At 43.4% G+C, this 135,750-nt stretch overlaps 3 protein-coding genes across 5 annotated transcripts; 2 read left to right on the forward strand and 1 right to left on the reverse strand.

Moving 5' to 3' along the window:
• Positions 1-6,499: 6,499 nt before the first annotated feature.
• Positions 6,500-19,150, forward strand: LOC110505601 (proline-rich membrane anchor 1). Its single transcript, XM_021584922.3, has 4 exons — positions 6,500-7,291; positions 8,321-8,462; positions 12,173-12,299; positions 17,072-19,150. Exons 1-4 carry the CDS (start codon positions 7,109-7,111, stop codon positions 17,169-17,171), a joined length of 552 nt encoding a protein of 183 aa, XP_021440597.3. The 5' UTR covers positions 6,500-7,108; the 3' UTR covers positions 17,172-19,150.
• Positions 19,151-22,013: 2,863 nt separating this feature from the next.
• On the reverse strand, positions 22,014-74,159 carry LOC110505600 (protein unc-79 homolog). Its single transcript, XM_090219270.1, has 51 exons — positions 74,045-74,159; positions 72,357-72,477; positions 67,695-67,849; positions 61,620-61,790; positions 61,298-61,393; positions 61,116-61,171; positions 60,678-60,807; positions 60,190-60,254; positions 59,236-59,324; positions 58,998-59,038; positions 58,760-58,788; positions 56,265-56,494; positions 55,692-55,863; positions 55,262-55,492; positions 54,840-55,030; positions 54,442-54,565; positions 52,153-52,296; positions 50,030-50,245; positions 49,493-49,720; positions 49,219-49,369; positions 48,833-48,912; positions 48,526-48,674; positions 48,134-48,291; positions 44,852-45,033; positions 44,270-44,471; positions 43,868-44,047; positions 43,307-43,375; positions 42,482-42,771; positions 42,031-42,213; positions 41,661-41,823; positions 36,643-36,792; positions 35,000-36,496; positions 34,155-34,256; positions 31,318-31,434; positions 31,106-31,208; positions 30,848-30,988; positions 30,679-30,717; positions 30,388-30,500; positions 30,205-30,290; positions 29,272-29,445; positions 29,098-29,166; positions 27,861-27,971; positions 25,001-25,105; positions 24,814-24,891; positions 24,609-24,698; positions 24,195-24,370; positions 23,774-23,957; positions 23,413-23,616; positions 22,936-23,013; positions 22,783-22,824; positions 22,014-22,676 (listed from the first exon to the last, which is right to left on the reverse strand). The coding sequence occupies exons 1-51, from the start codon at positions 74,064-74,066 to the stop codon at positions 22,488-22,490; spliced, it is 8,166 nt and encodes a 2,721-aa protein (XP_090075396.1). The 5' UTR covers positions 74,067-74,159; the 3' UTR covers positions 22,014-22,487.
• An 11,621-nt stretch (positions 74,160-85,780) lies between these two features.
• On the forward strand, positions 85,781-134,312 carry LOC110505603 (BTB/POZ domain-containing protein 7). 3 transcript variants are annotated; one of them, XM_021584925.3, is made up of 12 exons: positions 85,823-86,185; positions 96,331-96,450; positions 113,105-113,328; positions 115,106-116,242; positions 128,085-128,293; positions 128,848-128,923; positions 129,205-129,365; positions 129,528-129,671; positions 129,801-129,990; positions 130,072-130,250; positions 130,397-130,792; positions 130,921-134,312. In XM_021584925.3, exons 3-12 carry the CDS (start codon positions 113,247-113,249, stop codon positions 131,674-131,676), a joined length of 3,330 nt encoding a protein of 1,109 aa, XP_021440600.3. In that variant the 5' UTR covers positions 85,823-86,185; positions 96,331-96,450; positions 113,105-113,246; the 3' UTR covers positions 131,677-134,312. The 3 variants fall into 3 exon arrangements, with proteins under 3 accessions (XP_021440599.3, XP_021440600.3, XP_090076943.1); XM_090220817.1 differs by lacking the exon at positions 85,823-86,185 and adding an exon at positions 93,551-93,757; XM_021584924.3 differs by lacking the exon at positions 96,331-96,450 and having other exon boundaries at positions 85,781-86,185.
• Positions 134,313-135,750: the final 1,438 nt, after the last annotated feature.

Raw genomic sequence — 135,750 nt, forward strand, 5'->3', positions numbered from 1 at the left:
TACCAATGTAATAGCAGTCGTACAATATGATAGGAATTGTAGGACGTATGGTATGTTACGAATTACAATTTGTATGATATGTTGTCTTAATGACTCGCCCTGTAGCATTCGCATCTGTAGCCATGAAATGCTTTGAAAGGTTGGTCATGGCTCACATCAACTATAAAAATAGTCACATACTATATATAAACTCCCAGTAATTTATTGGATAAATCACCAAAGTTTCGGCATCGCTGTGCTTTCTTCAGGCTCACATCAAACCCATCATCCCAGACACCCTTTACCCACTCCAATTTGCATATTGCCCCAACAGATCCACAGATGATGCAATCTCTTTTGTAATCCACACTGTCCTCTCCCACCTGGACAAGACGAATACCTATGTGAGAATGCTGTTCATTGACTATATATAGCTCAGCGTTCAACACCATAGTGCCCTCCAACCTCATCACTAAACTCAGGACCCTGGGACTGAACACCTCCCTCTGCAACTGGAGTTACTTTGTAAATGTTATAATTACTTAAGAGCAAACCCAGAAACTCCTGAAACCGTTTGTCTTTTTAGTTTATGTTTCCTTTATATCATGTACAGGTTACCCCAGGTGGTGAGGGCAGGCCCCTCAGGGATGCATGCTTAGTCCCCTCCTGTACTCCCTGTTCAACCACAACTGCATTGCCGCAAGCAGCAATGGTGAGGGGACTAAGCATGACAACATGACGGTGGTTGGCCTGATCATCGACGACGATGAGACAACTTATAAGGGAGGAGGTCAGTGAAAACAACCTATCCCTCAACATCAGCAAGACAAAGGAGCTGATCGTGGACTACAGGAGACGGAGGGCCGAGCACACCCATATCCACATTTTATTGGTGCTGTAGTGGAGTGGGTTGAGAGCTTCGAGTTCCTTGGTGTCCACATCACTAAGGAATTATCATGGTCCACACACACCAACACAGTCACGAAGAAGGCATGACAACACCTCTTCCCCCTCAGGAAGCTGAAAAGTTATAGACTGTTCTCTCTGTTACTGCACAGCAAAACCTGATACTTTTACTCTCTGTTCCGAACGTACTAGACGACCAGTTCTTATAGCCTTTAGCCGTACCCTTATCCTACTCCTCCTCTGTTTCTCTGGTGATGTAGAGGTTCATCCAGGCACCCTGCCCAGCTCCACTCCCATTCCCCAGGCGCTCTCATTTGTTGACTTCTGTAACTGTAAAAGCCTTGGTTTCATGCATGTTAAGCTGGTGGTAGTATTGAGTAGTTTGGATGAATAAGGTCCCCAGAGTGCACTGCCTGCTATTCAGGCACAGTTGCAAATATATGCATATTATTAGTAGATTTGGATAGAAAACACTCTGAACTTTCTAAAACTGTTTGAATGATGTCTGCGAGTATAACATAACTCATGGCAGGCAAAAACCAGAGAAAAAATCCAACCAGGAAGTGGGAAATCTGAGGTTTGTAGTTTTTCAACTCTTTGCCTATCGAATATACAGTGTCTATGGGGTCAAATTGCACTCCCTAAGGCTTCCACTAGATGTCAACAGTCTTTAGAACCTTGTTTGATGCTTCTACTGTGAAGGAGGGGGGAATGGCAGCTGAATGAGTCAGTGGTCTGTCAGAGTGGCATGAGCTGGTCACGCGTGTTGACGTGAGAGTTAGCTTGCGTTCCATTGCACTTCTGAAGACAAAGGAATTCTCCGGTTGGAAAATTATTGAAGATTTATGTTAAAAACATCCTAAAGATTGATTCTATACTTCGTTTGACATGTTTCTACAAACTGTAACGGAACTTTTTGACTTTTTGTCTGGCCTGCGCGTCATAAATGTGGATTACTGGGCTAAACGCGCGAACATAAATTAGGTATTTGGACATAAATGATGGACTTTATCGAACAAATCAAACATTTATTGTGGAACTGGGATTCCTGAGAGTGCATTCTGATGAAGATCATGAAAGGTAAGTGAATATTTATAATGTTTTTTCTGACTTCTGTTGACTCCACAACATGACGGATATCTGTATGGCTTGATTTGTTGTCTGAGCGCTGTACTCAGATTATTGCATGGTGTGCTTTTTCGGTAAAGCTTTTTTGAAATCTGACACAGCGGTTGCATTAAGGAGAAGTGTATAATCTATAATTCCATGCATAATAGTTATATATTTTATCAATGTTTATTATGAGTATTTCTGTAAATTGATGTGGCTCTCTGCAAAATCACCGGATGTTTTGTAAATACTCAACGCGCCAATGTAAACAGAGATTTTTGTATATGAACTTTATCGAACAAAACATACATGTATTGTGTAACATGAAGTCCTATGAGTGTCATCTGATGAAGATCATCAAAGGTTAGTGATTAATTTTATCTCTATTTATGCTTTTTGTGACTCCTCTCTTTTTGCTGGAAAATAGTTGTGTTTTTCTGTGACTAGGTGCAGACCTAACATAATCGTTTGGTGTGCTTTCATCGTAAAGCCTTTTTGATGTCAGACACTGTGGTGGGATTAACAACCAGTTTATCTTTAAAATGGTGTAAAATACTTGTATCTTTGAGGAATATTAATTATGAGATTTCTGTTGTTTTGAATTAACATTAGAAGCCTCATCCCTAAGTTTGTTTTATTCACTGCTTTGGCGCACTCTGCCAACCCAGATGTCCTAGCCATGTCTGAATCCTGGTTTAGGAAGACCACCAAAAACCCTGACCACCAATAACATTTTCCTACAAGATAGAACTGCCAAAGGGGGCGGAGTTGCAATCTACTGCAGAGATAGACTGCAGAGTTGTGTCTTACTATCCAGGTCTATGCCCAAACAATTTGAGCTTCTAGTTTTAAAAATCCACCTTTCCAGAAACAAGTCTCTCACCGTTGCTGCTTGCTATAGACCACCTTCTGCCCCCAGCTGTGTCCTGGACACCATATATGAATTGATTGCCCCCCATCTATCTTCTGAGCTTGTGCTGATAGGTGACCTAAACTGGGACATGCTTAACACCCCGGCCATCCTACAATCTAAGCTTGATGCCCTCAATCTCACACAAATTATCAATGAATTTACCAGGTACAACCCCAAATCCGTAAACATGGCCACCTTCATAGATATAATCCTAACCAATATGCCCTCCAAATGTACCTCTGCTGTCTTCAACCGGGATCTCAGCGATCACTGCCTCATTTTCTTCGTTCGTAATGGGTCTGCGGTAAAACAACCACCCCTCATCACTGTCAAACGCTCCCTAAAACACTTCAGCGAGCAGGCCTTTCTAATCGACCTGGCCCGGGTATCCTGGAAGGATATTGACCTCATTCCGTCAGTAGAGGGTGCCTGGTTATTCTTTAAATGTGCTTTCCTCACCATTTTAAATAAGCATGCCCCATTCAATACATGTAGAACCAGTAATGAATATAGCCCTTGGTTCACTCCAGACCTGACTGCCCTTGACCAGCACAACAACATCTTGTGGCATTAGCATTAGCATCAAATAGCCCCCGCGATATGCAACTTTTCAGGGAAGTTAGGAACCAATATACACAGGCAGTTAGGAAAGCAAAGGTTATTCAAACAGAAATTTACATCCTGTAACACAAACTACAAAAGGTTCTGGGACACTGTAAAGTCCATGGAGAATAAGAGCACCTCCTCCCAGCTGCCCACTGCATTGAGGCTAGGAAACACTGTCACCACGATAAATCCATGATAATTGAGATTTCAATAAGCATTTTTCTACGGCTGGCCATGCTTTCCACCTTGCTACCCCTACCCCGATCAACAGCACTCCACTCCCCACAGCAACTTGCCCAAGCCTCCCCATTTCTCCTTCACCCAAATCCAGATAGTTGATGTTCTGAAAGAACTGCAAAATCTGGACCCTACAAATCAGCCGGGCTAGACAATCTGGACCCTTTCTTTCTAAAATTATCCGCCGATATTGTTGCAACCCCTATTACTAGCCTTTTCAACCTCTCTTTCGTATCATCTGAGATCCCCAAAGATTGGAAAGCCGCTGCGGTCATCCCCCTCTTCAAAGGGGAAGACACTCTAGACTAAAACTGCTACAGACCTATATCTATCCTACCCTGCATTTCTAAGGTCTCCGAAAGCCAAGTTAACAAACAGATCACTGACCATTTCGAATCCCACCGACCTTCTCCGCTTCGCAAACCTGATTTCCGAACTGGTCATGGGTGCACCTCAGCCACGCTCAAGGTCATAAACAATATCATAACCACCATCAATAAGAGACGATACTGTGCAGCTGTATTCATCGACCTGGTCAAGGCTTTTGACTCTGTCAAACACCACATTCTTATCGGCAGACTCAACAGCCATGGTTTCTCAAATGACTGCCTCGCCTGGTTCACCAACTACTTCCCAGATAGAGTTCAGTGTGTCAAATAGGAGGGCCTGTTGTCTGGACCTCTGGCAGTGTCTATGGGGGTGCCACAGGGTTCAATTCTCGGGCTGACTCTTTTCTCTGTATATATCAATGATGTCTCTCTTGCTGCTGGTGATTCTCTGATCCACCTCTACGCAGACAACACCATTCTGTATACTTCTGGTCCTTCTTTGGACACTGTGTTAACTAACCTCCAGATGAGCTTCAATGCCATACAACTATCCTTCCGTGGCCTCCAACTGCTCTTAAATGCAAGTAAAACTAAATGCATGTTCTTCAACCGATCGCTGCCCACACCTGCCCGCCCGTCCAGCATCACTACTCTGGACGGTTCTGACTCAAAATATGTGGACAACTACAAATACCTAGGTGTCTGGTTAGACTGTAAACTCTCCTTCCAAACTCACATTAAGCATATCCAATCCAAAATTAAATCTAGAATTGGCTTCCTATTTCGCAACAAAGCACCCTTCACTCATGCTGCCAAACATACCCTCGTAAAACTGACTATCCTTCCGATCTTTGACTTCGGCGATGTCATTTACAAAATAGCCTCCAACACTCTACTCAGCAAATTGGATGCAGTCTATCACAGTGCCATCCGTTTTGTCACCAAAGCCCCATATACTACCCACCACTGTGACCTGTATGCTCTCGTTGGCTGGCCCTCGCTTCATATTCGTCGCCAAACCCACTGGCTCCATGTCATCTATAAGTCTTTGCTAGGTAAAGCCCCGCCTAATCTCAGCTCACTGGTCACCATAGCAGCACCCACCCATAGCACGCGCTCCAGCAGGTATATTTCCCCCAAAGCCAATTCCTCCTTTGGCCACCTTTCCTTCCAGTTCTCTGCTGCCAATGACTGGAACAAACTGCAAAAATCACTGAAGCTGGAGACTCATGTCTCCCTCACTAACTTTAAGCACCAGCTGTCAGAGCAGCTCACAGCTCACAGATCACTGCACCTGTACATAGCCCATTTGTAAATAGCCCATCCAACTACCTCATCCCCATACTGTTATTTTCCTCCTTTGCACCCCAGTATCTCTACTTCCACACTCATTTTCTGCACATGTATCACTCCAGTGTTTAATTGCTATATTGTAATTATTTCACCACTATGGCCTATTTATTGCCTTACCTCTCTTATCCTACCTAATTTGCACACACTGTATATAGACTTATTCTATTGTATCATTGACTGTATGTTTGTTTATTCCACGTGTAAGTCTGTGTTATTGTTTGTGTTGCACTGCTTTGCTTTATCTTGGCCAGGTCGCAGTTGTAAATGAGAACTTGTTCTCAACTAGCCTACCTGGTTAAATAAAGGTGAAAAAAAGTGATACCGGTGACAGCTTCTACCCCCATGCCATAAGACTGCTAAATAGTCACCCAAATAGCTGCCCAGACATTGACCCTTTTGCACTAACTCTTTTGACTCATCACATATGCTGCTGCTACTGGTTATTACATTATCTGTCCTGTTGCCTCATCACGTTATCCCTACCATATGTACATATCTACCTCAATTACCTCGTATCCCTATAAATCGACTTGGTACTGGTACCCTGCGTATATAGCCTAGTTATCATTACTCCATGTGTATTTATTCCTCCTGTTATTACTTATCTATTATTTCTCTTTTTTCTCTCTGCATTATTAGGAATGACCGTAAGCATTTCACTGTTAGTCTACACCTGTTCTTTACAAAGCATATTACCAATACAATTTGATTTTGATTGAATCCGTACAATATGTTACGAATTTGCAATACATATGATGTGTTATGAATTCAATTTTTTTGTGGCTAACACTAGGTGGCTAGGTTGCTAATGCTAACATTAGTTAGGTCGCTAACACTAGCTGGGTTAGGGTTTAAAGTTCGGCTAAAGATTAGTTTAAATAACCTACTGTTTTATCGAACGTGACTAAACGGGTCAAATAATGTAACCTAACATAATGTCACATACTAAATGGAGTGTCACGGATTTTAGTAACATATAATTCGTCTTGCATACTGGACATTTCGACCTACATGTCTCGGTAAACGTCTCTTGTCTGTTTAACTTTTCCTACCGTTCGTGCGATTCGAGAGCAGCCTACTTGCAGTCAAATATGACTGCGCTGGAAGGAAGGGCACTCCACTGGATGCGCGATGGTACGGTGAGGCTCCCCGCCTAATCTATAGTCTTTAGGCAGAGGGATGCATCGTTTTAACCCTTTGCTCTGCTCTCCAGAGTTGCACATATTTGTAAATAGCCTTTAAGTAATATTTAGTAAATAAGTTGAGGAAATGTGTAAAGGTGCTGCAGCTATTTTGGGGAATTGTATTGGACAATAAGTGTAAGGATATTTCTTCATCGTTGGCTTCAACTTCGGATGGCTTGAGTATTTGCACACATGCATGTTGACAAGCAAGAATGTAAGGTAGCCTATGGCCGGTCTACCGTTCTCACATCACACGGAGTAAGGGAGCATCGGTTGGATTCGCAGCGCTGGACATCGAACTATAGCGCCGTGATTCGGAGTACGTTTGAGTGCCCAGAGAAATAACTTTATATATTAGGATTGCTTGGTCACCTGCGTTCCCTGTCAGTCATATGCCACCGACAACGTAAATTCAACAGCAAAATGAATATGGCATAAACTAATTCTGGAGACGCCAGTCACAGATATCGCCGCCGACTTGGATAGGGTGAATGATAATTTCCCAAACGGTCATATCCTATGCATACCGTGCTTGTTTACTCGCTACACTATCTAGTGTCTTCGAGAAGAGCGCAGGAGGAATGCTGGTCCAAGATCTAATACCATTTACTTTAAGTTTTTGGCCTCTTCTCTTCGGTCATTGCATTCTCTCGTTGGTTTTACTCTCATGCCAGGTAGGTATGGTGTTCGTGCGCGCCGACACGCTCTTGTAATTTTACACATGGCGAGTTATTACACTAAGTGGAGCTGTACTGTGTTTTTGATGATACTGGCTATTGATCCTGGTTGAGTGAACTGCTTGTCACCTTTAAACAAATATTATTTTAACGTAATATCAAATATATACATTTTTAAACACACAATGCCATGTTTATTGAGGTGCCTGGTTCATTTCTGCACCCTCACACTATTGCATCAACTATGATACGTTTTTAGTGGTAAACAGCTGTAATCCCCAGTCAATTGTTACAATGTTTTCATGTGAAGTAGGCTATTGGTGATTGGAACGCACACACACACAGACAGAACACGACAGACTCCTGGAAAGTAGCACAGAGTGAGCTATAGATTCCCATCTGGAATATTATGTTGAGGATGAGTATTCTAACCCCTGGCCCGTGATACTGCCTACAGAGAGCAGTGAGCCTCTATGCAGGCGCGGGATGTTGCCAGGGTTCATGTGTAATATGATTTGCTCGAGTTTCCAAGTCCACCCACACACACTCCTCAGGGGCAGCCTGCTGCCCACTCTGTTGGTGGGTGGTTTCTCTGAGGGAGAGGGTTGCAGCCGTGACATGATACCATCCTTTATGTCTATGTATGCAGCTTCTGGGGAAGCAATATAGTAGAGGGATAGGATCTTGGGCACTATTGTTTCCAAACCACAAACCATGATGATCTAGTTTGCTGATGCCCAAGCACTAATGGTACTCGGGGAATATTGCAGCAGGTAGGCTATGCTACAGTATATTAACATTCTAAGCTCTCATCTTGCCCTCCTATTTTACTGATAAAAAAGCTGATTTATTCTGAAATATGCCTTTTGGGGGTGGATAATGAAAGTTAATTTTGAATGCATAATGAATAGTCAAACTATTTCTCTCTTTTCTGTCTCGCTCTCTCTCTCTCTCTATCTCTCTGTCTCTCTCTCGCTCTCTCTGTCTGTCTCTCTCTGTCTGTCTCTCTCTGTCTCTGTCCACAAGGGTGAACTCCAGAGGTCATGCTCGCAGACTGTAACTGAGAAAGTGAGCGAACACTGCCAGCTGGCATGTCAGTGTAGAAGCTACCCTCCCCTTCCTCCCCCGCCTCCTCCCCCACCTCCCCCACGGCTACTGTTGGCCACAGGTAAGGCTCAACACTCCTGCTCACACCACATCAACCAGCCTCTGCTGTCTCACTCTCCTGTCTCACTGTCACCTGTTTCACTCACAACTGTCTCATTGCCAGTGCCTGTATCTACCTAAACTAAATTTCTTGCTAGCACTTTGCAGTACAGTGGCCTTATACCAGAGCATCTATAGTGGAATAAAGTATATCTCCTCTCAGAAAAGAGCCAGGGGCTTAGGGGGAGAAGAATTTAAAACCAGGTAGTGGAAGAGTGTGTTGTGTGTTGATGTAGAAAGGCTTTTATGAGAAGACTACGAGTGCGTGATAGAGCCGGCAGAATGTTGACAGCTGAACAAAGGGCTAATTTATGCTTAGCTTGACCTTGGGGAGTTCCTAGTTTCATGTGAAATCTCTGCCTGCTGGGCTGCAAGGCTCAGTGGTTGGTTTTCCCCTGGAGGGGACCCCCTGATTTAAAAAGCAGATGAGTAAATTCAATTAGGGGTTTGATACAGAGAAGGGGACTAATGAACTATCATGGCAGTCCCGTCGAGCCGGGGGCACTGGGTGTGCTTGCATGCGTGTGTGTGTGTCTGTTGTCACGCAGTTTTCTTTCCTTACTAGTCTCCATGTCTCCTTCAACATACTTCAGTGCTTAATTAATGATGAGATATGTATCCAATCTGAAACTGTGACATTCCTGTCATTGACAAAGTAGTTGTATTAACTATATGAATCAGTGTATGACATTGCGATGGTGGAAAGGAGCATAGTTTGTTAATATGACAGTTGATATGATTTGTATGTTGTCATGAATACTGTAATGAGAAGCTATGAAATATGGGACAGGCATTGCTGGTGCAGTCATCCCAGGTCAAAACTGAGACTGTTAAAAATCAGTCAGCCAGAAGACTTCATGCTGAGAGTAAGGAGGAGCACTCTTTCAACAAATGCTCGACAGACAGCAGTGGAAAGGGTTCAATCAGCTTAAATTATTTCCTCTGTTTGGTCAACTCAGATTTGGTCAACTCAACTCAGCCTCTTTTCATCCTGCATCACCACATGAGGCATCTATGAACATATACATAGGGCTTTCATTGACCACTGTGTCTCTAACTTACCTGACCTATCTGCCACCTGTTGATTTATGAGTCCACAATGTCCACCATGAATGCAGGACTCTTCCACTGGGTGTTTTCTGCAAACTTGGTCTACTTTCTAGTTTTGGTTGTGTATCTTCTCACCATATTGTAATTCCCTTTTTCTGAATCTAGAGAGTTATCTACGGTTTGTATGTATGTTGTTCTATTTCTTTGGTTATAGACCTCTGTGTGTGACTGCTGTCAAGGCCTCTGCATGGGAAGATTCTCAGAATCATTTTATGAGATTCTCTGACTGTACATTGCAGCATGTCGTTCTGTGTTTGTTATGCAGTTTGACAAGAAGAGAACCATTACAACTGCGAAGAAAAACCTCTTGGCCCCAGCAAAAGAAGTACTCATTTTTTGAGTACATTTTGAAAATATCAGCTTTTTATAATAGCCTATGGTGGTTAGGAAGGAGGCACTTATTTATGTTGTTTATGTATTGGGAGGGAGGCACTTATTTATATTGTTTATGTATTGGGAGGGAGGCACTTATTTATGTTGTTTATGTATTGGGAGGGAGGCACTTATTTATATTGTTTATATATTGGGAGGGAGGCAAAACATGTATCATCTGGCCTTAGTGAGAGTTTTCTGAATAAATGAGAGGCGTAAATGATTTAACTGTCATCATTGCTGCTATAAAATCTGTTTGTTTTGGTATGTGCCAGATGCATAAGGGAGCTGATTGGAGTTTTCAGAGGTTCCAAAATAATACATGAATATGCATGAAGTATGCATGAAAGTGGGACAATGAGAGAGACTGTATCTACAAAAAGTTTCAAATAAGGGAAATTGGCAGTGTTGAGTAAGAGTCTGTGCTCTAAAAATGGATCAGAAGACCTTTCAAAGGAGAGAGGTTTATCACAAGGAAGTAGATCCTTACCCTTGACTGAATTAAATCTTACAGCCGTTGACAAAATGTAGGATTAAAACCGAAGTTGGGCTCAGAGGAGATTTTACATTCATAGTGACTCATGACGTGGTGTACTGGGGAGAAACGTGCCTTGTCATTTGCTCTGGATAAATATGCAGTGTTGGAATATTCCACAGCATTACTAAGGGTTGTGTGTTACCATGGAGTCAATTCCTCCCTCTCGTTCACAACATAACTATACTCCAAATACCTGGGTATGTGATTATTGCATTTCTCTCTGTTACTGGATGGTAAACATAGATCAGGGATGGGCAACTATGATGGAGGTGGGGGACACAAAAAATCTGAACTCATCATGAGCGGCCACAGTGTCTTGCGGGTCTGTGTACCCACATCCATACCCACACATGCAGTCAAAGCCAGCCCTGACCTTTTGGGGGCCCTAAGTGAAATTGTGTGAACAAAACATTTTAGTAGCCGCCCTCTTGACAGCAGAGAGAGAAAATATATGTTTTAGAGTTAATTTCCTGCAATCCTAAACATTTTGCCATAAAGTGGGGAGAAATGTTTGCAGTTCTTAATATGATATCTGAGTGAGAGTGACTAAGAAAATCAATGGGGGCCCCCCGGTCAGTAATTTGACTATGATTACTACAATTTTAGATAGCTGGCTAAACTAACTTACCAATATAAGAAATGTTAGCTGACATGGGTTAATTGAGTGACTGTCGGTGACTGACATAACAAGAGAGAAACTGCTGATGCACAACCAAATATCACAATTCCACCTTTTGTATTCTAACTCTCAACAGTAAGTTGAGACTGACTGAGTTCCTACAAATGTAAATCAAGTTGCCAATCCCTGATCTAGATTATTATATCCAGAATACAGCCACATTCATACTTAGATATAATAAAATATATCCCCTCTCTGACAGAATGAGACATGCGTATTGCTGGAAACCTCCCTCCTGTCAAAATGAGCAGTATTGTCAGTGCCACATAGTTCAAATCGGTCTCCATGGAGAGAGAGAGAGAACACTCTTGATACTGTAAGTTGCTAAGCTGCACTGAGTGTAATACAATGTCCCTGGCATGTCTTCTTGTACATGGTTCTACCCTCAGTCAGACATAATGTGACCAGAACATGGTGCTCCTGCAGGTGAAATCCATTTGGACACGGAGTGCTTTTGTAATAAAGACTGACTGCATTTTAAATGATTAATGGAGCAGGGTTAGATATCTCTGAGCATTGAACCTTAGAACAGGTGAGCACCACCCTGCTACCCAGATTTAGTAAGCAAATCAGATCCAGAGCTTTATGGTGTAATGGTGTGGTGTAATAATGGTGTAATAACTGAATGCATTCAACTGAAATGTGTCTTCCACACGTAATGGTATAGTAATGAAAGGTTTCTGAGAATCAATACATTTTTATTCAGCAAGTTGATTTACAACATGGACAGTGGTTGGGCTGCATTAATGATGAGCTTTCATCATGCTATCTTCAGCTATAATGGCAGTCTATGAAGCAGTTATGATGTAATACATAGAACAAACACAGTATCTAGGCTAAAGCAGTTTGCATGATAACCTAATCTCGATAAGCGGCCAAGTGCTGATGCTGTTAGAATGCTAATGATGTTTGAAAAATGAAACTACTGTGTCTTTTTCTCCCTTTGTCCATCCCCACTTCTCTTCCCTCCCAGTGGTTGAGTCCCCTCTGCCCCTGTTGAGACCGTGGTGGATGGAGATCTTAGTGCTTGGGACAGGGGGCTGTGCCTCAGCTGTTTTCCTCCTTTCAGCCATGATCATCTGCTACAAGGCCATAAAGAGGTATGTTGGTTAGCTGGCAATGCGATTAGCATGGAAGAGACTGTGGTGACATTCTTATAGCCTACATCCATTCAGAATACGCAAAAAAGTATTGGCCAAGGAATTGGCTTTGGGGGTGACCAGTGAAATATACCTTCTGGAGCGCGTGCTACAGGTGGGTAATGCTATGGTGACCAGTGAGCTGAGATAAGGTGGGGCTTTACCTAGCAAAGACTTATCGATGACCTGGAGCCAGTGGGTTTGGCAACGAATATGAAGCGAGGGCCAGCCAAGGAGAGCATACAGGTCAAAGTGGTGGGTAGTATATGGGGCTTTGGTGACAAAACGGATGGCACTGTGATAGACTGTATCCAATTTGCTGCGTAGAGTGTTGGAGGCTATTTTGTAAATGACATCGCCGAAGTCAAGGATCGGTAGGATAGTCAGTTTTACGAGGGTATGTTTGGCAGCATGAATGAAGGATGCTTTGATGCGAAATAGGAAGCCGATTGTAGATTTAATTTTGGATTGGAGATGCTTAATGTGAGTTTGGAAGGAGAGTTTACAATCTAACCAGACAACTAGGTATTTGTAGTTGTCCACATATTTTGAGTCAGAACCGTCCAGAGTAGTGATGCTGGACGGGCAGGCAGGTGTGGGCAGTGATCGGTTGAAGAGCATGCATTTAGTTTTACTTGCATTTAAGAGCAGTTGGAGGACACAGAAGGAGAGTTGTATGGCATTGAAGCTCTTCTGGAGGTTAGTTACCACAGTGTCCAAAGAAGAGCCAGAAGTATACAGAATGGTGTCGTCTGTGTAGAGGTGGATCAGAGAATCCCCGATTTGACACACTGAACTCTGACTGAGAAGTAGTTGGTGAACCAGGCGAGGCAGTCATTTGAGAAACCAAGGCTGTCGAGTCTGCCGATAAGAATGTGGTGATTGACAGACTCGAAAGCCTTGACCAGGTCGATGAATACAGCTGCACAGTATTGTCTCTTATCGATGACGGTTATGATATCATTTAGGACCTTGATTGTGGCTGAGGTGCACCCTTGACCAGCTCGGAAACCAGATTGCATAGCGGAGAAGGTCGGTGGGATTCAAAATGGTCAGTGATCTGTTTGTTAACTTGACGTTAAGCATTAAGGAGATAGATTGGGGGTAAGGCCCTGTGATAGACTAGCGTCCTGTCTAGGGGATGTACTTGTACATCAAGTTGCCTCACGCTAGAGAAACATGAGATAGGAGCAGGAGCCTATGAGCCGTTCCGGCGGGTTCTATTTCTCGGAGTGGGCTGATTTCTCAATTGTGTAATTGTACAGAGCTTTTTAGACTACCAGCTGAATGTTTGCGAAAGTAAAGGCAAGATGGCTTACCGGAGAAAGCCCATGACCCCTGTCCCTCTCGCCGTAGAGAAGATATGTACTGTTTCGATTAGTTAATCAAAGGAAAGGCCATGTGGGGTTTTAGCCTGCAGCACAACCAAGACCCAATTCCCTGTCTGATATTCAGGCAGCACAGTGTGTCACACAGGCACCCAGAAACACTCGTTCAGACACATAAACACACACATATACTGTGCAAGGTGCTGGACACAGTCACACATGATAAACACACATAAACACATGCTAACAGACACAGTGTTACTAAAGAATATGAATGTGCGAGAAGAAATGCATACAGACACAGCTGTAGATACGTTTCTGCACATTATTTGAAAACATCAAATTGTTAATCATAAAGCTGTAAAGAATGGATGCTACATATGTCTTTCCTCAGGATTATATTTCTACTTTTCTCAAACGACAAACAGGCAAGGTCAGGCAGTGGAACTAATAGGCGGTTGGCTCAGGAATTCATTATGGCAATTTTCCAGCCCCCTCTGTCGCCAAGGGGCACCTTTTTTAATGCAGCGTTGGCAGGAAAGTGTTGTTGCAATATGGGCCGCTGTAGCCTCAAACCCAAGTCATTATTTATGAATTAATTTGCGCAGTCATTCAGTCGCAGGCCACATCTTTTATACATGCAAGCAGGTCGTGTCCTGAAGCTCTGATGGAAGTGGGCTCTGTGACTGCAGAATCTGTGAAACACCAAGCCTCCATCCTCTCTGACTGAGTGAGGAGGGAGAAACACTCTAAGGTCCAGTCTGATTGCCCACATTGAACACTCATTAGTCCTGAGCCAATGAAAAATCAGTCTGAGGAAACTGAGGAAATTAGAAATAGAAAATATTGATTTGAAAATTGTCATTGGCGCTATAATCATGCATCCTCTCTGACTGAGTGTGAGAGAGAAACAGCCAGAGAGATGAAAGATACAGGAACAGATACGGATGTTGTCTACCAAAGCTGGGAAACCGCAGTAATTGGATGTCTTTGTCAATAACAATGTGATAGTGGGTTTGTCAGTGAGAAAAGCAGAGCCTGTTATATATAGCCCTTCCGGGCCCCTCAGTGGTCAGGGCTTTCCCAATGAAAATCAGCTGGAGATTGGCCAAGGCCCCAGCAGCACAGACACTAGAGGAGCGATCTCTGTAAGCCCCGGCCGTCCCTTAGCTCGGGCTGCACACATTTGGCCTTTTTTTGTTTGTTGTTGTCTCATAATCTTATTCCGCCAGTCATCTGCCAGAGCGAATGAGGTTGGACGAAACCCATTCCATTCAATTCAATTAGGTTTGTAGCGTCAGGGGAGCTGCTGTTAGATTCAGCCATGCTGTGTGACAGTGCTGTGCTATCCAAACCGCAGACATGATGCTGCAGTCCATGCTGGCAGCAATGCAGGGAGTCTAAACACCACAACAAAACAAGATCACATACTAATGAATCTGTTCCGGTTTTTTTCAACTACTTGCTCCTCAGGGATTTCTGTCCAACAAGGAGGACAAATTAGGACAGTTTGTGTTTCAGGGTAAATCCACCATAACCATTCAGTTATGGAAAGATTTAATGAGGAAGCTAAATATACTGTATCGGTAATACATATATTACATAGTAGGTTATCTATTATGGTGTTTTGATATTTAATTACCACAACAACTTTCAAAACAGTGAAAGTGAAAACCACTATGTGAGGTGTCTATGAACAGTAGCATGTTCCTCTAATATCCTGATGGGATGAGAATAACTGTAAACAGCTCAACACATGTCCCAACCTCAACATTATCCCTTCCCCAAACTTCAAACGGGTGTGTGCTGCGATTGCACAGCTTTGATATGAAATATGAATCTGACCTGTGAAGTGTTGTGTAGCCACCTGCCACGTGTCAACAGCATGACATCTATTATTGAAGGCCTGGGGAGAGGTCGCTGTGAGGTCCAAACACCCTGCCCTCTATGCTGGCCTTCCTAGAAAAACATTGATCATTGACTAGAGACTAGGTCAGTCAGTGCCTTTTGAGAATGTTAAAACACCTCTTTAGTGGTCTGTGGAGGCTGCAGTGGAGAAGTCTGGTGTATCCCATCTCCCCTAGCTACCTCCAATCACGAACACATGCACGCGCACACATACACCCCAGCAGTAGCACATCATGTCCCAGCAGGATGCACTTGGACCCAGGAGTTTCCTCTCCCAGGCAGGTTGTCCCAGAGGGAGAACACAGCATCTGTTTATCAGCAGGGCTGGCGTCTGTCTAGCCATCACCATCACCGTCCGGCACTACAGGACACATTTACAGAAAGCACAGGAAGTGCACTGAGTCACTATCATTGTCTCGTGTGATGGGTAACCTTGCCTGAGATTTAGGAAGCCAACGGTCACCCCCAGACAGGAAGCTAGTAAGGAAGCTACTGAGTACTCGTTAGTGACTATTCAGTTATACTAATGAGTGACTCCAAGTTAAGTGTTTCTAAGTTAAGACTGGAAAGAGGGAATGGGTTCAGAGACATTAACACAGGACATTAACCATGGAGATTAAACATGCTCTTTTTACAAGAAGACAGAGCATTTGTGGTTGATGATTTGTTTAGTTTATTTGCACCAACGGAAATAAGTGATAAACAACAATACATATTTAAAAAATATATATATTTAATACTGTGTGCAGGTGCGGTTGGAAGCCCAAGGGCTGAAATATAAAAACCATACCACAAAAAAACAACATACAATACATAAATGCAAAAATAAAATACACATTTTGTGGACATAACATTTGTGGATTCAACTGAGAATGACTGTCAGTCAGGTAAGACTAGCCAGCTGTGGCTTTAAGAAGAGAGGGATGGAGACACTGACCTGAGATGTAGCTTAAGGGTCCCCTGTGCCACTGAAGGCTATGTACAGTATTGAGTGGGATACTGACTGTATTCAGATCTGTCTCTGGGTTACATAAGCCTGGACAGAGGAGAGCAGCTGAAGGGGTCGGCACAAAAGACACAGTACACTGGACAAATATAATAATAACCACAAAAGCACTGAGGGATGCATGAGAAGGTCTTGCATTGAAGGATACTGCTTTTCACAGAGCAATTACAGTGGAGGATCATGTGCTTCGGCTTGTTTTTATCCCGAATGTGGCTCGCCACCATCAATGGAGAGTGTGTCTAAATGCCACATCCAACTCTTCTGTTTGATTTGTATCTTGTCTTTCCTTTCATGGCTCTGAGAGTAATGTGACCTTTTAATGTTCAGCTTATTAGAGAAGATGGCTGACCAGTGCATCCAAACACACTAGCTTATGGAATCCAATCTCTCCGTAGGTGAACAGACACAGGCTTTAGTAGAATGATTGATGTTTTTCCTGAAATTGACTAAAGCCCCTTTACTGTCCTGACATAAATTGTGTCTGTTTGCAGGAAACCACTACGGAAAGAGGAGAACGGGACAAGTCGTGGGGAGTATGCCATGAGTGTACGCAAAAAGAAGGCCATGGGCCCCAACAACACTGTGGTGTAGACTGTCCACTGACAGAAAGAGGAAGTCACATCACCATCATCCCCACTACCCACCCTATCCTACCCAAAACTCCTATTACGCAACAGGGGGTTGACCTGTTAAAAATGCATAAACGCCTTTCCTTCTCTCCTAGCATGTTGCCTGGATGAATGACAACGTCCAGATAAAGGAGAGTTGCGAGAACCAGAGAGAGAGAAAAACTAAACATGGAAGTGGATTCAGAGAATGAGTAAAAAAGTGAATTGAGAAGTTCTACACCAAATTGTCGACAAGAAGTGTCATTGACAGGGGAATGGTTGACTGCTAATCTGTCAACCTACACAGCTCCACACTTCTCACAGACAACTTCGATGTAGGAACAGACACTGAAGCACTGCGATGGGATAGGAGGTTGCGGAGGACCAGATCAAGAACAAAATGTGCACGCAGCAACATTCTTTTCTACGGTCGGGCTGTCTCATCTATTCTCATCTGACCGTTTTTCTTTTTCATTTATTAAAGCAGAATTTGTATTATACTGGCACAGTTGCAGGTTCTTGCTGTGGTTTGAGATGTATAGTGCTCATCTGACTATGCAATTAAAACATACATTTACAGGTCATACCAAGTGGGAAGTAAAACAACAAGATCAAGTCAGTTCCTATGTTCCATACCAACAACACAACTGAGAACAGCCTGAGGACAAACTTTATCTACTTATCTAATTTGTTCATTTATTTATTTACTGTATTTATTCATTAATTTGTCTGCTTATGTATGTTATTGTTTAATTCAGTCAGTTTAATGATTTGAAATGTTTTATTTTTATATGAATTATTTAGTAATCATATCATTCATTTTAATGGTCTGACGCTTCAAGCCCACTTTTAATTTGCTACAGACGCTGATGCAGAAAACACATCTGCAAAGAGTTTTGGCGCTCAATTGTTCATCTCTTGCTGTTTGATATGCCTTTCTGTGTTCCCCTGCGACTTCAGCGAATATGATGGGGATTTCTGTGATGCGAGTTTGTGAATGTGTGTTTTCTGACCGTGCTTTTAGCAGCTTATTCTACCCCTCAATTCTTTATCACAAGACTAACATGGTATTACATTTTGTGCTGTCACATCTCACTGGTTAGACAGTCAGGGGGAGGTAGTGGGGGACAAAGGGAAGCCCTTTGCCGTGTTCTGATGTGATTTTTACAGTCTTAATTGTTCCACCTCCCAGCAAGGAGAGAACCCATCACTATAGAAACAGTGCACATGATCCCAGGACTGACATGCTGATTGGTGGAGGACGGGATTCCAAACAGAGGCTGATCTGGATATCAAGTTGCAGAGAGGATGGCCTCAAAAAGGGACATGTGACTCAGTGCACTCACACTCGCAGGCATCCCCAACATCCTTCTGCAATGAACAGTCCACAGTTGATTTAAAGCATCACTCAATTATTACGCTGCGTGTTGGCATAGGTGCAGTTCATTTGTATAGTAGTGCGTGTTGTGTGCGTGAGAGAGAGCACAATACATGTATGGCTGGCAGTATCTGAAAATGTTCCATTACTGTTGAATTTTGTAAACACAGACCTTGCATTGTGAAATGCATAGGAATTAGCATATCTTACCAGTAATGTACCCAGAAACTGAAGATACGTCACTAATACTGTACATAGAGGGAAATAACCTTGGATGCATGAATGTAAATATTGATATTTAAAAATATCTGCCTTCTGGACTGTTAATAACATGTACAGTGTAACAGAAAATATGTTTATACATAGTAGAAATGAAACAATGTGCTACCAATTAGAATTAAATCAATGTTATCATGTTTATGGAGCAAGCCATTCATGTATATTTGGCAATGAAAGTTATTTTTACAATTGATGCATTATATACCAAAAGGATACATAGAGTCCTATGTATACATCGATAATGTGCATTCAGTTGATTTAATTGCTGACTTTTTCAGTTGTAAATAAAGGTGAACAGAACGACAGGCCTATAGTCTTATCACATAAGCATCAAAAGGAGAGACACAATTAGAACATGGTTTAATTGAATGGCGTACAGTACAACATTGATGAAGCCAGTGTATGTTAACGTTTTTTTTTTAGCCTGTACCCATGGTGCCTCTCCTCTCCATGTCTCAAGAGAGCTCTGTGCTGGTCCTCTTCTGGGCTCCCCCTGGGCGCAGGACGTGTTCTCAGTCTGTCTCACACCGTTCATTTTTAATGAACAGCTATCAAACACGGCCATCTCCCTGGGGCTCGGTCATGCAAACAGGATAACTTGTGGGCCACTGGGGTTCTTTTGATGTCAGGGTCTTGGCACGGCCCAATCCCTGTACACAAACCACATTATGTACATAGGACTGGTCAGCCACTTCTGCTCTGCTACCACTCTGGCCATTGTGACACATGGGTGAATACAGCAACTGACCAACCCAAATCATACAATCTGGGAATATGTACTCTCCTCATGAATGTTGTCAATAGATAATAGAATTGGGAAAAGCTATGGGCTCTGGTAGGTCATCAAGGAATCAATAAGTCCATATTCTTGAGAATGTTCCTCTTTTAAAAGGGGAGACCATTAGAAACACAGCCACTTCAGAGGGGGAGAAATCCAGCAGGGTCCAAGCTGAGCCATGTAGAGAGGGAGAGAGGAATGGGAATGAGAGACCACACACTAGTCTGCCTTCTCCTGCTTTAGATGTGCCACTTGATGATAATGCCATGGGACACTCTGGGCAATTTAAACATTCATGCATTGTCCAGCCAGGGCACTCTGAGTTGCTCTGTAATAAAAAGGATCTGACAGGCCTGAAGAGGAAGGCCAGGGATCCTCTCTATCTCAACAAGCTCTGTGTGGCTTTCCAAGATAAAAGACAATGTATTCCAACAGGGTAAATGGGAAAATAATCACCTTGTTATTTGTTTAGCAGCAAATTCAATCCATTCTTGACAGTAATATAGCGATTGTGGTCTTAGATCGTTTCTATCATTACAAGAGTTAGGCTTCTTATGTGCTATTGACTGATTATGACCAATCAGAGGACACTTGCACTATTGGTTATATATGAGTATATACTTAAGCAATAAGGCACGAGGGGGTGTGGTATATGGCCAATATACCAAGGCTAAGGGATGTTCTTATGTACGACGAAACACAGAGTACCTGGATACAGCCCTTAGCTGTGGTTTATTGTCCATATACCACAAACCCCCAAGGTGCCTTATTGCTATTATAAACTGGTTACCAACGTAATTAGAGCAGTAAAAATAAATGTTTTGTCATACCAGTGGTATACAGTCTGATATGACTGTTAGCCAATCAGCATTCAGGACTCAAACCACCCAATTTTTAATTGTTATTAGACATCCAATGAGTGTTTCTGTGTGTCTCTTATTTGTGGCTGTTAGCTCAAGGCTTAACTGCTGTTGAGCAGTACAGGCTACCCTTTATATCAGAGAAAATCCATGCATGTCCATGCTGCTGTGTGTGTCTCAAAGCTGACCTTCGCAATCTAGGGCTGCTTGCTCTGGGGATACTCTCTGCCTGAGAGCCCTTGGTCAGCATTAATTACCCACTAGATCTCCAACTGCCTGCTCATCAGGTCAGTGCTCCCATATGGTCCTCCAGGAGGAGGGAGGCCAGCAGGCAGGCCGGGGCAGGGAGAGTGCTGGGTACCTTTGGGACATTGATTAGATAAGCAGCTGCTAATAAGAGATTCTTTAAAAAAGAGCTGCAAGTTCAAACGATCATGACAGTGGCAACGGCTGGCAGATGCAGCCCCGGTGCAAGGGGATTTCACTTGATTAAACACACACACACACACACACACACATAGGAACACTGTTGCCGAGAGGCTATTTGATGAGCCAAGCACAGAGATTGATGGAGTCACCTGTGTGTGTGTGTGTGTGTGTGTGTGTGTGTGTGTGTGTGTGTGTGTGTGTGTGTGTGTGTGTGTGTGTGTGTGTGTGTGTGTGTGTGTGTGTGTGTGTGTGTGTGTGTGTGTGTGATATCATCAGACAGCACTCAAAGCTGGTGACTCATTTGACACACGCCTCTCATAGAGGATCCCTTTACGAAGTGCAGGCGTAGAGAAGTTATGAAATATGATACATTCTACAGGACTCATCTAATTCTGCCCTGCTTGTTTTTATTTTGTGTCCGACAACCATGGCATTAAATAGCTTTTTAATTCAACTTGAAAATAAAGGGGAAACAATGTAGAGAAAAAAAGTGAGTGAGATCAAGCTTTAATTTAAACATACGGTATAGCCCAGCTCTCAGGTGGCATGGCATTCCCTGACAAGTGCCCTTTCCATAATGTCATTAGATTCCACAACAATGCTTTATCATGACAAATCACATTAGACCAGAGGTAACTGTATTTGGTCCATGTCAGTGGAAAATGATGGCTAGGTTCTACAGGGGGCGGTCAACATGGACTAGCCTGTCTTGTTTACCTCCCCTGTTTGGTTTCATCCTGATCGAGTTACAACGCTGCTGCTTCTGTTGCTACTGCAACCCACATTGTGTCTGATCGATCTGGGCTCTGATGGCGAGAGGCAACCTGTTGGAACTGAGCAGAGGAAGAGGTGAGACAGGAGCCCTAAAGTCTAATTGGATTTACTGATAAGATATATAGTATGATTGCTAATGGTTTCTTCTGAGCTAGGATATGGGTGGTTCCTATACAGTCTTTGGGTTTAACAGATCCTCTTGCAGTCATTTAGTTTTCCCATAAACCTTAGGGAAGATATACTGTAGTAGTTACTGTGCAGATGTGCAATCATATCACACTTTGTGCACTTTAACTGTCCTCTGTAGAAATGACAGTGACAACAGTATTTAGAAAATGTGTCTTGATTTTATTATTTTTATCAGGCTTGCAACCAAGCAACTGAACATATCGATATAGACCATGAGCATCACCAAGTGAACAAGTCTGAGCTTCAGCATTCTTCATCCAGACTATCATCTGCTGCTATATATTCTCTCTGTCTGTTCTGACCTCTGATGCAGCACACGGCATGTTGGACATCTAACCTCCTATCTACAGAACTGTGATCCCCCTACATCTGCACACCTGCCCAACCTGTACTCACCTATCCTTTCATTGCACCAAAGAATAGTATAGATATACAAAGTTTAGAAGGTGCTGAAGATGATTACATCAGAAGCAGTGTCTTAAGACGGCGAGAGTCAGTTTATGCAGGAGTCGACTTCCTGATATTTATGGTCAGGCAGGCAGCAGACAGATGCATGCTGGTCCTGAGGAGGACTGGGTCTTGGAGGATCTCCCATAGTGAGAGGTGGGCAGGTCACATGGGGTAGAACTGTGAGGCAGCCTCGGATGACTGGATTTCCACCTGAGCCATCTTGAACTGTGTGCACTGCAGCCACTTGCGCAGGGCGAAGGGCAGGGCCCCGGCCGCCTGGCCCTGCACACACTGGTGGTTCACTCTGTTCTGGATGGCCTGCAGCCGCAGCTGTAGACCTGCAGACAGGTGCTGCATGGGACAGGGTGAGAGTTTTTTGTTCTGAAGAAAATGTGAGCATCTATATCCATATATAAACATAATACAAATCCTATTTGAATTGCAATTTAACTCTTACCTTTAGGTTAGATTGAATCATGGGCAACCACATAGGTATTAACTGATGGAGAGAAGAGGGGAATTTTGAGTTGAAATAGAAAGCAACATGAAGAGGCAAAATAAAGTGTCAAATCAAATGTTAGGGGAAATTGTGGGTAAATGCCCCTCTTACCTTCACAAAGATAGTTGAGTTGCATTCTTGTAGAGCCTCCATCAGGCTAATGACATGTAGACACACCATCTCCACCATCTTGGAAAGTTAGAAATGACACATTTGTTTTACTGCAAGGGATCAGAACATGATTTATGATCACCCCGCTTCCAAATATGAATCAAAATATATCATGGCAAAGCAGATTCTTAGGCCGCGATTCAATCTGACTGTGTATTTGGACAAAGCTTTAAAGGTTTTTTCTGATTGGGCTTACATAACAGCAATGTCCTGTCAGACACAACAAGGATCTGCTTGTGCTTTAGCCAACTCCTCTGCCACATTGACAACTACCAAAATCTGGGTAGTAGTTTGCCGAGGTGACAATAGCCTGGCTTTACATTTCATATTCAACTGCACATATCTCCATGCACATCCTATTTCCAGCCCACCCCCTCTTGCAGCTGACAGAGAGATAAGCGTGTGGATCTTCCTCACCACTTTGTTGTGGGCCATGAGCTGCAAGATGCTGGGTGTGACGCGGCTCCAGAACTCCAGGCCGGTCAGAATGGCGTTGGAGGAGAACTCTGTCTGATTCTGGTTCTGCAGGGCCGGAGTGGCCGCCGACTGCTCACAGTAAATGGTCCACAGCTGGGCAAACATGAAGGCATGGAACAGGGAGCACATGTGCAGCACTGACGTCTGCAGACAGAGGATAGAAAGAAGAGAGAGGTCAGTGACACTTTGGTCTTTATCTCATCCTAGACTTCAGTTGAGGGAGGACAAATAAAAATCTTCATACGTTTACGTAGCATTTACTTCAACATTTATGCATAGAACATTTAGACATTGTCCAGACCTTGGATTGTTCAGGGAAGCCGATGAGGATGACGATGAGGTGGTCAGCGATGTGTGACCCGGCATCCAGGGGGATGGGCATACAGGAGGTGGAGCCCTGGTGCAGGGCATAGTGGGTCAGGGAGCCCAGGAGCAGCCAGGACAGCTGGCGGATGTGGGACACACACTCAATGAACTCCTTAGGTCTAGGGAGAGGACAGAGGTTAAACACTTTTTGAGCATACATTACAGTCTTATTAGTCTCCCAATGTATTGTAATGACGTATAGAAGCACTTCTACTGACAGCATTCCACTAAAAACTACAGAAATCTAACTGGTCAAGTCTGCTATACCATTTGTGACATATAGTTCTATCTTCATGGTTATTAATAGTGAGATCACTGAAAGTGACATCTGTGCTGTGACTGTCTGTGCCTCTCACCCCTGCTGCATGGCGGACGGGGGATGGTAGAGCCAGGGCAGATAACGGATCACTGCCTTGTTGTCACGGTGATTGCCTTTGCTGATCTCCATGGCAGCTACCTGTGCCAGGCCCACTTTCAGGTTCCCTCCGAACGTGTCCTCGTGCAGTGGCTGACAACACGCCTTCATATGGCTCTGGAGAGTGTCACATGATCACAGGATAGGTCACATGACTAGGGCCTGGCAGTGACACCACTCTCAAGGTGTGGTGTCTCAGGGAGAGTTGGGATACGCAAACATTTTTCCAATTCACACCTGCGTATTATACACACTTGTACATGTATGAAATAGGACAAATATAAGCACCCACCCACATGACGAGATGACTAGAGGTGAGACTTATGTAAGACAGGTGAATGAGGAGGAAACTCACTTTTAGTTTGGTCAGCGTGTGCATATCCGCTATGAAGTCTAGAAGTTCACTGATGTATTGCCTCATGCATTCCATTGCTGCTGTTGTGCACTGAAAAATACAGAGAGAATAGCGCAACAATCAAAAGGACCATATCTGTATCTCATTTGGTTTCATTAGGTCATCATAAAGGGACCCATAGAACCAATGTAATGTACTGTCTTACCCCTGGAAGAGATGAGATCATGTGCTTTGAGAGAACAGTAGACTCTGCTAGCCTCGTACCAATATCTGAACAAACAAACTGACAACATACACGGATGCAGTTAACATAAATAAATATGCAAAGTCATCTTAGGTACTTTGGAGTTAAAGTCTTTTCCACAAGTAGTTCTGATTGTACAACTGTTTACCTGGACCAGCAGTAGCAGGTTAGTATCGGGTAGAGGAGACTTGAACTTCAGAGCCTGTAGAAGCTCCATCACCACAATACGGGACATAAAGAACTTATCTCTCTCCTGGGCAAACAAAACACACCAACTAGCTCAGGATAGAGGAAATAAGGATAGTGGAGAGAGAATATAGAAAACCACTGTGTACAAATGTTGTAATTAATTTTAGGGGAACCATGTGAGATAAACTCTTAGGCATACTGGGGGAAGAAGGTTTGCCGAGTGGTTGTCTTATTTAATATTACAGGGTTGTGCACCATATCTCTCTGCCTCTCCAGTGCTCATACAGTGTTGCCTGTGTGTACTGGAGTATAAAGGCTGTATGTGTTCTGGATAAAGACAGAGAGACAGAGGAGCTGATTAGCACGGCACCCAGTCTAGATCTCCTCTCTCCCAGAGATCCAGTTCAGATGAGCCTGTCAGCCTGATAAGCCACTGCTCTCTGTTAAATCATCCACTCAATACAAAGCTCTTCCTGCTGCCAACTAGACTGTCATCCTCTCTCTCTCTCTCTAGTATACTTATGGCATAGCAAACAATAATTACCTTATTATCACCTTATTATACACGTTGGTAGTGGTACATATTGGTTCATACACTACACTACAAAAGTATGTGGACAAATGCTTGTTGAACATCTCACTCCAAAATCATGGGCATTCTGGGAAGGCATTCCACTAGATGTTGGAACATTGCTGCAGGGACTTGCTTCCATTCAGCCACAAGAGCATTAGGGAAGTCAGGCACGGCAGGTAACCTAGTGGTTAGAGCAATGGACTAGTAACCGGAAGGTTGCAAGATCGAATCCGTGAGCTGACAAGGTAAAAATCTGTTGTTCTGCCCCTGAACAAGGCAGTAAACCCACTGTTCCTAGACCATCATTGAAAATAAGAAGTTGTTCTTAATGACTTGCCTAGTTAAATAAAGGTAAAAAAAAAAAACTGTTGGGCAATTAGATCTGGCTTGCAGTTGGCTTTCCAATTAATCCCAAAGGTGTTAGATGGGGTTAAGGTCAGGGCTCTGTACAGGCCAGTAAAGTTATTCTACACTGATCTAGACAAACCATTTCTGTATGGACCTTGCTTTGTGCACATTGTCTTGCTGAAACAAGAAACCCATTTCATGAAGCTCCCGATGAACAGTTGTTGTGTTGATGTTGCTTCCAGAGACAGTTTGGAACTCGGTAGTGAGTGTTGCAACCTAGGACAGAAGATCTTTACACGGTATACGCATCAGCACTCGGCGGTCCCGTTCTGAGAGCTTGAGCTTGCACCTAGACGTTTCCACTTCACAATAACAGCACTGATGAACTGACTTGCTGGAAAGGTGGCATCCTGTGATGGTGCCATGTTGAAAGTCACTGAGCTCTTCAGTAAGGCCATTCTACTGCCATTGTTTGTCTATGGAGATTGCATGGGGTGTCCACATACTTTTGTATATTACAAAATAAATGTTTCCCTTCTCATTAGCATGAAACCCCAATACATACAGTACAGTTGATTTGGGGTCACATTTGTTAAAATGTTCAATGTATAGTGCATTAGTGATAAACATAACTTCCCAAACATCCATACGTCTACAATAACCCAATGAAAAATCCTCCTTAAACTTGTATTTGAGAAAGCTCACCTCATAAGACTAACTGCACAGGAAACAGTTAAATAGACATTATCAGTCATGTTGACTTGCATATTGAGAAACGGATGTTATATAGCAGGGATTTAAAAGGCTAGAGGAAATCAATAGAGCTGGAGACATAAAGCATGGCGCTGTGACAGCAGTAGTAGGGGGAGGATCCATCATTCCTGCAGCAGGAGACAGCCAATGCCCCAGCTCTAACAGAGGGAGGCTTGCCCTCAGATACATACCATACATCCTCAGCCCAGAGCCCAAATTAATCATGTAAATCAATACTGGCTGATTGCCTACTTAATCATCTGTGACACACAGCCACCTTGCTGTCTAGCGGGAGAGGCTGGGGATAAGTATTACAACCAAAAACTACTGTATACAAAGGTCTGCAGACATGGTTTTATATTTAACAATGTGGGAAAGTTATATTTCTGTATCGCTTTTCTAATTGGGCCTTTCACGTGAGATGAATGCATTGCTACAGATGAAGGATCTTAATTTAAGCCAGTTTGCTACAGCAGGAAAATAATCCTGCAGCAACAGGAAATGTGAATTATTATGTGGATTATAATGTACATTTTTTGTAGGGATTTATACATTTTTCATTAAGGAAAATCGCTGCGACAAATAATTGTACCGTTTTTCTGGATTGCTAAGACACTTTTAATGAAACTGGGGTCCACTTGCTTTCCATCATAACCTAATGAGCACAACAGTTGTATTTTTTGCAAAACAGTCATTTCTCATTGCTTTCAAACACAATGCAAATGCTAAGCACATTTTTACAAAACAGTAAACACAACTTTCTACAAAATGCGCAAGTTAGTTGAGTAAATCATGTCAGACAAAATTTGAACATTTGGTCAGAGCTGATACAAATTACTCCCATGAATGTGAACCTCTTCTGCACGTGTCCAAAAAATCTTTGCACAATTGTTCAATCAGCAATCAGTCCTTATTCATGCATAAAAGAGGTCACTTCTGAGTTGCTTATTGTAAAAATAGACCAAGTAAGAGAGCAAGGACAAAGGAGAGGTCGAGGGGCCCATAGAGGAAGATAGTGCAGCTCTCAGTTAAAATGGAAAAAGGTAAAATAAAGCAACAAATGTGATCAAATTGAGATCCTACATTTGTACATAATAAACAAATATACTAATATCAAATGTAAGCCAACATGTAAATTTCTTACCTTATTGAAGGCTTTGTAGCAGAGGCCACACAGCTCCACCAGGTAAGAGAGGCTGAACACTCCATACTGGATGACAAAGCTCAGCAGTTTGGAGAAGGGCTCCAGTAAGCTCTGAGGAAGAAGAGGAAGAGAGGGAGTTAAGGGTCAATGCCTGGTGGGTGGGTGAGGGGATCTTACCACACCAGTGGTTTTGTTATTTTTTCTGCTTATTCTAAATGAGTAAGACTTCTGGGTTCAGTCATGCAAAGGACAGTCAATGTGAGTGAGCTGTTCACTGACCACTGAACAAGACCTCAAATCAAATCAAAAGGTCATTTGTTGTAGACTTAACCATGTGATTGTTGCTGACGAGCCCTTCCCAATGATGCAGAGTTAAAAAATGATCATACTAAAAAGAAAAATAGTAACACGAATAATAAAATGCTCAATGGAGCTACAGTATATACAGGCAGTACCAATACCAGATCAATGTGGAAGGATATGAGGTAGATACTATGTGTACATGAATGGAGCTACAGTGTATACAGGATCAATGTGGAAGGATATGAGGTAGATACTATGTGTACATGAATGCAGGGTAAAGTGACTAGGCATCAGGATAGATCATAATAATAATAGTAAAATAAAGAACAGAGGTGTGTGTGTTGTGTCGGTATCCGCATGTGTGTTTGTGTTATGTGTGTGTGTGTGTGTGTGTGTGTGTGTGTGTGTGTGTGTGTGTGTGTGTGTGTGTGTGTGTGTGTGTGTGTGTGCGTGTGCGTGTGCATGTGCGTGTGTGCGTAATGTTGTGAATGTGTGTGGGTTTAGTGTGTCAGTCTAGTGTGTGTGTATGGTGTGTATATATAGTCTTGTGAGTGTTCATTGAGTCAGTTCAAGATAGTCTGGGTAGCCATTAGTTAACTATTTCGCACTCTTATGGTTTGGTGGTAGAAGGTGTTTCGGAGCCTGTTGGTCCGAGAGCCAATGCTCAGGTAACGTTTGCCAGACGGTAGCAGAGTGAACAGTCAGTCTATGGCTTGGGCACCTGGAGTCTTTTGGCAATTTTCTGGGCCTTCCTCTGATCTGACATAACTGAATGTTATCAGGTCTAAGTCATTATATTTAAAGAGTCAGAATGTAACCAATCATAACCTGCTCAGGGCCTGGGATAGGGTTACTTATGACACTCAAATGAAGACTGACCTCACCATTTGGTTAGTAGTCCTAATGTATATCAAGCAAACACAGACAGACTCACCCGGGTTGCACTTGTGGTGGGGATCTTCAACAGGCAAATGATGATCCTCAAACTGGAGTCCAGGGGACACTGAGAGAGACGTCATCACATTCTTCATAAGGCTATAGCTCTATATTGATCACAGTTAAAAAAAAAACAATCAATGCAGCCTATATGCAGAGCGAGGTCCAGTACCTTCAGAGGCAGCACAGAGGGTAGTTTAGTGAGGAAGGTCTGGAACTGATTGCAGATGGTGGTCCACAAATTGCTGGGGGAGTCCATGGGCAGGGACTCCATGAAGGTGGCGATGTTCTCCAGGCAGTGCAGCATGGTGCCCCCTGCTGGTAGACTCTTCTTGTTGTTCAGACCCTGAGGACAGTGGCATAAATGATAACAGGGTTACAATTTATTGCCATAGAGCCCTTACCAGCTGTAACAATTTGGTTTAAAAATATATTCTAAACGTGGTTTGGACTATTGATTGTTATGAGCCAAAGGAGTGAACTGAGATAGACTATCATAAGTGCTATTGCTTTAACATTTTAACAGTGTAAGATTGCTAAATAAAACAAACCAAGTTAATAGTGCAGAGTGAATATTGGGAATAACCATGCAGAGGCATGCTCTTCAGCAGTACTCATTATCTGCTTTAGTATCACGCTATCCAAACAGCAGTGTTAGTCTTGTCAATTTATACAAGAGCTCCTCCTGCTGGATACATGATGAAAGTGAAGATTTTTCTTGAGACTCAAGACAGAGAGAATTTGCGCGATTGAAATTTAAAGGTAATTTCCGAAAGAGAAGACATATGCAGCATTTACTATGAATGCGAAAAAAAATGCTTTTAATGTCAATCGCGTTGTAACGCTGATCTTCTGTGTTAGCGATTGAATCAAATCAAATTTGATTTGTCACATTTGCCGAAAACAACAGGTGTACACCTTGAAATGCTTACTTACAAGTCCGTATCCAACAATGCAGTTTTAATTAAGAAAATAGAGGAAAGAAAATATTGACTAAATAAAATAAAAGTAAAAAATAAAAAGCCCATACACAAACACACACCGCATAGAACCTTCAGCCAAGTGCTGAGCTTTAAGCATTACACTAAGCAGGAAAACGTCCCACCTCCAGTAGCTGGTTCAGTGCAGCCACAGAACTCAGTTCATTAAAATCAATCAGGGAAAAGGCCAATGTTCTCAGAAAACCTCCATCTGAAAATGCACAGAAAAGAATGATGGTAAGGTTCCAACCATATCCCTCAGAGAGCTGCTCCTAACAGCAGACATGTTGTGGTGTGTATGAGTAGACCTTTAATGTTGCTCTGGAAGAGCTGGGGCAGGATGCCATTGGGGGCCAGCTGATGGAACACACAGCGGAGGAACTGCTTAGCCACACCTGCTGCATTGCCAGGGATCAGCATGCTACACCAACAGAGACATCAACACACATAGAACGTCTGCACCTCATGTTGGCATATATTCTCATTTGTGTACAAGAATACAGCCAGCGTCAACAAATCATCAGCATCCACATTACACCTGAGTTTAGCACACACAATATAATAATATACTAGGTATGTCTGGTTGTGATGTGTCATACCTCTCAGCTTGCCCAGAGAAATTAGCACTAGACGCCAGCCTGAAAGACACAAATCTGAATTTAACATCGGAGACATGATAGAGAGTGTGCAAAAATGTTACTGAACAATCAGGTTTGTGTATGTCGAAGTATAATAGGGTTGGTACAGGAGCTGCTGTAGTTGCCAGACCTGCCCACAGACTGCATGATGTCCAGCAGCAGTGGAGCGGCCTGGTCAGGGCTGAGGTGGATGAACATGGAGAGCACCACCACTGCCAGGCCCAGGGTCTCCTCATCATACTCCTCTAGCACCGCACCACAGTCACGACACCTGAGTGACCACACAGTATTATCATTAATAACACTGAATAACCATTCATGTACACAGTGTCTGCGATCCTGAATGACACACCAGTCAGTGTTGGTGGTTGGCGGTAGGTTCTCTCACCTGTCAGTCATGGTGGTGGGCTGGTCATCAATGAACTCCTCAGGGGCAGGCACAAACATGCTGACTGTACTGGGGGCAGATAGGAGGCTGGTCTTGGTGGGGCCTGTAGAGAGAAACACTAAAATCAGCACAGTCAAACCCAATCATTAAAAATCGGTTTAGATGTTTTTCCCTCTGGAGAGGTGGACCAGAGATAGTTAGCAGTGACTAACCTGTCTCCCAGGTGCTGATGTTGTGAGGGGCACTGGACTGGTGCTCCAGCTGTCTCTTCATCAGCTGGCTCATGGTTAGAGCTCCCAACGACCCTCGCTTTGCCTGACGGTACTGAGCTGGGGGTGCGACAAACACACACCCAAAGGACTGAGCTGCCTGGTACTTTCCCTCTATCGCCACTATTTTAATTTCAATGTCTGGTTTACTTAAAGGGCAACTCCATCACTTTTCAACCTCATTTTCATTATCTCCAGCACAATGCCAGTGCCAACATATGTGACAACGATGCATTTCTACCTTGTGCTAGAAACTCATTGCAGGTTTTGAAAGTCCCTGTTTTTTACTTTTAATTCTACCCTGTGATGTCACAGAGAATCATTTTTTTAGGATCTTTCTTCTTATATGTTTAACCACTGATCATAGAAATATGCTGTTTCACATGTGACTCTTTTCAGGAAACTAGGCGTGTGTCGCATGTTACTACATCACTGGAGCACCATTTGAACATAAACGTTTTTGGGACAGAAATACCTTCTGGAACATGTGACCTGTCATATGCCTTAATAACAAACGTGTATGCCATCTGTAAATACAAATACAATTGTTAAATTAGTTGGTTTAGCCATGGAAAAAGTCAGCAGCCTCCCGAGTGGCACAGTGGTCTAAGGCATTGCATCGCAGTGCAAGCTGTGCCACTAGAGATTCTGGGTTCGAGTCCAGGCTCTGTCGCAGCCGGCCGCGACCGGGAGTCCCATGGGGCGGCACACAATTGGTTAGGGGAGGGTTTGGCCGACAGGGATATCCTTGTCTCATCGCACACTAGTGACTCGCGGGCCGGGCGCAGTGCGCGCTCACACGGTCACCAGGTGCACGGTGTTTCCTCCGACACATTGGTGCGGCTGGCTTCTGGGTTGGATGGGCAGAGTGGCTTGGTTGACTTGTGTTACGGAGGATGCATGGCTCTCGACCTTGGCCTCTCCTGAGTCCGTACGGGAGTTGCAGTGATGAGACAAGACTGTAACTACTACCAATTGGGGTGAAAAAATGTAAATAAAACATGTCAGCAACTTTGTAGCTCAACACTGATTGGCTGAGATAATGAAGGGCTGGACATGCTGAGAGATGAGTTTGGATTGGTCTGCATGTAGCACACTACATGTCTATAATATGAGCTGGTCAGTATGTGTAGGTAATCCTTTCTAACGCAGCTTTTTTTTAAAGATATCACGTAGTAGAAGTGCTCTCCAATTTCTGGAGGACCGAGTTTTGAAATCAGTGGAATTAGAGCGTTTGATTGTAAATATGCAGAAGGAGTCGAAAAAAGAACACACAGAAGGCTGTTGTGTAAAACACCTGTCTCTGGATTACATCTTCAAACTAAGGGCAACCATGGCATCCATGACAGAGAGGGAGAAGCTTCCATCCATATATACGGGTAAGAGAGTCCAGCTAGCTACAGTTTCAGATATTACATGTTTCTAATTTTGTCAGAAAGTCATTTTCATTTCAAGTTAAAGTGTACTGTAGGGTAGTAACGTTATGAGTTGGGATTATGGTTCATTGTTTAGTTAGCTAGCTACATGTCTAAACAAAAGACTCCACTATGCAAATACTTATTTCAATAAAATGTTTATGATGTCACTGCGACATCTGTCGCTGGCAGCTGATAAATTCGCTCTGGCAACCTATTCCAATTTCAGAGTACTTTCGTCTGAGTGTGCCAAAGCACAGAATAACTGACACATTTATGAACGCTCAACATCCGTTGAATATGGCCGGTGTGAGTAAACGTTGGCAAAAAAATGTAATTAAATTGTAGCCAGCAGCACAGTTGCAGTCACCAACGCTCTGGATAACATAAAAACAGCCTAACTAGCTCTGCAAGGGCGAGTAAAATGGTCAGAGTGAGCTGTTCTCTCATTGGTGTCTGGAAGTAGCTAGTCAAAGTCAGCCAGTTAGCTTTGGTGCTTGACTGCTGTTGTTAGGTCAGAACGCTTGGATCAACCCTACTTTTTGTCCAGAGTGTCCTGTCTGCAATCTGAATGCTCCGAGAGCGGAACACTCTGAATTTACGGACTGCCAATTTTTAACACACCCGTAGTATAAACTAGCCTTTAGTCTTGAAATCTTTGGTTGTTTAACACATAGCCTCACATGTGAATCATTAAAGAGATGGGTGGGGCTAAAGCTGTGAACGATGCTGAATGGGTGTAGACAAAGAAGGTACCAAAACATTCAAGGAACATTTTCTCAAAAGTGGGGTAACAAGTTTATCAACTTTCAGAGCAGAATTACTTTCCCATTGTTCCTCAACTGCAGTGTATGGTATACCATTTTCTAGCTCTGAGTCTTTACTTTTATCTAATGTAAAAAAAAAAACACAATTTCAAATTTTGCAACATAAGACCAAATCGAACCGGTCGGTCACATAATGTAGACTCTGGTTTGGTGCAGGAGATGATGAATATGCGGTTGAAAAGTGGTGGAATTGCCCTTTAAAGCAACTGTCAGGAAAATGGGGGGTAGAAGACACTCACAGAGGTAAATATAAAAATGAAATGATTTAATGGCTTAGTTGCGTATATTCATTCATTTATATATAGTCAGATTGGTAGAATCCTGATCTATTGATCAGAAAAAGAAAATAACCATGAAAAAACTGCACTGGTGTCTTAATAAACAAAAGGCAGAGAAAAACACTACTAAAAAAAAGTATTTTACACCTTTAAAAGTCAAGGCCAAATGTCTGAACAGTGTAAAGTTCCTGGTGTAATGACCACACCTGTTTTTTGGGGTGATTTAAACACATGACAATGTGGAAGTATTTGGATCCTACTTGATACTGAAGAGCGGTTGCTTGTTTCTGGGATAGCAGCTTCAAGGGTGGGGGCTGAGGCGGATTCCCGTGGCTTTTCCAGGGTAGACAGAACTTTGTGATCTGCAAGGCAATGTGGGTGAGTGATGGTGCGGAATAGTGGCTGCTTCAGCATCTCAGCCTCCTCCTTACCTCACATGTAGACAACTGGTTAGCGCATGGGATGCTGCAGACACCCAACGCCAATACAAATGTAGTGTTGAGCTACAAGTAATTAACTGCAAGTATACATTGAGTCCTAGTGAAAGAGAGCAATCGGAAATTAAGATGTGGTTTATTGATGTACTATTTAGTAAAAAAATAATTTCTCATTTATGCTATTACTAGTTCTTATATGGACAGCTATTTATGGAAAGTGTGTTGCAGTAATTTGAAGGCGCTGTACTGATATTTACTCGGTTTCTCAGACTTTCTTTTACAGTAGGCTTTTCAGAAGTTTACCATGGGTTGGAATGGGAAAAGGGAGAGACAAAGCCACAGGACAGGAAACAGCAATGGTGACCAGTTGACTAAAGATTTGAGGTAGCATGGATATGCAACTAGACAATTTATATTTTGTTCATGTGGTTCTGCAATTCTAAGCAGACACTTTAGTAGAAAACGTATTTTATCATATCTCATAATCCCCCTCAAACCTTAGAGATGTCATCACTGAAACACACATACATCCAAAGGCACATTGTGCATGAAGTCAGCATACTTATCTCAGGGGCACAGAAAAAGGATACAGCAGCTGTAAGTCCATGCAGAGGGACCCCTCTCTCTGGACTTAGGCTCCTGTCTCCCCGGACCCTGGTCTCTCTTACCTGTGTCAGTGGGCTGCTCACCCAGCTTGTCCAGGGTGTTGAAGGAGATGTCTAGGTACTCTCTCTGGATGGCGCTCACAGCTATCTTCCTCTGCTTGCGTTGCCGGGGAACTATCTGGATCTTAAACTCTGCCTCGCCGTTCTCATCATCATCATCGGGTTTAAAGTCACTGTCATCAAGGTCCTCATCATCTTCTTCATAATATTCCTCTTCGTCATTGTTGTTCCCCTCCAGAGAGGTGAGGGGTTCAACTGTGTCCTCAGGGATGTCCAGGAAGATCATCCTGCCAGAGGGACTGGTCCCCAGACCCACCCCTGCCTTCAAGTCCTCAGGATGCACAAAGTCATCCAGGGAGGTGTCAGGGACAGCAGGGGTCTTCCTCAGCAGGTCCCTCTTCTGTTGTAAGCTGAGAGTCATGGGGCTCTCCAGGCCAGGGTGCTCTGACCGGTCAGGCAGCTCCAGGGAGGTGGTGGGGGTTGCATAGCGTGGCCTCTGTAGAGGCTGTTGGGGGCTTTCTTTTGATGGGGAGTCTGTGGTCCTCTTCTCCTTAGAACAGTCCTCCACGCTCACCTGCACAATGGGGGACAGGCACACGGTGCTTCTGCTGGCAGGGGAGGCAACGGGCTTGGCAGGGGGGGCAGCAGACCTGGCCGGGGAGGCAGGGGGCCTGGCAGGGGAGGCAACGGGCTTGGCAGGGGGGGCAGCAGAACTGGCCGGGGAGGCAGGGGGCCTGGCAGGGGAGGCAACGGGCTTGGTGGGGGGGGCAGCAGACCTGGCAGGGGAGGCAGGGGGCCTGGCAGGGGAGGCAGGGGGCCTGGCAGGGGAGGCAGGGGGCCTGGCAGGGGAAGCAGGGGGCCTGGCACTCCCATTCAGCCTGGGGCCCATCACCATGTTCAGGTCAAACTCCTCGTCACTCTCCACGATCCTCAGTGGTGGTAGGGGCTCAAACACCAGGGAGTCGCTGTCGGACATGGAGAGGATGGAGTGCTTCTCTGGGATTGAAGTGCAGTCGGAGGAGAGGTCAATGAGGTCCTGGTCCTCCTTCTCTGCAGAAGAGCCGCCTGTAAGAGGGGAGTCCAAGTCGGCCTTGTCCTCAAACGTCTCCATGCAGCTGAGGCGCACCTCTGGGATGACAGGCCTGGAGCAGTCTGAGTGCCCCCCCCGGGTTCCTGAACGGTCCTGGTGGTCACTGCCCTCTGCTCGGCCTGAGGAGCCGTCTGACGAGCCCTTCCCATGGCCCCCTGCCCGCCTGGGGTGGGAGGTGGTGGAGGAGGGGGGCCCGGGGAGACCATGCTGCAGGTCACAGCGGTCTATGCAGGACTTGCGTCGATGCTCGTCCAGGTTGTAGAGGATGGAGTCAGTGTTGGAAATGTCCAGGGACTTCTGCTTGTGCATGGCCTGCAGACGCTTCTTCCTGGTGCTCTCCTCCCTCACACAGTGCAAGATGTTGTCCTGCACTGCACTGGCCTCGCGGTACTCAGACAGCTCAATTTCACCTGACGCAGACAAAGAGAGGATCAAAAGATAGATCATATCTGATTGGGAAAATCTGTGAATGCTCAATTCATGTCAGCGAAGCATTTAAGTTCAATGAATGTAATTGCTGGATAAAATAGGTCATCCTTTGAGACGATTTTCATACTTTTCTGTGCATTCAGCTCTACCGGCTGGTACTTGACAGACTTGCTGCCACCGATTCTTTTCAGACGGGCAAAGAAGGTCTGAGACTCCTTGTTGCCTGCTCCAGTTGGTGTGTCATGAACGTCAGACTCATCAAACACACTGTCCTCCTCTGAAAAAAACATCATACACATTACAGATGTAGGATCTTAATTTCATCAGTCTTTTGTTGCTAACTATTTTCTTGCACTGCAGGAAATGCGGATGAGCTTTGTGATTTACATAAATTCACTGAAAACCCACATTAACACACTAGTTATATTAACAGTATTGCCTTTTCATGCAGACTATTTTTTGGCCAGCTAATAACCTAACCACCGATCAAGCAACATTATGGACTACATTTTCAAATCCTGTTGCTGAAGGATTATTTTGCTGCAACAATATAAGTCAAATTAAGATCCCTGTATTTTTGGGCTTTGACGGAGACCTGGATCACCCAAGAGTACACTGCTACTCCAGCTGCTCTCTCTTAATTTCTCTCATAGTCCAAGAGCATCTGGTCATCGTGGTAGAAATCTCCTATGTGGAGATTAGATTTTTTCTCCCTCCCTCACCTGTCCATCTCCTCATTTGAAGTCCACTCAAGCTTAACATTGTTGTCATCTACCGCCTACCAGGTGTCCTTAGAGAGTTCCTCAATGAGCTTGAAACCTTGATAAGCTCATTTCCTGATGATGGCTCACTGCTCTTCGTACTTGACGACTTCAACCTCCTGACATCTGCCTTCAATTCATTTCTTTCCAACTCTCTCTTTCCCCTCCTTGCCTCAGTGCCCTCCCACTCACAAGGCAAACAATATGCTTGACCTCATCTTTCCCAGTCCCCTCCCACTCACAAGGCAGACAATATGCTTGACCTCATCTTTCCCAGTGCCCTCCCACTCACAAGACAGACAATATGCTTGACCTCATCTTTCCCAGTGCCCTCCCACTCACAAGGCAGACAATATGCTTGACCTCATCTTTCCCAGTGCCCTCCCACTCACAAAGCAGACAATATGCTTGACCTCATCTTTCCCAGTCCCCTCCCACTCACAAGACAGGCAATATGCTTGACCTCATCTTTCCCAGTGCCCTCCCACTCACAAGGCAGACAGTATGCTTGACCTCATCTTTACTAGAGGCTGTTCGGCATACTAATCTCACTGCAACCCTCCTCCAGGTCTCTGATCACTACTTTGTTTTCTTTTCTGTCTCCCTTTCCTCCAACCCTAGTCACTTAGCCCCTACCCAGATGGTCATGAGCTGTCGCAATCTTCGCTCTCTCTCTCCCACTACTTTCTCCTCTTCTATTCTATCATATCTCCCTTCTGCTAAATCCTTCTCATTCCTGTCTCCTGATTCTGCCTCTTGGACCCTACTCTGCGTGCAGCTGAGCGAAAATTTCAGAAAACTAAACTTCCGGAGGATCTATCATCCTTTCACTCCCTCCTCTCTACCTTCACTTCCTCTGTATCCGCTGCTAAAGCCACTTTCTATCACTCTACATTTTGAGCTTCTGCCTCTAACCTTGGAAACCCTTTTCCACCTTCTCCTCCCTCCCTAATCCTCCACCGCCTCCTCCTCCCTCTCTGCAGACAACTTTGTCAACCACTTTGTCAACCACTCCTCATACACTCAGCCTATTGAGTCCTCTGGTCCCACTCGCACAGAAGTACCCTACGCCTTAATCTCTTTCTCCCATCTCTCTCCAGATGAAATCCTGCAACTAATGAAGTCCGGCCGCCCGACAACCTGCTCGCTCGACTCCATCCCCTCCTCCCTTCTCCCTTCTCCAGACCATCTCTGGAGACCTTTTTCCATTCCTCACTTCCCTCAACTCATCCCTGACCACTGGCTGAATCCCCTCTGACTTCAAAACATCCCGACTCGACTTCTCTGACGTCAAAAACTACAGACCGGTATCCCTTCTTTCTTTTCTTTCCAAAACACTTGAGCGTTCCGTCTCTGACCATCTCTCTCGCTATCTCTCCCAGAGCGATCTTCTTGATCCTAACTAGTCAGGTTTCAAGACGGGTCCCTCAACCGAAACTGCTTTTCTCTGTGTCACGGAGGCTCTCCACACTGCCAAATCTGACTCTCTCTCCTCTGTTCTCATCCTTCTAGATCTATCTGCTGTCTTCGACACTGAACCATTAGATCCTCCTCTCCACCCTCTCAGGGCTGGGCGTCTCAGGCGCTGCACACTCTTGGATTGCATCCTACCTGGCAGGCCGCTCCTACCAGGTGACGTAGAGAGGATCTGTGTCTGCACCATGTACTCTCACTACTGATGCACCACATACAGTGCCTTGCGAAAGTATTCGGCCCCCTTGAACTTTGCAACCTTTTGCCACATTTCATGCTTCAAACATAAAGATATAAAACTGTATTTTTTTGTGAAGAATCAACAACAAGTGGGACACAATCATGAAGTGGAACGACATTTATTGGATATTTCAAACTTTTTTAACAAATCAAAAACTGAATAATTGGGCTTGCAAAATTATTCAGCCCCTTAAGTTAATACTTTGTAGCGCCACCTTTTGCTGCGATTACAGCTGTAAGTCGCTTGGGGTATGTCTCTATCAGTTTTGCACATAGAGAGACTGAAATTTTTTCCCATTCCTCCTTGCAAAACAGCTCGAGCTCAGTGAGGTTGGATGGAGAGCATTTGTGAACAGCAGTTTTCAGTTCTTTCCACAGATTCTCAATTGGATTCAGGTCTGGACTTTGACTTGGCCATTCTAACACCTGGATATGTTTATTTTTGAACCATTCCATTGTAGATTTTGCTTTATGTTTTGGATCATTGTCTTGTTGGAAGACAAATCTCCGTCCCAGTCTCAGGTCTTTTGCAGACTCCATCAGGTTTTCTTCCAGAATGGTCCTGTATTTGGCTCCATCCATCTTCCCATCAATTTTAACCATCTTCCCTGTCCCTGCTGAAGAAAAGCAGGCCCAAACCATGATGCTGCCACCACCATGTTTGACAGTGGGGATGGTGTGTTCAGCTGTGTTGCTTTTACGCCAAACATAACGTTTTGCATTGTTGCCAAAAAGTTCAATTTTGGTTTCATCTGACCAGAGCACCTTCTTCCACATGTTTGGTGTGTCTCTCAGGTGGCTTGTGGCAAACTTTAAACAACACTTTTTATGGATATCTTTAAGAAAGGGCTTTCTTCTTGCCACTCTTCCATAAAGGCCAGATTTGTGCAATATACGACTGATTGTTGTCCTATGGACAGAGTCTCCCACCTCAGCTGTAGATCTCTGCAGTTCATCCAGAGTGATCATGGGCCTCTTGGCTGCATCTCTGATCAGTCTTCTCCTTGTATGAGCTGAAAGTTTAGAGGGACGGCCAGGTCTTGGTAGATTTGCAGTGGTCTGATACTCCTTCCATTTCAATATTATCGCTTGCACAGTGCTCCTTGGGATGTATAAAGCTTGGGAAATATTTTTGTATCCATCTCCGGCTTTAAACTTCTTCACAACTATATCTCGGACCTGTCTGGTGTGTTCCTTGTTCTTCGTGATGCTCTCTGCGCTTTTAACGGACCTCTGAGACTATCACAGTGCAGGTGCATTTATACAGAGACTTGATTACACACAGGTGGATTGTATTTATCATCATTAGTCATTTAGGTCAGCATTGGATCATTCAGAGATCCTCACTGAACTTCTGGAGAGAGTTTGCTGCACTGAAAGTAAAGGGGCTGAATAATTTTGCACGCCCAATTTTTCAGTTTTTGATTTGTTAAAAAAGTTTGAAATATCCAATAAATGTCGTTCCACTTCATGATTGTGTCCCACTTGTTGTTGATTCTTCACAAAAAAATACAGTTTTATATATTTATGTTTGAAGCCTGAAATGTGGCAAAAGGTCGCAAAGTTCAAGGGGGCCGAATACTTTCGCAAGGCACTGTACTCTCACTACTCTCTATACACCAAGTTACTCGGCGCTGTCGTGTCCTCCTTCATGCTCTACAACGTCCAAAGAATACGACCCTACCTCACACAGGAAGAGGCGCAGGTCCTAATCCAGGCACTTGTCATCTCCCGTCTGGACTACTGCAACTCGCTGTTGGCTGGGCTCCCCGTTTGTGCCATCAAACCCCTGCAACTTTTGCAGAATGCAGCAGCGGATTTCAACCTTCCCAAGTTCTCCCATGTCACCCCGCTCCTCTGCACACTCCACTGGCTTCCAGTCAAAGCTCGCATCCACTACAAGACCCTGGTATTGCCTACGATGCAACAAGAGGAACTGCCCCTCACTACCTTCAGAGCTCCCGAGTGGACTGCATCTCAGGCACTGCATCTCAATGTTAGAGGTGTCACTACAGACCCTGGTTTGATTCCAGGCTGTATCACAACCGGCCATGATTGGGAGTCCCATAGGGCAGCGCACAATTGGCCCAGCGTCGTCCGGGTTAGGGTTTGGCTGGGGTAGGCCGTCATTGTAAATAAGAATTTGTTCTTAACTGACTTGCCTAGTTAAATAAAGGTTAAATGCTGAAATCCTACACCCCAATCCGAGCACTCCGTTCTGCTAACTCTGGTCTCTTGGCCCTCCCACCCCTACAGGAGGGCAGCTTCCACTCAGCCTAGTCCAAGCTCTTTGTCGTGGCACCCCAATGGTGGTACCAGCTTTCCCCCTGAAGCTAGGATAGCAGAGACCTTGCCCATATTTCCGAAAACATTTGTAACCCTACCTCTTCAAAGAGTATCTTAAATAATCCCACAGCACCACCCTCGCATCCACTCCTCACTTTATTGAGGAAAATGTACTTACTATGACTGTGATATGTGGTTGTATCCCCGAGCTATCTTATGATAAATACACTAACTGCAAGTAGCTCTGGATAAGAACGTCTGCTAAATTACTCAAATGTAATGTAAATGTAATGTATGTCCAAAACTCTCCATTCTTATTCCTGATCATTTAAAATAAAAGCCTATATTTACAATCCAGGCATGTGATAATCGCTGTTGTCCCCACCTTTCTCTTTCTCGTTGTAGCGGCTGATGTTGGAGTTGTCACTATAGAGGGGTCCAGCAGTGGCATGGGGTCTACAGCTGTGGTACTGGGCATTCAGGGTGTTGATGGTGATGTGGATCAGGTGCAGAACCCCTTTACTCACATCCATATCCCTGTAGGGGTACTGAGACCACACACAGGATTGATAGAAGTGAAGGGTAAGAGAGTACAAAGCAACTTAATATATATATAGATTAGCTGTCCTCAATATTACATTTTCACAATTACTGGTAATCAATCATAGACACACTGCATCTATAAAGTTTACAATGTAAACACATTCACATAGTGAATAAGATTTCATTATATTCCAACTGTGGGTGGTGTGTACCTTGTAGAGGATGACCAGCAGGGCTTTGAGCCACATCTGTCTGATGTGTGGCTGCAGGGCCCAGAGAGAGCAACGCGGCGGCTGCTGGAAGTAGTGTCTGAGCTGGGGGCAGGTGCAGTACTTCAACACCTGGACCACCAGGGGGAGCAGCTGCTTCCCCAGCCCAATGTTGTAGTCCATCACCTGGAGGAGATATCACATCACACCAGGTTCTTCTTGATGCTTGACAGATTGTCATAATTCACATCATTCAGCAGCAGCAACACAATACTTAAAACTTTACATTGGGAAACAATCTGAAAAACTCCCATCTTTCATGTACTCCCAACTGAAGCAGGATTTCTCTCGGGGTTAAACTCTAGATTTACTCAAGGATTGTCTTTAAAACAAATGTTAGAACTAGTACAGCATTAACACAGAGTCATTTATAGGGTTAATGATATCCTCTAACCTGTGCGATGCCAGCGATGAAAGCATTGAAGCAGGTGGAGGTCCTCATCTTCTGGGGTGCGATCATGAAGCAACCCTCCTGCTGGTCATAGCCCAGCAGCACATACAGGTGGCGCTTCACCGAGTTGAAGGCCTTGGCACTGCCGATGTCTGCCTCAGCACTGCTCTTGTCTTTGGCCATGAACTTCATGAGTACCATGATGAGCTGGTGCACCGTCTGGTGATCTATCCCAGCATCCTCTGGGAGCAGGTCCCTGATGACCGAGTCATCCTCCATTGAGGGGCTGTGGCCTTGGAGAGGGGCCAAAGCATCAGGGTTAAAAGGCAGGAGGAAGTGTGCTGCCGACATGGGAGCGGATGGAGAGGAGAGGGGCAGTGAAGCAGGGGAACAAAGCTCGGGGGAGGGTACGACAGTCATCTAACTTGGTCTACATTTGGCCGGGTGATTACCTATATGGACGTCACTTTAACATTGTCATGGAATATGTCAAATGCAAACAGAAAATGTGACAAGCTATCAAGATAGCAAGAGTAACGGACAACCCACTGGGCACAGATGTCAGTTCAACGTCTACTCCACATTGGTTCAACCTAATTTCATAGAATTGGCGTGGGAACAACGTTGATTCAACCAGTGTATGCCCAGTGGGTATCTATGAATTTTGGATGAAAAGCAATGAATGTCAGTGAAGAGCAAACATTGCTTTTTCATCAAGTTTCCTGATGCCCATCAACTTTATCAGTAGCCATAAGTTAGTCATATGATGCGATTATGCTTAAGGGAATGTTGATCTGTTTCTATATTTAGATTTGGATTGTTATTTACCTGGCAGGACTTTCTCTATCATATCTCCCAGAGTCGGGGCAGAGTGCTCTTGCCTCGTAAGCCTTAAAGCTAAAAACCACACATGAAGAATGCAATTTAGGAGAATGTTCTTGGGAGGTAGCACAGGACACAAGTCTGAGCTTCCAGATAACCCTATACATCCCAATGTCTCACACCATTCACATAAAGTGATCCTAATATGTATTTGGATGCTGAGACTTTTCCGAGTTATTCTATTAATCATTTCACCTCCACTTGCTTACTCAAGCTCAACAACCACACAGTCTAAAGCCAACAGTAAACCCCCTCTCCCAGAAACTCAGACCGCATCCTGTGCAGGGTCAATGAGGAAATCACAGAGAAGACAAACCTCTTACCTCCAGCAAGATAACAAATCACTGAGAAAATATGCAATTGAGTGAAACAAACAGGAATAAAGATTTTGTAGGTATACTAACAGAACAGAGAGGTGAATTGATGACGAGAGGAACAGTAGAAGCATGGGACAGACAAAAGCTGAGACCTACGGACTAGTAGACTAACCAACCGATGGACACTCACGTAGTCGGTTACACAGAGTCTCTGGGAGGGAGAAGGCTCGCTTGGTTGTGGACGGGCCCTTGATGCTGTCACGGAGGGAACGCACACTCTTCTGACGGTTCCTGGCAAAGCGCGCCCGTCTGATTTTCCACATCGCTGCATCACTAAGGTTGGCCACGTTGGTACGCACAGCTGTGATGGCTGACAAGGAGAGGCAAGGAAGGAAAGATAAATAACATACATCAACGTGCCGATGTCTCATAACACTTAACACACCTCCACCACACGAACATGAACTGTAATGTTCTGATTTCACAGGTTTATGTTTCCCTACATGCTTGGTTTGTTGTATTGAACATAAGTCATAGTGAAAATTATATTCTGCAGACAATGTAACGGATCAAATCCCCCAGCTGGGCATACTAGTGGGGAAAGGGAACTCCTTGTTGCAGTCCAGGTGGAGCTGGGCCTCCAGGGAGAGCGTCTCGAAGCGGTTGACAAAGAACTCCCAGCTGAGGGCAGGGACTTCCTGCTTCAGGTGGTGCAGCATCAGCAGCTTGCTGAGGATGATGGGCCGGTCCCTCACCACCGTGTCGAACTGGAAGTCCAGGCACAGACACAAACCCTGCAGACACACAAACACAGACATACAAACACACAGACACAGACACACAAACACACAGACACAGACATACAAACACACAGACACAGACATACAAACACACAGACACAGACACACAAACACACAGACACAGACACACAAACACACAGATATACAGAAACAGACACACAAACACACAGACACAGACATACACAAGTGTTAGCACTGCACTTACATGTTTTTGTGTTATTCATCAATAAAAAATTGTTTGCTGACTTGCTGCGAAGCAATTTGTCCTCCAGGATAAGAAAGACTCCATACACGTTATCAATTGTCACATGAAAAGTGGTTGTATGGCAGTTTAATAGTATTTATCTTGGCCTAGATAGATATCTGTTAATCACCTGTAGTGCTGGGCTCTTGATGGTGTCCAGCAGCAGCCTGGCGCGTGTGGCCACAGCCGGGTTGACATCCTCCACAGAGGCCAGGAAGCTGCAGAAGGCGTGGGCCAGGGAGTACTTCAGCAGGTGGTTCTTCGTCAAAGAACCAATGTCTAGGAACCGACAGAGCACCGCCACCTTCTCCACTGGGAGTTCCCATGACAACACAGACAGGGCACAAGACAACATCTCAGCGCCATGTCACATTTAGTTTGATAGGACACTGCAAAGGATAATGTTAAAAGCAGCATCACTCTAACACTGATGGGTAATGTACAGTGTCACTAGATGGCAGTGTGGCGGTAGAGGGAGTGGAGATAGTATTATTGTAGCCAGATTGCCTGTGGGCCATAGTGATGCTTTGGCACCCAACTGGTATCTTTTTGGGTTGATTCACACAAACAGGTAAATTACCATGTTTCAGAATAGCTAATATGAGGCCATAATTAGATCATTAAAATTCATGATCATCATCCTACGGTTCACGTGTGTACACAACCTGTAGTCATGACACATCATTTCCCTTAGCAATTGTTCATGTTATTTTGCAATGTTACTTTGCAAGCAATATGCAATAAACATCTGCTTTCTATGCTGTTTGAAGTCAGAGTCTGTTAAATGACTTCATGTGAATTTAACAGACTGATATTATATTATATTCTATTATTATATTCTAATTTGATTTAGTGGGGTTTGGTTAGTGGGGTTTGGTTAAATGCGGAAGACACATTTCAGTTGAATGTACAACTGACTAGATATCCCCCTTTCCCTTTCCTTTCCCTTTCCCTTTCCCTTTCCTTTCCCTTTCCCTTTCCCTTTCCTTTTCCCTTTCCTTTCCCTTTCCCTTTCCCTTTCCCTTCCCTTTCCCTTTCCTTTCCTTTCCCTTTCCTTTCCTTTCCTTTCCCTTTCCATTTCCCTTTCCTTTCCCTTTCCCTTTCCTTTCCTTTCCTTTCCTTTCCTTTCCTTTCCCTTTCCCTTCCCTTTCCCTTTCCCTTTCCCTTCCCTTTCTCTTACCTTTCCCTTTCCCTTTCCTTTCCCTTTCCCTTTCCCTTTCCTCTCCCTTCCCTTTCCCTTTACCTTTCCCTTTCCTTTCCTTTCCCTTTCCTCTCCCTTTCCCTTTCTCTTTACCTTTCCCTTTCCTTTCCATTTCCCTTTCCCTTTCCCTTTCCCTTTCCTTTCCTTTCCCTTTCCTTTCCCTTTCCCTTTCCCTTTCCTTTCCCTTTCCTTTCCTTTCCCTTTCCCTTTCCCTTTACCTTTCCCTTTCCCTTCCCTTTCCTTTCCCTTTCCTTTCCTTTCCCTTTCCCTTTCCCTTTCCTTTCCCTTCCCTTTCCTTTCCTTTCCCTTTTCTTCCTTTCCCTTTCCCTTCCCTTCCCTTTCCTTTCCTTTCCCTGTCCCTTCCTTCCCTTTCCCTTTCCCTTCCCTTCCCTTTCCCTTTCCTTTCCTTTCCCTTTCATTTCCCTTTCCCTTTCCTTTCCTTTCCTTTCCCTTTCCTTTTCCTTCCCTTCCCTTTCCTTTCCCTTCCCTTTCCCTTTCCTTTCCATTTCCTTTCCCTTTCCCTTTCCCTTTCCCTTTCCCTTTCCCTTCCCTTTCCTTTCCCTTTCCTTTCCCTTTCCCTTTCCTTTCCTTTCCCTTTCCTTTCCTTTCCCTTTCCCTTTCCTTTCCTTTCCCTTTTCTTTCCCTTTCCCTTTCCTTTCCCTTTCCCTTTCCCCTTTCATTTCCTTTCCTTTCCCTTTCCCTTTCCCTTCCCTTTCCCTTTCCCTTCCCTTCCTTTCCCTTTCCTTTCCCTTTCCCTTTCCTTTCCCTTTCCTTTCCCTTTCCTTTTCCTTTCCTTTCCCTTTCCTTTCTCTTCCATTTCCTTTCCCTTTCCCTTTCCCTTTCCTTTCCCTTTCACTTCCATTCCCTTTCCTTTCCTTTCCCTTTCCCTTCCCTTTCCCTTTCCTTTCCTTTCCTCTCCTTCCCTTTCCCTTTCCCTTTCCCTTTCCCTTTCCTTTCCCTTTCCCTTTCCCTTTCCCTTCCTTTTCCTTTCCCTTCCCTTTCCCTTTCCCTTTCCCTTTCCCTTTCCCTTTCCCTTTCCTTTCCTTTCCCTTTCCATTTCCCTTCCCTTTCCCTTTCCTTTCCCTTTCCTTTCCCTTTCCCTTTCCCTTCCCTTTCCCTTTCCCTTTCCCTTTCCCTTTCCCTTTCCCTTTCCCTTTCCCTTCCCTTTCCCTTTCCCTTTCCCTTTCCATTTCTCTTCCCTTTCCCTTTCCTTTCCATTTCCCTTTCCCTTTCCATTTCCCTTTCCTTCCCCTTTCCTTTCCCTTTCCTTTCCCTTTCCCTTTCCCTTTCCCTTTCCCTTTCCCTTTCCTTTCCCTTTCCCTTCCCTTCCCTTCCCTTCCCTTCCCTTCCCTTTCCCTTTCCCTTCCCTTTTCCTTTCCCTTTCCTTTCCCTTTCCCTTCCCTTCCCTTCCCTTTCCATTTCCCTTTCCTTTCCCTTTCCTTTCCCTTTCCCTTTCCCTTTCCCTTCCCTTTCCCTTTCCTTCCCTTTCCCTTTCCCTTTCCCTTTCCTATCCTTTCCCTTTCCCTTTCCCTTCCCTTTCCCTTTCCCTTTCCCTTTCCCTTTCCTTTCCTTTCCCTTTCCCTTTCCCTTTCCCTTTCCCTTCCCTTTCCCTTTCCTTTCCCTTTCCCTTTCCCTTTCCTTTCCCTTCCCTTCCCTTCCCTTCCCTTCCCTTCCCTTCCCTTCCCTTTCCTTTCCCTTTCCCTTCCCTTTTCCTTTCCCTTTCCTTTCCCTTTCCCTTTCCCTTTCCTTTCCCTTTCCCTTTCCCTTTCCCTTTCCCTTTCCCTTTCCCTTCCCTTTCCCTTTCCCTTTCCCTTCCCTTTTCCCTTTCCTTTCCCTTTCCTTTCCCTTTCCCTTTCCCTTTCCCTTCCCTTTCCCTTTCCCTTTCCATTCCATTTCCCTTTCCCTTTCCCTTTCCCTTTCCCTTTCCCTTTCCCTTCCCTTTCATTTCCCTTCCCTTTCCCTTTCCCTTCCCTTTCCCTTTCCCTTTCCGTTTCCCTTCCCTTCCCTTTCCCTTTCCCTTTCCTTTCCCTTGATTGGTGCTCTGTGACATTGTCAACAATAAAACAGCAAAAAATGAAATCAAAGATAGATATTTGTATCTATTCATATCATCACATACAGTACCCCCCCCCCCCCCCCCCACACACACACACACACACACACACACACACACACACACATACGTGAGGTGAAGGCTCATATATAATTCACCTGCTTCGAAGCGTATCTTCCAGTCCTTGCTGTTAAAGTTGCTGTCCACCAGGTTCCAAAAGATGTCTGCTCCGTGGGAGAGGGAGAGGGCATGCAGGAGCTGGGGCACGGCCAAGGAGGCCAGCTGGCAGAACTCGGACTTCAGCATGGTCCACAGGCTGGAACACACTATCACATTAGACACACACGCATACCTGGCTGCTCTTCACGTATTTGATGATCAAGTTCAACTGACATCAAGATCGTGATCAACGATTTCAGTTTCTGCATGTAGCTACATCTCATGGCTCAAGGCATGTTTAAAGAATGTACTATTAGAGATTTCTGTAAACAAACAAGCTACGTGTGAAACTGCAGGAGGGGCACCATGCGGTGATGGTGACTTTCCTGACCTGGGAATGAGCATCTTCTCCTGGATGTGGGCCAAGAAATGGGGGTGGTCCTTACGGGCCAGGTACAGACACTCTCCGTGGAGACACAAGATATTCAGACAGTTCAGCATGTTGAACAGGATATCAGGCTCCTCAAACTTAGACATTTCCTACAAAGGGAACAAAAGGTAAATTTCCTTTGCTCACTCAATCGTTTCTAATGAGGATACGGGATTATTGTCTTTGATTAGGCATCTATTATATTCTATAGACAAGTTATATCTTGACAAGATGACTTAACACTGGATAAGGGTGGACTGGCAGGTACCTGCAGAATAGTGTATATTAGCTTGAGAGACACAGGGAGCTGCTGGTAAGAAAACTTCTTATCAGCATTATTCTTCATTGCTGTAAGAGAGAAATCTTTGCTGTAAAAAGAGAGAATTCCCCAGCAGAGGAGAAACTATGCAGTATTTCCTTTTCATGTTGTACGCAGCCTCTGAACTGTTACAGAGAAGTGTTCATCTCATATTTTTTTCTTCATGTCATAAAATACATTTGGGATTAGATTTTGGTAATGCTGAGGTATTTACACCTACACAACTGAGAATTGTTCTGCTTGTGTTTCATCAGATCTGTATCAGTACACTGAGATATTCTGTACTCAATCCAAAACCCTTCCAACCCAAGCTTTATTTCGCCATGGATACATACGTGGGTTGTCAGGAGAGTAACTTTGAATTGTAGGGTTGTCAGTGTGTGTGCTGGCAGGGTTGTCCGCTTCCTCTGCCCCTTGCTTTGTCCGTTGTTCAGGCCCAAACACTTGAGGCAACAGCAATGTGTCCTCCAAGATGTCTGTTGACTCCTATAGTCAAGACACAATAATGTCTACTGGCAACCAAATACAGTAAGAATTACAAACCATTGAAAAACAATTGGACCGATTCAGGACATGCTGTTTTTACAGGAGTCTGCTTGTGTGTCTTACCACCAGACGTATCTCCTCCCTGGGGGTGAGTCTCTCCAGGAGCTCACAGCCTAGCTGGTAGCACAAAATGCTGGACTGGCACAGGCTGCACTCCAGAGCCTTCTCATCCTTCTGACAGGTGTGGGAGCCCCCCCACGGGGCCTGGAAGACGTTGTTGATGATGCCCACAATGTCCTTCCCCAGGCTGCTTTCCAGACCGAGCATCATGCCGTCATCCTGGAGCTCCATCTGAACAAGGACATTGTAGCTGGGTTTATTGTGTCAGTTGCCCTGTCTAGTTGTGTCCATTTTTTTTCTATTTGCTTTTTATTTTTTAGATTATGCACTTTGAGATTATTCTGTATAATGGAAATCGCTTTACAAATGGATTAAATTATTATTAGAAGTAAGGAACCACTACAACATTGTTGAACAGGAGAACCCACAGAAATAGAAAGTGGGACAAAACTCAGCTTGGTGGCTCTGAGGTATTCAATGAGGTATTGTAAAATGTAACAGTATAATTGAACCCATGTCTGCAGTGTATAGGCTTGCCACCTGTTTGAGGATGAGGTCGAACATGAGAATGAAACAGCCCAGGTTCATGTCATCGTCATCACAGTCCAGGTCCAGGGCACAGTGTCCCGTAGCATGGCCCAGGTTCTTAAAGGGGCTGCAGTGCAAGGGGCTCCGGAATGGGCTCCGGAACGGACTGGGGAACGGGCTCACAGTGTTGTGCGGCCCAAGATGGCCTGGATCTGAAACCACGCTTTCCTAGGGACATAACCCCCCCCCACACACACACACACACACACACACACACACACACACACACACACACACACACACACACACACAGGTATCATCGTGTTCCATAATTGTGCTGTCATGAGATCTACCCTCCAAGTTATCAAGGTGTATTCAGGTGTAGAAATATGCTGTGGATAGATGAGCCAAAGGGTTTAACTTTCACAAATAAATCTGAATGATGGCAGAGCTCAATTAAGCCCCTTAAATAGAACTATATTTAGACTTCAGCAGTTACCAGGGCAACACATATGCCTGTGGATGGTTGACAGTAGAGGGTATCCAGCTAGCACATTTGGTTCCTTGGAAGTTGTAGGAACATACTTTTTTGGTTTCCCATTGGTTCTGGGAACGAAGGCAAGTTCCCTGACTGGAAGTTCCCTGACTGGAAGTTCCCTGACTGGTAGAACAGAAGTGAAAATGTTGCCTGTTCTGGGAGGTACATTTTTAGATTGCAGAGAGGTTCTGAGAATGTTTAACTGCGGTTCCCTGAAAGTTTTCCTGGGAGGTTTGATAGGTTATTTTAAGGTAATTAAATAACGTTCTGAGAACATAATTCAATATGACTATTAATAACACTGCTTGCTTAGGTTAACTGTTTTGAACTCCAATCACAAATAGGACACATGGACATTGATTTGCTTAGTCATTAATCATGCTTACACATTTATTTTTTGTTGTTGCACGGCGTCAGGGAGATTGAAACCTATGATCTTCTGTTCTCTATCCATGGATAGACATGGATCCATGGATCTATCCATGGAATGTAGACATGATTTTTTTTACTCATACAAAGCTGTTCATTTCAGTCTATTCAAACAGACCCCATGTCAAAGGAAACAAGCACACATTAAGATCAAGTGTGGCCAATTATTGGGTGCGGCCTACACACCTGAACACACTTAACAAGATAGAGTTTTGCTGATGCTGAACATTATTAAAATGTTCTTTGAACGTGACTAAGGTTTTCTTGTGTTTTTTTTTTTGTTGATGTTCTGAGAACATGACTTTAAATAGAACCATGAGGAAACCTGTAGGAAATGTTATGCTGAAGTATTGTGTTTTTTTTTGTTGATGTTCTGAGAACATGACTTTAAATAGAACCATGAGGAAACCTGTAGGAAATGTTATGCTGAAGTATTGTGGGTTTTTTGTTGATGTTCTGAGAACATGACTTTAAATAGAACCATGAGGAAACCTGTAGGAAATGTTATGCTGAAGTATTGTGTTTTTTTTTGTTGATGTTCTGAGAACATGACTTTAAATAGAACCATGAGGAAACCTGTAGGAAATGTTATGCTGAAGTATTGTGTTTTTTTTTGTTGATGTTCTGAGAACATGACTTTAAATAGAACCATGAGGAAACCTGTAGGAAATGTTATGCTGAAGTATTGTGTTTTTTTTTGTTGATGTTCTGAGAACATGACTTTAAATAGAACCACGAGGAAACCTGTAGGAAATGTTATGCTGAAGTATTGAAATTCCCACAAAAAAACATTGTTTCTTAACGTTCTCTGATCTATTTGAGAACATTCCCAATGCCAATCCAGTTGGAGAACGTTCCTAGAACATCACCAAAATATGCTTGAACTTTTAGGAAACATTCTGTTAAAGTAATGAAATACCAAGCAAATAATGTTTTTTTGTCAAGTTCCTTAAATGTGCTGCCAAGCAACCAAGCAGCTATCCTGCACCATTCCCAGAAAGTTGTGTGAAGGTTGTATGCAAAATAACCATAGGCCAACCACACTCTTACCAAACTCTAAGAAACATATGGTTCTCAGAACATTATGTGCTGGCTGGGTAAATAGATAACAAGCATTTTCAGATTGTGGATGTAAACTGTATAGTTGATGACTAGTACGATATCTCACCCTCCGAGCCTCAGTATTTTCACCAGTTAGATCAGAGACTCGAGTCTTTCTCTGATTGGCCAGTTCCTTCACTGAGTTCACCCCGTCAAAGAACATCCCGATCAACAGCTGCAGAGGCACCACAATGTCCAGCTCTGACAACACCTGTGTCCAACCAGACACGCACACACATACACCAACAGGTACACAAACACACAAGAGATCATGCAAAGATGCACACCAAACTCACATACAAGACACATTAATGACAACAGGTTTAGGTTAACAGGTTTACACACACACATAAAACACACAAACAGACAACAGAGACATTCAGAGAGGCAAAAGAGAAGACGTATATAAGCAGATAGAAATGTATAAGTAGTACTCTACACATATTCCTGTAGTATGTGTGACCTATATGCAGTTGAAGTCAGAAGTTTACTTACACCTTAGCCAAATACATTTAAACTCAGTTTTTCACAATTCCTGAAATGTAATCTTAGTAAAAAAAATGCCCTGTCTTAGGTCAGTTAGGATCACCACTTTATTTTGAGAATGTGAAATGTCAGAATAATAGTAGAGAGAATGATTTATTTCTGCTTTTATTTATTTCATCACATTCCCAGTGGGTCAGAACTTTACATACAATCAATATGTATTTGCTAGCATTTGCTTTAAATTGTTTAACTTGGGTCAAATGTTTCAGGTAGCCTTTCACAAGCTTCCCACAATAAGTTGGGTGCATTTTGGCCCATTCCTCCTGACAGAGCTGGTCTAACTGAGTCAGGTTTGTAGGCCTCCTTGCTTGCACATGCTTTTTCAGTTCTGCCCACAAATTTTCTATAGGATTGAGGTCAGGGCTTTGTGATGGCAACTCCAATACCTTGACTTTGTTGTCCTTAAGTCATTTTGCCACAACTTTGGAAGTATGCTTGGGGTCATTGTACATTTGGAAGACCCATTTGCGACCAAGCTTTAACTTCCTGACTGATGTTGAGATGTTGCTTCAATATATCCACATCATTTTCCTCCCTCATGATGCCATCTATTTTGTGAAGTGCATCAGTCTCTCCTGCAGCAAAGCACCCCCACAACATAATGCTTCACGGTTGGGATGGTGTTCTTTGGCTTGCAGGCCTCCCCCTTTGTCCTCCAAACATAACGATGGTCATTATGCCTAACAGTTCTATTTTTGTTTCATCAGACCAGAGGACATTTCTCCAAAAAGTACGATCTTTGTTCCCATGTGCAGTTGCAAAACATAGTCTGGCTTTTTTATGGCGGTTTTGGAGCAGTGTCTTCTTCCCTGCTGAGTGCCCTTTCAGGTTATGTCGATATAGGACTCGTTTTACTGTGAATATAGATACTTTTGTACCTGTTTCCTCCAGCATCTCCACAAGGTCCTTTGCTGTTGTTCTGGGATTGATTTGCACTTTTTGCACCAAAGCAGGTTCATCTCTGGGAGACAGAATGCGTCTCCTTCCTGAGCGGTATGACGGCTGCGTGGTCCCATGATGTTTATACTTGCGTACTATTGTTTGTACAGATGAACGTGGTACCTTCAGGCGTTTGGAAATTGCTCCCAAGGATGAACCAGACTTGTGGAGGTCTACAATTTTATTTCTGAGGTCTTGGCTGATTTCTTTTGATTTTCCAAGGATGTCAAGCAAAGAGGCACTGAGTTTGAAGGTACGCATTGAAATACATCCACAGGTATACCTCCAATTGACTCAAATGATCTCAATTTGCCTATCAGAAGCTTCTAAAGCCATGACGTCATTTTCTAGAATTTTCCAAGCTGTTTAAAGGCACAGTCAATTTAGTGTATGTAAACTTCTGACCCACTGGATTTGTGAAACAATCCGCCTGTAAACAATTGTTGAAAAAAGGTCTTGTGTCATGCACAAAGTAGACGTCCTAACCGACTTGCCAAAATCATAGTTGGTTAACAAGAAATTTGTGGAGTGGTTGAAAAACTAGTTTTAATGACTCCAACCTAAGTGTATGTAAACATCTGACTTCAACTGTATATATTCAGATTGAATTACTTTGGTGTCTGTTATCACAGTCGTGAAAGAAACCCTTCCACATATATAGGACAGCAGGCTGAGAGTGCATATGGAATCAAAAGCAAAATCCTTCCTCTCTCACTCTCAGAACTCCAGTCTCATGCTAGCCTTGTGACCCAGTTCCATATTCAGTACAGCCCCTGCCCAGGCACTCACACATCATGACAACCTGTTCATTTCATTTCAACCACACAATATGAAATGGATCCTCATAAAAAGCCACAGGCCTTATACTCACATGCAGCCAGAGCAGAGCCTGCTCCTGCACAGAGGCTGGGTATCCTGAGAACCTGCAGCTAATGAACCCAAACATCTCCTCCATGGAGAAGGGCAGAGGGCACAGCTCAATGTCAAACATCTTGCTGCAGGGGGAGCAGAGGGGTGAGGAGTGAGGGGCCATGCTTTTAAAGTTGAGCATTTGGTATATCCCCTCTCATGTGTATCACTAGCAGGTGAGACTATGGAAACCATTTTCACTGTGTGTTACACATAGTCACATATCATTTTACATAACATTATATTATTCGCACAAGACAGAAAATTATTTGTGCATGATCAGTAACCATAGGACACCATTGAACTAGAGGTGGTGGTACAGTGAACTGGGTGACTTGGAGGAGGTCCAGTATACAGTACCTGAGCACTTCTCTGAACTCCTTGAGCTGCTGGTCAGGCACCTCAGTGCGGATGGCCTCCAGCCACTCTGGCATGAAGCACTCCCATAGCGGCTGGCTGATCACATTGTAGGGGATCAGGCACAGGATCCGGTTCAGCCCCTCTTTCAGCTGGGTCACTGTGCTGCAAGACTTATCCCAGTAACCCCCCACCTGGGGATATGGGTACATAGACACATACACAAGGTCAGGTATAACCAAGGGAGATATTCACCAAGAAACACAACCATCACACACTGTCCCTCCAGTGTGCATTGTCCCCAGAGAAACATTCCTAACCTCATACTACCCTACACCCAACATTACACCTTACAACCCCTCACAAACACATACTGAGCCGCCTTTACCCTCCAACACCCCTTCTCCTTCCCCGCTCCTCCTCACCCTGGCAAACTCCACCGGCTTGGGCAGCAGGCACATCACCATGACGTCGAAACGCACGTCACACACGGTCTTCAACCACTTGGTGACAAACTGGGGCTTGAGCTTCTCCACCAGGGAGCCCACCTCGTCGTCCATCATGTAGGCTGTGGAGTGGAACCACTGGAACACCATGCTCACCAGCCGCGCCAGGCTCTCAGTGGGCGTGTTCTCACTGGGGGTGCACAGGCTCACCTTCAGGGGTGGGGGCAAGGATGGGGTGTAACATGGTCAGTCAGGGGCCTCCAAGATCGGAGACGGATACGGTTAAAGCATTATAATGTTGCACTATGAAGAGAGTACAGCACAGGCTGGTAATAAGAGCCCAGACAGGTGTGTCAACATCCTAATCTCTCAACTGTGATAGTGAGTAATAGACCAGCGAGCCACGCACCAGAAACCAGATGCCAAACTGACTGAGGAGCCTCTGGTCGTGCTGGTCGTCCTCCTTGTTGTCAAAGTCGATGTTGTCCAGGGAGTGGTGGGAGGCAGACAGGCCCATCTGACGACGCCTGTTCAGCTCAAACTCACGCAGCTCCGCGTGGATCTCTGCCTCCTTCAGTAGACTGATGTTGATAGATGGATGGAGAGAGAGGGGGGATAAAGAGAGAGACAGACAGAAAGACAGAGGGAGATAGACAGATAGTGATAGAGATAACTGTGGTTGTATACAGTGCTACTGTGAAGCATGCGGTTGGTTGCCTGTGTTGTCTGTGATGCTGTGACGGGGCGGTCTAAGGCACTGCATCTCAGTGCAAGAGGCGTCACTACAGACCCTGGTTCGATTCCAGGCTGTATCACAACCAGCCGTGATTGGGAGTCTCGTAGGGCGGCGCACAACTGGCCCAGCATTGTCTGGGTTAGGGTAGGCCGTCATTTTAAATAAGAGTTTGTTCTTAACTGACTTGCCTAGTTAAATAAAGGTTAAATAAAAAAAATGAAATGCACCAAATACAAATAAAAATACCTGATAACAGCCTCCACAGTACACACCAGCTCCTCTGCCCCACACTCGCGGGTGTTGATGGGAGGTGGGGAGGTCTGGTACAGATGGGTCTCCGCCGCAGTCCCCACCTCGCTGCTGTGGTGGTTGACATGGCAACGCTTGCAGTAGCGGACGGGTCGGTTGCCATGGCGCCCGCAGCAACCAGCTGAGAAGCAGGTGACAACTGCCCTCCTGACATGAGAGCTACAGTTCTACAAGACAGAGGGGACAATGAGTTAAAACAACTCCTCGTATAATTTATAAACTGAGAAAATATAAGAATCCTAATAAACTGTTTTCACTGTGAAAAAAAGCTATCCTTAAAAGGTCCTATGCCTCAATAAATTCATTGATGTGTAAACGTCCTAAATTAAAAGAACGAGTGGTGTTCTTTTTGTGTGTGCATGCTAATGAATAGGCTGCCATGGGACAGATAGCATCATTCTTAGATAGAGACTGTACATATGGTGTCTTATTGGTTTCATCTGATCAGCCACTGAAACCTCTGGCCTTTCAAATGAACAGATCCTCTCCCTCTGTTCTCTTCCTGTCTTCTCCCCTCTCTCTCTGTTCTCTTCCTGTCTTCCCCCTCTCTCTCTGTTCTCTTCCTGTCTTCTCCCCTCTCTCTCTGTTCTCTTCCTGTCTTCCCCCTCTCTCTCTGTTCTCTTCCTGTCTTCCCCCCTCTCTCTCTGTTATCTTCCTGTCTTCTCCCCTCTCTCTCTGTTCTCTTCCTGTCTTCCCCCCCTCTCTCTGTTATCTTCCTGTCTTCCCCATTCTCTCTCTGTTCTCTTCCTGTCTTCTCCCCTCTCTCTCTGTTCTCTTCCTGTCTTCTCCCCTCTCTCTCTGTTCTCTTCCTGTCTTCCCCCCTCTCTCTCTGTTCTCTTCCTGTCTTCTCCCCTCTCTCTCTGTTCTCTTCCTGTCTTCTCCCCTCTCTCTCTGTTCTCTTCCTGTCTTCTCCCCTCTCTCTTTGTTCTCTTCCTGTCTTCTCCCCTCTCTCTCTGTTCTCTTCCTGTCTTCTCCCCTCTCTCTCTGTTCTCTTCCTGTCTTCTCCCCTCTCTCTCTGTTCTCTTCCTGTCTTCTCCCCTCTCTCTCTGTTGTCTTCCTGTCTTCTCCCCTCTCTCTCTGTAATCTTTACAAAAACATACAACTGACAATGGTGAAAACCTGGTCAATGGATACAGTACAGCAAATTGACCGCAAGAAGCCCAAACAGATACTAAGACATCATCATTTCAAACCTAGCTTACATTTGTATACGATCACATATACTGTATCTCGCTATTATGCATGGGAATCCTTTGGAACAGATTTCAAAAATTCTAATCACTTGGAGCTGATTTACTGGTGTTTTTACAGTCTTCTATGTCCAACAAAAACAAATAAAAAACAACTTTGCTCAGATAACTTGGGGGGCCAAATAAAATCACCTGCGGGTTGGGGAACACTGCACTACAGTATATCTTATACTGTAACTGCAGAGCACTGTGAAAGCAATCCCTATTCTAGCTGTAACTCTGACAAGCAATCACATCTCAGATAGAACAATGATGTGTGTGCTGATAATGAGAGAGTTGGCGTGGATCCAGGTAAGAGCTTTCTGCAGTGGGACAAAGCCTATTGAAAAGGCTGTGTGAGGATTAAAACTACTGCTGGATGAACTAGATATAGGACAGCTGTTTCCCATGACAACCCTGGGCTGCTCAGCTTAGTCTTTTCTTTTGATTATACTTTTTAAACTCTCGTTGTGAAGGGCTCATAAGCAAGCATTTCACGGTTAAGTCTACACCCGTAACATTTGATTTGATTTAATACACTACCTGACAGATTTGTGTGTCAGTCTCCGTGGGAACCAAGGGGGAACTTTTATGCCTTTGGACTGTGTTCCGGAACAAACATCATGCCCTGCCAGTTCCATTAAGACTGGACCATCCATTAGACAAGTAATGAACAGAGTGTTCGAGTGAATGGACTCTCCAAATGAAAGTGCACGGTCCTTAAACACTTCAGAGATAAATGTGATGGTCTGCTATATGAAATGTCGAAGTGCAAGTTGTAGCTTCTTTGGGCCTCGTTAGCCTGTAGCAGGCTAGCATCGTGTTTATTTTTCCACCACTTAAAATGACACAAGTGGTTATCTCTCTCCTGTCCTCAAATCAATTACACAGCAGTTGTATTGCTCATGGTTAAATGAACACTGGGTGGATGTTGGCATGAAGGCATGATATTTATACACAACCAGCAATGACATAGCAAGGGAGGCACAGCCACAGTCCATGATTATGTACGCAAAGCCATCTAACAGAGAAGTAACAAATACTAGCAAACAATTCCATTCACCAGTCTACTTCACTTGTTGCTCTAATATGAAGAAGAAAGGGGTGCTCTTGTTTAGCCATGAGTTTTACCACTATGAATACTGCGTGAGCTGATGAGAGCACAAACACAAACACATCAATGCACCAATGTTCATGTCTTACCTTCTTTTGACAAATAGCAGATATCTCAGCTGTAAAAATGAGGCCACAGAGGTATTCAGTATAACATACACACAGACAATGGGTTCACTCAGCCTAAATAACTCCCCTCTGATTGACTCGATTTTGGGGGTATTGAGGTACGTACATGTGTGCGTGTATGTACTTGTATATGTGTGTGAGAGAGGGAGACAGAGAGAGATGGCAACCTGAACGCTAATACTTGTTTGCTAACACTCACCTTGGGGCAAGAGCACATCAACAAGCCATTCTGAATGGTCTCTGTAAAGGTCACAGGAATATGTAAATCAAATTATAGTTAGCTGAGAATACCTCCGTTGAAAATACACTTCCAGCAAAGGAATTATGCAACCATGGTGATGCTTCTCCCTTGGGATAAAGACCAGAATAATGAAGCAGACAGCAGGTGATGTTTGGAATGGCATCTATGGAGAGAGAAAGAGGTTACAACCACATACCCTGCTATCCTTTGGCTGCACTCCTCACAGATGTATAGAGGAGGGGGCTTGTCTCCCAGTGCAACGGAGAGGGTGGGGTCGATGCACATCTATAGGGCGACAACAGACAGTTACTGAATCCAGATGGAATATACAGTAGTAGCAGTGATATCTAGCTTTAGGGGTCAGAAGAAGTGTATACCACACCTTACTTCTCCACTGCTTCTGCCCTGACACGTGATAACACCTCAAACTCAAATAAATGTATGTGTGTGTGTGTGTGTGTGTGTGTGTGTGTGTGTGTGTGTGTGTGTGTGTGTGTGTGTGTGTGTGTGTGTGTGTGTGTGTGTGTGTGTGTGTGTGTGTGTGTGTGTGTGTGTGTGTGTGTGTGTGTAATGTCCTCTATACCTGTCTCTGCAGCTGGCTGCATGCATATGGTTCTGTTCAGTTCTCTATGATCTGTGCATGGCCCTGTATTAAGCTACAGTGCTTATGGCCTAGATGCTCAGATGGTGTTCTGTAATTTACTGCTCTCGCTTACAGGCGCCCTATCCCCAGGGGCCGCATGGGGTCATCGCTTCCAATTAGCCCCCCCCCCCCCCTCCCCCAAACACACCCTCTGCAATCCTGGGTAATTGAAATCCGTCCCCTGTCCCTGCCCCTGTTCCCGTCTCTGCTCTACTTGTCTGTTTTTAGCACAGTTGAGCAGAGACAGGCTGAGCACATAGCAAACAGGCCTTGAGTCGGGTGGCCACTGATATCATTACCCCACGGAACTACCACAGTGTCTCAAGCAATCCCTGGCTCATTTAACGTGGCACTTACAGCAGCAAACACCAAGATGCTAACATACCATGGCAATCTGGCACATACTGTGTGTATTCACTTTATGTTTGTGTACACAATGGATTGAATATATCGGTCTTGTATGTGTTTTATATTGGCTACAGTGCACAGCAGTTACTCAGACGTTACCTTGACAGCAGGCTTATTGATGGCATTGTGACACTCAATGTGTTGGCAATGGATGGGGTTCCAGGCTGTGGCAGGGGGAAATAGAATAGAGGGAGAGAAGGAAAGGGGAAAAGGTAGTGTGGAAGGAAGGTTAGACTGCTGCAACCTGAGATCTACAGATGTAGGATCTTATTTTGAGACAGTTTGCTACAGCAGGAAAATAATTCTGCTGCAACTGGAAATGTGGATTATTTATGTGGATTATAATTAATGGACATTTTTGTAGGGGTTGATACATTTTTCGTAAAAGGAAAATCAAGTCTGAAATTTCAAAGTGGAAATTACAACATTCAGAAGCATTTTCAAACCTGAAATACACTATACGTTTTAAATGTCCTGTATGTCCTGAATTGCTGGAATGTTCTCCTGCAACAGGGTGATCAAATAAAAATCCTACACCTGTATTGCATACAAGCACAGCCTGACAGGCAGACCAAAGGCAACCTCACCTGTGTATTGCAGTCCACTGTATTCACTGATGGCTCCTGGGGGCTTTAGGTTTGGCCAGTAATGAAAGAGCATCTGCACGGCTGGAGGCTTGACTTGGGATGGTCCGTACGAAATGACATACAGCAGGTCCTGCCACAGCACAACACAGGCCATAGTGATGAGCTAACGTGTAAGACCGTCACAAAGCTTTTCACTGACACTTTCCATATCTACAGATGTAGGATCTTAATTTGAGCAAGTTTGCTACAGCAGGTAAATAATCCTGCAGCAACAGAAAATGTAAATGATTATGTGGATTATAATTCATGGACATCAATCACCCTGTTGCAGTTCTCCTTCTACAGGGTGATCAAATGAAGATCCTACATCTGTATGAGAGAGTTGTTTGGGCATCTTATCTATGTGAATTATGACACATTCCATTTGTGAACATATACCTTCCACACTTCCTGCTTGTGCTTCATAAGACACTCCAACAACTGACAGTGGTATACTGGAAACAAATAGACAAAGATTTAAGTCACATAGGTGTCAGGTACAACACAGTATGAAATCAAAACATGACAGAAAAACTGTGACGTACTGTACTGGTTGGGAATAACCTAAGTTACACGTTTACCTGGGTTGGAAGTGTACTGCATAGCTATCATTAGCATGGAGGAGGCAGAGAGATTGACATATGCTGGGACGCCCCCTTCTCTTCTAGTGGAACCCACTAAAAAAGGGCAGAAAAGAGAAGAAACAACCCACGCCTCAGTAGGAGTAGGACACCAACCAAACAGTTCCTTTGATATGGTGATGCGATTGATATTTCTGCTAAAAAGATATGACTACTCATATTAAATTATACTTATCCCACTTAATGACTTGTCTTGAATTCAACAGTGGGTTTTTTTCACATGCATGTAGATGGATGTTTGATACAGAGTGGCTGTACTCACATATAGCCATGGGGAGGAAAGAGGTGCTCAGGTACTCAATGATGTCTTTGTGAAGGAATGGGGGGAATGTAGCTAAAGTGGAGATCATAGTGTAGGGTAAAGTGCTGAGAATATCGTCACTGAGAAAGGGCAGGAGGCAAGTTGTTGTGTAAAATATGGACTGTCCAAGATCTGATGGGAGAAGGGAGAGCCAAAACGCACAAACACAGAGAGACAGAAATTCAATGAAATGTACATATTTTGCAAAGTAAATTAAAAATATAGCATTTAAACTTAAAGGAAACACATAAATATATAGAATTTGTATGAATCAGATCTGTTCAGATATTTGTGTATTTGAGTATTTTCTTATTTTTTTTATTCTGTGTTTTTGAGTATTTTCAAATACACATCCCAAAACAAGTACTTTTATTTGAGTATTTGAATGGTTATTTGTAAAAATCAAATAGACGACAAACTTGTATTTGAAAGTATTTTATACTTTATTTCAAATACTATTTTCCTAATTGCTGGGTTAAATGCATGGGAGTATATTTGAGTGTATTTTCCAAATATGTTCCAATATTAAAATACTTCAAAGAAATTGGTATCTGAATACTTGTCTTGAAATATATTGAAAAGTAATTAAAATACCTGAAAAAGAATTTGAACCCAGGTTTGGTATAAAAACAACAACATCCCGAGAGAGCATTGTGATACTGATGCTTACACTCAGCAAAGGGTAGGGCTTTCCAGTCAAGAAGTTAGGCTTTCGTGCTTTTACATTTTTTTAAACTAATCAATTAGTAATGAAACACTACTGTTGCTAACATTCTATATACTCAGATATACAGTTGAAGTCGGAAGTTTACATTTCAACTCAGTTTTTCACAATTCCTGACATTTAATCCTCGTAAAAAATTCCCTGTCTTAGGTCAGATAAGATCACCACTTTATTTTAAGAATGGGAAATATCAGAATAATAGTAGAGAGAAGGATTTATTTCAGCTTTAATTTCTTTCATCACATTTCCAGTGGGTCAGAAGTTTACATACACTCAATTAGTATTTGGTAGCATTGCCTTTAAATTGTTTAACTTGGGTCAAATGTTTCAGGTTGCCTTCCTCAAGCTTCCCACAATAAGTTGGGTGAATTTTGGCCCATTCCTCCTGACAGAGCTGGTGTAACTGAATCAGGATTGTAGGCCTCCTTGCTCCCACACGCTTTTTCAGTTCTGCCCACAAATTTTCTATAGGATTGAGGTCAGGGCTTTGTGATGGACACTCCAATACCTTGACTTTGTTGTCCTTAAGCAATTTTTCCACAAATGTGGAAGTATGCTTGGGGTCGTTGTCCATTTGGAAGACCCATTTGCGACCAAGCTTTAACTTCCTGGCTGATGTCTTGAGATGTTGCTTCAATATATCCACATAGTTTTCCTCCCTTATGATGTCATCTATTTAGTGAAGTGCACCAGTCCCTCCTGCAGCCAAACACCCCCACAACATGATGCTACCACCCCCGTGCTTCACGATTGGGAAGAGGATCTTCGGCTTGCAAGCCTCCCCCTTTTTCACCCAAACATAACGATGGTCATTATGGCCAAACAGTTTCATCAGACCAGAGGACATTTCTCCAAAAAGTAGGATCTTTGTCCCCATGTGCAGTTGCAAACCAGCTTTTTTATGGCGGTTTTGGAGCAGTGGCATCTCCCTTGCTGAGCGGCATTTCAGGTTATGTCGATATAGGACTCATTTTACTGTAGATATAGATACTTTTGTACCGGTTTCCTCCAGCATCTTCACATGGTCCTTTGCTGTTGTTCTGGGATTGATTTGCACTTTTTGCACCAAAGTAGGTTCATCTCTAGGAGACAGAACGCGTCTCCTTCCTGAGCGGTATGACAGCTGCGTGGTCCCATGGTGTTTATACTTGTGTACAATTGTTTGTACTGTACAGATGAACGTGGTACCTTCAGGCATTTGGAAATTGCTCCCAAAGATGAACTAGACTTGTGGAGGTCTACAATTTTTTTTCTGAGGTCTTGGAAGATTTCTTTTGAAGATTACATACACTTAGGTTGGAGTCATTAAAACTCGTTTTTCAACAACTCCACAAATTTCTTGTTAACAAACCATAGTTTTGGCAAGTCGGTTAGGACATCTACATCTAGTAAGTTTTCCAACAATTGTTGACAGACAGATGATTTCACTTATAATTCACTGTATCACAATTCCAGTGGATCAGAAGTTTACATGCACTAAGTTAACTGTGCCTTTAAACAGCTTGGAAAATTCCAGAAAATTATATCATGGCTTTAGAAGCTTCCGATAGGCTAATTGACATCATTTGAGTCAATTGGAGGTATACCTGTGGATGTATTTCAAGGCCTACCTTCAAACTCAGTGCCTCTTTGCTTGACATCATGGGAAAATCAAAATAAACCAGCCAAGACCTCAGAAATAAAATTGTAGACCTCCACAAGTCAGGTTCAGCCTTGGGAGCAATTTCCAAATGCCTGAAGGTACCACGTTCATCTGTACAAACAATAGTACGCAAGTATAAACCCCATGGGACCACGCGACCGTCATACCGCTCAGGAAGGAGATGCGTTCTGTCTCCTAGAGATGAACGTGGATTGATGGCAGCATTCGTGCAAAACTGAAAGCACGAACCACTGCTTTTAATCAGCGCAAGGCGACAGGAAACATGACCGAATACAAACAGTGTAGCTATTCCCTCCGCAAGGCAATCAAACAAGCTAAGCGTCAGTATAGAGACAAAGTAGAGTCGTAATTCAACGGCTCAGGCACGAGAGGTATGTGGCAGGGTCTACAGTCAGTCATGGACTATGAAAAGAAAACCGGCCCCGTCGCGGACCACGATGTCCTGCTCCCAGACAAACTAAACAACTTCTTCGCTTGCTTTGAGGACAATACAGTGCCAACGACACAGTCTGCTACCAAAATCTGCGAGCTCTCCTTCACCGCAGTCAACGTGAGTAAAGCATTTACACGTGTTAACCCTCGCAAGGCTGCTGGCCCAGACAGCATCCCTGGCAGTGTCCTCAGAGCATGCGCATACCAGGTGGCTGGTGTGTTTACGGACATATTCAATCAATCCTTATCCCAGTCCGCTGTTCCCACATGCTTCAAGATGGCCACCATTGTTCCAGTTCCCAAGAAAGCTAAGGTAACTGAGCTAAATGACTATCGTCCCGTAGGACTCACCTCCGTCATCATGAAGTGCTTTGAGAGACTATCACCTCCACGCAACCTGACACCCTAGACCCATTCCAATTTGCTTACCGCCCCAATAGGTCCACAGACGACACAATCGCAATCACACTACACACTGCCCTAACCCATCTGGATAAGAGGAATACCTAAGTGTAAGAATGCTGTTCATCGATTACAGCTCAGCATTTAACACCATAGTACACTCCAAACTCGTCATTAAGCTCGAGACCCTGGGTCTCGACCCCGCCCTGTGCAACTGGGTCCTGGACTTCCTGACGGGCCACCCCCAGGTGATTAGGGTAGGAAACAACATCTCCACCCTGCTGATCCTCAACACTGGGGCACCACAAGGGTGCATATCACGCCTCCAACTCAATCATCAAGTTTTCAGATGACACTACAGTGGTAGGCTTGATTACCAACAACAACGAGACGGCCTACAGGGAGGAGGTGAGGGCCCTCGGAGTGTGGGGTCAGGAAAATAACCTCACCCTCAATGTCAACAAAACAAAGGAGATGATCGTGGACTTCAGGAAACAGCAGAGGAAACAACCCCCTATTCACATTGACGGGACAGTAGTGGAGAAGGTGGAAAATGTTAAGTTCCTCGGCGTACACATCACGGACAAACTGAATTGGTCCACCCACACAGACAGCGTGGTGAAGAAGGCGCAACAGTGCCTCTTCAACCTCAGGATGCTGAAGAAATTCTGCTTGTCACCAAAAACACTCACAAACTTTTACAGATGCACAATCGAGAGCATCCTGTCGGGCTGTATCACCGCCTGGTAGGGCAATTGCTCCGCCCACAACCGTAAGGCTCTCCAGAGGATAGTGAGGTCTGCACAACGCATCACCGGGGGCAAACTACCTGCTCTCAAGGACACCTACACCACCCGATGTCACAGGAATCCCAAAAAGATCATCAAGGACAACAACCACCCGAGCCACAGCCTGTTCACCCTGCTATCATCCAGAAGGCGAGGTCAGTACAGGTACATCAAAGCTGGGACCGAGAGACTGAAAAACAGCTTCTATCTCAAGGCCATCAGACTGTTATACAGCCATCACTAACATTGAGTGGCTGCTGCCAACATACTGACTCAATCTCTAGCCACTTTAATAATAGAAAATGGGATGTTATAAATGTATCACTAGTCACTTTAAACTATGCCACTTTATATAATGTTTACATACCCTACACTACTCGTCTTATATGTATATACTGTACTCTATACCATCTACTGCATCTTGCCTATGCCGTTCGGCCATCGCTCATCCATATATATTTTTATATACATATTCTTATTCATTCCTTTACACTTGTGTGTATAAGGTATTTGTTGTGAAATTGTTAGATTACTTGTTAGATATTACAGCATGGTCGAAACTGGAATCACAAGCATTTCGCTACACTCGCATCAACATCTGCTAACCATGTGTATGTGACAAAAACATTTTTATTTGATTTGACTCTGGTGCGAAAAGTGCAAATCAATCCCAGAACAACAGCAAAGGACCTTGTGAAGATGCTGGAGGAAACAGGTACAAAAGTATCTATATCCACAGTAAAACGAGTCCTATATCGACATAACCTGAAAGGCCGCTCAGCAAGGAAGAAGCCACTGCTCCAAAATCGCCATAACAAAGCCAGACTACGGTTTGCAACTGCACATGGGGACAAAGATCGTACTTTTTGGAGAAATGTCCTCTGGTCTGATGAAAAAAATAGAACTGTTTGGCCATAATGACCATCATTATGTTTGGAGGAAAAAGGGGGACGCTTGCAAGCCGAAGAACACCATCCCAACCGTAAAGTATCATGTTGTGCGGCTGCTTTGCTGCAGGAGAGACTGGTGCACTTCACAAAATAGATGGCATCATGAGGTAGGAGAATTATGTGGATATATTGAAGCAACATCTCAAGTCATCAGTCAGGAAGATAAAGCTTGGTCGCAAATGTGTCTTCCAAATGGACAATGACCCCAGGCATACTTCCAAAGTTGTAGCAAAATGGCTTAAGGACAACAAAGTCAAGGTATTGGAGTGTCCATCACAAAGCCCTGACCTCAAACCTAAAGAAAATTTGTGGGCAGAACTGAAAAAGCGTGTGCGAGCCTACAAACCTGACTCAGCTACACCGGCTCTGTCAGGAGGAATGGGCCAAAATTCACCCAACTTATTGTGGGAAGCTTGTGGAAGCCAACCTGAAACGTTTGACCCAAGTTAAACAATTTAAAGGCAATGCTACCAAATACATATTGAGTGCATGTAAACTTCTGACCCACTGGGAATGTGATGAAACAATAAAAGCTGAAATAAATAATTCTCTCTACTATTATTCTGACATTTCACATTCTTAAAATAAAGTGGTGATCCTAACTGACTGAATTTTTACTAAGATTAAATGGCAGGAATTGTGAAAAACTGAGTTGAAATGTACTTGGCTAAGGTGTATGTAAACTGCCGACTTCAACTGTATTAACAGACTTGCTATTGACAGATTACTATTCCCTGGTGCAGTTAATAGATACACAACATATGCTAGCCATAGCAATTTAACCTTTAAATGGCTTTTCTGCAAACATACATTTTCAATGCATTTTTCCAATTTCACATTCTCATTTACAAAGAGAAAGCAAACAGTTAATACATGTTTACAGTACTACAGTATGTCTGTAAATTCCATGTTCTATGTTATCAACAAAGTGAGCTGTCAGGATCCAGCGTGTTCCCCATCACCCCATGCATCCCTTCAGATCATCTGTGGGACTCCTCTCTTGGTGGAAATGAGGCGGGGGGGGGGGGGGGGGGGGGGGGGGTGGACATGTACAGAGGACACCCTGGCTTCACTCACCATGCTGACCGTGCTGCAGCAGGGGCACCAGGTCAAGCAGGGTCACGAGGGTCGCATAGAGCCCCTGATAGTCCAGAGAGGGGTACTCTGAGAGCTGAGCGTCCCGACTCTGCTGCCCCTGCCCCCCGCGGTCTGACGGGGCATCACGCAGAACGCTGTAAAGGAGGGAGCGAGTAACTGTAGGGTTGATGGAACTGACTTGTGGTCTTAGAGATGGGGTGAGTGGGAATGGCACAGGAAAAAGACACATGGTCATGGGCACGGCCAAATTGGATGCTTCCTGGTTCTCCTTCCTGCCTGTGCGGGACAGAATGCTGCTCCGGGAGTGAGGGGGTAGGGGGGGAGGGGGGAACAAGGGAAAAAAGAGACAACAAAGAAACAAAGAAACAGCACATTACATTGAAATGGCACTACAGAGACAGGGTAAATAGAAAAAAACTAACCCAGATAGACTCCACATAGGATGCAGTGTCTGTAATATTTCACTGAAGGCATGGGGAATTGTTCCCTGCTTTATCTGTTCAGTGTCATATAGAATTACTTACATTTTCTATTTCACTTTTTGTACATCTTTGTCTTCTAAAAACAAAAAATATGTTTGCAAAAACTGCAATGACCACTGCATCTCATGCGTATCTGGTGACAAGGAGCAAGAATGTAAAAAATGGCATGTTTTCAGTGGCAACCCCATACTTCTCCAAAGGGGAAACTGCAAATGGTTTTCCCTCTATGGCTGCTATATTCCGATCAGATCGATTCAGCAACAGCCATACAGTGAGGCCAATGGGCCATGATGTTTCTCAGGGAAATATATCCTGTTTTGTGGGGCTGTCGTGAAGGATGGGAGCAACACCACATCGTTTAGGAAAAATACAGAGGTGGCACTTTGGAAACATGCTTCAGCTAGTAATAAATATGTGTGTGAGGTTAGATAAGAATTCCTGGGTCACAACACATGTTTATTGCACCAGAGAAATGTCTGTACGCATACATTATGATACTGTATCAGTATCATCAGGATTAATAATGAGATCCAACAGGCATATGGATTCGAGTCTCTTAAATAATTGTAAGAACTAATCTACGGTAGGGGAGAAACTATAATGACAAAGGAATAGGTTGTTTCAAACGGGATGACCGGTAGCATTATGTTTGTGAGCTAATGTGGAATGGACGTTTGTGTTTTCTGTCCCCTGGCAAGGTGGAAATCTCACCAGAGACGGAGAACGAGTTGGTTGGTTAGTGTGTGAGGATTCTAGCGTTGGGGAGGGGGGAGGGGGGGTGGAGAGCCCTTCTCTTTCACTAAACATTATGTAAAAGAACTAAGCTTTTCTATCAGTAAAATGATTTGGAGGTACTTAGCATGAGAGCACAGATTACAAATGCTGATGTATTGTGTTTTTGAAAGGTCCTTTATAGAGATAGAGGTATAGCATTTCTAGAGGGGTGTGAGTAAGGAGATTATAGTGCAGAAATACAGAATAGCCTACTATTATAACATTTTACAATACCAACATCATTACGCACTTTCTTTACTCTGACAATTCCCCTGAAAGTTACACTCCGCAAGAATTTGGATATGTTGGACAGTTTTAAATACCAGTAACCAAAGTGTGAAAAACGTAAACGTCTTTCTGGGGAGTTGGAATGGATAGTCAGTTTAACAATCGGGGGGGGGGGGGGGGGGGGGGGGGTCAGCTTTACATCTTGTGGAGTATAACTTAATATCACTGAGCCCTTTGCACATATCAAACTGAAGAATTCAATTGAGCAAACCCCCCCCCCTCCCCCCCACACGTACACACACACACACACACACACACACACACACACACAAACACACAGACAGACAAACACACAGACAGACAAACCAACATACAGTACACAGACTCAGGTTATGCGCACAGAGTTAGACACACATCTCAGATCAGATAAAACATCCTACACTTCCAATCAAAGCAACGCTATTTTCCAAATGTTTTCTCTAACTGTGGCAATGTGTAGTTGCTCTCAAGCATGAGTGAGCCACTGATTATAAGTAGCATTACTGTAACGAAGCATTAGCTCGGGGATACAATACCGTAATAGCCCCTGTTTTTGTCTCAAATAGCTAGATGTGAGATTTTTGATTTCCTTTGAGTGTGACTTGTTCATGCCAGATTCATTATCTGTTTTCAGTGTCAGTTGGTTCCTCACAGTCACTCTAATGAGTGATGGAATTTGGCATGGGGTCAGGGCGACTGTGAATCCATGGCTCATTGATGCAGAGAGCTAGAGAGCTTGGCTGGTATGTGTTACTTTCTAGATGACTGGCTGGGAGGAAAATCTGGCAACTATATCATATTTGACTAATAATTTATGACATGTTACATAACACCCCCTTGGGGTAAACCACCTTAAATTGAGCCCATGGGTAGCCCCATCCCTTTAAACCAATACCGTCAATGTCTTACACTGATTTCTTTCTATGCTGCAGAATTCATTAAATATTAATTTGGCCGCTCCATCCTCTGTCTGTGCAGGGTTCTTTCTTTTTAGGAACCTGACATATGCTCATTCCAGTTTTCAAGCCTCAGTGCACCCCAGGCCAATGAAACACAGGTGTCTGTCTGAATGTCTGAGAGTCTACTGAGCAGTGCAGAGTGGTTTCAATGTGGGAGGCATGGCTTGATGTGTGAGTTAGGAGGGAGGAGATTTAGCTCAAGGAAAACACAAGACGAATGTTACAGTATCATACCAGCAGGATTCCCTTCACACCCCAACGATACCGCGCCTCACAGACACAATTGTAATTCGAGTTAACTGCCACAACACAGGCTCGTACAATCACAGCCCCCATCACGCTCCATCTGTGCCAAGGACAAATAGGATGCCAGGCTTGTAACAACACACTCACAAGGGATGCTAGCTCTCTCAGCAAAGTCAGAAAGATCCAGGATACTTTACCAATGTTTGACTTGAAAATAATCCAAATTTGGCCACAGTAAAATGTATTCACAGTACACTATTACTGTATGTCCACTGTGTGATGGAATTAAAGGGATCGTCATAATCCCATACATTTCATGAAAGTGGAACATGAAAGTTCTGTCTCCCTCATGCACATCCTTTTAGATTACTGTGCCTAATGATGATGATTTCTGTAGCCAATGATCAAAGCACAGCTCATTTTCACAGAGAGCTCTGCTCAAACTCAAAGCCTTAAATGTCACATACTGCTTATGGCCATAATGGCTGCCCTGGCTTCTTGACCTGTTCTGAGGGGACGTGTTGTTCCTTCCCGTCCTCTGTCACAGCACATTGGGGACTTCTCAGACCCAAGGAGCCAGAGGACCAGACCTCCCCTAGCCCCTTTGGGAGTGAGACTCCAGGACATCCCATGGACATGTACATCTAGAAAGCTAACACTGAACCTACAGAGGGGTTGAGATTGCCTATTTATTTATTTTTAAATTCTCAAATATAAAACAAACCATACCCGGTATAATCAGCAAGATAACATCATTATTAACATTTATAACCTCCTACTTGCAGACAACATCAACACAATTAAAATCTACCAAAATTGCCATTATTGGCTTGTCTCAATTTGAGCATACTTTTCCAAACAGCCATGGCATGATAAGAGGGGGAACATGTTGTTGACTCTATCATGCTGACCACACCACTCGCATCTCGTGCGCAAGCTTTGCAAAAATAAATGTACACATACATGTTATTCAATCATTGCACCCACACTGCTCGCGCGCCTCAGCAAGTGTCTGGCAGGCCAGGCGGTAAAATAGAAATAGGTTCTATTTGTGATGCTCAATGCGCTGCAAGTCCGGCCTCTCCCATCTCCTCATTGGTGTTTATGGGCATATATCCACGTGGGTGATTGAAAGATTAACTGACGTCCACACTCCAGTCGGATGTAGTAATGCACCATAAAGTTGGTTGCCAACCGCTATATAAAGTCCAAAGAAGTCAAAAAGAAGCCTGAGGAAGGAGGAGAGATAACGTGAAAGGAATTTGGTATATACTGTTTTATCTGTGGATTAATTGTCGGAGTAGAGGACTTTGTGTATTTCAGGTAAAATAACAACCCAATGTTTCTATCCCAGGACATATTAGCTAGCAACAGCAAGCTAGCTAGCTAAATTGCCATAAATGTTTAATGCTTTTCGACCTGTCCCCAAATTAATATAATTGGTTCAGAGTTTGTTTTGATATTTCAACCTGCGTGTCCTGATCCTGATCATCATGTCTGGTGTGGGGGTACAAAATCAACATGGCGCGATGGCGTCCAGTTTGGTCAGAATGTTATAGTGCACTGATGAGATACTGTAGGATCATGGTCCTCATACAGCAACATGAAGCATATGGTATCACAAAGGCAGAGGATGGAGCAAGACAATTCCCTCTCTGAAAATTACCTGAGGGTTTTCAACTAGGATTCTTAAATGATGATGCACACTATAAAGTTACATTGTAGAATACCGTTTCCCATATTTCCACTTCTATCTTTTAATTCCAACTGACTTCCTACCAGCAGTAATCCTGTCTTATTGCTGTGCATGTATTAGAATTAGGCTTAACCCCAGTCACCTCTCCTCTGAAACTAAACACCAAATACTGTTACACTCCATTACTTCACCTGTGGTTCCAGCGCAGGCTACTTACCTGAGCAGGGTTTGGGAAAAGTATTTCAATGTGTTTGCAATGTCTGTTCCGGAGGGCACGGGGTAAATATTGTGTTGCACGCGGTTGTGATACTCTTGCAAGTATCTTATCTTAGAGGCAACTAAACAAGATAAAGAGCAGAGTGACAAACATATGACATCTGATGAAGCCTTTTCACATAAGGGGGGGGGGGGTGGCAATGGGTTATGGTTGGTACAGTATAAGCCTGGTCATTGATATGCTGCCCCATAAGCATGGCAAAGGGCGAGGGTCTCTGTGAACCTTCATTGTCTCTCTTTAAGTGGCATTTGTGTTTGGCCAGCTAGGTCACAACCAACCCTGGAATGGGTCGTTTTGGTGCCATTTTGTGACTCAGAGAGGAATAGTGGTTAGCTTTCGCTGACCTGCAAATGACAAGTCCCAAAAATAACAACAACACCCACAGGCTTTGTTTTTGTGTGTGTGTGTGTGTGTGTGTGTGTGTGTGTGTGTGTGTGTGTGTGTGTGTGTGTGTGTGTGTGTGTGTGTAGATGTGTACGTCAATTAGTGTGTTTAGGTTATCTACGTGGGTGTATGAGTGTGTTATTTTTTGCAAATTTCATAGCAATGAATGACTGCATTGCCAAAATAGGCTACCTTCAGACACACTTTGCAAAACCAGAAATGTGAGCAAAGGTGTAACCTCATTCACAGGCTCACTTGCTAGAGCCTGCTGAGTGGACGAGATTAGCAAAGGTGCAAAATCTGGACATCTACTGTCTCTAGTTTTTGCCTGACAAAAAACAATTTCAACTGTTGTTTTAAGGGCTAAAATTTGTGAGACTTGTGCAAACTAATGTCCGACCAATTCAGTAATGTCTATGTACTGAAGAAAGGAGAAACAACACAAATCGTCTATAGGCTAGAGTTCAAATGGTGATTATTTCCCTTTCTTGCGATGTTTACAATACATAGCCTACATGGGACCATAGATTAGCCTATAGAACATTCTATTTTGCCCCAAACATGGCCAAGTACATTTCAAGTCGATATTGAGCAGGCTTTATACCAAATAAATGTAGATGGGCCTATATGAACTTGTTTCTTCCAGTTATTACTATAGGCCTATTCGAAACCAAGTAACACATGCCTACTTGAGTAATGTTGAGTTCTCCAAGGTGTGTTGACTGACAACAACAACAAACCACCAATTGTTTATTACACTGTGCATTGATTCAGTTGATCATATACAGTGTAACCGCAGTATGCTTATCCACCTGTTTCAGACGCAAATGACGAAGAAAAAAACTCGTCTCATATTATGTCAAGTAAGTAAAAGAACAAGCAAAGCAACCACATTACTGATCGCCAATGCCACCATATTGTTTAGCGGAGCATTTGTCAAATCGACCTTGAAACCAATAACCTACATCTCTTTCTCCGCACCAACCTTTCTTTCAACGTGTCAATCAAAAATGAAAGGTTAATATCTATTATTATGTTTTCCCCATATCGTTGTGTTGACCACCGCCAGAAAATAGCGCATCCCCTACACTAGCCCCTACCTAGAGCCATCATCTGCAGAGCGAGTACGTGTTGCAACCTGCCTTAGCAACCGCGGTTTCATCACCAAGGACAGCTCCCCTCCTTCGCTTTCTTACTAGAAAATTACACCTAAAAATGGGTGGATTTTAAATAATGGTACTTACATTGCTCTGCTTTCGTAGACATTGTGGGAACACTTCACGAATCCTAAAACAAACACTGTCAAATGTTTGTTTTTCCCCTACGGTGTTGTTCCCCCTCAGTCTTGGAAAAGTGAATAATCCCCCCTCGCTCACAGGCTCTCTCTGGTTGTACCACTGCTTCCATAAAAAGCATGTTAACAGAAATTGCAATCAATTGCATTGGCCTTGTAAATCATTTAAATGCATGCGGTGGACATTTTTATAATTTGGGAATGTATATATCATTGTGCTGATAGAAAAGCCAGACCCAAATCAGCACATACCTTTCAAAATGGACTGGTCCGACTCTGACAAATTGTCATTCAAGAAAGTGATATTTAACACCCGACTCAGCACGAAGCTGCTAAAGCTCTTTTGAATCAGCTGAGATTCAAAGAGTGAGTTTCAAAGGTGGTGGTATACTTGCTCCTCTTAAACTATAGGCTATATATCACTATTTTACATAATTTATAATCCAGATGGTTTTCAGAGATTTTGTAACTGTAATTTATAAAGAGCATCAGGGGTAGCATTTTTAAACAATGTATTTTGACAGTATGCACAAAGACCATGTTTAGAGAGGATACTATCAAACTACTATAGGCAATTTGAGAACCGCAGTATGTAGTGGTGAAGGGAAATTGCTTCCTATACAGTGGGGCAAAAAAGTATTTAGTCAGCCACCAATTGTGCAAGTTCTCCCACTTAAAAAGATGAGAGAGGCCTGTAATTTTCATCATTGGTACACTTCAACTATGAGAGACAAAATGATAAATAAAATCCAGAAAATCACATTGTAGGATTTTTAATGAATTTATTTGCAAATTATGGTGGAAAATAAGTATTTGGTCACCTACAAACAAGCAAGATTTCTGGCTCTCACAGACTTGTAACTTCTTCTTTAAGAGGCTCCTCTGTCCTCCACTCGTTACCTGTATTAATGGCACCTGTTTGAACTTGTTATCAGTATAAAAGACACCTGTCCACAACCTCAAACAGTCACACTCCAAACTCCACTATGGCCAAAACCAAAGAGCTGTCAAAGGACACCAGAAACAAAATTGTAGACCTGCACCAGGCTGGGAAGACTGAATCTGCAACAGGTAAGCAGCTTGGTTTGAAGAAATCAAAAGTGGGCGCAATTATTAGGAAAAGGAAGACATACAAGACCACTGATAATCTCCCTCGATCTGGGGCTCCACGCAAGATCTCACCCGTGGGGTCAAAATGATCACAAGAACGGTGAGCAAAAATCCCAGAAACACACGGGGGTGGGGGGGGGGGGGGACTAGTGAATGACCTGCAGAGAGCTGGGACCAGAGTAACAAAGCCTACCATCAGTAACACACTACGCCGCCAGGGACTCAAATCCTGCAGTTCCAGAAGTGTCCCCCTGCTGGCTGCATCCCTTTGTTCTCAATTTCCACCTGAAGTCATACCCAAATCTAACTGCCTGTAGCTCAGCCCCAGAGGCAAGGATATGCATATTCTTGGTATCATTTGAATGGAAACATTCTGAAGTTTGTGGAAATGTTAATTGAATGTAGGAGAATATAACACAGTAGATCTGGTGGAAGAAAAGAGAAAGAAAGAGCATTCGTTTTCTGTTTTTTATTGTTGTAGTATCATCTTTCACATGTACTAGAAAAGCCACACAGTCAGATAGGATGCTGGAGATCATTCTGATGGATAACACAAGAGGGCAGCTGTAGGTGTGCAAAGAGACTGATAACTTCAGGAATGGGTGAGCTACATGACATTTAGCAGGAAGTCACCCAGGTGTCCCACACAAGTTGCCCAAATGTACCCAAGTGGGCGAATTGGTGAAAAGACCTATAACTATATACAGCAGTGCAAATAACTATATACAACATATCAAAAAGCAATTCTAACACACACACACACAAAAAAAATGTTAAAAAAAATATTCGAAAAAATAAAAAAAAATAAAAAAACAGTCCTCGTCCTCGTCACAATATTTTGCTGCCTGTGCCATGTCCCATAGCAGTCTCTTTCTGATGTAAAGCAGAGGCAAACTGAACAAGTGGTGCATTTCATGCGACACAGAACACAACGACGCCTCCATGCTGTGGCCTTTTGCCCTTTTTGGCCCATGCTGTGCCTTTTTTGCAGTAATGAACTGTGGCATATGAACACCACTGGGGGCACAGGTAGAGCGGGCAGCTTGGCACCGGGGGCTCGGAGTCGCTATCACTGTGAAAGAAAACATTAAAAAAATATTTGTATTGTATGAGCCTTTTATCATCACATAAAATAAACAGATATGTATTGTATAGAGCAGAGGGAACAGTCACTAAGGTGAAGTGCTGTTACATTCAACTCCGGCCATTGTTGTATATATATATACACACACACACACACACACACACACACAAACAAACCAACACACACACACACACACACACAAACAAACCACACTTCATTGCAAAAAATATATATATATAAATATATATATTTTTATATTTCATAAAATGGCATTAGCACTTACCCATCCAGAAGTACATCCTGTCCTTGCAGAAACAGCTCCTCAGTTCGTTTGAATCATAACACTACAAGAATCCTCAAACAAAAAATCTGAATTCACGGCACAAACAGTTTACAAAATGTTTAGATTTAGGCTATAAAAACGGATTTTATCAAAGAAAACGGCACTTCATTTGATCACTGGGACCCTCAGGAAGAGAAATAAGAGCAAGATATCAGAATGTAAGTCATAATTTTACCTTCAGATGTGAATGTGTAAAAACTGTCATGGCGGAAAATGTTTCTGTTGTTGATTGTTCTTCTCAAACAAAAGCATGGGATTTGTTCTCTGTAATAGCTATTTTAAATTGGAAAACGTAGTTTGATTACCAAGATTCAAATCTTTTGAAGGGTGTAAGACACTTGCATTTTCAAGAATGTTTAATGTTACGAAGTTGTATTTTTAGTTGTCACTCTGAAATTTCCCATGATTTGGTTCCTGTACGAGGATCGCAGCCACAACATGTTTTAAGCCAGTACATATCCAGGCCCGTCTGAAGTTTGCTAGAGAGCATTTGGATGATCCAGAAGAAGATTGGGAGAATGTCATATGGTCAGATGAAACCAAGATATAACTTTTTAGTAAAAACTCAACTCGTTGTGTTTGGAGGACAAAGAATGCTGAGTTGCATCCAAAGAACACCATACCTACTGTGAAGCATGGGGGTGGAAACATCATGCTTTGGGGCTGTTTTTCTGCAAAGGGACCAGGACGACTGATCCGTGTAAAGGAAAGAATGAATGGGGCCATGTATCGTGAGATTTTGAGTGAAAACCTCCTTCCATCAGCAAGGGCATTGAAGATGAAACGTGGCTGGGTCTTTCAGCATGACAATGATCCCAAACACACCGCCCGGGCAACGAAGGAGTGGCTTCGTAAGAAGCATTTCAAGGTCCTGGAGCTGCCTAGCCAGTCTAGAGAGCTCAACCCCATAGAAAATCTTTGGAGGGAGTTGAAAGTCTGTGTTGCCCAGCAACAGCCCCAAAACATCACTGCTCTAGAGGAGATCTGCATGGAGGAATGGGCCAAAATACCAGCAACAGTGTGTGAAAACCTTGTGAAGACTTACAGAAAACGTTTGACCTCTGTCATTGCCAACAAAGGGTATATAACAAAGTATTGAGATAAACTTTTGTTATTGACCAAATACTTATTTTCCACCATAATTTGCAAATAAATGTATTAATAATCCTACAATGTGATTTTCTGGATTTTTTTTTCTCATTTTGTCTGTCAGTTGAAGTGTACCTATGATGAAAATTACAGGCCTCTCTCATCTTTTTAAGAGGGAGAACTTGCACAACTGGTGGCTGACTAAATACTTTTTTGCCCCACTGTAGTTTTTTGCTTTTCCAACAGTCTTTCCATTGTCACTGGGGAGTTATGGCAACTGACTATTTACAGTATGAGTCAAACGTTTGGACACTGACTCATTCAAGGGGTTTTCTTTATTTTTACTATTTTCTACATTGTAGAATAATAGCGAAGAGATCAAAGTTTTATTTTATTTGATCAAACTATGAAATTACACATGGAATCATGTAGTAACCAAAAAAGTGTTAAACAAATCCAAATATATTTTATATTCTTCAAAGTAGCCACCCTTTGCCTTGATGACAGCTTTGACATTCTCTCAACCAGCTTCATGAGGTAGTCACCTGGAATGCACTTGTTGGCTGCTTTTCCTTCACTCTGCGGTCCAATTCATCCCAAACCACCTCAATTGGGTTGAGGTCAGGTGATTGTGGAGGCCAGGTCATCTGATGCAGCACTCTCCTTTGTCAAATAGCCCTTACACAGCCTGGAGGTCATTGTCCTGTTGAAAACAAATGATAGTCCCACTAAGTGCAAACCAGATGGGATGGCGTATCGCTGCAGAATGCTGTGGTAGACATGCTGTTCAAGAGTACCTTGAATTCTAAATAAATCACTGACACTGACACCCCCACACCATAACACCTCCTCCATGCTTTACAGTGGCAAATACACATGGAGAGATCATCCATTCACCCACACTGCGTCTCACAAAGACACTGCGGTTGGAATCAAAAATCTCAAATTTGGACTCCAGACCAAAGGACAGATTTCCACCGGTCTAATGTCCATTGCTCGTGTTTCTTGGTCCAAGCAAGTCTCTTATTATTATTGTTGTCCTTTAGTAGTGGTTTCTTTGCAGTAATTTGACCATGAAGGCCTGATTCGCGTAGTCTCCTCTGAACAGTTGATGTTGAGATCTGTTGTTGTCTTACTTGAACTCTGTGAAGCATTTATTCGGGCTGCAATTTCTGACGCTGGTAACTGTAATGAACTTATCCTCTGCAGCAGAGGTAACTCTGGGTCTTCCTTTCAGTGGCGGTCCTCATGAGAGCCAGTTTCATCATAGTGCTTGATGGTTTTTGCAACTGCACTTGAAGATACATTGAAAGTTCTAGAAATGTTCTGAAATCATTGACTGACCTTCATGTCTTAAAGTAATGACGGACTGTTGTTTCTCGTTGCTTATTTGAGCTGTTCTTGCCATAACATGGACTTGGTATGTTACCAAATAGGGCTAGCTCCTGTATACCACCCCTACCTTGTCACAACACAACTGACTGGCTCAAACTCATTAAGAAGGAAAGAAATTCCACAAATTAAATGCATTCCAGGTGAGCACCTCATGAAGCTAGTTGAGAGAATACCAAGAGTGTGCAAAGCTGTCATCATGGCAAAGGGTGGCTACTTTGAAGAATCTCAAATATAACATGTGTTTTGATTTGATTAACACTTTATTTTTTGGTTACTACATGATTCCATATGTGTTATTCCTGTCACGCCCTGACCTGAGATATCTGTTTATTTATATTTTGATTAGGTCAGGGTGTGACTAGGGTGGGTACGTTCGTTTTTGTATTGTCTAGGGTTTTTGTATTGTCTAGGGCTAGGGTTTTTGTATGTCTAGGGTTTTGTAGGTCTAGGGGTTTTTGTATATCTATGTTGGCCTGATATGGTTCCCAATCAGAGACAGCTGTTTATCGTTGTCTCTGATTGGGGATCATATTTAGGTAGCCATTTCCCTTTGGTGTTTGTGGGATCTTGTCTATGTATAGTTGCCTGTCAGCACTTGTTTGTATAGCGGTTTGTTTTTTTAGTTTGTTAAGTGTTTCATTCTTTTAATAAATAATGTACGCATACAACGCTGCGCCTTGGTCCGATCCTTATAACGAACGTGACAATTTCATAGATGTGATGTCTTCAGTATTATTCTACGATGTAGAAAATAGTAAAAATAAAGAAAAACCCTTGAATGTGTGTCCAAACTTTTGACTGGTACAGTATATCAGGAATGGTTTTCTTTTCTTTACAGGAAACAATTAGAATTATTCCCAGTTCACCCCAGCTAAAAGATAAACAAGAATTTCAGTTCTGAGGCAAGAGAATAGACACTACAACCTTAACTATACTTCTCAACAGATCTTAGTGTTTGTCAAGAACCAGGACTAGACTATTCCCCTTCCCATCTCCATCTGATAAAGTAACAACATCCTGTGTCTGGAGCCTGGTTCTGAGTGGACTCACTGGTTCCTGGTCCTGTATGTCCACTAGAAGATCTCAAAAACCACTCATTCAACTGAAGGCACATGCAGATTGGAATTTTGGAGGTGAAAACGGAGTGCGCCGGGTGTCAGTCTGCTGAAACAATGTTAAGTGTCTGCAATAAAGACAAGCAATAATGCAATGCCATCAAGACAAAAATACTACATTTCATGATTCAATCTCTTTAGAAACTAAATAAATTACAAAATGACATATTAAACATTATACCATCCACCTGGTAAATGACTGCGGTTTAGTTTATGTGTTTATACATGAATTAATCTTATACATTATTAAGATGGTGGTTCAGTGATTTTTCAGTGATGTCCTTTCATACATTTTGGTGGAGCCGAGTCAGTGTTCTGGAGGGGTCTCTGGCGGTAAACTGGGATACGGTGCATGATCCATCCAGCCGGGACTAGGAGAGTGAACGCAAACACTGACATTGTGAAGAGAGATTGCTGTGAGGGAAACAAGGAGACCACATACATATTTAGCATGTAAAACATTGCTGTGCAAATACTGAATCAAACGGTTAACAGGCACCACCTGAATGTAACGCCTTAGTCTTGTAATAATAATAATATATTGAACAAAAATATAAATGCAACATGTAACAATTTCGAAGACTTTACTGAGTTACAGTTCATATGAGTGAATTAGTCAATTAAAATAAATTAATTAGGCCTTCATCTATGGATTAGTTTATGCCTGCCCATACCATAACCCCTACCGCCACAATGGGGCACTTTGCTCACAATGTTGACATCAGCAAACCGCTCACCCACACGACTCTATACACATGGTCTGCGGTTGTGAGGCGGGTTGGACATACTACCAAATTCTCTAAAACGACGTTGGAGGCAGCTTATGCTAGAGAAATTAACATTACATTCGCTTCCAACAGCTCTGGTGAACATTCCTGCAGTCATCATGCCAATTGCACGCTCCCTCAAAACTTTAGACATCTGTGGCATTGTGGTGTGAGACAAAACTGCACATTTTAGAGTGGCCTTTTATTGTCCCCAGGACAAGGTACATTTGTGTAATGATCATGCTGTTTAATCAGCTTCTTGATATGCCACACCTGTCAGGTGGATGGATTATCTTGGCAAAGGAGAAATGCTCATGAACAGGGATGCAGACAAATGTTTTGTGCATATGGAACATTTTAGGGATCTTTTATTTCAGCTCATGAAACATGGGACCAACACTTTACATGTTGCGTTTATATTTTTGTTCAGTGTAATTTGATGGGTGCTTATATTTGTCATATTTCACACATGTACAAGCGTGTATTAATAATATAATATGTGTAAATTGGAAATATGTTTTTTGCATATCCCAATTCTCACTGAGACACCTCTGCGAGTGGGGTCATGGCCAGGGTCTGCCATTATCATTGGTGGCCCTAAAGCAATTAGGGTTAAGTGCCTTCCTCAAGGGCACATCTACAGATTTTTCACCTTGTCAGCTTGGGGATTTGAACTAGAAACCTTTTGGTTACTGGCCCAATGCGCTAACTGCTAGGCTACGTTACAGTGTAATAACACTGTAATAACCTTGTTCAGGTTTTTATGCTTTGTGTAAAGCCATCTCTCGCTCTCTTTCTCTCCCTCTCTCCCTCGCTCCCTCTCTCTCACTCTCTATCTCTTCCTCTCATAGAAACCAACTTCCCCTCAAGCTGTAGGTTTACAGCTTGGCGGACCAATTGACCTTCCCCCCCAGAGGCTCATGAACCTTGGCTCTGATGATAATATATCGTTGTCTCCCTAGCACAGTCTCCATCTCCCTGCCTCCATAGCATCCTCCCCTGGCACTGTAGACTTCATAGCAACACCCATAAATGATCCATTAAAAACCCTGTGGATGTCCCTGAGGAGAGCAGAGCGGACAGCTGGACCAACATTGGGCTCTGTCTCACATCTCAGTCATCATTCCGAGGGGAAAGCTTGGCTCTACTAACTTATAAATAACAAATAAATAAAACATATTTCTCTCTCGGCTGGAAAACCCACCTCACTTGAATTCACCACATTAGAGAATGTAAAGTGATATGTTACAGATATGGCTGCCTCATACTGAAACTTCGTTGTTATGTTGTAGTTTCTTGTGTGATGTTAGGAGTTCAGTGGGCAACAACTTGTAAAAGTTAGCTTTCTTTTAATTAAATTCCTATGAGCTTTGCCTAAACCTGCCTGACCCTACAATTCTGACATTGGATGATAATATAGTGTACCATGCACTTTAAAATATTTGCAGACAACAACAAGAAAATAATGCAAAAGATCTAAATAAATTCTTAACATTGACATAATGAAATAAATGCCAAAAGAGACAATTCCAAAACAAAGTTTTTTTGGTAATAAGATTACCTTATATACATATATATATACTCTATATTAAGCCTTAATCTATATATATATATATATATATAAAGGTTAGACAGAAAAATGGAAAGCTTTGGTTCCTACACCAGGCCCAATCTTGTCCTTTGGTGGCTTGCTGTAGATGTTTGATCTGTGGTCCAGCAGAACCGCCTTTGTTCGAACAAGGAACCCAGTGAGTCCCCTAAAAAGAGCAAACATTGCTCTACTTAGTCCTATGTGGCTAACGTCAGGTTCTCTCAGCTTCTGGACAACAGACCCTTTCTTAGTAACACAAACACTTTCCAGCAGCACTTCCTGTATGATAGAATCAGATAGACACTGGGCCTTTATCAAGCCTTCCCATCATCATCATCCAAAGTGAGGAGTCACTATAACAGGGCCCAGACTAAAAAACACACCATAGTCCAAAAAACATATTATACATGCAATCATATTGAAGACTGGTTTTATATAATTTGGTTTAATTGAAATCAAATGGTATAGAAAAAAATTCTATGAAATGTTTCAGCTTAAAATGAAGCCTGCTTGCTTGACACCTTGAGAAAAGTAACACTGACTGCAGCCCACTATTGCAATGGTTCACAGTTGATGAGTTCTACATGAATATTTAGCTAGTGCAGAATGACCATATCACATTTGTAATGTATAATCAGATTACATGGGAAGACATAAGGTCAACACAACAAAAATAATAGCAAGCTGTGTCATGTGTCATAGGTCGCTAGGAACCAGGAGGTTGTGGGTATTGCTGAAACGTATGTTCGTCATTATGAGACTCTTAAAGAGTAAACATACAGCCTGGTTACTGTAAACATACTTATCTAAAGGTGATTTTGATATGATGCACTCAAGTTAGAAAACACTATTCTCATGGGCATGTGCTACAATACAGTTTGTGCAGACAAACTCAGACATGTGACATCCATAACAACACATTTGACCAGATTGTATTGCTGTAAATGCACATTCATATTGTCATTCAGGAAATGTTATAGGATGTCAGCTTGAATAGAAGAGTGCAGAAGATAATGGATTTAGGAACTGATGGCCTGTGCCAACCACAAGATAATCATTGTAAAAATGTCATATTTGAATAATCACCTTGGCTTTTTTGATAAGAAATTAACTTAAGCAATCGGGAAGAACTCACATTTTCTTTCATAAAAAAAGTATAATTTTGAAAATAGTTACAGAAGCCGAATACTCTTTCTCTGGAGAAGTCAGAATTCATGGTCAGGATCAACTTTATGTAACCGGTCGCCCTCAGTTGGAGGACAGTGGTACTTCAGTGATGACTGTAAATTCCACACGGAAGACCATTAAGTGCAATCAACTATCATTGTGGCCTAGCCACTTATTTTGTAAGAATACACATAAGACAAAACACACAAGTAAATAATGTATTAGGTATATAGCTTATTATTGAATTATTTAGGCTTGTTTGATTGTTTAAAAGGTTCTGATCTACAATCTTCACACCGCAACTGCACAGGTGTCAGTCGGTAAAGAATCTGAAATCCCTAGAGAAGATGCAGGTGTATGTATGCACACTGTGTGGTCTTCATGGTAGCTCATTGTTGCTCTCATGGAATGTAATTCCCTGTCTACAAATAGGCCTATAAGGCAGTGCTGGAAAATTATGATGGCCACACAAAATATTGACACTTTGGGCCCAATTTGGACATTTTCACTTAGGGGTGTACTCACTTTTGTTGCCAGCGGTTTAGACATTAATGGCTGTGTGTTGAGTAATTTCGAAGGGAAATTGACACTGTTATACAAGCTGTACACTCACTACTTTACATTGTAGTAAAGTGTCATTTCTTCAGTGTTGTCACATGAAAAGATATACTCTAATATTTACAAAAATGTGAGGGGTGTACTCACTTTTGTGATATATTGTATGTTTTGTTCGATAAAGTTTATATTTATATACAAAAATCTCAGTTTACATTGGCGCGTTACGTTCAGTAATGTTTTGCTTCCAAAACATCCGGTGATTTTGCAGAGAGCCACATCAATTTACAGAAATACTCTTTCATAAATGTTTATGAAAATACAATTGTTATGCATGGAACTTTAGATAAACTTCTCCTTAATGCAACCGCTGTGTCAGATTTCAAAAAAGCTTTACCGAAAAAGCACACCATGCAATAATCTGAGTACAGCGCTCAGAGACAAAAACAAGCCATACAGATATCCGCCATGTTGTGGAGTCAACAGAAGTCAGAAATAGCATTATAAATATTCACTTACCTTTGATGATCTTCATCAGAATGCACTCCCATGAATCCCAGTTCCACAATAAATGTTTGATTTGTTCGATAAAGTCCATAATTTATGTCCAAATACCTCCTTTTTGTTTGCGCGTTTAGTACACACTTTCAAACTCACGAGGCGCGGGAAAGTCCATGCGAAAGTTCAGACGAAAAGTCATATTACAGTTCGTAGAAACATGTCAAACGAAGTATAGAATCAATCTTTAGGATGTTTTTATCATAAATCTTCAATAATGTTTCAACCAGAGAATTCCTTTGTCTGTAGAAATGCAATGGAACGCAGCTAACTCTCACCTGAGCGAGCGTGATCAGCTCATGGCACTCTGCCAGACCCCTGACTCAATCAGCTCTCATTCCCCCCTCCTTCACAGTAGAAGCCTCAAACAAGGTTCTAAAGACTGTTGACATCTAGTGGAAGCCTTAGGAAGTGCAATATGACCCCATTGACACTGTATATTCGATGGGGAATTACTTGAAAAACTACAAACCTCAGATTTCCCACTTCCTGGTTGGATTTTTTTCTCAGGTTTTTGCCTGCCATATGAGTGCTGTTATACTCACATACATCATTCAAACAGTTTTAGAAACTTCGGATTGTTGTCTATCCAAATATACTGATAATATGCATATATTAGCAACTGGGCCTGAGTAGCAGGTAGTTTACTCTGGGCACCATATTCATCCAAGCTACTCAATACTGCCCCCAGCCATAAGAAGTATAACAGAGACATCTAGTGAAAGTGCATGTGTAGCTGTCATTGCATGTATTTGCTCCATTGTTAACATGTTGGTAACCCACTCTTTGATTGTTTACAATTTTCCAGACTGTGGCTTTTAAATACTCATAAACTACACTTTAAATATTTAATGAGTACAGGAGGCCTATTATATGACCTACCTATATTGCTCGCCCATACAGCTAGACGGCGCTCGCAAGCTGACAATTCCCGACTCATTACAGATTTGAATCAGTCAGCAAACAGCCTCCGGATAGGCCACACCACCCACCCAACCAACCAAGCGCCGTGCAAGGATGTTTTTTTTCAGGAAAACAAATCCAAGCAAAGGGTCACGTCTTGAGTTTATTTTCTTGCTAAAAAAACATGGAATTTGTTGAAAAGTCGAGGCAAAGTGGATCTAAAGGCATTCTCTCGTTGGATATGGCGTCGATCTATGCGTGATGCTCGGTGTTACAAAGGGGATTTGTGCTGTTGACAAAAAAAAATCTAAAAGGAATTATCATAACTTGAGTCGGGAATCAACTTGAAAGGAAGAATAATTTCTGCAAGAAGAGAAGGAAAGGAAGGCTCGAGTATATTGAAGTCGGCTCAAGGTATGACATCTCAAACTATTCAGTCAACGACCTATATTATTAATGAACATTTACAAAACTTGTCAAGTCTCCGCGCACTAGTCAAAGTGGACGTAGCAACCGACATGTAATTACAGGGTTATGAACGTGGCTAACAGGCTACCGAAATGTTTCTTTGCGTTTTTGCACTGGACTTGTTTGCTTTAATGGCCACTTTTACTTTGATTAATTTCCGATTCAGCCGAACCTATTCCACACGAGGAATGGGCATGCTAAGGTTTTAGCAGGATTAATCGAACCGCTGTCTGCAAGGCAACAATAGCTCCGTGGTATGGCTAATGGATTACGATAGTTTACTAACAAAGCCTTTCCACTGCATTCTTCTGGCTTGTTATGTAGCCTTTTTGTAGGCAAAGTTGCAGCGACACAGAACGGTCTGATCCGTATGCTATTCCCCTAACTAGAACACCTCTTGTTAAATTGTACATACAAAAAATAATAATAAAGGCCTCTACTATTATTCAATAAAAAGTGAAACGTTGTTGTTATTTATTGCTAGCCTATACATCGCCTCTTTACTGTTGAAGTGACGGATGCGGCGTTGCAATGAGTGGTGTCCCAATTTTGTCAACGTCAAACATTCAAAAAAAAATTCACGTTGGCAGATCAATGTATTAAACTTACATTTGACTCCAACAGTAACGCCATTTGAATAACCTCTTTCCTTTTATGGCAACTTGAATTTAGTTTTTGGGCTTATCTCAGGTAGCAGAGTGTTTACTTGTCTGCTTTAGGATGTTTAGTGTATAGGAGGACCCTATGGAGTGTGAAATCCACCAGTATGTCATTGAGTTGCGTCAGAATGGCTCACACAGTCATCTGATTAGATTTTTTTTTTTTAAATTAAAAATATATTACACCTTTATTTTATCAGGTAGGCTAGTTGAGAACAAGTTCTCATTTGCAACTGCAACCTGGCCAAGATTAAGCAAAGCAGTTCGACACATACAACAACACAGAGTTACATATGGAATAAACAAACATACAGTCAATAATACAGTAAAACATTCTATACACAGTATGTGCAAATGTGGTAGGATAAGGGAGATAAGGCAATAAATAGACCATGGTGGCGAAGTAATTACAATATAGCAATTAAACACTGGAATGGTAGATGTGCAGAATCTATATATATATATATATATATACGTATATATATATATATGTGTGTGTGTATGTATGTGTGTGTGTGTGAATGTGCAAGTAGAGATACTGGGCTGCAAAGGAGCAAGATAAATAAATACAGTATGGGGATGAGGTAGTTGGATGGGCTATTTACAGATGAGCTATGTACAGGTGCAGTGATCTGTGAGCTGCTCTGACAGCTGGTGCTTAAAGCTAGTGAGGGAGATATGAGTCTCCAGCTACAGTGATTTTTGCAGTTCATTCCAGTCATTGGCAGCAGAGAACTAGAAGGAAAGGCAACCAAAGGAACAATTGGCTTTGGGGGTGACCAGTGAGATATACCTGCTGGAGCACGTGCTATGGGTGGGTGCTGCTATGGTGACCAGTGAGCTGAGATAAGGCGGGGCTTTGCCAAGCAAAGACTTGTAGATGACCTGGAACCAGTGGGTTTGGTGACGAGTATGAAGCGAGGGCCAGTCAATGAGAGTGTACAGGTCGCAGTGGTGGGTAGTATATGGGGCCTTGATGACAAAACGGATGGCACTGTGATAGACTGCATCCAATTTGTTGAGTAGAGTGTTGGAGGCTATTTTGTAAATGACATCGCCGAAGTCTAGGATTGGTAGGATGGTCAGTTTTACAAGGGTATGTTTTGCAGCATGAGTGAAGGATACTTTGTTGCGATATAGGAAGCCAATTCTAGATTTAATTTTGGATTGGAGATGCTTAATGTGATTCTGGAAGGAGAGTTTACAGTCTAACCAGACACCTAGGTATTTGTAGTTGTCCACATATTTTGAGTCAGAACCGTCCAGGGTAGTGATGCTGGACGGGCGGGCAGGTGCGGGCAGCGATCGGTTGAAGAGCATGCATTTAGTTTTACTTGCATTTAAGAGCAGTTGGAGGCCACGGAAGGAGAGTTGTATGGCATTGAAGCTCGTCTGGAGGTTAGTTAACACAGTGTCCAAAGAAGGGCCAGAGGTATACAGAATGGTGTCATCTGTGTAGAGGTGAATCAGAATCACCAGCAGCAAGACATCATTGATGTATACAGAGAAGAGAGTCGGCCCGAGAATTTAACCCTGTGGCACCCCCATAGAGACTGCCAGACTTCCGGACTAGAGGTCGACCAATTAATCGGAATGGCCGATTAATTAGGGCCGATTTCAAGTTTTCATAACAATCGGAAATCGTTTTTTTGTGCGCCAATTTTCCCGATTAAAAAAATAAAATAAATATATATATATATATATATATATGCCTTATTTAACTAGGCAAGTCAGTTAAGTACACATTCTTATTTTCAATGACGGCGTAGGAACGGTGGGTTAACTGTCTTGTTCAGGGGCAGAATAACAAGATTTTCATCTTGTTAGCTCGGGGGATCCAATCTTGCAACCTTACAGTTAACTAGTCTAACGTGTTATTATGTTATAATTAAGTCTATGATTAGATAGAGCAGTCTGACTGAGCGATGGTAGGCAGCAGCAGGCTCGTAACCATTCATGCAAACAGCACTTTCGTGCGTTTTGCCAGCAGCTCTTCGCAAGCACAGCGCTGTTTATGACTTCAAGCCTATCAGCCTAATGGCTGGTGTAACCGATGTGAAATGGCTAGCTAGTTAGCTGGGTGTGTGCTAATAGCGTTTCAAACGTTGCTCGCTCTGAGACTTGGAGTAGTTATTCCCCTTGCTCTGCAAGGGCCGCGGCTTTTGTGGAGCGATGGGTAACGCTGCTTCGAGTGTGACTGTTGTCGATGTGTTCCTGGTTCGAGCCCAGGTAGGGGCGAGGAGAGGGACGGAAGCTATACTGTTACACTGGCAATACTGTAGTGCCTATAAGAACATCCAATAGTCAAAGGTATATGAAATACAAATGGTATAGAGAGAAATAGTCCTATAAATACAATATTAACTACAACCTAAAACCTCTTACCTTGGAATATTGAAGTCTCATGTTAAAAGGAACCACCAACTTTCATATGTTCTCATGTTCTGAGCAAGGAACTCAAACGTTAACTTTTTTACATGGCACATATTGCACTTTTACTTCTCCAAACACTTTGTTTTTGCATTATTTAAACCAAATTGAACATGTTTCATTATTTATTTGAGGCTAAATAGATTTTTATTGATGTATTATATTAAGTTAAAATAAGTGTTCATTATTGTCATTGTCATTATTACAAACAAAAAATAAAGGTACAAAAATCGGTATCTGCATTTTTTTGGTCCTCCAATAATCGGCATCGGTGTTGAAAAATCATAATCTGTCAACCTCTAGTACGGACAACAGGCCGTCCAATTTGACACACTGAACTCTATCAGAGAAGTAGTTGGTGAACCAGGCGAGGCAATCATTTGAAAAACCAAGGCTGTTGAGTCTGCCGATAAGAATTTGGTGATTGACAGAGTCAAAAGCCTTGGCCAGGTCAATGAATACGGCTGCACAGTAATGTCTCTTATCAATGGCGGTTATGATATCGTTTAGTTCCTTGAGCGTGGCTGAGGTGCACCCATGACCAGCTCTGAAACCAGATTGCAAAGCGTAGAAGGTACGGTGGGATTCAAAATGGTCTGTAATCTGTTTGTTAACTTGGCTTACGAAGACCTTAGAAAGGCAGGGTAGGATAGATACAGTGCCTTGCGAAAGTATTCGGCCCCCTTGAACTTTGTGACCTTTTGCCACATTTCAGGCTTCAAACATAAAGATATAAAACTGTATTTTTTTTGTGAAGAATCAACAACAAGTGGGACACAATCATGAAGTGGAACGACATTTATTGGATATTTCAAACTTTTTTAACAAATCAAAAACTGAAAAATTGGGCGTGCAAAATTATTCAGCCCCTTTACTTTCAGTGCAGCAAACTCTCTCCAGAAGTTCAGTGAGGATCTCTGAATGATCCAATGTTGACCTAAATGACTAATGATGATAAATACAATCCAATACAATCAAGTCTCCGTATAAATGCACCTGCACTGTGATAGTCTCAGAGGTCCGTTAAAAGCGCAGAGAGCATCATGAAGAACAAGGAACACACCAGGCAGGTCCGAGATACTGTTGTGAAGAAGTTTAAAGCCGGATTTGGATACAAAAATATTTCCCAAGCTTTAAACATCCCAAGGAGCACTGTGCAAGCGATAATATTGAAATGGAAGGAGTATCAGACCACTGCAAATCTACCAAGACCTGGCCGTCCCTCTAAACTTTCAGCTCATACAAGGAGAAGACTGATCAGAGATGCAGCCAAGAGGCCCATGATCACTCTGGATGAACTGCAGAGATCTACAGCTGAGGTGGGAGACTCTGTCCATAGGACAACAATCAGTCGTATATTGCACAAATCTGGCCTTTATGGAAGAGTGACAAGAAGAAAGCCATTTCTTAAAGATATCCATAAAAAGTGTTATTTAAAGTTTGCCACAAGCCACCTGGGAGACACACCAAACATGTGGAAGAAGGTGCTCTGGTCAGATGAAACCAAAATTGAACTTTTTGGCAACAATGCAAAACGTTATGTTTGGCGTAAAAGCAACACAGCTGAACACACCATCCCCACTGTCAAACATGGTGGTGGCAGCATCATGGTTTGGGCCTGCTTTTCTTCAGCAGGGACAGGGAAGATGGTTAAAATTGATGGGAAGATGGATGGAGCCAAATACAGGACCATTCTGGAAGAACCTGATGGACCTGATGGAGTCTGTAAAATACCTGAGACTGGGACGGAGATTTGTCTTCCAACAAGACAATGATCCAAAACATAAAGTAAAATCTACAATGGAATGGTTCAAAAATAAACATATCCAGCTGTTAGAATGGCCAAGTCAAAGTCCAGACCTGAATCCAATCGAGAATCTGTGGAAAGAACTGAAAACTGCTGTTCACAAATGCTCTCCATCCAACCTCACTGAGCTCCAGCTGTTTTGCAAGGAGGAATGGGAAAAAATGTCAGTCTCTCGATGTGCAAAACTGATAGAGACATACCCCAAGTGACTTACAGCTGTAATCGCAGCAAAAGGTGGCGCTACAAAGTATTAACTTAAGGGGGCTGAATAATTTTGCACGCCCAATTTTTCAGTTTTTGATTTGTTAAAAAAGTTTGAAATATCCAATAAATGTCGTTCCACTTCATGATTGTGTCCCACTTGTTGTTGATTCTTCACAAAAAAATACAGTTTTATATCTTTATGTTTGAAGCCTGAAATGTAGCAAAAGGTCGCAAAGTTCAAGGGGGCCGAATACTTTCGCAAGGCACTGTATAGGTCTGTAGTAGTTTGGGTTTAGAGTGTCTCCCCCTTTGAAGAGGGGAATGACTGCGGCAGCTTTCCAATCTTTGGGAATCTCAGATGATACGAAAGAGAGGTTGAACAGGCTAGTGATAGGGGTTGCAACAATTTCGGCAGATCATTTTAGAAAGAGAGGGTCCAGATTGTCTAGCCCGGCAGATTTATAGGGGTCCAGATTTTGCAGCTCTTTCAGAACATCAACTATCTGAATTTGGGTGAAGGCGGCTTGGGCAAGTTGCTGTGGGGAGTGGCGGGCTGTTGATCGGGATAGGGGTAGCCAGGTGGAAAGCATGGCCAGCCGTAGAAAAATGCTTATTGAAATTGTCAATTATAGTGGATTTATTGGTGGTGACAGTGTTTCTTAGCCTCAGTGCCGTGGGCAGCTGGGAGGAGGTGCTCTTATTCTCCATGGACTTTGCAGTGTCTCAGAACTTTTTTTAGTTTGTGCTACAGGATGCAAACCTTTGCTTGAAAAAGCTTGCCTTAGCTTTTTTAACTGCCTGTGTATATTGGTTCCTAACTTCCCTGAAAAGTTGCATATGACTGGGGCTATTCGATGCTAATGCAGAACGCCACAGGATGTTATTGTGCTGGTCAAGGGCAGTCAGGGCTGGAGAGAACCAAGGGCTATATCTGTTCCTGGTTCTAAATTTTTTGAACGGGGCATGCTTATTTAAGATGGTGAGGAAAGCACTTTTAAAGAATACCCAGGCATCCTCTACTGACGGAATGAGGTCAATATCCTTCCAGGATACCGGGCCAGGTCGATTAGAAAGGCCTGCTCGCTGAAGTGTTTTAGGGAACGTTTGACAGTGATGAGGGGTGGTCGTTTGACCGCAGACCCATTACGGATGCAAGCAATGAGGCAGTGATCGCTGAGATCTTAGTTGAAAACAGCAGAGGTGTATTTGTAGGGCAAGTTGGTTAGGATGATATCTATGAGGGTGCCCGTGTATACGGATATTGGGTTGTACCTGGTGGGTTCGTTGATAATTTGTGTGAGATGGAGGGCATCAAGCTTAGATTGTAGGATGGCCGGCGTGTTAAGCTTGTCCCAGTTTAGGTCACCTAGCAGCACGAGCTCTGAAGATAGATGGGGGGCAATCAATTCACATACTGTGTATAGTGTCCAGGGCACAGCTGGGGCAGAGGGTGGTCTTTAGCAAGCGGCAACAGTGAGAGACTTGTTTCTGGAAAGGTGGATTTTTAAAAGTAGAAGCTAGTAGAATGTCAGGTCTAGGGTTGCAAAGGGTTGGAAACTTTCCAGTAAATTTCTCTAATTTTCCCTGCTATTTTCCATGAGAAGTTAAGTCTGGGAATTTTGCTTAAATTCATCAAAAAAAGTTAGCTTATAACATTGAACCTTTTTTGTGGGAAACACATAAGGCAATTCTAGGTCTTGTGACATGTTTTGGTTAAAGTATCCCCAATTCAATGGAATTGTAACCCTCTGCATGCACAGTGCATTCATCCATCACATGTGCAGTGCACTCTTCCATCACATGTACAGCTGATTCTCCAGATCTTGCACACTAATGAGATGCTATTGAGACTACCCTACTAAACTGTCTGACCCAAGGACTACATGCTTTCTGGTAAGTTTTGATTACAACACTGGGTGGTGAATATATTTTATGACATACATTATTTTTTGTTACCTAGTAAATAGTAGCCATCAGCAAAGTGTGTTTAAATCATTTAAAACAATTTCTGCTAGTTAGTTTTTGCTACCATGTGGGTTTTAGCTTGATTGAGCCTGCTAACTGAGGAGTGTTAATTCACATGTTTCCATACATGTTTCATTATAAAACATTTATCTAACAAAGGAGTTGTTTAACCTAACTGCTAAACTATTTATCTGGACATGGAATTGTATTAGGCTTTTTTTACAGATTTTTTTCTAATCTTTACAGGAAAATGCCACGGGCACAATCTGACGTGTGGAGACAATTCACTGCAGCTAATGTAGAAGGAAAAAGCGGGGTGTATTTGAAAATACTGTGCCAAACCATATGTGAAGAATGCAACAAAGATGCAGAATCATCTTGCCAAGTGCATGAAGTTCCCTCAGCGCTCACAAGAAGCAACCTCTGACAAAAGTCCTTCTGCTTCTATTCGAGGTGAAAATGATGAGTCAGACACCTTATTGATAGCAAAAGCTCATGGTCCTCCTGGAATCAGAAGATTTTTTGACTCAATGGAGGAACGTAGTCTGATAAATGCTGATGAATGTCTTGCTCGAGCTGTGTATGCAACTGGTTCACCTCTGATGCTCACAGGCAATGTGTATTGGAAGAGATTTCTGAATGTTCTTCGCCTAGCATGCACCCCTCCAGCCAGACATGCTTTATCTACTCATTTGCTGGATGCAGAGTTCAACAGAGTTCAAATGAAGGTCAAGCAAATCATAGAAAGCAGACTGTATTGCAATCATCTCTGATGGGTGGTCGAATGTCCTTGGGCAAGAAATAATTAACTACATCTCCACCCCTGCACCAGTATTCTACAAGAGCACAGACACAAGGGACAACAGACACACCGGTCTATACATTGCAGATGACAGACTTGCAAACGCGTACGCGAGTGTTGCAAAATAAATGTAGAACTCTATATTATAAAATTATTGTACCCACACTGCTCGCGCGCGCCAACAAGCGTCTGCGATGACAAGGGCTAAAATAGAAGTCAGTTCTATTTCTGACGCAGATCGCGCTGCAAGTCCTGCCTCTCCCATCTCCTCATTGGTTTATAAAAGCAGGTACCCACGTGCCATCTCCTCATTGGTTATACCCACGTGGGTGACTGAAAGACAAACAAGGTCAGTGGCGGTAATGCACCTAATTTATGAAAGTTGCCAAATCGCAATATAAAGTCAAGAGAAGAAAAGGCCTAGAAGAAGATGAGATGACGAGAAATGATTCGGTCTTGATAGTTTTATGTGCGGATTAATTGTCGGAGTAGGGGACCTTGTGCATTTCAGGTAAAATAACAACTAAATGTTTATAACTCAGGACAAATTAGCTAGCAACAGCAAACTAGCTAAATATGACAAATTAGCTAGCATTTGCAAGCTAGCTAGCTAAATTGCCATAAATGTTTAATGCTTTTCGACCTGTCCCCAAATTAATGTAATTGGTTCAGAAATTGTTTTGATATTTTAACCTGCGTGTCATGATCGCGTTTGGTGTGGGGTGACAAAATACATTTATGCACTATGGGTTCTGTGTGAGCTGAAGGCAGTAATCAATGACCGTGGACCACAGAAGGCATTTGCACTGGTGACAGACAATGCTGTGAACATGAAGGCTGCTTGGTCTAAAGTGGAGGAGCTCTACCTCACATTACACCCATTGGCTGTGCTGCTCCTCAAGGAGCACTGAAAACAATGGATACATTCTACAAGAGAGCCAAGGAAATGGTTAGGTATGTGAAGGGTCATCAATATTTTACCTTTATTTAACTAGGCAAGTCAGTTAAGAACAAATTCTTATTTTCAATGACAGCCTAGGAACAGTGGGTTAACTGCCTGTTCAGGGGCAGAACAACCTTGTCAGCTCAGGGATTTGAACTTGCAACCTTTCAGTTACTAGTCCAACGCTCTAACCACTAGGCTACCCTGCCACCCCAGAATAATAAGATCACCACATTGAAGCTGCCCAGCAGCACCCTTTGGGGTGGTGGTGTCATCATTTTGGACAGTCTCCTGGAGGGGAAGGAGTCTCCAAGAAATGTCCATATCACAATCTACCGATATGGACAGCCCCATCAGCCTGAAACTCCTGAAACCGATAGCAGTAGCCATTGCACGGATTGAGAGACAATGCCATCCTGTCTGATGTTCAGACTCTGCTTGCAGATGTAAGAGAAGAAATCTGTACCGCCCTGCCCACTTCACTGTTGTTCCAAGCAGAGGAAACTGTAGTTCTGAAATACATAAAAAAGCGTGAAGACTTCTGCCTGAAGCCCATACACGCCGCAGTGTACATGTTGGACCCCAAGTATGCTGACAAGAGCAAGGGACTTTGTGGCTCTGAGACTCTTTCCCCTGTTGCCTCCATCATCCTCCAAATTCCACAAACATCAGCACACAGTTTATACCTATGTTGGCATGTGTAGGTTGTTGAGAGCCTATGAGCACTTGGATGATCAGTTGGACTTTGGCCTTCTATGCTGTTGACTCTGGGACCGGAAAATATAGAGCTCACTAACAATGGACAAGTGAGTGCTCACTAAACAATCTGTGAGGCAAAGAAGCCACTGTTTTCATGCTAATGCTACGGGGAACATCAATTATTGCTTAAGATGCCTCTTTGGAGGCAGACACTTCAGGCCTTTGCTTACATAATCATTAAAAGCATACACTCACTGCTTCTCATTTAAAGTTCCTGTTGAATGCTTGCTGACCCAAATTTTAAAAAAGCAGGTCACTGCCTTTGTTTCCCAAGATGTTGAATGTCACCATGAGAGACTGGCTATAGACTCTCAAGCTCAGGCCAGTTTACCACAGACTTCCAGTTCCTTCATTGTTTGTAATGTCAAGGCAGACTGTTGAATGATGCACTCATTCATTTGCCCACACAGCATAACACAGAGGATCACTAGCTTCCATGAGTTGTGTTGACATGCAGACCACCTTTTGTGTCCTCAGTTGTTTTGTTTGGTCAGTGTGCTTTTCTTTTTTCATCTGTTCCAGTTGTTTCTGGTAGCTGTCCGAACGAAGGCTGTAATCAATAGAATGAGTGGATTCACTGCCCAACTGATATGCCTGGTGGACCAGAGCACTGCAGCGCTAAGCCCTTTGTTGCATGCCTCCGTGAGTCTGTCCCTGTGACTCACAGACGACACAACGACACAATGTTTTTTTCTTCTGTCCTTTAGGGTAAAATGTGTAGGGTGGATTCTGACTGAATGGTGATTGATCCATTATGTAATTTGGGCAAAGGTGGCCAGGTCAAATCAAATTGTATTTGTCACATACACATGGTTAGCAGATGTTTACATGAGTGTAGCGATATGCTTGTGCTACAAATTTCTTGTTAACTTCTTCAGGTTAGGGGGCAATATTCAAAAGTTTGGATGAATGAGGTGCCCAGAGCTTGTTACTTAGGCCCAGAAGCTAGGATATGCATATGTTGGTAGTATTGGATAGAAAACACTCTAAAGTTTCCAAAGCTGTTACAATAATGTCTGTGAGTATAACAAAACTGATATGGCAGGTGAAAACCCGAGGATAATCCATCCAGAAAAAAAACACAATCAGCGCACCCTTGATTACTATGGCTGTCAATGGGAATATAAAAGGAAGACCTCCCAGAATGCAGTTCCTAGGGCTTCCACTAGATGTCAACAGTCTTTAGAAAGAGTTTCAGGCTTGTTTTCGGTAAGTGGTTCCCATTTTGGCTGTAGTGTTTGTTGCGTGTTCCGGTGAGGTCGCGTACTTCGTTATTTATCTCCGGTAATGGTCTCCGGTATTCTCCGTCTTAAATTGTATAATTTATTTACATATTAGGGTACCTGAGGATTGATTAGGAACGTTGTTTGATATGTTTGGAAGAAGTTTATTGGTAACTTACGGGATTCATTTGTATGCATTTTGAACGAGGGAAACGGGTGGATTACTGAGTCTAACGCGCCAATGAAACAGACTTTTTGGGGATATAAAGAAGGACTTTATCAATCAAAAGGACCATTTATTATGTATCTGGGACCCCTGTGATTGCAACCAGATGAAGATCTTCAAAGGTAAGTGATTTATTTTATCACTATTTCTGACTTTCGTGACATCTCTGCTTGGTTGGAAAATGTGTGTAATGCTTTTGTGTGTGGGGCGCTGTCCTCAGATAATTGCATGGTTTGCTTTCGCTGTAAAGCCTTTTTGAAATCTGACAACACGGCTCGATTAACAAGAAGTTGAGCTTTTAAATGATTATGACACTTATATTTTTATGAATTTTTATTACGATTTCTGAAATTTGCATTTCGCGCTCTGCAATTTCACCGGATGTTCTCTAGGTGAGATGCTAGCGTCCCACTGATCCGTAAGAAGTTAACAAACTATAGTTTTGGCAAGTCGGTTAGGACATCTACTTTGTGAATGACACAAGTAATTTTTCCAACAATTGTTGACAGACAGTTTATTTCACTTATAATTCACTGTATCACAATTCCAGTGGGTCAGAAGTTTACATACACTAAGTTGAAAATGATGTCATGGCTTTAGAAGCTTCTGATAGGCTAATTGACATAATTTGAGTCAATTGGAGGTGTACCTGTGGATGTATTTCAAGGCCTACCTTCAAACTCAGTGCCTCTTTGCTTGACAGCATGGGGAAATCAAAAGAAATCATCCAAGACCTCAGAAAAAAATTGTAGACCTCCACAAGTCTGGCTCATCCTTACGAGCAATTTCCAAACGCCTGAAGGTCCCACGTTCATCTGTACAATCAATAGTACACAGGTATAAACACCATGGGACCACGCAGCCGCCATACCGCTCAGGAAAAAGACGCGTTCGGTCTCCTAGAGCTGAATGTACTTTGGTGCAAAAAGTGCAAATCAATCCCAGAACAACAGCGAAGGTCGTTGTGAAAATGCTGGAGGAAACAGGTACAAAAGTATATATATCCACAGTAAAACGAGTCCTATATTGACGTAACCTGAAAGGCCGCACAGCAAGGAAGAAGCCACTGCTCCAAAACCTCCATAAAAAGCCAGACTAACTGCACATGGGGACAAAGTACCTTTTGGAGAAATGTCCACTGGTCTGATGAAACAAAAATAGAACTGTTTAGCCTTAATGACCATGGTTATGTTTGAAGGAAAAAGGGGGAGGCTTGCAAGCCGAAGAACACCATCCCAACCGTGAAGCACGGGGGTGGCAGCATCATGTTGTTGGGGTGATTTGCTGCAGGAGGGACTGGTGCACTTCACAAAATTGATGGCTTCATGAGGAATGGAAATTATGTGGATATATTGAAGCATCATCTCAAGACATTAAAGCTTGGTAACAAATGGGTCTTCCAAATGGACAATGACCCCAAGCATACTTCCAAAGTTGTGGCAAAATGGCTTAAGGACAACAAAGTCAAGGTATTGGAGTGTCCATCACAAAGCCCTGACCTCAATCCTATAGAAAATTTGTGGGCAGAACTGAAAAGCGTGTGCGAGGCCTACAAGGAGGCCTACAAACCTGACTGAGTTACACCAGCTCTGTCAGGAGGAATGGGCCAAAATTCACCCAACTTATTGTGGGAAGCTTGTGGAAGGCTACGCAAAACATTTGACCAGAGTTAAACAATTTAAAGGCAATGCTTCCAAATACTATTTGACCCACTGGGAATGTGATGAAAGAAATAAAAGCTGAAATAAATCATTCTCTCCACTGACATTTCACATTCTTAATATAAAGGTGTGATCCTAACTGACCTAAGACCATGGACTTTTTACTAAGATTAAATGTCAGGAATTGTTGAAAAACTGTTGAAATGTATTTGGCTAAGGTGTAAGGTGTGAGCGATGGCCGAGCGGCATAGGCAAGGTGCAATAGATGGTATAAAATACAGTATACAGTATATGTGATATGAGTAATGCAAGATATGTAAACATTATTAAGTGACATTATTTAGTGTGAATTGTATAAAGTGACTAGTGATCCATTTATTAAAGTGGCCAGTGATTGGGTCCCAATGTAGGCAGCAGCCTCTCTGAGTTTGTGATTGCTGTTTAGCAGTCTGATGGCCTTGAGATAGAAGCTGTTTTTCAGTCTCTCGGTCCCAGCTATGATGCGCCTGTACTGACCTCGCCTTCTGGATGGTAGCAGTGTGAACAGGCAGTGGCTCGGGTGGTTGAAGTCCTTGATGATCTTTTTGACCTTCCTTTGACATCGGGTGCTGTAGGTGTCATGGAGGGCAGGTAGTTTGTCACTGGTGATGCGTTGTGCAGACCGCACCACCCTCTGGAGAGCCTTGCGGTTGAGTGCGGAGCAGTTGCCATACCAGGCTGTGATGCAGCCCAACAGGATGCTCTCTATTGTGCATCTGTAAAAGTTTGTCAGGGTTTGGGTGACAAGCCAAATTTCTTCAGCCTCCTGAGGTTGAAGTGGCGCTGTTACGCCTTCTTCACCACACTGTCTGTGTGAGTGGACCATTTCAGTTTGTCCGTGATGTGTACACCGAGGAACTTAAAACTTTCCACCCTCTCCACTGCTGTCCCTTCGATGTGGATAGAGGGGTGCTCCCTCTGCTGTTTCCTGAAGTCCATGATCATCTTTGTTTTGTTGACGTTGAGTGAGAGGTTGTTTTCCTGACACCACATTCCGAGGGCCCTCACCTCGTCATTGTTGGTAATCAAGCCCACTACTGTTGTGTTGTCTGCAAACTTGATGATTGAGTTGGAGGCGTGCATGATCACACAGTCGTGGGTGAACAGCAAGTACAGGAGGGGGCTGAGCACGCACCCTTGTGGGGCCCCAGTGTTAAAGGTCAGCGAAGTGGTGATGTTGTTTCCTACCGTCAGAAAGTCCAGGACCCAATTGCACAGGCCGGGGTTGAGATCCAGGGCCTCTAGCTTGATGATGACCTTGGAGGGTACTATGGTGTTGAATGCTGAGCTGTAGTCAATGAACAGCATTCTTACATAGGTATTCCTTTTGTCCAGATGGGATAGTGCAGTGTGATCGCGATTGCGTTGTCTGTGGACCTGTTGGGTCGGTGTGCAAACTGAAGTGAGTCTAGTGTGGCCGGTAAAGTGGAGATGATATGATCCTTGACTATTCTCTCTAAGCACTTCATGATGACAGAAGTGAGTGCTACGGGACAGTAGTCATTTAGTTCAGTTATCTTTGCCTTCTTGGGTACAGGAACAATGGTAGCTGTCTTGAAGCATGTGAGGACAACAGACTGGGATAGGGAGCGATTGAATATGTCCGTAAACACACCACAGGTGTGTGTCAAGTCTGAACTCACAGAAGTGTCAATGGTGAAACCACTTGCTCATTCTCCTGGAACAGACAGCTGATCTACTGATTGTGAACCAGCTGTTTTAGTACATGCTCAGCAATTGGCCTGGGGAATGGGGATTTTGACTGTCTGCCATCCTGCCTGAGATGATGCTGTGAAGTTAGAGTCCGGCTCATTAGTTAGCACAGTAGTAAAGCAAAGCTCTCAACGAGAATGACGCAGAGAGAGCCTACTTGTTATTCCCCCAGCACTCTCCTAGTCAACAATCAGCTGAGATGTGTTGGTAGAAGACCAGTACAGAGTTTCTCTTCTGAGGTTTGGTGTCCCAAACCTCAATTTCCAGCTCAGGGAGCCACACATCCTGACTTTTTTGACGATAACTTGGGACAGCTTTGCTCTAAGACAATGCTAATTGGATGTTCGAGCAATGAACTGTCAGGGCACCTTAAATGATTAGAGAAGACCTTAGAAATCAATAGCCTTCTTCTACATCTTCATTGTAAGTAAATGAAGAGAAAATCCCTGTGGGTTATGGAGCGCTAAAGGCTATATGAATGAGTGAACTGTTATAGTGTACTATCAATTCAAGGCTTTGGTGTTTTTGTAACGAGTGCGCTGAGAGTCGGGAAACAAGTTCAAGGATGTGAGTGTTTTAATAAATAAAATAAACAATAAACAATGAACACGAAACACAAACAACTCACCGACATGATAACAGAGTCAATAACACCTGAGGAAAGAACAAAGGGGAGTGACAGGTATAGGGAAGATGATCAAGGAGGAGATGAAGTCCAGGTGAGTGTTATGAGGCGCAGGTGCGTGAGACGATGGGGACAGGTGTGCGAGACGATGGGGACAGGTGGTGAGACGATGGGGACAGGTGCGTGAGACGATGGGGACAGGTGTGCGAGACGATGGGGACAGGTGCGTGAGACGATGGGGACAGGTGCGTGAGACGATGGGGACAGGTGCGCGAGACGATGGTGAAAGGTGTGCGAGACGATGGTGAAAGGTGTGCGAGACGATGGGGACAGGTGTGCGAGACGATGGGGACAGGTGTGCGAGACGATGGTGAAAGGTGTGCGGGACGATGGGGACAGGTGCGCGGGACGATGGGGACAGGTGCGTGAGACGATGGGGACAGGTGCGTGAGACGATGGGGACAGGTGCGTGAGACGATGGGGACAGGTGCGTGAGACGATGGGGACAGGTGTGCGAGACGATGGGGACAGGTGTGCGAGACGATGGTGAAAGGTGTGCGGGGCGATGGGGACAGGTGCGTGAGACGATGGGGACAGGTGCGTGAGACGATGGGGACAGGTGTGCGAGACGATGGGGACAGGTGCGTGAGACGATGGGGACAGATGCGTGAGACGATGGTGAAAGGTGTGCGAGACGATGGTGAAAGGTGTGCGAGACGATGGGGACATGTGCGTGAGACGATGGGGACAGGTGCATGAGACGATGGGGACAGGTGCGTGAGACGATGGGGACAGGTGCGTGAGACGATGGTGAAAGGTGTGCGAGACGATGGTGAAAGGTGTGCGAGACGATGGGGACAGGTGCGCGAGACGATGGGGACAGGTGCGCGAGACGATGGGGACAGGTGCATGAGACGATGGTGAAAGGTGTGCGAGACGATGGTGAAAGGTGTGCGAGACGATGGTGAAAGGTGTGCGGGACGATGGGGACAGGTGCGTGAGATGATGGGGACAGGTGCGTGAGACGATGGGGACAGGTGCGTGAGACGATGGGGACAGGTGCGTGAGACGATGGTGAAAGGTGTGCGAGACGATGGTGAAAGGTGTGCGAGACGATGGGGACAGGTGCGTGAGACGATGGGGACAGGTGCGTGAGACGATGGTGAAAGGTGTGCGAGACGATGGTGAAAGGTGTGCGAGACGATGGTGAAAGGTGTGCGGGATAATCAGCAGCCTGATGACTGGCTTCTAAAATAGTTGTATTAATGACAGGGAAAATAATAAAACCTAGCTTAAATTTGATAAGGTGCTGAAAGAGAACCTTATCTTGGACACTTTTTAATGAGGATCAAATGTGCTACTTGTTACCTTACAATGCAGTGAATGTATGTATTTTTCTACTGCTGGTGTTTGTCATCTGCTTTCTTTCTTTGTGTCAATGACATGTTGATTGGTCCTAAAGAGATTTTGAAGCTCTTTCAAAAGAGGAATATTTGAAGTGATTTAATCCTCAATTTCATTCAGTGCAAATTCGGTATGGGTCAGGTGAGGTCACCAGCACACATATGTCTTTGACACGTCCAAGCGTGTGGAGTGTTTATGCATGTGTGTGTGAAGAACACTGATTCAATGAGAAAATCTCAATGCACAGTGCCTTTTGGAATGTTGAACTAAATGGCACAGTAACCAATTGAAGAACTATACCAATCTGCAACTCTGGACTATCTGGGGCATTGCATAAACAGTAGTCAAATCGGCATTTGGCCTCTGCTTTAACTATAGAACACTTAGTAGATCAAGTTATCCCAATTGTTACTGTCTACCTTATGCAAATTCATGGCTGTGCACACGTGTGAGCTGTACTGTGGCGTGAGATGACAGCCACTGTTAATGATCTGATAAAGGTTGAACAGGAGGGTTTTGGGAGAGCTGAAATTTTAGTAGGATATGAATTGGACCCAGAGATCTCACAGACACAAGACGTATGTGGCAGGGACTACAAAGTGAAAACCAGCCACTTCGGACACCGACATCTTGCTTCCTGACAAGCTAAACACCTTCTTTGCCTGCTTTGAGGATAACACAGTGCCACCGACGCAGCCCGCTACCAAGGACTGTGGGCTCTTCTCCGTGGCTGATGTGAGTAAGACATTAAAGCGTGTTAACCCTCGCAAGGCTGCCGGCCCAGACGGCATCCCTTGCCGCATCCTCAGAGCATGCAAAGACCAGCTGGCTGGAGTGTTTACGGAAATATTAAATCTCTCCCTATCCCAGTCTGCTGTCCCCACTTGCTTCAATATGTCCACCATTGTTCCTGTACCCAAGAAAGCAAAGGTAACTGAACTACCTATCCCATCTGGACAAGAGGAATACCTATGTAAGAATGCTGTTCATTGACTTTAGCTCAGCATTCAACACCATCGTACCCTCCAAGCTCATCATTAAGCTTGAGGCCCTGGGTCTGAACACCGCCCTGTGCAACTGCGTCCTGGACTTCCTGACGGGCCGCCCCCAGGTGGTGAAGGTAGGAAACAAAACCTCCACTTCACTGATTCTCAACATAGTTCCTTAAAGTTCCTCGGTGTACACATCACTGGCGGTCTGAAATGGTCCACCCACACAGACAGTGTGGTGAAGAAGGTGCAATAAGCACCTCTGTGCAATAGCACCTCTTCAACCTCAGGAGGCTGAAGAAATTTGTCTTGGCCCCTAAAACCCTCTCAAACCTTTACAGATGCACAATTGAGAGCATCCTGTCGGGCTGTATCTCCACCTGGTACGGCAACTGCACCTCCCGCAACCGCAGGGCTCTCCAGAGTGTGGTGTGGTCTGCCAAATGCATCACTGGGGGCAAACTACCTGCCCTCCAGGACACCTACAGCACCCAATGCCACAGGAAGGCCATCAACCACCCGAGCCACAGCCTGTTCACCCCGCTATCATCCAGAAGGCTAGGTCAGGTGCATCAACAGGTGCATCAACGATGGGACAAGAGACTGGAACACAGCTTTTATCTCAAGGCCATCAGACTGTTAAATAGCCATCATTAGCCGGCTTCCACCCAGTTACGCAACCCTGCACCTTAGAGGCTGCTGCCCTATGTACAAAGACTTGGAATCACTGGCCACTTTAATAATGGAACACTAGTCACTTTAATCATGTTTAAATAATGTTTACATACTACTTTACTCATCTCAAATGTATATACTGTATTGTATTCTACTGTATTTTAGTCAATGCCTCTCCAACATTGCTCAATCTAATATTTATATATTTCTTAATTCCCTTCTTTTACTTTTAGATTTGTGTGTATTGTTGTGAATTGTTAGATACTACTGCACTGTTGGAGCTAGAAACACAAGCATTTCGCTACACCTGCAATAACATCTGCTAAATATGTGTATGTGACCCCCAAAAAAATATTTGATTTGAGTCTCCTCTTTTGTCTTTCTGCAATTTCGGAGGAAGAAATCCATATAAATGATTGATAAAGTGACTTCACTGTAATTTGAATAATGCATTGATCCTATTTCTGCCTGGCGTTTTGTATGGTAATGTGCTGTGGGAGGCTGAGGTACTCGGTCTGCTCTGTAAATGGCTGATTTAAATACAGAGACCCAACCCACTCTGGTGAGGTGTGTGTGTGGTGTGTGTTTGCGAGCTACAGAATGAAAAATGGGGGATGGGTAGTGCGGTGGCGTGTAGGCTAGCCTTTCCCCTGTCACCTCTCATTAGCGACACATAGCCCAGCTAACCTTGCCACTCCCCTCCCCAAACCCACCACAGGCCCATCCCAGTCCCAACACCCTGCTCCAGCCCAGCTGTCTCCCTCCCCCACACCACCAGACATCCTTCCTCTTCCCGTTCAACATCAGCGAGAAAGAGAGCATGTGGGGTTAGACTCAGGAAGCTGAGGAGACACAGTGTCCAGGTCTCAAGAAAATAGTTGTTTTCCAAACATTAGGATGTGCTTCCAGGATCCTAGTTGAATATGTGGTAATTATGGTTCTTGCAGTTGATTGTTGTTTGGGCTCTAGCTGTGTATGGGGGGGGGGGGGGGGGGGGTGTATTGTTTAGCTGGCGTTAAGGGATGTATTGTTTACTCTACATCTATCCTACCCCTCAGAGGACTCTTGTCTGCAAACAAGACGGCACATCTCAGGGGTTCTCTCTTCATCCTGGATGTTCAAATTCTCTACACAAATCCCCTTTAAGCCTGGCACAGTTTTATTAGGTTTTAGTGTATTGCAGTGTGGATATTTGGTTTACCATTGTGTGTATTGATTAAGAGCGTGTGGTTTTCCTGGGAGCCCCTGGGAGGCTGGTTAAAGAGCTGCTCAATGGGAGCAGACACAGTGATTTATTAGTGTGCTGGAGGAAAAACTGCCTTCTGAGATAAAGCAGATCTCCCATCACATTGGAATTCCCCGCCAGCCTCCCAGAGGGTCAGGAGCTGCTAGACTGTGTGTGTGTCTTTGTTGGTTTTGGGGAGATGGGGTTGTTGATGGTTACATAATCTTTAGTTTTGTATCAAAAATTGTTTTGCTATAGGCAATGTAAATTACGTGATGTATTATGGCAATTTCATGGTAACGGAATTACGCTTTGACTCAGTTTATTCACTTTAAAATGTATGCCCCAAAAAATTTATTTCAAAGTTTAACAAACCATACAACTCTATTAACCAATTCCACAGAAACATGTACAAAAACTAATTTAGTAGAAGAACTGTGCAGATGCAAACTTTGGTAATGTAATTACAGTAACTTTGGTAACATAATTACAAAAACTGTTAAATATCTGCTCCGAATTAAGATTCAAAGATGTCTGCAGAAATAACTGGGTGTTAGCTTTATTTTTCTTATTATATATATTTTTTTGTGCTTTTTACCCTTTTTTATCCCCAATTTCGTGATATTCAATTGGTAGTTACAGTCTTGTCCCATTGCTGCAACTCCCGTACGGACTCGGTAGAGGCCAAGGTCGAGAGCCTTGTGCCTGCTTAACCCGGAAGCCAGCAGGCACCAATGTGTCGGAGGAAACACCGTGCAACTGCCGACTGTGTCAGCATGCATGGACCCGGCCCGCCACAGGAGTCGCTAGAGCGCGATGGGACAAGGACATTCCGGCCGTCCAAACCCTCCCCTAACCGGACAACGCTGGGCCAATTGTGCGTTGCCTCATGGGTCTCCCATTCGCTGCATAATTATTCCCCTGATGTTTCACAAGTTTGGACATCCCAGTACAGTAGAGTACAGTACAGCATAGATTACTGAACTATACTCTACTTTTCTTCACTGTATTGTATTGGACTGTAGTCTACTGTGCTCTACTCACTGTACAGTACTGTACTGTACTGTGCTATTCAAACTTGTGAATCATACACTACCAGTCAAAAGTTTAAGAACACCGTTCTCATTCAAGGGTTTTTCTTTATTTTGACTATTTTCTACATTGTCGAATAATAGCAGATGGCTACTTTTAATAATTTGTTTAACACGTTTTTGGTTCCTACTGATTCCATATGTGTTATTTCATAGTTTTGATGTATTCACTATTATTCTACATTGTAGAAAATCGTACAAATAAAGAAAAACCCTTGAATGAGTAGGTGTTCTAAAACTTTTGACCGATAATGTACATATATGTTAGGTTCGGATGTGGCCCGGTCCGTTTGTGGACGTTAACATAACGGCCAACAAATTTCAACTACTTTTCAATGTCCATGGACGCCCAGTGTCGGCCGGTACTCAGTGAGTGTAGATGCTGGTTACAGTAAATGGAAAGAAAGGTGGCACCTGGGTAGGTGTCAGTAAGAGCTGGGAGAGGTGACATTAACTTAAGAGTGAGAGCGAGAGGCAGAGAGAGGGAGGGGGGAGGAGAAGGGGAAAAGGAGAGGGAGGGTTTTTCCACCAGACAACAGAAAGACAAATAAAACCGTTATGAGCTGAAAATAACAGTATGCAAGTGGAAGGGAGGACAGTAGCAGGTGACCCAACTGTGGTTTATCACTATTATGATTTCCCATTGTAGCTATTTCAGTTGCAGTAATTCTGTTACAGATTTTTTGGTTCATGAGTTTTAACCACCTAATACTTGATAAACGGATTTCAAATCAGTAAAATCACTATAAATAATTGGTACATTTACCATTACTTAAAAACCTCTTTGGGCTGAGATCCCGCTAACGGGATCGATATGACAACAGCCAGTGAAAGTGCAGGGCGCCAAATTCAAAACAACAGAAATCTCATAATTAAAATTCCTCAAACATAGATCATAGTATTTTACACCATTTAAAAATGGTGTAAAAGCAGGTATAGGATATGGTAAAAAGAGTATGTGGCCTTTTCTGTAGCCTAAAATCTGGAGATAAAATGTTTGACAACGTAGTGAGATGGATGCTTTTTACATCATGCATGTTTCTCCGATCAAATAGCCTAACCTAAATGGTGCTTAATCAAATAAAAAATGTGCTGTCATGTTAACAAACAGTATATCCTAAAAACAGGATAGGTCCAAGTAAAATGGACAATATGGAAGGGACAATCACAACTTTTGTCCAGAAGTTTCACCCCATTGTCATGATCAGCTGTTCATAGCGAAAAAGAAAATACTTCTGCATAGTTAAATAAAGGTTCAATAAAAATATATATTTAAACACATTGTGAATAGGCTCACGGTAACTCCTGATAAAGTTGGATAGCTGATATTCAGAGCTTAAATGGCCAAATTGATTAGTCATGGGAATCAGGGTTGATAAAGCCAATGCAGTGACCTGTTTTACAAACGGTGGGCTTACCACATGGATGGGCATTCATGAAATTCCATTGGGGCCAACATGGTAGGCTATACCCCAGTAAGCACGAGCTGACGTCTTTTTTTTGTTCCTGTCTGGATCTGACATCTTTGTTTGGTGTTTTACAAACAGCAGGCTTTCCACATAGTTGGGCATTTGTTGGGGTTCGTTCCTCCTTGTGCCTTGTCAATCATTGGCTCATTGGTGAAATTAGCATTATGACAATAACGTCCCATGTTATTTTATCATCCCCGAAGTGATGTCACTGCCTACGTCATTATCTTTTATTCATGAGACCAAAACCATGCCTACACAGCTATATAAACAAGGCTTTTAGTGTGTTATCTAAAAGCTTAGCAGTAAATGTCCAAGTTGATTTATAGTGGAATGTCTGACAAGTCTTATCTCCTACACTCCCCTGCAGAGTTCTGTCTCAGTCACACATTTCTCAGAGGGGTCTCTTTTATAAGAGGCAGAGAGAGAGAGAGAAATAGAAAACAACTGTGGAACAATATTAAAACCTCAATGTGTATATATATATTGTTAATCTGTAGTCTAGGACCCTCCCCTTCTATTAATACAACATAAGCATAATCAATTATTCTAATGCATCCATCATTTGGTACATCCCCAATCATGACCCCTAGGTGAACTCCTGACACATTCATAAATTACTTTTGAACTTTAATTCAGAAGCAAAAATTTACATAATAAATATACATATTTTCATCGTCTGGAAAATACGTATTCTTCAATGTCCGGAAAAGATGCCTCTTCAACATCCTTGAAAATATGTATTTTACATACAGAAAATATATTTTCACCTTTCATTCAGAACCTTAATTTAATTGTAACTCAAAGTCTGGAAAATACATATTTTAGACATCTTTTCAATGTCATTTTGCTTACTGGGGGACTATTGTAGTTTTGTGAGGGGGCTGCATCTTTTGGTCTCACCTAGGGTGGCAGAACGGCAAGGACCGGCCATGCTTCACATATTGGTGCTAATTGGTCCTTTTCGATGGAAATTCCCATTTATCGTTTGAAAACTGACAGCAGCAGACCAGTAGCAGACCACCGTGACTTGTACTTGCCAACAGACATAAAGACTTGCAGATGGTTTACTTCATATTTCAGATCTCAAACTGCTGTCAACCACAGTTCAAAGTAGGGTTAGGTCCAGGTTTGGTCAATGGAGGAGCTACAGTACCTAGTGAAAGTCTACACACCTCTTGCACAGTTGTCATTTTGCTGCCTTAAAATTACATCTAAAAAGGGTTTCAATTAATTTTTTTCCCTCCATATCTACACAACCTGCTCCACATTTTCAAAGTGAAAGAAAAGTATAGAAATGCTTGAAATGAATAGTAATGTCTTCACACCCCAGAGTTAATACTTGGTGGAAGCACCTTTGTCAGCAATTACAGCTGTAAATAATTTTGAATTAGATTCTACCAACTTTGCACAACTCTTAGAGCAACATATACAATGTCGTCAGAAAGTATTCAGACCCCTTAACTTTTTCCATATTTTGTTACGTTACAGCCTTATTCAAAAATTAATTCAATTGTTTTTTCCCTAATCAATCTACACATTATACCCCATAAGGAGAAAGCAAAAACATTTTTTTAGAATTGTGTGATTAGTTTCCGGAAACTAAGCTCACTACTTCACAGGAGAGCCATTTGAACGTAACCTTTCTTTTAAAATCAAAATGCGTTTTTTGGCAGAAATGCCTTCTGGAACATGTGAATTTACTTGCATGTGCCTTAATAACAGACGTGTATGCCATCTGTAAATACGAATCAAATTGTTAAATTACGAGACTGGTTGGTTTAGCCACAGAAAACGACAGCAACCTTCCCGCTAGCCATGATTGGCTGAGATAATGAGTGGGCTGGACATGCCGAGAGATGAGTTCGGATTGGTCTGCCATGAAGCACGCTTCTGTCTATTTGAGCTGGTCAGTATGTGTAGGTAATCCTGTCTAGCGCGGCTTTAATTTTTTTTTATTGTGTAGTAGAACTGCATTAGTGTTGCTCTCCACTTTCTGGAGGACCGAGTTTTTAAATCAGTGGAATTAGAGTATGATAGCTAAGGACATGGAGAAAACACCGGTCTCCAAATTACATCTTCAAACTAAGGGCAACCATGGCATTCGTGACAGGAGAGGCGTCCATTCATAATGTATATGGGTAAGATAGTCTAGCTAGCTATATTTTCAGATATTACACATTTCTAATTTTGACAAAGTCATTTAAAGTTAAAGTGTACTGTTAGCTAGCTTGCGAACGTTAGCTAGCTGGCTCACTAGCTAACGTTACGTGTATGGTCTTATTATTCGTATCTCAGAGCCATTTGCTTTGCTAGTTATAGCCTAATGTTAGCAAGCTAACATTGAACCTGGTTGGTTAGCTACCTGTAGATTCATGCAGGGTAGTAACGTCATGAGTTGGGATCATGGTTCATTGTTTACCTAGCTAGCTAGTTACATGTCGGTTCTCTCACATTAGCCAGTTATTTATTTATTTATGAAAATAAATATGAAAGGAGCAAAGCCCAGGTAAAAAGTTGAAAACCTGCCTCAGTCTTCTGAATACCTAACCCTGGATGAGAGTTTTCATTTTTCAGTGGGACAATTACACACATTTTAATGCCAAGAGTTGTTGAGCGATCCTGAGGGGTCCAGTCTCAGTCCTGACTTACAGCTGCTTGAAAATCAGTGACAAGGTTTAACTATTGCTGTCCTTAAATGATTCCCAACCAAATGTACTGAGCTTCAGCAATATTGAGTTGTGCAGAGTTGTTATTCTCTTATTCAAACTTATTTTCAGCTTTAATTGCTGACAAATGTGCTTCCACAAAGTATTAACTTTGGGGGTGTGAAGACATGCGCAATCAAGCGATCCTTGTTTTTTATTCATTTTTTAAAAAAAATATTTGTTTTTCTTTCACTTTGAACATGTGTAGCAGATCATAGCGCTGTAGGGAAAATATCTAATTGAATCCCTTTTTAGATTTTGTTTTAAGGCAGTGAAATGTGACAACTGTGCGAAGGGTCTGTAGACTCATTGGGCACTGTATGTCTAACAGATCGAGTGAGGTTGGTTGCAGGGACAACTTGGGGCTAATGCTGAGGCTGGGGCTGCAGAGAGGGGTTGAGCTGGGGTTTGTATGGGGCTTTTGGTTGAAAAGAGGTGGGCTGGACAGGGCTGGTTTCCCACAAAGATCGCCAAACATCTGTATTGCATTTATTGCCTGCGCTAGTTGACATTTTGTGAGGGGCAGGAAGAGAAAGTGCCCGAGATGAAGATATAACATATAATAATTTTTATTCTTCATATTAGCCTTTGCACATATATAGCACATATAGAGAGTGCTATACAAGAAGAAGTTAATGATTTGATTTTCAAAAGGAATCTTCATCCTCTATCTGAAAAATATATATTTGTTATTTTTTAACTTCTTACGGCTGAGATCCCGTTAACGGGATTGATATGACAACAGCCAGTGAAAGTGCAGGGCGCCAAATTCAAACAACAGAAATTTCATAATTAAAATTCCTCAAACATACAAGTATTTTACACCATTTTAAAGATAAACTTGTTGTTAATCCCACCACAGTGTCCGATTTCAAAAAGGCTTTACGACAAAAGCACACCATCTGATTATGTTAGGTCAGTACCTAGTCACAGAAAAACAGCAATTTTTCCAGCCAAAGAGAGGAGTCACAAAAAGCAGAAATATAGATAAAATGAATCACTAACCTTTGATGATCTTCATCAGATGACACTCATAGGACTTCATGTTACACAATACATGTATGTTTTGTTCGATAAAGTTCATATGTATATCCAAAAATCTCAGTTCACATTGGCACGTTACGTTCAGTAATGTTTTGCTTCCAAAAATTGTGCAATTTACAGAAATACTCATCATAAATGTTGATGAAAATGCTATTGTTATGCATGGAACTTTAGATATACTTCTCTTTAATGCAAACGCTGTGTCAGATTTCAAAAAAGCTTTACCGAAAAAGCACACCATGCAATAATCTGAGTACGGCACTCAGACACAAAAACAAGCCATACAGATATCTGCCATGTTGTGGAGTCAACAGAAGTCAGAAATAGCATTATAAATATTCACTTACCTTTGATGATCTTCATCAGGAATGCACTCCCAGGAATCCCAGTTCCACAATAAATGTTTGTTTTGTTTGATAAAGTCCATCATTTATGTCCAAAAACCTCCTTTTTGTTCGCGCCTGTAGTTCACAAATCCAAATTCACGACGCGCAGGCCAGACGAAAAGTAAAAAAAATCCATTACAGTTCGTAGAAACATGTCAAACGATGTATATATTAACACAAATCTTCAATAATATTTAAACCGGAAAATTCCTTTGTCTTTAGAAATGCAGCTACCTCTCATGGGAGCGCGCCTGAATGAGCTCATGGCCTTCTGGCAGACCTCTTACTCAATCAGCTCTCATTCTCTCCTCCTTCACATTAGAAGCCTCAAACAAGGTTCTAAAGACTGTTGACATCTAGTGGAAGCCTTAGGAAGGTCAATCGGACCAAATTTACACTGTATCTTGGGTAGGCCAAGAGTTGAAAAACTACAAACCTAAGATTTCACACTTCCTGGTTGGATTTTTTTCTCAGGTTTTTGCCTGCCATGTGAGTTATGTTATACTCACAGACATCATTCAAACAGTTTTAGAAACTTCAGAATGTTTTCTATCAAAATCTACTACTAATATGCATATCTTAGCTTCTGGGCCTGAGTAGCAGGCAGTTTACTCTGGGTACCTTATTCATCCAAGCTACTCAATACTGCCCCCAAGCCATAAGACGTTAACAATGGGGGGTTGAGATCAGTCGAAGTAACAGGATGTATGGTTATGTATTGACTAATACAATTCAAACAGACCAATTTCATCAGGCCTTGATCCCCATGGCACGTTACTCAAAACAATACAATGCTCCCTCTCCTTTCCCCCTCTCAGGCATGGCAGGTTGGGCTTGGGTGTCTAAAGAGGCTCAGGACCTGAGAGAGAGAGCCGACGGCTGAGGAACTAAGCACTTCTCCTGGGCAGAATGAAGATGCAGGAGGCGAGATCCCCGAACAACAAGTGAAGAAGAGTGACGATGGGTGCTAATGCATCCAGCTACCCGCACTCATGCTCCCCTCGTACAGGGGGGAACACACAGACACAACAGACCTTCATAGGTAAGTTTCAATGTAATAGTGTATGTATTTACCTAGGCAAGTCAGTTAAGAACAAATTCTTATTTTCAATGATGGCCTAGGAACAGTAGGTTAACTGCCTTGTTCAGGGGCAGAACGACAGATTTGTACCTTGTTAGTTCAAGGATTTGAACTTGCAACCTTTCAGTTACTAGTCCAACGCTTTAACCACTAGGCTGCCCCAACTTTGTTTCTTCAAAGTCCTCAGTGGGACATATCATCAGTGTCCACAACAGACCCTCATGGCAAGGATATGAACATAGATAAATGATATGCTTAAAATATGATGCATGATACAGCGAGGTTGGTGTCACCTTGATTGGGGAGAACGGGCTCGTGGCAATGACTGTATCGGAATCTGTGGAATGGTATCAGATACATCAATCACATGGTTTCCAGGTGTTTGATGCCATTCCATTTGCGCCGTTCCGGCCATTATTATGGGCTGTTCTCCCCTCAGCAGCCTTCACTGCGATACAGGAATGTGCAAGTCATTGTGGAGGGTGGTTGGTTGGAGTTTATCTTTTCAGTTCCAGCAACTGATTTAGGCTCTAGTTTTTACAAACTGAGTTCTGTCAGTCAACTTTTTTTTCTTGACTTATGAAGTTGAAGTCATCTGTGTCTGGTTTGTTGGAAGTGTACAAGCTGCATTCTATCAGTTTTATTTTCTCTGGCGGCTCTCGCAGAGAACTGTTCAGTCATCCACCGCTGCCTCTATGTTCATTTCCATTTCAGACTCCAAGCATCAATCCCTCATTCATTTTCTAGGCCTTATTGATGGCCATTTATGAGTGGCTGCTTATGAATTTACTCAGATTTTATAGGCTTTTTGTGATAGTTTTGGATTCAATCAATGTCTGCGTAAGGAAAACCCCAGGCGTTTATATTCATTTTCCTGTTGCGCCTTTCTTGTCTGTAGTCCTAGAGACATACAGTAGGTCCAAGCTCATGGAGATTTGATTGAGTTGAAAGCCCTGTAGATTTCAGAAATAAACTGATGTTGTTTCCAGTTCTAAGGATTGTTGGTTGTAAGCTGAAGTCGCTGCTGTGCAGGCGTAGATGGAGGTTGATTCACAGTATTAGAATGACTACTATGTGGGTCACTGTGATGGATGTTCATGGAAGGAAGGCCATAGAGAGACTTTTCTATTTGGCAGTGGCCTCTGACGCAAGGGTCCCCTGTCTCCAGCCAAACATCACTGATATTAGGGGTAGTTCATTTGTGTATGGCTGGACAAGTGTATTGCATAAGACTACATAGGAGGGGGGACTTTCCTACCCCCAGACTGACAATCCAAAACATTGTAGTCCATGTTCTACTTGCTGTTGTCCTCTAATTCCATCCATGCCTTAATCAAAGTCAGCTTTATTGATGCTTGTGATGACATCTGATGTAATTTTGATAATGATGGCCTGTTCCTTGACACAGACAGTTGAATTATCTGTGAAATGAGACTGGGGCACTAGATCAAGGGAGTGCCAAGCACGCTATGGGGGAGTTAGAGGAGAGTGTCTAGACTGCCAGGTCAAATGACCAGCCTAGGAGGAAATACCGCTTGGGTTTCATATGGTCATGATTTCAGAATTGAACAGGCAAACTGGATAATATCAAGCCCGAGGAATTGACAGCATTTATAAAACGGCTGGGGGAAAACAAGATACGTGTATCATATTAATAAAATCCTGACATTACTTCTTTCCCATTTCAAAAAACAACCACAACATTTGAGCCAGCTGACCTCTGTGTTATGTGTTGCAGGGACGTCGTCATACTCCCAGCAGGGCTATGGCTGGGAGTCCAAGCTGTACAGCCTGGAGCAGAGTCACGACAAGCCCCATGACAGGAAGAAGAAGAGCCTGGGCCTGGCCACCCTCAAGAGGAGGTTCATCAAGCGCCGTAAGTCCAGCCGCTCTGCCGACCATGCCCGCTTGATGCGGGAGCTCCTGTCGGGGTGGGATGTGCGTGATGCCAACTCCCTGGTGGAGGAGTACGAGGGCACATCCTCCCTCAAGGAGCTGAGCTTCCATGCCAGCCTGGCGCGGGCCGAGGCACCCAGCCTGCAGCGTGACCTGTCTGCCCTCTACCAGCACAAGTACTGCACCGACTTGGACCTCATCTTCCAGGACACCTGTTTCCCCGCCCACCGCGCTGTGCTGGCAGCCCGCTGTCCCTTCTTCAAGACCCTGCTGTCCTCCTCCCCGGGGTACGGTGCCGAGGTCCTCATGGACATAGAGACGGCAGGCATCGACGTGCCCATGTTCTCTGCACTGCTGCACTACCTGTACACGGGGGAGTTTGGGGTGGGCGGGGCGGAGGACACCAGGCTGCAGAACGTGGACGTGCTGGTGCAGCTGAGCGAGGAGTTTGGCACGCCCAACTCCCTGGAGGCAGACATGAGAGGTCTGTTTGACTACATGTGTTACTATGACGCCCTGCTCAGCTTCTCCTCCGACGCGGAGCTGGTGGAGGCTTACAGCAGTGGGGGGGCTGGAGGGAGCGTGGCCACAGGGGGCGGTGGGGGGCTGGGCTCCACAGATGAGAACCTGAGGGCCCACAAGGCCGTGCTCTCGGCCCGCTCGCCCTTTTTCCGGAACCTTCTGCAGCGGCGCATCCGCACGGGGGAGGAGATGACTGAGCGCACACTCCAGACACCCACACGCATTGTGCTGGATGAGTCCATCATCCCGCGAAAGTACGTGCGGGTAATCCTGCACTGCATGTATACAGACTTGGTGGAGCTAGGGCTGGTGATGAGGGGGAGCCCCTCGGCCGGGAGCCTGGGGGAGGTGCAGGTCCTAGTTGCCGGGGGCAGGGGAGGAGCCAGCACCTGCACTGAGGAGGCCATGGAGCTCTACCACATCGCCCTCTTCCTTGAGTTCAGCATGCTGGCACAAGGTAAGCTACGGTATCAACCATGAATGAATGGTTCTCAGTAGAGTGTGCTGGTGTTTACATTCAACCTGGCGGTACATGTTGAGGTCATCCCAGATCCCCTTATAATCTGTCCAGGATATGATGATTAATGGTAGTCTTGGAGACTGCCTGTAACAGCCAGTGAGAATATACTTTGATGCTTTATATCATTTTAAATCTGGGCTGCGTAATGAATTTGAATGTCAATCTGTCATGCTAGGAGTGTTATTTTAATGGCATGGGTGTCCACGTGATATTGCCCTTGGCTCTGTGACAGTATGGGTCTGACTGGGGATGGATATCCTCATATAACTGCATCTCTGAATGCTGAAATCTATCATAGGTTAGCAGGACAGGAGTGTGAGCCAACTTCAAGGCTTTAATGTAGACTGGGCATTGGCACAACTGAAAAAGCTATCTCAATTGATCCATCCATGCACAGATTGTTTTGGGGGACTGATTTCAAACAATTTGCAGGCCATTGTAATTTCAACGTATTTCTATCTAGTTTAAGATGTTTAAGAGTGACCTGGAGTGTTTTTTAACCCCAAATAATAATTTACAAAAAGATATACCATAAAACTTAAATCAATAGCCCAGGTGTTTATTTGCTTCAATCACTGAACACAACATTAGAGACAGGCTTCTATTTGAGCCAGGTGCCTATTTCCTTAATGCACACAGCTTTTGCTCATTTGTATAGGTAATTGTTTAATTCCAGCATTTGCTTCCATCCTTTTAATTAATGTGTTGATTTCCTGCACTAATTTATCATTTACACACTGTCCTGTTTATTTTTCTCTCAGTATGCCTCTGTTTCCAGATAATTATTATTCTGTCACAAAAAAATTCAAATGATTATTCTCCTCTTTGACTGTGCATGTTTGGCAGTTCTTATTTTCACCACTAGAGGGTAATCAGACGATTTCTGGGGGTCTGTTAGTGGTGCTTGAGACAGCTGTTTGTTCACCCACACCTGCCCGCAATTGCTAATAACTAATCCGCAACCGCCCCACTATATGTGAAAAAATGAAAATCTGAGGCCTGCAACCGACCCTAACCCGCTAATATAGAAAGTGAAAGATTTTTTGACGGGGGTGCAATTTTTTTATGCCTGATTTTAAGGACCGTCCAAACCAAGGACGATAACTATAACGGTCACTATAACGAATAAGAAAATAAAATGTGTTCAAATTCAAGTGAACAGGAGCGTTCAGACTACAACGACTATAAAATATTGACAACTGATCAAAAACGCGTTCTATTGAAGCGGTCTAGGTGCGTAAGGCTGCTCAGAGAGGAGAGAAGGCAGAGCGCACGCTAAGCTTGCCTGAATAACTGGGCATGTGTGAGCATATTGGTGGGCCACATTAATTATAGTACAACTTGGGTGAAAGATGTGCCTTTCTGTACCTTAGCTGTCGAGAAAATACCCATTACTGATCCAAGTGGTTGCCTAATCAGGCCAGAACTAGATTATTATTATTCAGAATGAAACATGCATTCAAAACTCAGGGATTTTTAGCAGATATTGAAATTGCATATTCACTGTAGTTTACAGCCTAGAATATAATTATTTATAAAAATGCATTATTGCATTGTGTTGTTATAGCCTAGGTGTGATCATTTTCTTGTCCCTAAAAAGTTGAATCAATTGGGGAGACTTCCGAGCTGCGTGCCTGCAGGGACTGGGAGCGCAGTCTAGGGAGCACACTATCCTAGGCTACTTGTCATTTCATAATCTGATGTAAAAATATCTATTTCAATGTGTAAATCCATTGGGTATAGGCTATTCGCTGCATTATTAGGCCTAATATTTAGCTAATGAATGATGGGTTGCATACACTTCTAACTTATGCTGCACATCTCTACCAACGGCAGGGTAGCCTAGTGGTTAGAGCGTTGGACTAGTAACCGGAAGGCCGTCATTGAAAATAAGAATTTGTTCTTAACTGACTTGCCTAGTTAAATAAAGGTAAAATTACAAAAATTAAAAACTGGGCAAAACTGGTTGAATCGACGTTACCAAGTCATTTCAACCAAAACAGTGTGATAACATTGAATCAACGTGGAAAACTGTTTGGATTTGCAAAAAGTTAACAACATAAGGTCATTTTTACACCTAACTTTTAACCTAAATCCAATGACATGGTGACTTTTTATTTCCTTTTTTCATTCACATTAGTTGAACTGACGTCTGTGCCTAGTGGGTAGTCTGTCTTCACAGTTCTCTTTGTGCAAATACGCACCTGACCTCTCCACTGCTTCTCAGCTACAGCTATTCCTCCTAACACTTGGAGTCCCAGGAAAAGCTAGACTACAATGGCTTGTTGTACATTTAATTCAAGAAGTTTATTTACTAATAGCCTATCAAGGAGCGATTTCAGCTTGCTGAATGTAAAATAGGAGAGTTTTAAAGGAGAGAGAGCACACCATGGTGTGATCAAAGTACACCACATGAGTGGCCTGCTAATGTACCTTTCTGGAACTTGTAAACTGTCGAGAATAGAACTAAACTGATCCATATGGTTGCATAATCAGGCCTAGGCTGTATGCAGTTTTTTTTGTCAAGAAGCATTCAAAACAGGACGTTTGAGCAGTTATTCAAATTAGCCTAAATCATTGCAGTTTACAGCCCTAGACAATAATTGTGCACTACCTTGATAACAATAATACTTTCCTCATTGCAGTGTGTTGTTGTAGCCTAGGTAGAATAATGTTATTGTCTCAACGTAGGCCTAATCAATAGTGGAGCTTTGCGTGCCCGACTGCTGCCTGGAAGAATGTACACATCTACCATTTCATAATTTAACTTTTTTTCTTGCACTTTGACAGGCAACTATTTATATCTACACTATTTAGCTAATGAGGAGCCTAATAATAGGGGGGGCGGCAGGTAGCCTAGTGATTAGAGCGTCGGACTGGTGACCAAAAGGTTGCAAGATCGAATCCCCCAGCTGACAAGGTAAACATCCTGCCCCTGAACAAGGCAGTTAACCTGTTCCTCGAATGTCATTGAACATTTTAATTTGTTCTTAACTGACTTGCCTAGTAAAATAAATAATTACAATTATCTAGCTAACATTTAGCTACACATATCCAGCTGTTCCTGTGCATAATAGGCTACGCAAGCCACTCCGCTATTCCTCATGTGAAATCTCAGGAAAAGGTTTAGGCTGCAAAAGCTATAGGACATTTATTTTGAGCTTTTTTTTTTATATTGTATGCTTAATAGCCTTTTCATGGAGAGGCTCTTGCCTCTTGCTAATTGCTGAATGTAAAATAGGCCTAGGCCAAAGGAACTGTCAGGGAAAGTTATGGAGAGAGAGTGCATTGGTGTGATCACTTTGGCCAGTGATCATAACATTGTTGCGCTGATGCATTACAAATGGTTCTGGTCCTTGGTGTGGACGGTCCTTCAGATAGGTTTCTGTTCTATCAGTCCTGACATTTTGGTAGGCTATTTGTTAGTCTGTAATTGTCTGTAATTAGATACATGCAGCTTCTCCCCTGTCATTATCTGTTGCCCTAGAAGACTAAATAAACCCGTACTCACCAGAATAATGCCATAAATGATAGAATGAAGGCTTTAATCCAGTTGACATCGGTAAAGTTGTCTCTGTCATCTCTGCTTCTTTCACGGAGCAAAGACGTTTATGGACCGTGGAGAAATGCAATAACAAAAAAAGACTGGAAAGATTTTCTGTGCAAAATGTCCAAATGACATCAGTTTGACCCGTTGTAAGGATATAGAAAGCTGTGAAAACTGATCAGATTTCAGTTTGGCTTGGATGCCTATTTTATGTGGTAGAAATACAATCAGCTTGTATGATTCTGATAAAGATAGCACCCCCACAGATGGTATCTAACTGCACTTTTCACATTCTCTTAAGATGCTGAAAGAAAGAAATCATATTTCTCCACTCCTGCTCCCAAGTCAAAATTGACCTACATCTGGTTTCTAATTTTACTGCAAGAAATGCTTAATTGTGTAGGAGTTAATATTACTGCTATGTGATAGGTTAAAGACCTACAGTCGGTGTCCAGAGTTTCCATTTAACCCATCTGAACAGTAGGCTACAGTTCCCTTGACGTGCCATAGGCTTATTTGAAGTCTCGTCTTGTGACTGTGGAATTTGTATAGTGCCTCATAATCGTCACACATACTGTATATATATATATATATATATATATGTATATATATATATATATATATATATATATACACACACTACATGTGGACACCTGCTCATGGGCATAAATATGGAGTTGGTTCCCCTTTGCTGCGATAACATCTTCCACTCTTCTGGGAAGGCTTTCCACTAGATGTTGGAACATTTCTGCTTGGACTTGCTTCCGTTCAGCCACATGAGCATTAGTGAGGTTGGGCAATTAGACATGGCTCGCTGTTAGCGTTCCAATTCATACCAAAGGTGTTCGATGGGGTTGTGGTCAGGGCTCTGTGCAGGCCAGTCAAGTTCTTCCACCGATCTCGATAAACTATTTCTATATGGACCTTGCTTTGTACACGGGGGCATTGTTATGCTAAAACAGAAAAGGGCCTTCCCCAAACTGTTGCCACAAAGTTGGAAACACAGAATCATCTAGAATGTCATTGTATGCTGTAGCGTTAAGATTTCCCTTCACTGGAACTGAGGGGCCTAGCCCAAACCATGAAAAACAACCCCAGACCATTATTTCTCCTCCACCAAACTTTACAGTTGCCACTATGGATTTGGGCTGGTAGCTTTCTCCTGGCATCTGCCAAACCCAGATTTTGCCAGATGTTGAAGTGTGATTCATCACTCCAGAGAACGCGTTTCTACTGCTCCAGAGTTCAATGGCAGCGAGCTTTACACCACTCCAGCCGACGCTTGTCATTGCGCATGGTCATCTTAGGCTTGTGTGCAGCTGCTCAGCCATGGAAACCCATTTCATGAAGCTCTTGACAAACAGTTCTTGTGCTGATGCTGCTTCCAGAGGCAGTTTGGAACTCGGTAGTGAGTGTTGCAATCGAGGACAGACAAGTTTTACATGGCAGTCCCGTTCTGTGAGCTTGTGTGGCCTACCACTTTGGCTGAGTCGTTGTTTCTACTTCACAATAGCAGCCCTTACAGTTGACCGGGGCAGCTCTAGCATGTCAGATATTTGACAAACTGACTTGTTGGAAAGTTGGCATCCTATGACAGTGCCACGTTGAAAGTCACTGAGCTCCTCAGTAAGGCCATTCTACTGCCAATGTTTGTCAATGGAGATTGCATGGCTGTGTGCTCAATTTTATACACCTGTCAGGTACAGGTGTGGCTGAAATCCACATACGTTTGTATATATAGTGTTCTTATTTTTTTACTCAAACCTCCCCGGGCCAGATTGAATGGGCTCGTGGCCCAGATCCAGAGCCGTATGTTCCCCACCCCTACTATAATTCCTATGGCTGTATTCTCCATATATCCTCATCTCAAATTCCCTGCTTGTTTTGGTAAAGTTTTTGTCATTTGCAGACATTAGGCCAGTTTAAATGGAAAAAAACAGGTCTGTTTCTCTGCCCTCCCTCCTAGTAACAGATTGCTCCAGGCAGGGGGTTGTAGAGGTCTCCAGTGACAGACAGTCTTATTGATACACAGCTCTGCTGAGCAGAGAGCCAGCCAGCGCTGCTGTCAGGGCTCCATCACTCCTTTATTTATCACAAGACAGCTGCCCTCTCTCCTTTGCTCTCCCTCTCTCTGGCTGCTGTCACTCTCAGCACTCTGAGTTGACCCCCAGAGCTCCCTAGAATGTCAGATGGAGACGAAAGCGGAGCTGTTGTCAGTTTATTACCATCACCTCCCATTGCAATGAGAGATGGTGTTTTAAACCTGAGGGGGGGTTGCTCTCTTCATGACTGTGAGGTTCAGTTGAATATAAATGTACTAAGTCACACATGGGAGGTATGTTGTTTCTCACCTCCGCTAGGCAGCGGTCATGATGATGTGTGGTGTGCTGCTAAGGGAGACCCCTCACACCTTTCTCTGACAGCTGAGTGACAGGTTGAATTATTTGAAAAACCTGCCCCTCTGTCAAAATACACCTTGAAATATCGATATATAGAGAACTGAGGGTGAAAAGATTCCATTTGCCCTTCTGTCTTCAACAGCTACATTCCATCTCTCTTGGAGATCGGTGTGGTTTTGACTGTATTACAGATTCAGTAGTAAAGTCCCTGATTATGGCCATTGCCCACCCACTCCATCACACAGGCACAGGGATTAGTGTATTGTGAAAGTGGCCTCTGTCACACTACAGTCACTAGCAGCATCACAGACAGGAAACGATGTACTACTGGGCCGTAGAGAGGATTAAAACCTCAATCTGTCAGACAACAAACACAAAATGTTAATAACAATAACATTTTTATTTCTAAAACGTTCCATGTAAATCTCAAAGTGTAGGGTTTCCTCACGAAACTAGAAAAAAATACCATGATTTTGGGGATTTTCACAACATTGTATCTTAAAGCATAATTAAGAAATAATGAATTGAAGTTGGAACATTTGTGACATTTTGGCCTTACCCAGATCTCCTTTAAGACTCTATAAGGTTTCATCTATAGGTGCTACAAAGCATAAAATGGTGTCATATGACGCTTTACCGCTCGCTCCGTAATATGAGTTGTTTTTTTATTTCAATAACGATTGTCTTACATTCATTTAGGGATTAGTGTATTGTGGAAATGGTCTCTGTCACGCTACTGTCACCAGCAGCATCACACGCAGGAAACTACTGGGCCATAGAGGCAGAGACAATGGGATGATTAAAACCTCAATCTGTCAGACAACAAACACATTATGTTGATGACAATAACATTTTTATACAGCTTTATGTAAATCCCAAAGTGACTGTTAAAAGAACATAGAGCACAAAGAACACAAATGAAGTCACTGCACATAATACACAACACTAATACGTGGAAAACTTGAGAATAGATAAGGGGTTGGAGGAGTGGAATAGTGCAGTCAGTTTGCCGGTTATGAAGGCACAGTGGAAGAGATGGATCACACACACAGCTGGCCAGATCCTCCTTCCCCCTCCCTGCGTTGTCACTCTCAGGGTCGCCAAAGCAGCTTTAGCACCAGGCAAACTGTCATCCCTTCAAACCTCCCCTCCCCCTACTCCAAGCCCCTACTCTAGGGTATTTATATCGCCTCTCTCTCTCCCACAGAGAAGCAACATCAGTTCCCATGAAACCCCATGTTGTGTGGAATGGCTGTGGTGTATGTTGAGTATCAAGGTCCTCTCATTTTGTCTGTGCTATAGCCCTCTATTTACTTCCCTGCTTTTCATCTCTCCATATTCCTTTTTTTCTTTCTCTTTCCTGTGTTAGTTATCCTCCTCTCAGTGACACACTAACCTTTTAACATGCACACACACATGATTGCACACACACACACACACACACACACACACACACACACACACTCACTCATGTGTCAAATGAGCTGGGAAGGCCCATGATTTCATTTCCATGTGACAACCTTAAGTGACCTCAGCTGCCTGTCAGAGACCTGGGTAGCTGCAAGCTATCTCAGGAGACACTTGGTATGCTGATGTCCAGGGCTGTGGTGGAGCTCTGTCATCTGGCAGTCTCTTCCTTCTCCTCTTCTATGTGACTTCACTGCTTCCTATCCGTCTGTTTGAGGCCAGGGTACACTTTCACTAGAGGTAGGGGTCAATCTGACAGCCTCTTTCTCCATCAGCAATTATCAACCTTATTAGGGAAAAGGGGATACCTAGTTAGTTGTACAACTGAATGCATTGAACTGAAATGTGTCTTCTGCATTTAACCCAACCCCTCTGAATCAGAGAGGTGTGGGGGGCTGCCTTAAACGACATTGTCGGCGCCCGGGGAACAGTGGGTTGGTTAACTGCCTTGCTCAGGGGCAGAACAGCAGATTTTTACCTTGTCAGCTCAGGGATTCGATCCATCAACCTTTCAGTTACTGGCCCAATGCTCTAACCACTAGGCTACCTGCCTCTTAGCCAGAGAAGATCACTCACTCTTTTACTCACTCTCACTTAACTGACATTAAAAGCCTTTCAAGCACAGTGAGAGTGATGATAATGAGTGGCTCAGCACACAATGCAGATTTTCTCTCTACTTCCTCTCTCTCTTTACACACACACACACACACAAACACAGAGAGAGAGAGAGAGAGAGAGAGAGTAATGACTCATCTGTGGAGACCTACGGCCCATTACAATCATAATTCATGTGCAGTGAGTTTTTTAGTCATTGATTAATACGATTAATGACCACACTGCCGCACACCTTGGGAGGAAATAAATAACGTTAGTCAGTTAGTCTTCAGAGCTGCTTGCCGATGTAAAAGTGTTAAGAGTGGTAGTGAATGGGATATGAATTTAAATCTAAACTTGGCGTTGCATCTACGAGGCTGTTGCTCGGCCCTGTGTGTGACTAACAGCCTTCCATTAGGAGAATCAGTCAGCTGTTGTGTTATGTTTTAAGGATAAGTCTTGGTCTGTGATATTGCAGTCTGATAAAGTCATTTCTCTGGTTAACAGGCAGAGCTTGACCTATGACGTGAGTGAACCCTAATGCAATTGGACCAAGCGAGACTGAATCTCCACAGATAACAGTCCAGTAGTGTTTTTGTTAGCCTTGGGCCTACTTGTGTTCCAAGCAGAGAGGGATTTCCAGTTGCTCCTGGGCAGAACTTCAGCTTATCGGTTAACTTAGAAGTTGGACTTAAACCTCAGGTAGTCAGAGCAGAGCCCATCATTCTGTTTAAGTCTCTCCTCCTTCCTTTTTGTTTTGTTTGAGACAGCAAAGAACTAGGTCCTTGAGTAATCAGACATGATTCAAGTCCAGCATGGTGTTTACAGGTCCTGAGTGCAACTGATGTTTAAGTGGGTCTGGAAATGTTGTGTTCCATAAACACAGAGCTCCAAATAAAAACAGCAAGACAAAATGCCTCATTTATTGCAGTGTCAAATATGTGGTTGCCATAACACTCATTGTATTGATATTCTTGCCAGTCTACTAGGCTCCAGTGAATGCATAGTGCCACCCGTGGAGGGAGAGAGGAGGGGAAGGAAGAAGGGGGGGAAATGGCTTTAGTATTACATATAATGCTGATTCTAATCTCCGGCTCATAATAACAGTGCAAAGCTTTCTTTATAAGGCTGAATGGTGCTGTGAATTCTAATGGGCTAATAGAGAACAGAGCCGTCTGCTTTTATGTGCTGCTGGTCCCCAATTGGGAATCTTTACCTTTCAAAGGGATCGTGTGTGTGTCTGTCTATGTGTCTACCCCTGCTCAGAGTGCGAGCAGAAATATGCAGAGATAAGGACAAGATGAGAGGGATACGTCGTTACTAGTTACCACAACCACAAAGTCATAATTATGTCTAAACCCCACCTATTTCTATTCTTAAAATTTGATTTTAAACCTAATTTTGACCTTAACCGCACTGCTAACCTTATGCCTAACTCTAACCTTAAATTAAAACCAAAAGCAAATTCTAGTTATCATACATTTTTACAATATAGACCATTTTTACTTTGTAGCAATGGTAACTAGTGACAACTGAGGGATACAGAGTGGGAGGGAGGGAGAAGTGTGGAATCCATTCCCTCTTCTAGACTGTTTATGGGAGATAAAAAGGCAAAAATGCCCGTGTCCACGTTTCAACTTAATCTGTCCTCTTAACGATTTCCATCCTGCATTTAAAACTCTATGGGGGTCTGCTAGAATCTCTGCCTAGCTAATAAAAGCAAAGGAAGGGACCGAACATGTAGGTTTAAGTGTGTGTGACAGTTGAAGGGAAATAAGCCTTTTAAATGCCGAAGCAAGAGAGCAGGAGTCAATTTCCCAGAGTGCATTTTCAAAGCAGTTTCAAAGGCGAATGGTAGTGCAGCAGATCAAATCAAATTGTATTTGTCACATGCGCCAAATACAACAGGTGTAGTAGACCTTATAGTGAAATGCTTACTTATACAAGCCCTTTACCAACAATGCCGTTTTGAAAAAAAAGTGTTGAAGTATTTACTAAAATAAACTATATTAAAAAAATAACTAAAATAGAAAAATAACAAATAATTAAGGCGCAACAACAAAATAACAGTATGGAGGCTATATACAGGGGGTACCGGTACAGACTCAATGTGTGGGTGCACCGGTTAGTTAAGGTAATATGTACATGTACGTAAAGGTAATGTGATTGCATGGATAATAAACAGAGTAGCAGCAGCGTAAAAATGGGGGTGGGGTGGGGACAATGCAAATAGTCCGGGTAGCCATTTGATTAGCTGTTCAGGAGTCTTATGGCTTAGAGGTAGAAGCTGTTAAGCGGTTGTGCGGTAGTGGAGAGAACAGTCTATGACTAGGGTGGCTGGAGTCTTTGACCATTTTTATGGCCTTCCTCTGACGCCGCCTGGTTTAGAGGTCCTGGATGGCAGGAAGCTTGGCCCCAGTGATTTACTGGGCCGTACGCACTACCCTCTGTAGTGCCTTGCGGTCAGAGGCCGAGCAGTTGCCATACCAGGCAGTGATGCAACCATGCTCTCGATGGTGCAGCTGTAGAACTTTTTGAGGATCTAAGGACCCATGCCAAATCTTTTCAGTCTCCTGAGGGTGAAAAGGCGTCATTGTTCCCTCTTCACAACTGTCTTGGTGTGTTTGGACCATAATAGTTTGTTGGTGATGTGGACACCAAGATCTCACACAGCCCACAGATAAGAGTCCCATAGGAGCGCTGGTACTAGAGCTCATAACCCAGCTATTCCCAGGGCAGGGCAGGCTGCTCGGCTCCACTAGACCCATACAGAGCCAGCAGCAGCAGGGTCAGGGCTGGGCAGTGGCCACATTAAAGCAGACCAGTATCTCTGTTTGTCTGTCTCAGAGGCACACGGTGTGGCTCTATCACTGACATCACACTGCCTGGTATCATTTCCACTGTGTTGACTGTCAAAAAGAAAGCCAAATTATTGATGTGCCCTTGTGGACATGTACTAGTTTCCTATCTACATTAACATAATTTGATTGTTTGATGTTTATTCTGCTTGTATCTCGATTACAATTGCTACTATGACTACCACTATAGCCATTTCTTAAATTCTATTTCACCCCAGATTTGTTCAAATAGCTACAGTATATCAGGTACCTAATTCATAAACCTTCTGCGACTTTTAATTCGTTTTTGATTCATTTGTGTGTGTTTGCATGTGCACGAGAGTGTGTGTGCGTTTGTCCATGTTTTTTGTGTGTGTGCGGATGTGCACACATGCATGTGTGCTTATACGATGTGTGTGTCTGCGCAGCATACTTCCCTCTGGCTGCTGTGTTTACTTAGTGTGGTGAATGGGAGGTAGAGTGACTGAAGCACATGAAGGTATCAAAGGCATTTCTGTGGGGTTGTGTGTAACAGAGTTAAACCACTGCCTGCTGTTCTAGTATGTGCTCTGATTTAGAAAACGCAGGGAGGGGGTTGTGGTGCAGGGGGCTTAGGGGAAGGGGAGTGCTCCCTGTGGTGGTAAATAGGAGGGGAACTACTGCAGCCATCTGAATGGCTCCAGAAGTGACCGCTGTGTGACTGTATTGCGGGATATTTATGGTTCAATTAAATCACCCATTAAAACTCTTACCACCATTCTAACAGTGTATGACTTCCCATACAATAGATTTAAAAAATGTATCCTGGGCCCATATTGTACGTGCTGTAGCCACACAGAGGAGTTGGTTGAAGCACAAACTGACTGGACAACCAGGCTATTAAAGAGGCTGAGGTATCTAACCACTGTGGTGTGTGTTCCTGTCTCCTCTCCCAGGCTGTGAGGACATTGTGGTGGAGAGCCTGTCCCTGGACTCTCTGGTCCCCATCCTGAAGTGGAGCTCTCAGCCTTACGGCTCCAAGTGGGTCTACCGCCAGGCCCTGCACTTCTTGTGTGAGGAGTTCAGCCAGGTTGTGACCTCTGACGTTCTCTACGAGCTTAGCAAGGAGCACCTGCTCACCGCCATCCAGTCAGACTACCTGCAGGTGACTACCGCTGTCTGTGTGATTGGACTGAATGCATTTACCAATTATGTTATCCCGTCTAAATTACCCATTTGTAGTCAGTGCTTTGATTATAATGGCTGACAAAACAAGAACACTTTTTTACGTATTTTCAACCATCCAATTTTCACGTAAATCTGCGAGGCAGCTAGGGTATGATTGGTTTGATATAATTATTTAGTGAAGTGGCAACACGCACGCAGATGCATAAACACAAACCCAAACACGTGTAGTCTGGAGCACAAACTGAGTGAGAACATTCCCTGGAGGCATTGCCTTCAAGGATGGACTCTAAATGAAGCTGAGCTCTGGTCTGCTCTGCTGTGCCAAACTCCCTGGGTATCACACAGGACGGCTGAGGTGAAACGCTGTAATCCAACCAGACAAATATAACACTCAGCCACAACTACACCATCAACCACATATGCAAGCATCCTCACTACAATGTTTAACCTTGTTCTTACTCTTTTCCTTACCTATCACCATCCCCCAATCTTCTTCTCTTGCACCCCTGCCCTCCTCTCTCCCTTTCACAGGCGAGTGAGCAGGACATTCTCAAGTACGTTGTTAAGTGGGGCGAGCAGCAGCTTATTAAGAGGATGGCAGACAGGGGTAAGATAATACACTCCATAATTACCCTCAGAGCAGGCCCCCTAATGGCTCTGGGAAAATACACTCTAAAAGGCTATAAAAGAAGCCAAGTTTTATCCTTAAAATGGGAGACTCTGAAGCACCTCAGTTGTAGATTGCAGTATTTTGTTTTTGTGTAGCTCTGAACCCGACTGAAAATACTGTATCATAAAACAATAATGAGTGTAGTGTGTATGTTGGCCGTCCTAACCATAGAATGAATTACAAACTGTGTGTTTTTTGCGTCTGGTTTCTTTTCCCAGAGCCCAACGTGCTGAGTGGGACGGCCCACAGTGTGAACAAGCGGGGGGTGAAGAGGAGGGACCTGGATGTGGAAGAACTGAAGGAGATCCTGTCCCCGCTGCTGCCCTTCATCCGGACCGAGCACATCCTCCCTGCCAACAGTGACATCCTCTCTGACGCGGTCAGTAGTCATGGATGATTCATCATATGTTGGCTTCAATACAGTTTCTGCTGTCAATACATAAAGTGCAATCAATCTATCTATCATGTTGACTGACCTGTCCCTCTAGGTGTGTTATTTTGTGTTCTCTTTAAATCACCCCCCTTCTCTTCCCGTCCACAGACGAAGAGGGGTCTGATCAGCACCCCTCCCTCGGACATGCTGCCCACGACAGATGGGGGCAAGGCCAATTCTTGGTTGCGACAGAAGAACGCTGGCATCTACGTGCGGCCCCGCCTCTTCTCTCCCTATGTAGAGGAAGCCAAGGTAAGACACTCAGCATCGAGGGGTTAATGACAATTAGCAGTGCAGGTTTTCTCTGTTCGATCTCATCTCTGAGGGTTTGGGTCAGGCCGAGGTCGTACAGACTCCTAACCCGTCTCCTCCTCCCCTCAGTCTGTGCTGGATGAGATGATGGTGGAACAGACAGATCTGGTGCGTCTGCGTTTGGTGCGCATGTCCAACGTGCCTGACACCCTCTACATGGTCAACAACGCCGTGCCACAGTGCTGTCACATGATCAACCATCAGCAGATGGCCAACAACCAGTCCACCGTCCCGTCCGTGGTAGCCAATGAGATCCCAGGTTAAAGGAGAAGACTGGTATTAGTAACATATTAGTAACATTGACATGGTCCACTAATCCTCTGTGTGTGTGTCCTGTCAGTACCCAGACTGGCGGTGGTGAAGGAGATGATCCGGAGGCTACAGGAGCTGAGGCACACAGACCAGGTCCAGAGGGCCTACGCCCTCAACTGTGGCGAGGGGGCCACTGTCAGCTATGAGCTGCAGCTGCGTGTGCTGAGGGAGTTTGGCCTGGCGGACGGGGCTACTGAGCTACTGCAGGTGAGGGGAAAGGTACAGGGAGGACCAGGTCTGAGAAAGTAACCAGGCTATAGACTGATAGACTTGGTGTACTATGCTGATGACTTGTATGCATTGTAGTTGTAGACCATTTAGATACCAATGCAAAATCTTTTGTTTATTCTCAGAACCCCTTCAAGTTCTTCCCAGAGGAGCGTTTTGGAGACGAGAGTCCGGTTCTGGCCCTGCGCCAGGCAGGACGTTGTCGAGTCAACAGCAGCCCAGCGATGGACAGCATGTTCTCAGACCTGGAGGGCCTGGCTGGGTTTCACCCCCCGCTGCCTCCCCCTCCACCCCCATACCACCCCCCTGCCACCCCCAGCCATGCCCAGCTGAAGGGGGCATGGAGGCCCCGTGTGCCCATCCCACCCCCCACCCGCTCCTTCTCCTACCCCTGTAACCGCACCCAGCTCCACGCCTCAGCCAAGCATGGTAGCCCTGACTACCCCTCTGCCCCCAGGCCTCCGCCTCCAGACTGCACCAATCCCCAGGCCATGGGTCGAGCCCTGCTCGCAGAACCACAGGTGAAGGTCCACATGTCATGCTGTGTGTGTGGATTGCATTTGGTCAGTGTAGCTGTAGAAGTGTATTGTGCTGTGGTCTTGTATAGCTCTAACTAGCTGTGTTTGTGTGCTTCTTTTTGTTTCTCCAGCTGAGCATGGAGCCTGTGATGAGGGAGTTCATGCCTGACATCGCTCTGGGCGTCTCTGTCATGACCCTGAGGGAGCACCGTATGGGGAATAGGGACGGTCACAACCCTCCCCCTCATGGCCCCACCCCGACCCCACACCTCCCCCCCGGACCCTGTCCCTCAACTCGCCTCAGCCATGGCCACACTCACTCCTGTAAGAGGCACGCTCCAGAGCCAAAGCTGGAGGCCCAGGCAGAGTTCCCTGACCTCTACGACTTCTCCTGCCGACCAGCCACCCCGACCTCCAGCCACCCCCTGGCTCCTCCCTTCGCAGGGCCAGACCTCTACAGCCACAGCCCCTCCAGCAGCCTCCCTCCCTCCTACGTGTCTGACACCCAGGGATGGACAGCTGAGGCACGCTCTGACCCCCTGCGCTTGGACGTGCTGGGCCTGCCCCCTCAACGGCAGAATGGAGCTCTGGCTAATCCCTCTGGTTCCCATGCCAAGGCAGGACATGTCCCCAGAGGACAATCAAACAATGAGACTGACCTCACTCATGGCCTTGGCCACTTGTGGGGCTCCGCTAGTCGAAACCTAGAAGGGTATGAGGAGAGGCCGTCGGCCCACAGTGAACCCCAGGAGGAGATGGGGGTTACTGGCGAGTCCACAGGGTCAGGGGCCCAGCAGCCTCATAGAAATAGTGTTAGCGAGGAGGCTAACAGAGACCGCAGGTCGCCTAACAAGCCTGACTACCCTTACAAGAAGTCAGCACTTTAACCCCTGGAGAGGAGTGGGGGTTGAGTTGTCTAAAGGGAAAGGTGGGGAAAATGACCTCCAGTCATGGACATCAGAGCACTAATGAGTGTGTGAAGGGTTGGCTAATGATTTCTATTTATAGATTGCGTGTGTAAATATCCCACCTCCTCCAGCCCTCCCATTATGACATAGTGCTGTCTTCACCTCACGTCTCCTCTGATTGTTACAGACTAGCGGCATCTAGTCTGTAGGTTAGAGAAACAGCAGTGACTGTAGTGTTTCAGTCTGACTGTTGAATTGAAGCTTGCCGAAGCCAACCTCAGTGCTGCAGTTTTACAATATCATTCCAGCAGTACTCTTTAGGAGGGGTTTTGCCTATTTTCCTTGAGCCTTGTTGCACACAGAGGTTTGTTGCAACCTCTTAGATGTGGGAGTCAGGAATAAAGATCATATCATTACGATCATAACGATGTGTTATGATCATAACAATTGTGTAATATAGCTGAAATATGTGCTGAGGACATGTGATATACATAAGGACTGTAGTCATCAGCATATACTTTACCTGGGAGATATATACATAGGATCTCAGTATAAACTAGTGAACACCAGCACGTAGCTCCAAACAGAGTTATCTTCATGATAAGGTTATGTAAAAACATGTCTGTATTTTCTTGCTCTTCTCATTTGTATTTCCTCTCTCTTCCTGTAGCATTCCTCCAGTACGTACCTCACCTGATTAGTTACATTTGATTTCCCCTTCCTGGTGATGAGTACTAGGCTCTGGCTGGTTCGGATCAGGCAGGAAGTGGATCAGACGGGGAGTAGGTCTGTGGAGGCTGTCATTGTTCTCTCTGGATACCGCTGTTGTCTTCTGGGTTATTGTTTGTGTCCAGAACTCACCAGTGCTGCTTCTGCACAGTCTCTGGCTTTTATATTCTCACAAAAGCATGAGCCTAGGGTTTTCAGAATGAGACAGGAGGGTGAGGGCATAGGTTGATGACTGAGGTACACTGGGAAAGATAAGGGTGCCATGGCAACTGTTGTACAGTGGTGTGTGATTGAACGCGCTTGTCAGGAGATGTTTGTATTCAGCAGAACGTGTGTGTGGTTTCGTACTCCCAGGCAACTGTTTAAACAGTATCAGTACTGTAGACTCAGTATCCATCTTTAATCAGGTCTGTATTTACATATCAACATGAGGCTCTGAGATGATTAACCAGTGACCGACCATAGAATGGTATGGCCAATATGCTTGAAACCAGCTTGCTCTTTCAATGGAATTAACAATTAGAAGCCTTAATCCACATTTTGAAGTGACCAAACGGAATTCATCACAAGCCACTACTGGCTCTCCTAGTTGTCAATGTGACTCTTCTGTACAACCTCTACACACACACACACACACACACACTCCATTCCAATGTACTCTGTCTAATGTTCATTTTGGTTGTTCTATGTGACCACCATCACGCCACCTTTTGGCCAATCCTGGACCTGCAAAGACCTGCTCTTTCTCTCTCTCTCTGCCATCAGAGATTATGGCATACTGAATGAGAGCTATCGGGCCTGTTGCTACAGAAACCAAAGTGCACACATCAGAGCCTGTAAGATCACCCACACCTGTCTCTCCTATGACAAACTGACAAACCCATGATACATAAAGATACAACATTGCACTATAGGAACAATCCATTTCACATGGGAGCAGGGGGGAATATGAACAAATGAATTTAGAACAAAAGGGATCCAGAACACCTAAATCATTCTTTAGTAAATAAAATTGTATGGCCTCCATCACCTGCATTCTACCATTCAGAAATCCTGAGCATTGCCTGTAAATAATAATTTGATATACTGTACAACAGAAATCCTTGTTATTACATCTTAGTGGATTTATATGAATTCAGCTGTTTTGTAGCTGTGGAGGACTACAGTGTGAAGTTGTTTAGAACCACATTTCACCTAGAAAGAATAATCTTAAATGTTTTATGGAAATGGTTTAATATTGTTATTGGTGAGAATACCACGATTGTGTAGATTTTATACATTTTATTTTTAAATCTAGCACAGGATTTTTAAATTAGCGCAGGAACATGTAGATGATCTGTAGATATTCACTCTGCCATGTAGTAATGAAGTTGCAGGGCAGAAACATGTTTTTGTTCCATCCAGTTTGCTTTGGGAAAAAACATTCTAAACTTCAGATTCCTCATGTTCATGTTGGTTAGTTGCTTTATTTTCCAGGACAGTGTTCCCTTTGAATAAAAAGCCTTCTCTTTTTGCTGTCAGTGCCTTCCCCTGCCACAAACTGGGCATTTGTTGAAGTGACTGATATCCTATGCAAGGCTTTTCTACAAGCTTACCAACCTGCATCAAATAGTCCTTTGCAAAACTCATATAGCTAAGTATTTGTTTACATAGTGTGTTTTTTGGTACCTTTTGAAATTGAACCCTCTGGAACTGTGATTGGTTATTTGTTGAGAATTTTATAATTGAACGGGTACTTTGTACTCGTTTGATCTATATAAACACTTCTGTAGATTCCTGTACTAAGTTGTATTTAGTTTCACTGGTTCTATTTTTCTACTGTTACCTTAAAAGGTGCATAACAGTGATGAACTTGGGCATCTTTGAAATAAACTGCTTTAATATAATTCTAGACTGTGTTAAGTCATTGAGTTCAACCTAGAATAACAATGAGTCAGGCATCTAAGAAGTACTTTCCGGTTCAAGAAGCTCTGCTACTTTGCGGGGGTCGTGTTTTGGAGGATGCATGGCTCTCGACCTTCGTTTCTCCCGAGTCCGTACAGGAGTTGCAGCGATGGGACAAGACTAACTACCAAGTGGATATCACAAAACTGGGGAGAAAAAGGGCTAAAAAAAAAAAATTACATTTTTTTTTAAGAAGTACCTTCTGGTATTTGGAGGACAAGTAGCCACATAATCACGTCACGGAGTATGCTGGATGAACTATTCAAATGTTTAATTAACAGGAATGCTAGTGACAACATGAAATGGTCACATACTGGATCTGTTTCAATATGAATGGCAGTGCATCCTCATCAGGTGTCACATTATTATGAAATTCTAATGACAACTAAGACATAATTGACCAAATAATAGTAAGTCCATGACTAAAATGACTAGATTCCATCAGCATCTCTCCAAGCCTGCTAACAACATGCTACTTCAGCTTCTCATGAGACATGGAACGCCATTTGAAATCCATGGAGAGCCATTCGAGAACAACTTTTTGGGCAAAACTTTCAACTTCATAAACCTCAGTAACAGCATATTTTATAGCAGCACTTATTTAAAGCAGAAGGTGTTTGGTGGACAGAACTGTTTTGCTATGAACCCAAAGTAACATTACAAAATTGCACAAGTAAACAACAGGACACCGTGGGGCAGAATTTTTTATTTTATTTTTTATTTGACCTTTATTTAACCAGGTAGGCAAGTTGAGAACAAGTTCTCATTTACAATTGCGACCTGGCCAAGATAAAGCAAAGCAGTTCGACAGATACAACGACACAGAATGACATCAGCTCTTCATCTGTTGCCTCTTCTTCATCAGCTCCCCAAAGAATTGGTGGATGGCTTCTGCTGTGATGACCTGAGAGGGAGAGGGGAGGAGTGGTTCAATGGGGATGAGGTGAACGACCAAAGTAGTAGATCTGCAGTACTTGTTTTGCTTTTCAGCTACTGTTTGGGCCCAAGCAAATCAAGTATATACATTCAATCATTCAGTGCTGACGTGTCAAGTAACCTGCAGTACGGACTGCTGCTCATATTCTGGAACTATCACCAGACATTTTGTCCTCAGTAAACAATAAACATACAGCACCTCACCTTTCCTTCATCAGCAATCTGCTGTAGGAAAGCCATCAGTTCAGTCTCCTTCTCAATTAACTCAGAGATAGAAGAAACAACATTTTACTTTCATCAAATGGTATAAACCCTGTGTTAGGTTACATCTACAGTTAATAGCTGCCAAACAAATAAATGAAAAAGATGGTCCCCATCCTTAAGTTAAACAATCTCCAGTTGCTGAATGCTGTCCAGAGTACTCAACCGTCTGCTTATGCCAGG

This window comes from Oncorhynchus mykiss, chromosome 25 (assembly GCF_057628025.1).
Source record: "Oncorhynchus mykiss isolate SJ-2025 chromosome 25, ASM5762802v1, whole genome shotgun sequence".
NCBI classification, from domain to species: Eukaryota; Metazoa; Chordata; class Actinopteri; order Salmoniformes; family Salmonidae; genus Oncorhynchus; species Oncorhynchus mykiss.

What these genes read in the sequence shown, in the direction of transcription:
- LOC110505601 (XM_021584922.3), top strand. Translation starts at nt 7,109, where the DNA reads ATGATAATTTCCCAAACGGTCATATCCTATGCATACCGTGCTTGTTTA. An exon ending in TGGTTTTACTCTCATGCCAG is followed by an intron (nt 7,292 to 8,320) that starts GTAGGTATGGTG and finishes TCTGTCCACAAG; the next exon opens with GGTGAACTCCAGAGGTCATG. An exon ending in TGCTACAAGGCCATAAAGAG is followed by an intron (nt 12,300 to 17,071) that starts GTATGTTGGTTA and finishes GTCTGTTTGCAG; the next exon opens with GAAACCACTACGGAAAGAGG.
- LOC110505603 (XM_021584924.3), top strand. Translation starts at nt 113,247, where the DNA reads ATGGGTGCTAATGCATCCAGCTACCCGCACTCATGCTCCCCTCGTACA. An exon ending in TCCAGTCAGACTACCTGCAG is followed by an intron (nt 128,294 to 128,847) that starts GTGACTACCGCT and finishes TCCCTTTCACAG; the next exon opens with GCGAGTGAGCAGGACATTCT. An exon ending in TAAGAGGATGGCAGACAGGG is followed by an intron (nt 128,924 to 129,204) that starts GTAAGATAATAC and finishes TTCTTTTCCCAG; the next exon opens with AGCCCAACGTGCTGAGTGGG.
- LOC110505600 (XM_090219270.1), bottom strand. Translation starts at nt 74,066, where the DNA reads ATGTCTACGAAAGCAGAGCAAT. An exon ending in GGAGTTCCCTTTCCCCACTA is followed by an intron (nt 44,048 to 44,269) that starts GTATGCCCAGCT and finishes TCTCCTTGTCAG; the next exon opens with CCATCACAGCTGTGCGTACC. An exon ending in CATCAGCACCTGGGAGACAG is followed by an intron (nt 31,209 to 31,317) that starts GTTAGTCACTGC and finishes TTCTCTCTACAG; the next exon opens with GCCCCACCAAGACCAGCCTC.